Source organism: Cynocephalus volans, chromosome 1 (genome assembly GCF_027409185.1).
Source record: "Cynocephalus volans isolate mCynVol1 chromosome 1, mCynVol1.pri, whole genome shotgun sequence".
Classification (NCBI taxonomy): domain Eukaryota; kingdom Metazoa; phylum Chordata; class Mammalia; order Dermoptera; family Cynocephalidae; genus Cynocephalus; species Cynocephalus volans.
Genome location: NC_084460.1, coordinates 109,503,308 through 109,625,203, shown reverse-complemented (window position 1 = coordinate 109,625,203; position 121,896 = coordinate 109,503,308). Strand labels below are relative to the sequence as shown.

The 121,896-nt window shown below is 40.7% G+C and overlaps 1 protein-coding gene and 1 non-coding gene across 2 annotated transcripts; both read left to right on the top strand.

Moving 5' to 3' along the window:
• The first annotated feature begins 6,777 nt into the window (after positions 1-6,777).
• Positions 6,778-65,644, top strand: ETV5 (ETS variant transcription factor 5). Its single transcript, XM_063095009.1, has 13 exons — positions 6,778-6,901; positions 10,008-10,126; positions 10,269-10,356; positions 10,491-10,538; positions 10,632-10,682; positions 33,753-33,882; positions 34,726-35,013; positions 45,265-45,524; positions 47,574-47,633; positions 54,749-54,817; positions 54,992-55,161; positions 59,494-59,595; positions 63,104-65,644. Exons 2-13 carry the CDS (start codon positions 10,082-10,084, stop codon positions 63,323-63,325), a joined length of 1,533 nt encoding a protein of 510 aa, XP_062951079.1. The 5' UTR covers positions 6,778-6,901; positions 10,008-10,081; the 3' UTR covers positions 63,326-65,644.
• A 17,171-nt stretch (positions 65,645-82,815) lies between these two features.
• LOC134365774 (small nucleolar RNA SNORA7) lies at positions 82,816-82,956 on the top strand. The gene has a single exon (XR_010022175.1). It is a non-coding gene; the product is annotated as a small nucleolar RNA SNORA7 (small nucleolar RNA).
• The last annotated feature ends 38,940 nt before the right edge of the window (positions 82,957-121,896 follow it).

The following is a 121,896-nucleotide window of genomic DNA, read 5'->3' as shown; positions in this document are numbered from 1 at the left end:
GAGCATTCCCTTACATCATTTGATAATCCTTCTTAAGAGCTGGATTCTGACCTAGCCTCCTACACGTCCAACAATGGGACAGAGTGGACATGGGGGCTAAATTGTGGTCCCAAATAGCTTTATGAGCACCTGTGTCTGGCCCCAAGGTAGAGCCTGAGGACAGGGAGGAACACACAGAGGACCTAAGCACCTCCACAGTGCTGAGAAGTCAGGAGTCTCCTAGGATGGGATGTTGCTTTCATATTTTGCATTTTTAGGCATGTAGTTTGGCTTCTTGATGGGAGAGAATGCAGAGAAGGGAAAGGAGCGGGAATGAAGAGAGGTGTTCAGATGGGTTGTTTAAATGGAGGTTGCCTTGTGTCCCAGAGCCCAGGGGCAGGCAGACACACTATTAACAAGAAACATGGTGTGGGAAAGAGGGAAGGAAAAGATGTATACGTGTTTATAAACAATTACTGTGGTTATTTGGTTTCAAGTGGTAATAGTGGGAAGATTGCCTCAGGTTAAAAGGGCAGGCTAGACCCCTCACCTCCACCGCTCCCCTCCCCCCATTTAAAGCCAAGTGATCAAATTCACTAATGGGGCATTTCTTCTGGGGGCTCAATTACCAGTTGGCCATGGTTGATCTTCCTTTTGTCCCACTCAAAATAAATACAGCCCCCACCCCCCCCCAAGTCCAGGCAGAGCCTCAGCGGAGGTGGGCACTCACAGACCAAGCCAAGAGCTGAAAGAACCGCCCGCCTTTCCACCCGCTCTCCAGCTGCCACATGGAAGCAGGCCAGCGAGAGAAGCTGCATTCCACCCCACCAACCCCTTAGCCTGCTCTTCCAGTGGGGCTGTGGGAGATGCCAAAGAAAGGCCTTTCGTAGCTCAATGACAGCATGTCCTGAGTTGGCTTGCTCCTGCTTTGGAAGCCAAAGTCCGAGGATGTCTCAGCAAGGGTTAACCCCTGGTCATATGAAACTCACCACCAAGGGCATAAAAGGAAGCAAAAAGAAGACTGTGAGCAGTCAAAATAGATTTTGTCAAGTCTACACATTCAAGTTTGTCCACTTCCTCATTGGAGGAGGCACTTTGGCTCTCACAGAACTTGCAGACTCTCTCCGTTTGCCCATTTCAAACCCACTTGGTTTGCTAGCTTCCAAGCCATGGCAGATCAGAGGCAGAAAATAACAGTAAGTATGAAGGGCTGAAGAAGGATGTGTTTAATGCATTCAAAAGCTCTGATTGACAGCCTACCATGGAGAAGGGGTAGGAAAACTCTAAAGATCAGGCATGCTATTGCTAAAAAGCGCAGTAGCCTGAGGCTCCTTCATGTGGGACAGACAGGACTTCATGGGCCTCAGAGGTCAAGCTGGATGCTGGCAGGTGACTGGATCAAGGCAGGCACCTCTGTCCCCGTGTGGCCAGACCAAAGGGCCCAGGAGGTTTGGGACAGACTGCAGGGTCATCAGGGTGTTGTGAAGACCCTGATTCAGAGCTGGACTCGGTTCTGAGGGCAATGGGAAGCTGTTGGAAGTTTCCAAAGATTTCAATCCAGTTATGCGGGGTTTTGTTTTGTTTTTTTTAGGTTTTATGTTAAGGAAGAAATCCTTCAGTGATCAGAAATCTAAATAGGACATGCTCCTCCAGATTTTCTTGATAGTGGATGCTTCATAAGATCTAAGAATTGAGAGTTAGGAGAAGGAGACAAGAGAGAGGATGTCTTTGAACTCAGAAAATGAGCCAGGAAAGTAATAAGGCCCTCACAGGCCAGCTGGGCCAGAGGTCAAGGACATGTATTCAGTCAGAGAACTAACTTGCTTCTTCTCAACTGAGAAATCTCAGACATGTTTGTTTTTAAACCTCTCACTTTGAACCTCAGTTTTCATATCAGCAAATTGGGTATTATTACTACCTTCGAGAGGGATTGAGAGTATTAAATAAGACATTATATATCAAGTGCCTAGTACAGAGCCTGACATATTGGGGATGCTCAGCAAATGTAATTTCCGCTCTCTTTCTAAAGTAGCTTTCACGAAGACAAATCCTTGCTGGCCCAGGATAATAATTCAGAAGTTTGTCTGGAGTTGCTAGAGCAAATTATCAAGGAAGCACAGCAACTCTCATTGGAGTGGCAAGAAAGCAACCAGAGCCCAAAGGCAAGATGAGGCAAGACGATAGAAGAGATCTCAGGGACTAAGGCAACATAGTGAAGTATGTAACAACAAGGACGGTGCTCAAGATATATATTTGGCTCCTGACTCCAACTCCTACTAGCTATGACCTTGGGCAAGTTACCTAACCCCTCTGTGCCTCAGTTTCTCCATATATAAAATGGGGATAATAATGCTATCTACATCACAGGGTTGTTAGAAGGATCAAGTGGGTTAATGGAAGCAAAACCCTGAAAGAGGGCCTGGCACAATGAAGTGCTCTGTCAGTGCTGGCTGTCATCCTTCAGCACACACAACTTCCATGTGCAGTGGTTACTGGACAGGCTCTGGAGGGGCACACTTGGGCACACTCACCCTTTTACTGTGCATTAGCTGTGTGACCTGGAGCAATTTATTGAACCTTTCTGCATCTAAGCTTCCTCATCTGTGAAAAGTAAAGGTGATAATAATAGCACCTCCCTCTGAGGGCTGTGGTTGGGACTAAAAGTGCTAATACGAGTGAAGTTAGTTTAGCAAAGTATCTGGCTCATATTAAGTACTCAGTAAATGTCAGCTATTCCCTGGGTCTCAGGAACCCTGAAGACAATATGGCCCCTATTTATTTAAAGACTTGAATCTCAAAGATTTTCTTTTCTCTCCTCAGTTTTTAGGGCATTTATTTCCAAATTTTATTAAGAAAGATAGAATTCTTTATCTCTCCCTTGAAGACGAGAAAAATATTTCTGTACCTTTTTGAGCCTGTCCTCAAGTCCCTTCCTATACATATACAAGATAGAAAAGGACACTGGGGGCTGGGTGCCACCCCAGGCTCTAGACAGGCTTACACTCACCACAGCATTCCTAACAGAGGGACAGGAGGCATTTTCCCAAAGTGAGGGACCAAGATCATAGTGCTGCCACATTTCCCATGATCATTTTGTTAATTAGCTCAAGGCATGGTTGTCTACCTTGCACCTTAACTTACTTTTGACATTTTAAAGGAAAACTTTAAAAGCAATCCTCTAAAGGGTAATGGAAGTACTGAGGCTTGGGGAAAGGCACTAATTTTTCCCTATTCTTCCCTGTTGTTTTGCTGAAGACACATTGCAAATTGAGTTTAAAGAACAAGGGTCTAGTTATCTTACTGTGATTAAATGAGCTTTGCTACTGCCAGGGACAACAGCTAGATGAATGTTCTTCAGGGTTGATCTCTTTTTGTTTTTTTTTCCAATCCTCTTTCTCTCCTGGAGGAGAGGGAATGCCAACTAGAACACAGGCTCAACAAAACCTCCAATGTAAGTAATGTTCTTAGGAGGAAAGACTCAATGTACTAGACAAAGAACTTCTAAATACTGACCCTTAACCCTTACAAAGGCAAAGATAACAAGAGAAGAAGAGGAGTGGGAAGGGGTTGGGAGTGGGGGTGGGAAATCATAAGGAGCAGTGGAAGAAAAGAGGACAGTGAAGACATCAGTAAACATTGAACAATAAGGAAGCAACCCTGGGCCCAGGAGTTGGACTGGCAAGATAGGTCATCACAAGCTATACCCTCATTTTTCATGTTAAAGCCAAGGTAGCTGTGCCCAGGAGTGGACTTCCCTGTCCAAAACAAAGATCCAAATTCCCAGAATCACAGACTCTATGATTTGGAACAATCCTCAGAGTTCATCTGTCCCTGGCCAGTGCAGGCATTCCTCTACACTGTCCCTAAATCTTTCTGCACAAATGCCTCCTGTGATGGTATTCCTTTGTTGCACCACTTTGAACATTCCAAAGTCCTTCCTAACACTATGCTGAGATAAATCTGCCTCCCCATGGCTCCAAGCAGTTCTGTTCTCTCCCACTCTGGGTTCAAATGATGTTTCCTCATGGCCTGCTCAGCAACAGAGGCACATGTGAGGTCTTCCACATATGGGCTCTGGAGTGGGACCACTTTAGCTCTTTCCCAGGTTCAGCAACCGACATATTTGCTCTGTGACCACCGGCATATTACTTATCTTTCTGTGCCTCAGTTTCTCATCTATAGAATAGAGATATTAACAGTACTGGCCACTTCAGTACTATTACTGTGAGAATTAAATGAGATAATCTGTGTAGAATTACATATGGCATGAACAAGTCATACATTAAGTGCTCAGTAAACCTCAGCTACTGAAATTATGCAATAAAGCATGGGTTCCTCCAAAGCAAAGACTGTGTCTTATTTATCTCTGTAACTTTTTTTGCCTCGCACAGGGTCTGGCTGAATATTTTGTACAAAATAAATGTTTACTAGATGACTAAATAATTAATTGGCAGTAGTTCCATTCTGGCATAAATTCCTACACATGCTCTTGTCTATGACATCTTTCTTATAAAAACCTACCACCCACCTCCTCCCCTGACTCCAATTTAGCCACTATTTGTTACTACTCAATCTAGAAATACCTAACTTCCCTTCCCAAGATGGGATAGAGAGCCTTGTAACAAGGTGACAAGAGCCACACTCGAGGGCATCAAGTCCAACTCTGTGGAGGAAGTTGCTGTGACGCATCCTGCACTGTTTTCCTGTAGCCAGTTATAAAGTGTGATTGATGTGTTATATGGCTTATATGGTGAGGACATGTGGCCCTGGGGGCTACAACTCCAGAGGTCTGCAGAGACTTAAGCAAAGAAGAGTAAGAAAGTTCTTTCGGAGAAACTAGATCAAAGAGCAGGATGACATGGGATGAGGTAGGGGAGGGATGAGGTGGGGATAGGCAAAGCTGGGGAAGAGGAGGATCTGGGAGCTAGCCTGGGCTCTGCATCTAGCTGGGGGGAGACAGAGGCTCCACAGAAGTCAGCAGTAAGCTGAGAGCACCACTGGTCTAGGGTAAAATCTCCCACCCCCAAACAGGAATGTCTCTGCCAAAGGAATGAAGAAAGGCACCAAGGGAAAACTGGAGTCGGAAGCAAAATGCTCTACCAAGAAATTTAATATCAAGGACTTCTTGTTAAAAGTTCAGAGCACTTTCTCACCCATCAACTCATGCCCGTCCCAGTCTTTCCCAAAGTCAATAGCTCATGCCTGGTCAGTACTGAACCCAGGACTCCACCCGGGTGCTCCAGGTTCCTTAGGTCCACTCAAACATTTGAAGGGTTATCAACGACAGACCAAGCTGTTTAAGATATACAAATGGAGGTAGAAAAGGTGGGGAAATTTTGACTCAAAAAAAATTTTTTTCTGAAAATCAACACGGCATTCCCTACGGTGGGGGGTGGGGGGTGGGGGGCAACCCCAGGGTTGGCTACCCTAGAACCCCGTTTGCTAGGAACTCTCTCCTTACACATCTTTCCTCCCCACCGCTGGCACACGGGGTGAATGGCAGGGCACACCAACAGAACGAGAACAGAGCTTCCCCACAAGCCCCCAGCATCCTGGGAGAGAGGATAGAGAGCCGCCCCACGGCCTTCACAGGAGCGGGTAGAGGGGGCGGAAGGGGGAGAGGATTGCTTGTTTATTTGTTTCCTGGAACACCCTGTTAAGAATCTCAGCAATTGCAGTTAATGCCCTATCGTTTGGCAAGCAGAGCTGCTTCTCCTCGTTCCCAGCTGCACGGGATCTAATTCGCAAATACACCATCTTGCATTCAACACTTAAATGGAAAACAAGCAGCCCTGGGAGGGAGGCAAGCGGTCTAACTCTGCATGCCCGTTTCGGAGGGATTTATCTTTCTAGGTCGGTTGACTGGCTGATGCCGTTCCTTCGTAGGCTTCTTTGAGCCCAGACCCTTTCATCTTAACTCCAGAACCCACCGTGGGGTCAAATGAACATCAGAAGAAAACGGGATTTGGTGAGGCCTTAGGCCTTGTCAGTATAAAATAGTAACTAAAATCTGTTTGAGAGCTCAGATTTTAAAGGGAGATTCTGCTATTCTTCCCACTGGAAACCTGGTTAAAAGAAATTAAGGCCTCTCTTAAAGGTAACTAAGATTAGAGGGCTCGGTTTCCGTTTTCTGTGTTTCTGTGGGCCGAATGCCCAGGTCGGTCAGCGAGTTTCTCTCTGTGTGGATGACGAATTCCTCTCGCCTGGATTCTAAAATGATAACTTTGCTTGGTGCTGCAGCTGCGAACGTCTAGCGCCAAGCGATCCAAATCTGGCCTTGGAGTTGCTGGAGGGAGAAGTGGGGGTGAGTGGGGAAAGGGGAAGAGCCTGCCTCCGTGAAAAGTCTGGTGAGCCGCGAGAAGGGAAGTAACGGCGGTTCCTCCAAGCTTCGGCCCCTTTAAGTGCTTCACTGACTCAGCTAAGCTTCCCCCTCAGGTTGCGTTTTTTATGAATGAAAAACGTTCTTACATTCATTATATAAACAAGCCTGTGCTGATTGGCCAATGGCCCCCGGTGCATGAATTATGTAAAACAGACCCCTGAGGGGGTGGAGAGAGACGTACCGTTGGCCAATGAAGGCAGTAGTCGATGGGGCGGCTCGGCTGGATTTGCCCACAGACAGGGTAAACAAGAGGTGATGGACAGCCGCGGGAACGGCCTCAGGCCAATGGGAACGAGGCTGGGCTAGGGCCGCGGGCCAATGGAGACGGGCGGAGCAGTGGGCCGCGCGGGGCCGGGCCAGCGCTCCAGCCTGGTTGGCAGCTGCGGCGCAGAGTCCAGCCGCTGGTGCGCGGAGCGGTTCACCGTCTCCGAAGCGGGTCGGCCCAGCCAATTCTCCTAGGCGCCCAGGCCCGGTGCGCGCGTGCGTGAGCGCGCTTGCGCCGCCGGGGCTGCTGCAAAGGGAGGAGAGCGGCCGCCTCAGGTGAGGGGGCGTTGCAGGGGGACATCGGAGGGGGAGTCCAGAAACGGGTTCGAAAGGCCCCGCCGGGCGAGAGTTCACGGGCTGGTTTAGAATCCTCAAAGTCAGGGTGCACTATCTGGCGTGAGCTCCCCGGGGCTGACCGCCCCCTCCCCCAGCGGCCCGGCCCGGTCCGGTCCGGTTCCTGGGAGGCGTCGGGCGGGTGCGGCTAACGGTTCCGGAGCGCGCGGAGAGCGGGTTACCGCACGTTGCGGAGGAGGCGCGCGGGAGCGCGAGGTGCGGGGGCTCCCGTATAGAGATGGGAAAGCGCGGAGTTGCGGGTCTTTACAGTCTCTGGAGACCTGAGAGCCCCGAGGGGACTTGGAGGCTCGCGAGAAGAGACGCTTGGCGGAGCCTTGCAGTTGAGAGGAGGGGGCGGGAAGCAATTTGAGGGGGATTATTTGAGAGGTGCTGCCTCCTCCCCGAGCACCGGGAGGGGTTAAATGACATAGGCATGTGCAGCCTGCGGGGTTGGGGGGCGGCCAGGAACTTAAGCGGGCCTTGCAAGTTTCAGGTTGTGGAGAGTGGACACCCAGTTCCCTCACTGCCACCCCCAGCAGGCTGAGGGCGTCGGGCTGTGCGGCGACTCTCGAGAAAAATGGGGGAGTACCAGAACAACTGCCTGGGGATGGTGGGGAAAAAGCGGGTGCGGAGGGGGGACAGAGAGATGCTGGAGCTTCGCGCCGTGTTAAGGGGTCTAGCCTCATTTTCAGAGGGCAGGAGGAACCTCTGGGGGAACCAAACTCTTGGTTGAGGAGGGGATGCCAAGGAGAGTTGTTTCGGGTGGGGGTAACGGTGGGGGTGGGGGGTGGGTTGGAAGCGATTGGTAGCGCCCGGCGCTGCACCTTGTTTTTATGAATGTTGGTGACTTTATGAATGAAGCGGGTTTCTTTCGTTGGCTCACTGCTCCTGCGGCTTTTTTCCCCCCCTTTTTGTGAATGAAGCATTGAGCTTTCTTCCTAAAACGCTGGGGTGAGGGGCCTGCGTCGGAGGTTGGGCTTGCGTTGGGAGTGGGGGTGGGGGCGCAGCTGAAGGAGTTTTCATGAATGGGGAAGGCTGGGAATTGGGTGGAAGTGTGTCTTGTTTTGTGAATGGGGCCCAGCGCTAGGGATCCAGTTACAGCCTCTACCTGATGTGGCGGCCGCGGCTCGCTCTCCCATTCATAAAACCAGGCCCGCTGCGCGCCACGGGGGAGGGGCCTCGATCCTCCGCAGCGCGGTGTTAAAAGTTTCGTGGGGACACACGGGAGTCTGGAGGTTAGATGGGAGGCCCAAAGGAAGTGGTTTAAACTCCTGGATGAACTCTAGCTTTCCCTTCAGGCTTTGAAAAAATGATACTTTGAACACAATTTTTCTGGCCCTTGAACTATGAGGGCCACTTTAGAGGTCCTCAGTGCCTTTTTTGGGTTCTTTTATGGCAGTTTCTTTATGTTGTTTGATTTTTTACGAGTTATGAGTATTTTTGCTCTTTAGGATGAATTATTTCATCATGATACTCTGAAAATATCTCCCCCTCCTGGTCCCCTGCTCATTGTTTCCTTCCCCCCAACAGACATTTATAGAATTTCTAAGGCCATAGATTAATCTGACAGATTTTCAAAGGCGACAGAAAACTCTTTTTCATACCCCTCAACTCACTGCTGAGGTTGCTCAGATTTTGTATACGGCCAGTGACACTTGAGAGGCAGGCTTTATTCTAAACGTTTTTGCGCTGTTTGGAAGTCAAGCAGACAGGCTGGCGGGCGTGTTTTTTCTAGGAAGTTATGTACTGTGTGCTATTTTGCTCCTCTCTTTGCTTTGACTTTGAAAATATCTGATTGCTTGGGCCAAAGTGCTGAGGAGGCTGGCGGTGAAGAGTTTTCTCGTATCCTGCTCACTTATGAAAATTTGATATGCTCCACAGTGTGAAAAAATAAATTGGATGGAACTGACCACTATTTAAAAAACCTTCCTATTTAAAATTTGTATACAAGTTAAACAAAATAAATTATCCTATAAGCAATTGTGCTTTGCTTAGAGCTGGGGTAAGTGCAATTAATGTTTTCTCCCATTTTGTTGACTTAACTGCATTTTTATTTGGAGAATAAAACAAAGTATTCAGGAAGGTGATAACTTCCCAAAATTGTTCCTTTATTTCCCCCAAATTAGAAAAAGTTCTCTCCTTACCCTTTTGATCCCCAACCTCTCTTCTCAGCCCTAACACTTATCAGTGCTGAAATGAGTTTAATTTTAATCTTTTTGATGTGTCTGGGAAAATTGACTTTACTGTAAGAAACAAACTAAATTTTCTTTCCATGGATCTTTTGCTTTTAATGCTTTTTTAAGATTTAGAGATGCATTTAAAATATATGCAGTAGAATTTACTTTTCATAGATATTTTATTCTTTTAGAAATTGGAGATATCAAATATATCTTTGTACATCGCTGTGGAGATATTTGTGACATTACAAACACTACACCTGTTTGGACAGAAGGTTTAGGTTTTAAGTAAAGAGTTGTGTGTAAAGATAAGTACACTTCTGATCAGTTTATTCCTGATACTACATAAAGTGTTTTACCACTGATCTACAAAATACTTTTAGAAATACCGTGTATGTCAGATTCTTAATTGTCAATAATTTGAAATACTTAAACCCTGTTTCTCTACTTCCTGTCACTGTACTATCAAACACGAAGTGATCTCTTTTTTAAAAACTCTACTGCAAATGCCCTGGAGGATCTTCTACGTGAAAGAATCTTGAAATCATCCTTTTATAATTAACATAAGATTTGGGGGGGTTTATGTCTGTTTTTTTAGGGGACAGGCAGTACCAAATCTATAATCTTAATATAAGAAAAAGAAGAAGAAAAGAGAAAATGATGGCTGGGTAAATGGATTTGGCACTAAGTACACAGTGCACCTTTGATTAATCAAGCCTGGCATTGGTGCAGAAAGCTTACACCTTGAGTGGACTTTAAGTACTTCAGAGAAGGTAGTGATTTTGCACAGGTCCTAAAGAAAGAGCAGTATAAAACTGCTTCATTTCTCTTTTTTCCCTCTTCTCAGTTGAAATCTCCCAAATTCATTACAGGAGGATCCCTTTTCCCCCAGAAATTACTCAATGCTGAAACCTTTCAAAGTGATATTAGAGACGTTGGAATCACCATGGATGGATTTTATGATCAGCAAGTCCCTTTTATGGTCCCAGGGGTAAGTTTAAGTTTATGTGGCTTTTGGTTTGTTTTGTCCTCCCTCTTCAAGTATGAGTCTTCTCCTTATTGGTTTAGTGGGTCAAGCCCCTTTGGACCTATTTACTACACTTGAGTCTTCACTGTGTGTTGGCCTCTTACAGAAATCTCGATCAGAGGAATGTAGAGGGCGGCCTGTGATTGACAGAAAGAGGAAGTTTTTGGACACAGATCTGGCTCATGATTCTGAAGGTAGTGAAGCTTTCCCCTGCTATGTTGTGACTTCCTCAAATTGCCCCCATTGTCAGCAGCATGTAGATTCTTCCCCCTCTTCTCCCTAGCAGAAGAAATATCCTCATTCTGGGGTCTTCTGTTTTCAATTCCAGAGTTGTTTCAGGATCTCAGTCAACTTCAAGAGGCTTGGTTAGCTGAAGGCAAGTTTCTTGGCTGTCCTGTTTTCCATATAAAACATTTTACTGTGCTTTTAAATAAAACGTAAAGGTCTAAAATGAAAATCTCTTTTCCAGCACAAGTTCCTGATGATGAACAATTTGTCCCCGATTTTCAGTCTGATAACTGTAAGTACCTTTCTGGTGGTGGCATATTTGTTCTGAAATTTTTTGGTCTTGGATAATGAATGTCCAGAACACTCTTCTCAGCTATAGCTAGCAGATTTGGGCAGTATGTATACTTTTAGTTTTTTCAGAGTTAACCCTGAAAATTTTCATTTCATTCCTTATTAAAATTATTTCTGAAATTCTGTTGTGGGTAAGATTTACTGAACATAATTTCAGTCTAAATTTCTTTTGACCTTAAGTATATTGCAAGGCTTCAAGCTCAAAATTATAAACTAACTGACATAATATATAAAATGTTGGACCAAAACATCTATTAATCAGACATTCTTATAGCTTTTCTTGTTTGTTTTATAAATTAAGTCCTTGATGTAGGTCATGAACCTGACATTTTTGTTCCTTATAAAGGTGCAGAAAATAGTTAATGGCAAATTATAGTTAATTGTGATTTCACCCAACATTTTGTCAATTTTGTTTCTACTTGTAAGCCAAGAAAGGATGGTCATAAGGTGACCTGATTTGCTCTTATTTTTCATGTAGTTGCTGTGGCTTTACTCTTCAGAGATGAATAAAAACTTTTTCTTAAAATGGTCATTAAGTGCTCATTAGTTGATGTACTAAAATGCAGTGGGGAGCTCAAAAGATAGCTCTCAGTGCTGGCAGGGGCATGGTTAGCTTTGCACTGATCTTTTGGGGCTGTCCTCAACAGGTTTGGGAGCTTTTATGGTCCAGGCAGAGCTATCAAGGACAAAGCTGGCTGATGAAATTTGAGCAGCACAGGGCCGCTCTAAAGAACATTAGTCACTGGTGAATGAGCAGGTTTAAGAGAGGCCTGGAGAAAATGCTGCCTCTCTTGAGAGTTGCATCATAGAGAAATTCATGTCTCTTAGTCATAGTTTATAATAGCAAGCACCTGAGCCAGGCAAGGTTTCAGTTTCTCATTTTGCACCAACAAATTCTTCCCAGCTTTGTTTTATCTGGGGCGGGGGGGGGGGGGGTCTGTGTGGATGTGCATGTGTGCATGTGTGTAAAAATACTACTGGGAGAGAGGGTATCTTTGGGTCTGAGTAAAAGATGAGTGTTCTAAATCTATTAAATAGAAGAACAGAGGTAACAGCTAAACATTCTTTAATGATAGGCCTCATGTGCAAGGCACAATGCTATGAAACTTTTAAAAGGCATAAACTGTAACCCACAGATACATGGTTACCTTACCTTTGTCACAGCTTGCTGTGGATTTTTTCTATAAGAAAGCAATGCATGTTAATTATTGCCCTTTTAGTGACTGGGAAGCTTACCACTGAAAGGCTAAAAAAAAGATAGCCCAAATTGTGTGTTTGTGTGTATTTGCAAGATGAAAGACAGGATTTGCAATCTAACTTTGTTCATGTTGACAATTTGGCCCAACCTTTCCAGTTCTTGCTCAGAGCAGAATAAACTGCAGTCTATTAGGGAGGTGGCTTTCTTGGCAGAGATTCTTTGAAACGCTTTTATGACACGTTTGTTTGTTTCTCTGTAACCCAAAAGAGTTAAAAAGGAGATGAGATGGCTGCATTCAAACTGATTGCATGTGCTGAAGCAGGGTATGTTCTTTGTCAGCAAACAAGATTTATATTTGGAGAGATATTTATCTTTGAGAATAGGCTAAAGTGAAGAAATCAGTAAATGTGTGTTGACTCTTTAGAAGTAATTCCTGCTCAGCGAATAGAATGTGCTACGTTTTTTAATTAAAATACCATACCTTAAATGGAGGTGCTTTGGGAGATGTTTCTGCTTACCAAGTGTGATGTGCTTTTTACTTTGTTTGCTTTTTTGCTTTAACTTCTTAAGATTAAGCTTTTCTATCTTTTAAGGATAAAACAGATGGTTGAGTAGCCTAGAAAGTGTTTTAATAATTCTTTCCTTCTATCTGACTCTTACTTCCTGAGGAGGAGCTTGGAGAAGGATAGATTCAATAGATTTCCTTGCCTAAGGGGTTAGACAAGAACACAAATGTGTGCTGATGTGTCCTTGATCCATTCACTCTTGCTGTTATGTTTGACTGCAGTTCAGACTGACAGCTCAGAAGCGCAGCAGAAGCTGACAGAGCCCACAACCAGGAAGCACATTCTTACTTCTCTATGAGTATTTTTTCACAGCCTTGTGTTGAGAACTAGCTTCCATTCCAGTCATTTTCTGTAATAGCCCATGGTTATTCCAGGGGAGGGAAAGAAACTCATTCAGATTTAATGAAACCTTATGAGTTGGTTTGAATCACCCAATCAATGACCTGTATACCAAATTTACATTTGCCTGGGAAAGCAAGCCTTCTTCCCACAGTATCAGAAACATTTGTAACAAATGTTCTTACCAGTGGCCATTGCTAATATTCAGACTTCCCTGTTAACAATGATTTCATTAATTTTGTATCTTGTATGTGCCGGAGAGGAGATAGGGAGAGAGGGAGATAGAGAGGAGGGAGAGGGAGAAAGAATGAAAGAAAGAGAAATACTAAGTAACATGTATAATCGTTTTTTATTTCAGAATATCAGTTTTAAAGATTATGGCTTTTTTTTGTAAACACTATAAACTCAACTTCTAAAGAGATTATATTTTGTAATTTTTCCAGATATGGGTTTTGCCCATAGTTATCCATCCACCTATAAGTGAGATTTGAATAAATGAAACCATTGTTCTTATAAGTCATATAGAAATGCTCAGCTTACTTCTAGCTGTACAGTTTCACCTCTACCTCACAATTATAGATATTAGTAAAGCATCCCCCACCTGGCAACTCTTAAAGGTTAAATCAAGGGAATGGAAAGTACAACACAGGTGTTCTGCCAGTGTCTCCAGTTGTCCCTTGGCCCTGAGAAGTAACTGTGAAGATCCCAGATTGTTTGAGCTTGAAGTCCCTTGTAGAGACAGTCTTGCCTGACCCCCTCGTTTTACAGAGGCAATAATGTAAGGTCCGGATAGCTGGAGAGACTGACCAGTGGTTTGGGGGCAAATTAGGTCAAAAGAGAAAAAAAAATTCATAAAATAACATCCTCGAAGCTCTTACAAATCTGCAGAGCCAGGGCTTACCAGCATGTTCAGATGTATTCAAGGCTATCTGTCATTATTTCGGATACATAGAGATGGGTCTCAGAAAGCCTTAGGGAGACTGCCTGCTGTCCAGTCCAACACCTCAGTTTTCTTCTTTCTGTGATCCTGAGAAATTTATTAAATATCTTAGGGCTTTGAGTTTCTCCATCTAGGATTTGGAAGAGAGAGAAAAATTATGAAAACTGACATGTTTTCCAGAAGACATATTAGTGTGTGTGCAGATAAAACTCTGTACATATATCCTATATATTTATAAGTGGGTGTACATGCATATATATCTATATAAATGTGTATGTAATGAAATATGTACATTAACACAGAGCTACCAAGCCAAGTAATCTGGGTCAGTACATAGTTGTGTACACATCTTTACTATACTTTTTCACAGAATTAACTACAAATCAAAGCCATAGATAAGATTGGAACTTGGAATGTTTCAGTATGGGGCAGGTTAGGATGTTCCATTCATTTTTCTGAACTGACTGCTTGGGTTCTTAAGGGTGTATTACTAGATTTGTTTGTTTCTTTGTTTTCTGGCAGTTGGCTGTACAGGGATTGAACCCTGGACCTTGGTGTTATCAGCACTGTGCTCTAACCAACTGAGCTAACCAGCCAACCTAGATTTCAGCATATATATATATATATATATATATATATATATATATATATATATATATATATAAAAAACAGTTATTTTATTTTTTGGTTTTTTAACTGGAAATACCTTTTTTATTGAAACATAATTGATTATACATATTTGTGGGGTAGAGTTGACTATCAGTATTTGTGTGCAATATGTGATGATCAGATCAGGATTATTAGCATGTTCATCACCACAAAACATAATTATTCTTTGTGTCCATTACCCAATTTCTCCCTAACCCCCAGCCAACCTAGATTTTAGCATATATATATATATATTTATTTATTTATATATAAAAGGGTTTTTTAATGCAGATTTCAAAAAATAAAATAAAATGCAGATTTCAATTATGATTTTTTTATCTCATTTGTTTCAGTTGTGATATTGTGAATATTTACTCTCACAACTTCAATAACTAAACTATTTTATGCTAAGGAGAGAGCATGATAAAATTTTATTTCAAAATTATGACTCCATACCAAACATAACTTAAAGAATTGTTTTAAAATCCAAGTGACCCTATTTTCCTCCTGAAGTGTTCTTTTTAGCTCTATGTTTCAAAAAAGAATGGAACGACTGGGAGAAGTACGAGTAATTTCCTAAGGACCAGCTAATTAACTGATAAGATTGACTTTTCATAAATACATTGCAATAGCTGGCTGGGGAAATAGGATTAACTGTTATGACAGCCCTTGAGCCTAAAACACATTGTTCTTAATCCTGTTTCACCATGAGATTATTCAGCTACATTTTTTTTTAAAAAAACAGTGTGAGGTTGATATAGTACAGGCAGTGCCTTTCTTTTGGAGAGGGCACATCATTTTGGTCCCAGATGTGGTATATAGCAAAACTCCACATTTACTTGCTCTGTGGTCTTGGGCCATTTCTATTTAAAAAGATAATCCTAAAGTCTATTTGTTTTGGAAGGTAAGAAAGAAAATAGTAGATACTTTAAAAATAAGACACTTGAGGGAGTCAAGGCTATCAGTTTGTACTTTTCAGGAGCTAGTAGTTCTGAAGGTAGGGAGAAAGAAGAAAGAATACTGAAGAAAGCATGAGGAGAACATGCAAGGAGATTATTTGACTCAAGGTTTTACAGTGTTACTTTCAGACCACCTTAGCTGAGAGGGTGCTAAATGATTTTTGAAATCCTTCCTGTTTTGATAGCCTCTGAGATCCTTAGACCAAGGACTCTTAAGGGCCCCACTCCCAGAGTACCCATTTATCTAAAAGAGCCATATGTTTAATAAAATCTGTTTTCATCTAACTTTAATTCAGTTAGGCTTATCTAAGACAATCTCTCACTCTTCTGTGTCTCTTTGCTCTTAGTCCACTAATAAAACTCTATAGCCTTTCCAGTCCTTTGTATTTGATGAGAAAGACTTGGGATGGGGAATTACATCTGCGTCTGCCAGGCAGATCACTTGTGTAGGTGCAGAAGTAACAAAATCCTGGCATCATACAAGAAAATACTATTTATCCCCTGCTCTTCAGTATTCTTCAGTTTTACAAGATTAAGACATGGGTAGCATAGTTAAGCTGAAGATTTGTAATCTGCCATTTTTCTACTGTCTAGTAGTATCATTGTTTTAATTTCAGTCCCAGAAAAATTGTTACTGGTGGTGGAGTGCGGAGGGGTGTGTGATTCTCTACAGAGACTGTTTGCTCCACAAGTTTCTTGGGTCTTAATGGTGGTAAAGTACAGCCAGCCTCAGAGGCTGACAGCCCCTCTTGGGCATACAGCTGCCCTTGAGGCAGCTTGGGCCCATCTGTGCCCTGGCACACAGTGCTTCTCCACTTGGAATCCAAGGAGCTCAGAATCTTGTCAAGTGCAGCTCCCTCTTGAACAGATGCCAGGCATGCTGATGCCATTACCGGATTAGGTTGCTTTTTTAAAAATTCATTTTGTGAACTCATCAAGCTCATTTAACAGAGGCTTTGGTCGTCAGTTTCAATCATTGTCCTATTCCTCTAGGCTCAGCTTAAATGAGTGGCAACATACTAGGCCCTTAGTATGTGTGCACACGAATGCATGTGCATAAATTATAACCATATCTTAACATAAGTACACCTGTGGGCCTGGCAGGTGGATGACAATGGGCAATCAGCTCAGATGTTAAAGAGAGAAGAGCCCCCATAAAAGGCCCCTTTGTAGCAAATAAAGGAAGCTCCCCTGCTTAGAAGGAGGAAGTGTCTAAGGGAAAATTGCAGCAGAGGGTGCGAGATTTCAGAGAGCAGGATAAGATCTAGCTATTAAAAGGCCAGGAGTTCAAGGCTGATCTGCCGAATGGCCAAGGCATAGAATGGGATTATGTGGTCAGAAAGACTTCAGAGAAATGCTTCTGATGGCACTGAGTTCACTGGAGGGGGTGTGGGGGCAGACAGTGAGAAAAGGTAGACAAAAGACATTTGAAAATAGCCAAAATATGTTATGAACAAAAAGGAAATCACCCATGAGCTAAAATTTATCTCCTGGATTTGATTTTCATAAAGAAGTATGCTTTTCCATGAAATAAAGCCTGGATGTTAAACCAGCTCTATGAGCTCTCCCTCAGGATGATTATTGAAGATGTGGAAAAAATCTTTAAGAAACCAAACCAGCTTTTAGCCTTGTACTTTGTGAAGTCTTGGAGTAGATTTCACCCTCCAATCCCAGACCTCCATACTCATCTGTTTTGATGTCTCATGAACATCCAGGAGGGTATTTCTAAACCCTTCAGGCCAGATCCAAAGCCAGGTAAAGGAACTGTGAAACTGTCATAATAATAGCTCTCCCCGTCCTCTGCAGCCAGAGAATCTAGTGTGTCCCTCTCCCCTGGGGAGGAAGCCAGGTAGCTCCTGATGTAGTTACTGGCGATGAATGGGAAAGTCTGGAGAGGCAGGCTTCCAGATAGAGCTGTCCCCTAGAGCAAACCAGCTCCCATAGGGGCAGGAGAAATACTACTAAAGTCTGTTTCTCTCAGCTGGTAGCTACAGTCAGATTCTGAACCGGGCTGCACATGATAGTTTTTCTTTTGCCTTTCCCCTTTTGCCAGAGGGCACTTCCTGACCTCACTTCCAGCAGACTTGCACACCTTTGCAGATTTCAGCAAGGGTCTTGGCTATTTGAATCCTAGGGAGGGTGCTAGGCAGGCACCCCTTCAATGTCTGAAATTCTTACATAAACACAGCACACTGGATGAGCAAGCATCCCTGCGGCAACAGCTGGGCTCTGGACACTGGTAGGTCTGCCCCAGCTAGCTGAGCTGCAGATTCCCCCTCTCGCCTGAATGGAGCATTCCAAATTGGTTGTGAATGGAGGGCGGGGCTCACTTGCAGACTTTTTCAATGAATAACCAGACCCCATTGTGCAGCCTGTGGAAAAACAACCAACTCTAACAACACTGGGACTGTTAGAAATATGCTTGTGACTGGCAGCTTGGAGAGCCTCCAAAATTAGTTTCCTTTGGCTTCCCTGCTGCTCCCTATTCTCCAAGCCTGGGCTTAATGGGGTTTGAGTTTTCTTTTAAGTGTTCACTTTAACCCTCAAACTGCCAGGCTCATTGCCTGGGTTTATGGGGAAGGACCAATGAAGCCTGCTGCCCTTTCTTTGTCTCTCATTTTAGACTGTAGCTGTCTGAAGGGAGTAATAATAGAAAGGGTGGTTTAGCTTCTCCTGGAAGAAAGAGGTGTTGAGACTTGATCTGAGGATATTACCCTTTTATCTCCTTCCCCTGGTGTTGTGGCTTCAGATCTCCATTAAAGATTCCTGCCTACTCTTCTGCTCTCACCTCCACTTTTTAACTCCAGGCCTAAAGAACTCCGATGTTTGCCTGCCACGACACAGATATGTCTTGCTTAGGCTTACATTTTATCATGGGGGTGGCAAAGCTGTAATTTCTCTACTCCTTGGCCTTCTCTCTCCTGTTTAATTTTTCACTGTGGTCATATAAATGGCATTTTATAATGCCACTTTCCAAACTCTCATACTCAGCTATGGGGGGACCTCATTATGGCTGTAACCCTTCCACTGGGCTCTAATCAAATTCTTTGCCTCCCAAAATGAACATTACAGGAAGTACCAGAAAGAACCCAGCCTCCAAGCAACCCCCAAAACAGAGTGGCTTCCTCACACTGGAACTAGGCCAAGTTCTATGGGTACACATGCCTCACAGGTCTACCTTAAACATCCTCCAACATCTTAGCTAACAGCTCACAGACATACTCCCAAAGGGCTGCATGATAAGCATAAAAAGGACAATCAGTTAAAAAGCAAACCAAAAGTTAATAATAATGATCCAGTGCAATGCCCTCAGGATTTTAAAGAGGTCTTCTTAGTTCCTGCTCCTCATCCTCACAACCATAAGGCTGTTTGCACTTGTGTTTTGCTTAAGGATTTTTTTCCTGAAATTTTTCGCTTGCTGTAAATTGGTCTTGCAAGCATGTCTTCCTTTCCCTATTAAAAAGAGTACAGGCCTGGGCAGATTGTGCTTTTGCGAGAGAGTTTGGAACCTCTCAGGAGGTAACCCTAGATGGGGGCTGTGTGAGAGGCTGCTGATACGCATGCTTCTCCAGAGGGGCTGAGGAGGACTTAAGCTTACATAAACACTTTTCAGCCGAGTGCCTGCAGATGCTTTGCAATCGCCTGAAAGATCACTTAATGAGGGTCTTTTATATTTTTCCCATAGAAAAGGTAGAATAGAAGAGGGGGGATGTCTCTTCCACTCAGTCACCCACAGTAAAGACCAGATCCTGGAGCCTACCCCAAGTTTCCTAATCTGAATTTTAATAGAGAATAATTGAGCAGTGATAACTCTGCTGTGCTGGGAGATATCTTGAGTCAGAAAATTTCTCCTCCTCCTCAGCTCCATCTTCATTCCTTTCCTTCCTCACCAGCCATGGAATTTTATTTCTTGAGGAATATGGGGAAAACAGCATAGGGTTTTTGATGTATTCTGTATTTGTATGAATATTAAACTTAGTCCCTGCTTCCCAATTTCCATTCTTAACAAAATAAGAAACGAACCATGTTTCTTAGGCTCTAAGTGTCTCCAAATGCAAAAGAGGCCCTGTCATGTGTTTCCTTATACCGCTTCAGGGGCAGTGGCTCCTCTGCGCGCAGTGGCTACCTGGTGAACGGGATGTGTATGTTCTCTACCATGTTCCCTTCCCACCCATCTTCCAGAGCCCCGTAGTAGCTTTCAGTAACTATGTAAAGGGTCTCTGATCCTAAGTTCTGAGGGTCCTTGGGATGACCTTAGAGATAAATAGGAGAAAACTAGTTAGGGCTATTTCTGTTTCCTCTTTTGAACACATAACACTAGCCAAGTGTTGCTAGGCCACTTTTAGACTTTGAGCAGTTAATGCTATGTTTCCAGTCTTACTGTGTGTGCTAGAGAACAAGTCACAGTTTAGGCACCCTTGATGCACTTGCCGAGTTTCTGCTTTTAGGAGAAGTGGGGCTATAGATAGATGGGAATGGATCTGGGGCAGAAGCCCATTTCCCTGGGGTTAGGATTTTTGCCAGTCAGATTTTAAGGATGAATTTTAAATTTGAAGATGAAGATAAGATTTTCCACAGTGCTTAAATCCTATTTCAAGTACTGTTAACGTTTTACTTTAGTGCCAGTTTAGATAAGAATTACATAAGTTGAGAGTAAATTATAGAAGGGATATTAAAGTTTAAGCTTAAGGTTTAGTTTTGCGTTTTTTAACCTTTCAGAAAAAATGTCATGTTTTCCCTTTTCCTGATTGCATGTTCCACTGTGAGCAGCCCTCCACAGTGCAGGCTGCTGAGGCTGATGTCAGGCCACAGTGGAGGAGGTCACCCTGTCATCGCTAGCAACACAGGTGGGAGATCAAGGGCTCCCTTTAGACTTCTTTCTCAATCTTGAAAATAAAACAAATAGTTGCCTATCATATCGGTAAAGGTTGAATATTAAAATTCTTTGAACAGCTGCCCAAGGAAAATAGTAAAACATTATTCTAAATAATGCTCGGATCTTCCTTTTGGTGTAATTAGACTAATCACTCACATATTTATCCTGTTAGTCTCTTAATCAAGAAAGTAACCAAACACCCCAGATGGAAGCCAGCTCTGTGGCAGTAGGTCTAAAAAGCCCCATCCCATAGTAGTTGGGTGGGGGTGGTACATTATAAGCTAGAGGAACCTCTATTTTTATCTTTACTCTCCTAAGAGTCAGCTGTGTACCCTCGGACAAGCCTTTTACTGTTAAATGCTTTGGTTTCTCCATGGCCCACAAGTTCAAGAATGTGTTAACACTTTGCAATTAGAGACATTAGTATTTTTTATGGACGAGTCTGGTATCTATTGATACATGAGCCCTACCTCAATCAAAGTTGGTCCAGTTCTTTTCTAAGCTCCTTTTCTGCTCTTTAATTTTTAACTCTTATGTTCAAGTCCTCTGGGTTTTCATTTTCAGAATTCTAAAGAAATCCTAAATTGTTAGAATAAATGAGTCTTTTAAAGAAAAAGAACTGTACACATCCAAGCTGTTTCAAGAATAATGCTGAAGTGTGGAAAGAGTGTGAACTTAAAGGAAGTAAATCTGAAGCTGGTTCATCTGGGTCAAAAAAAAAATCTCGACTACCATTGGCATTCAGTTTTCCTCCCATTAGATAACAGAGGTTTTCTGTTTGGAAAGGTAATTTTGTACTGAGGACAAGATGCAGCTATTTAGTGACAGACCATTGTTCTTACAGTTCACCATCTATGAATCAGGACATTCTTGAATTGGTATGTACACCCAAGGTGGGCTCCTCTTACTTACATGACCACTTTTGGGAGGTGAGAAGGAACATTAATCCAAAAAAGTCTTTCCTTCCATTTTAGCCAGATGTAGAATAGAAACCTTTAAAAATCATCTATGTCATTATTGTTAGTACTGATAGAGGTGAAGAAAAGACAAGGCCAGAACCCCAAAACCCACTTAGCAACTAGCCCTCCTAGCTGATGACCAAGGACGTGACCTGCCAGCTTCTCTACCCTGGCAAACTTGCTACTGGACCACAGGTTACCCTTGATGACTCTGCTGCTCTGAAGGCCAACAACAGTTCAGTCCATGCCTTCCTGTGACAGGCCCGTCACTCTGAGCTCTTCCTGGGGCCCTCTCAGTCTTTGGAGGGCAGGAGCAGCTTCCAGCCTCATGCAGAGGAGGAGGTAGACTGCTTAGAGGACTACTTTTGCTCTTCCTAGCCAAAGCCATACGCTCTCTGTCTGTCCCACTATCTGATGTTGAGGACCTTTGTTATCCTTGACCTGGATCACCTTTTGTTTTTTGTTTTTTTGTTGTTTTTTTTTTTAAATTTTATTTTGTCAATGTACATTGTGGCTGATTATTGCTCCCCATCACCAAAACCTCCCTCCCTTCTCCCTCCCCCCCACCCCCCAACAATGTCCTTTCTGTTTTCTTGTCGTATCAACTTCAAATAATTGTAGTTGTTATATCTTCTCCCCCCCGTTTGTGTGTGTGTGCGTGTGTGTGTGTGTGTGTGTGTGTGTGTGTGTGAATTTATATATTAATTTTTAGCTCCCACCAATAAGTGAGAACATGTGGTATTTCTCTTTCTGTGCCTGACTTGTTTCACTTAATATAATTCTCTCAAGGTCCATCCATGTTGTTGCAAATGGCAGTATTTCATTCGTTTTTATAGCTGAGTAGTATTCCATTGTGTAGATGTACCACATTTTCCGTATCCACTCATCCGATGATGGGCATTTGGGCTGGTTCCAACTCTTGGCTATTGTAAAGAGTGCTGCGATAAACATTGGGAAACAGGTATACCTTCGACTTGATGATTTCCATTCCTCTGGGTATATTCCCAAGACCTGGATCACCTTTTGGAGGGAGGTAGTGAAGAGGTAGGGGGAGCCTTGAGCTCCCCCTGGAGTTTGGAGTACGCCTGATGTTTTGACTGGTCAGCTGAGTGTACTATCCCACCTCTTGGGTTATAATTATACACTATATATACAATGATCTCCCAAGCTGATTTTCATGGGAAAACTGTAGTTTTTCACCTTCTGATCAATAGTATTATTTCAGTTGGTGAATTGCTTGTGAGATGCCATGTGCTGTTCTGCTGGCCAGCTGCTGCCATTGCTGAAAGAAGCCATTGGAGGGGGAAAGGGGGGAATTGTTTTGCTGGATGTTGTAACCATTGAACTGGGCCTAGCAGAAGCAAATCTCCAAACTGCCTTCCCTCACCCCATGTTATATGAAGTCACTAGAGAATATAAACCTTCTAGTTCAAATAATATGGTTCCAACAGTGTAAGAACACCCCCAAGTAAAGCCCTTTCCTATAAAGTGTAAGCCCTTGTCAAGTCAATCCTCCTTCCTGCAAAGAAATTAAAATCCCTTTGTAAGTGAAAAACCACTATTGTCATCTTTTCCTTCCTTTACCCTAGCCAGAAGGGCTTCATTCTGGGGTCTAATGGCAGCAACAACCTGGGACCCCCTGAAGCTGGAATTGTTAATGTGCTTTGGCACCTTCAGAGCTGGATTTCTCCATTGTTGAATCTGTATTGTATCCCATATAATCCACATTCCAGGAAGCAGTAAGGGCATAAAATACCATAACACTGGCCTTATGCAAACGAACTTTAGAAATGCCTTGCTCTCCAGAACCAATATGCACTCTGCAGCATCTTGTCATTGAAGCACTGATTCTATATACAGCCAGCATTTCCCCAGAGAAAGCAACATTCAAGAAGCCTAGTCATTATGTATGTCATAACCTAGACCCATACTGCTGTTGTCAGCTTGTGTCCATGGCAGAGATTTAGGATTATCTGAAGAAACAAGACATAGAAGAGAGGCTTACAGAACATGGCCTCATGGTTTTAATGTTTTCATGATATCAGTTCTGTTATTTAACTTAAAGCTCAGGTGGGGGAAATTATCAATAACTTTTTTGTTTGTTTGATGGCTCACCGATATAGGGATCTGAACCTTTGACCTTGGTGTTATCAGCTGCATGCTTTAACTGAGAGAGCTACACATGAGCTAACCGGCCAGCCTTCTATTGATAACTCTTAATTCCTGTATCCTAGGAGAAATTCCACTACCTTTGCAGGTGGCCTATTAGAGATATTTCAGATACCACTCTCTACTCATGCTATTTATACATTTTCAGAGTTGGTTCAGTTCTTTTCTAAGCTCCTTTTCCTCCCTTTAATTTCTAACTCATATTCAAGGCCTCTAGGTTTCTATTTTCAGAATTGTAAAGTAATCTTCCAGTGTCCCTGATAACCAGGTGTTCTGCCAACCTATTTATGAACTGAGTGGGCTCTTTGGAGACAGAGTCTCTACACTATCTTTCAAGCAAGGTGCCTAGCATTAGGAGCTCACCAACAAAATTCCTTGCATCCCAAAAATCTTCCCCAGAAAGGTCCCAACTCTTGAATTTCCAAACACTTGGTACAACCTCATCTACTCTTATGGGCAAGAGAGGCGTCTCCTTCCCTCACTTCTTTTCTCACTGTAGCAAGCCCTCGCTCTAATTTCAGTGGTTATTTCACTCTGGTATTCCCCACCATTTTTATGCAAGTTCATCAAAACTTCAAAAACTTGAATATCAATCTTAGGCAGATCTTGTTCCTATACCAATGTAATCCTAACCCTATTCATTGCATCTGTCTTTTCCCATGGTCCATCTCATGATAAGATCAGAGCCCTTTTTCTTCTGCTGATTATATTACTCCAAGTTTCTAAGTCTAGATCATGAAGAGTAGAGTGGTTTTTTGTCTACACACCAATTCCTGAAGCCTCTTTTCTGCTGACTATAGTTTTTTCCCACTGCATAGGAGAAATCTGATTCCAGGAGCCAAATGTTCCAGGAACTAGCTTTACCAGTTCCTAATTTGGCTCTTGCGTTATTTATTGTACAGAAAATGATATTAGCCTTATAGGAAGGGCTTCTGTAATTGTTTATTGACAAATTCTGCTACCTCATGGTATAATCCTATACCCTGCAGCCCTGACATACACTACCAGAGTGACAGTCAGTCCTTTTCCTCTCCAAGAAACAAGACAAATAGGAAAAAATACCCTGGCGTAATTAACACCATAACCCCCTCCCACCATCACTGTTAGTCACCAATCTAAAATCCTGAATTCTGCAGCCATGCCAATCCTGAAGCAATCCTTCCCTATACCTACAAATACCAAATCCTTTCCCAGAGTAGAAGCTTTGCTTTCCTCATGTAGGACTTGGCCAAGGACAATTACAGCTGTTCTTGCAGTTTGAGATTATGGAATGAGCCTACCCTAGAATCTCAGCCCTGTATGTGAAATGTCCACCTAGGTGTTGGCTGCACTAGGTGTTAGTCATGAGATGTTTGGAGGGCCTGGATTCCACACCGGAGTCCTCTGCCATCCTTGGGTCCCAGGATTTAAATGCACAGGGGATTCTCTAAGCCAACACACCTTATTTTTCAGTCTTTAGCTCCACATTTCTTTCTGATCTCCTGGCCTGGTAAGCTAGGTTGGGCCAGTTGGAGCCCACAGAAACTCCTGTGCCTTTTTCCCCTAAGGCTCAGAGCAGCAATAGCCTAGGCAACCCATTTCAAGCCTCTTCTCCTCGCCCTGGTCCTGGCCCTTCACAGTTTGGTGATGGCAGCTTTGTGCCCTCTTGAGCAGTCCAGGGATGAAATCTAACAAGTTGTCCAGCTGTTCTGGTAATGTTCTAAACCTGATGTTCATATATAGTCAGAAGGAGTAGAAATTCATCATTTTTTCTCAGGAATGTTTTTTGGTCTTGAGTTGGGCATATGTTTTAGTTCTTGATATATGTGCATTAATATGTATATGGAATTACCGATAGGCATTATTTTCATTGATCATTTTGCCCTTTCTAGGTTGTTACCTTGTCCTTTCTAAGTGGCCAAGGCCAACAAAATATTTGAGAACCACTGGCTTAGACTTTAGAGTATGACCAACATTTGTCCTGTGTAATTTTAGATTCCCGGGGCTATATTATCCTTCTGATTTGGTAACAGGTCAAAGGTGGCTTTTTTCATGTGTGAATGCACAGTTTTGATGTTCTTAGCATTTCTACTTTTGACATGTTAGTCAATTGTAAGATAAAGGATTTTTTTCCTCCAAATATCTCAGAGGACATGGGATATAATATCTGTCTTGTTGATTTATTTTTAAAACATATTGCTGCATTTGCTTCATCTCTGTGTATACTCACATATACTTTTTTCTTTCTGAACCATTTGAAAGCAAGTTGCAGACATTATGACATTTCAACCACAATACTTTAGTGTGCATCTCCAAAGATTAAGGACATTCTTCTATGTAGCCTAAGAAAATTAATTTTTATTCAGTAATATTCAGAATTCCCCAGTTGTCCCCAAATGTCTTTATAGTTGAGGTTGATATTGTTTTTGATCTAGGATTCAGTTAAGAATCATACATTGCATTTATTTTGGTGCTTCATTTATCTTCTTTAATCTGTAGCAGTCTCCCCACCTTTTTTCTGCCCCCATAACACTGAATTTTTTTTTTTAAGAGTACTGGCCAGTTGTTTTATTGTTGTTGACTTTTTTTTAGGATACATTTTTAAAAGAACATCCGGAAATGCTGACATTAGGCCTGGCAATCTGTATTGTTGATTCTCTCACCTCTCACATCCACATTATTGGATTGAACTTAACACACTGATAAAAGAGCAGAGTGTAGCAAATGGGGATGATTGGGTCAGAGATGGTTTGTGCATGTTTGAGGCTTTTGAGGGACTCATTAAAAATTTTTATGACAGCCTGTTCAATAGTTGATTTTATTTATGGGTGATTTTTACTATATTAAAAAGAGAACTTATGCTTACAAAGCATAAGAGCTTATGCTTACAAAGGTTAGCTGTGTTAGATATTAAAGAAAACAGCATATTCCCCCGTACCTACTCCAATTCTGCTTTCAGAACTTGTGCACCCTAACTAAATTTGATAACATTTCCAATTTTTGTTTCTGAAGACTATTACCAGGCAGGATCACTGTTAACCATTAAAATGAGTTTGAGTGTGCCTCTTATTCTGTTTAGAAATCCAAAAGACATCTCCTTCTCCAGATATTCTTTTTAAGTACCAGAACTTATCTCCTTACTTTATCTCCTTGTGAAACTCCCTGGTTCCCAGGTTTCCAGAACAGGGTATTATCTACTATCATTGTCATTCAGTAGTGCTGCTGTAGCAATTACAAAGAATATTGAGATAATAATAAACTTTATACCTGAAATGAGTTTCTAATCCACTCAGTCCTAAAATAAAGAAATATTTCTGACCCGTTGTGGTAATATGGTAGAACTTAAAAAGTAAGCCTCATCCTATCTATGTCTCTTTTTCTACTAACTAGCTATTTGAGCTTTGTCTCAAAATTCATCAAAAAAGGCCAGAGCTAAGAACGGGCATCAGTATGCTGGATAAAAGACCTTATGGCTTTGTTTTGCTTTTCAAACCACAACCCAGGATACATTCCCTCTCGTGACTTAAAGCTCTCTGGACTTTGCCAGTGGAGTACTCAGACAAGTTAAGGGTAAATCGGGGGAGAAAGGAGAAGAGGCCACCTCTGCTCTTCCCTGGTGGATCCTTCAGTTCTTTTTTGCCAGTGCCATTTTTATATTCACATGTCCCTCTGCATGATAGTCTTTTCCTCTGCCTTCTTTCTTCATGTTCTACTCATTGATTGCCACAACCAAAGAATAGTATGAGCAGATGTCTCAGGCTCCCCTCACCCCCACCCCAATTCGTGAATTAACTAGTACATAATTCTTCCTGTAGAGGGAAATGATGTGGGGTTGCAGTAGTCTAAGAGAGAAGCAGTGACCCAAAGCTGGTGGCCTAGAGAGTGGTAAGCTTGGGAGTAGGCCTTCGCTTTTGGATTATGGCTCTGAGATCCTGGGAAGTATCTGGCCATGACTGTTTACATACATTCCATATCACATTTGTTCACAAGTGCTGTGGGAGGCTCTGGAGACATAGGCTGGCCACCTGAGACGTAGCCTCATGGACATGCCATTCAGAAGCAGAAGTTGGTGTTCTGGTTAACTTGCATCATGAGATACAAGTTTCCATGTAAAGTAAGAGGATCGTGGCTGTTGACATGTGACCAAATAAGGTCCTCCCCTGAGGTCAGGGCTGCAATGCTGATTTTGGAAAGATGAGTCTGCCCCAGATGAAGGTAATGAAACTGAAGAAGGGAGGAAGAAAACCCCAAAACAAAACCTGAATGGTGGCAAGTGGTAGAAGACAAGCAAAGCCTGTGTGAAGCAAAGGAAATAGGATGGGCTTAGTCTTTCTCCCCTCAGACCACAGTATCACTGATTAGCAATTTCTATAACACTCTGCAGCCACATAAATGTTTTATGTATTCACCACAAAGTCTGTGACAAATTGAAACTTTAATGATTAGGAAGCACCAGAGGAAAGCGTTATTAGACAAGGTGGTTTTTGTCTTTCTAAAAAAAAATTCCTTCTGAATGGAACTGTCATTCATCATAACATTCAACAAGAGTGTTTTCCTTCATTTTCATCCTTGGTGCTGTAATAGTGAAGTTCACTGCAGCACTGGCAAGGGGTGGCTGCCTTGGACAGAGTCCACAGGCCTGTACTTGTGGGCAGGAAACAGATTCTGTCAGCAGAGGGAATTATTTCTCTTGAATGGACCAGTTTGTGTATTTTATCTCTTTTAAAACAATTGGGTTATTTCTTTGGAAGACTGTTTCTATGCCATCACAGAAGAAAGATTTAATAAGATTTGAGAAATCTTAGTATTATTAACTCAATGGTGCTTTTTGACCAGGATAGGGCTGCTTTTTTTTTTTTTAAATAGTAGTTTTAATTGAAGTAACAGAAATCATAAGGGTATAGCTGCTTGATGAGTTTTCATAGGCGATATGAGCATTTAGATCAGTTAACAGAACTTATCAGAATATAAAAAGACTCCTTAACAGACACTGTCCCCTTGAGAGTAACCTCCATCCTGACTTTTTTTTTCTTTTTTGGTGGCTGGCTGGTACGGGGATGAGAACCCTTGACCTTGGTGTTATCAGCACCATGCTGTAACCGAGTAAGCAACCAGCCAGCCTCATCCTGACTTTAAACACCATAGGTTAATTTTGTCTCTTTTCAAACTGTATAGAAATGGATTCAATTCATACAGTGTGTATTTACCCTTTTGTGTCTGGCTTCTTTTGCTCAACATATTTGTGAGATTTGTCCATGTAGTTAAGCGGTAATTGTAATTTCTTTATTCTCATTTCTGTGTAGTGCCGAGATTTTGTTTGGAGTTACGTACCTATAGATACATTTCAGAAAAACTGATATTTTTACAATATCAAGCTTTCCAGTTCATGAAAATGATATAGCCTTCCATTTATTGTGAGTTCTTTGATTTTCCTCTGAGTTTTGTAGTTTTCAGTATAGGCATCTTATGTGTCTTTTATTAGATGCTTTCCTAGGTATTTTATGTTTTTCTTGCTGGGGTAAATGTATATTTTAATTTCACATTGTTTTAGTTACTATATTTAGAGACAGTTCTTTTTATAAATTGACCTCGTATCCAGTGACCTTGCTAAATTAGCCTATTGTTTCTTATATTTCATGGATACTCTTATATTTTCTATATACCCAATCAGACCATCTGTGAATAATGACAGTTACATTTCTTCCTTTCTAATCCATATGCTGTGCATATATTTTTCCTGCCTTATAGCATTGGGTAGGCCCAGGCCTGATTTTTGACTCCTGTGTCAGATGGAAATATCTTCTAAGGAGTTCCCTAGTTTAGTAAGAAAAGCAACTGTGAAGTTAAGTTGGTTGACATGAACATCATATCTAAATTTAAAATGGTGTTATGGTGGTATACAAAGCAATACATTGTACTTTGTAGTGCATACGCACAGATAGGAACTTAATTAAATCTTACCAGCTAACACCTTTTTTTCTTTCCTACTCTTGACAAGAAAGATGCTTGTGTATATTTCTGCATGTATCCCTGACAGAGTTCTTGCAGTCAAATAGGAATCCAGACAGCTCACTCAAAGTGTTCCTGCCTCAGAGGTGGTAGCAAGAGAGGATTGTCCAGAAGATATTTTAAGGAGGGGCAGGGCTTCTGGGGAGAGAGATGGTATCCATAGCAACAATGTGGAGTCAGTGACTGGCTGTAGAAGATACCAGTCTTCCAGAGTGCTTGCAACTGTCTAAGTGAGCAGAGGATTTTGACCAGCTGGAATACAGAAGGGGAATGAGACCTTTTAGGTGCATCACTAGAATGGGAGGCAAGAAATGCAAAAAGTGAAGGCTGCTGTAGTCAGAGATGTTAGCTTTCTGTAGGGGTGAAAGAGAGATCCCGAGCAGTGTCCTAGAAATAGGGGAAGGTGTAAGTCTTTGCATGGATTTAGGTACATGAGGTGTGTCTTCAGCTGGAGAGTGTAGAGTGCACATGAGGATACAGCTCTGAGACTTGGCAAAAACTATTTTTCCATTGTCTGCTCCTGCATTGTCTTCCTTCTCCAATTCTTTCCCTATTTCTTATAATGCCTTTTTGATTTAGCCTTTTTTCTCTCAGATTCCCTCTGGGAGACGATATAATGGAATGACTACGAACTGCTTAGGTAGGAATCCTGGCCACTTACTATCTGTGAGACTATGGCAAGTTACTTTGACCCTTGTTTTCCCATTTATAAAATGGAGACAATGGGAGCAGCTTTCTCATTAGGTTGGGAAGTTTGAATGAAATAAGATATGTAAGAGCAACTTGGCACAAAGTAAATGGTAAGGGATCTGTCTGGCTGCATCTTTCTTGGTCTGTCTTCCTTGTTCTTTTCTAGAGGAATTAGTTCTTCTCATCCATTTTTTTCCTTTGTTCTAGGGTATTTTCTCTCAACCAGGTTTGTAATGTGATATTTTTGTTGTTTTAGTTAAAAAAAAATTTATGTCTTCTATTTTTAATGTACAAAGTAGATGAGTGGAATATCTCCCATTTCTATCCATGTGGTAGAAGATTGCCAAAATGAAAGTGGGGAGCCTTTGACTCCCCTCGCCTCTCATAGCAGCGGCTCTGAGACCCTGAGCAATTCCTTTAGCTCCTTTGGGCCTCAGGGTCCTTACCTATAAGTGTAAGGTCTTGAATTAAGTGTACTGAGGCCCAAGTCTATCTCTAACTGCATATGTGAGAAGATGCTAATAGTCAGATCCCTCACTAAATTATGCATGCCAATGGGGAAAGGACCGTGTCTGTTTTGCTTAGCATCATACCACCAGTGCCTCCAGAATGCTTGGCCTATAGAGGATACTTGGAGAAAGAAGGAAAGAAAAAAGGTAGGAAGGAATGAAGGGAGGGAGAGACAGAGGTATCTTTATGACAAAGATGGTCCATATTCATCAAGAATCATCATCAGGGCACCATTGACTTTGTGGATCCATCTTCTATAACACTGAGCTTAAATTCAGTTTCTAATTCTTGAAGGTGTTTGTCAGCTCAAATAGTCGACTTTTTTGGCATTTCTTTTCCACTCCTTCAAGAATTTATGGTCTTTTTTCAATTCCAATTTATTGCCAATCTTTATAGTCTTGGGTCTCTATCATCATTTAGTAAGTTGGCTGTGCAAAGGTAAATACTCTATTTTTGAAAGCACAGGGTATAATTACACAGTATCATAGCACCATCTGCAAGGTGCTGTGCCATTTTCTTTATTTCTTAAGACAGTGTCACATACCTCATTTTACAAATGAGGAAACAGACGGAAACAAGGAGCATTCCTTGGGCATTTGAGTTCCTGCTTTAAATAAATCACTACCTCTGACTAATGCATGCCATGATCGGGCTCCTTCACACATTCTCTAGTCCAGCAGACCCTTGGGGAGCTGACCCTTCCTCAGAGCCCCTAATGGCTTTCCTGTCGGAGTATTATCTGTGAAAGCTTCCGTTCTCGTTTCTGCAGTGTTTCATATTCTTTTCCTCCTCAAATAGTTGATTTCTGGGGGAAAATGTATTTATGATTAACATTGTGCCCAGCCTTGTAGGGTAGATGTGGTCTCTGCCTTCAATGTTAAAAGCCAGTTGAAAATATAATCCGTTTATTTACTGATCAAATATTTTTTGAACTTCCCTTTTGTATAGAGAACTTAAATTTTCACATTCAAGACAATTTGGGGGTAGAAGATACTATATAATTTAGAGCAACCCACTAACAGTACTGTCTAGCTTTGAAAAAACAAAGATGTCAAAATTAGCTGGCAGTTTAGGTTCTCTTTTTAAATGGATATATCCTGTTTCTGGAACCATTATAAAATTCTTCTTTCTGGGCAACTTTAGTTTACCCTTTAGTGTGTGTTAGTCTTGTCAGTGGAACTGGTAACTTTTATAATAATATTGTAAAAATGTCAAGCCATTTCTACAACCTCGAAATGATAAAATTGAATTATACCATAATTGTTTTTACTTTCCAGACTTAGGGAAAGCCCTGATTATAAACGATCACCTTTACATAAAGTAAGAAAAGTAGATTTTTCAAGGACTTGTAACTTTTGTTTAAATTGGGGCATCATTACCTCTCCTTATTATTATTTTGCCGGAACTTTTATGGCAGAAGACCAGTGCAAGGAGGGCCAGTGCTGAGAACAGCCAGAGTGTCCCCTGCACTGGAGGGATGGTTTTCCATGTCACATCCTCTGACTCTCTTCTCATTTACTAACGACATTCAAACAATAACAGGCTAAGCTATTTTCTGTGTCTGAATGTCTGAAAACATTTAATTACAGTTAAGTGTTGGTTGCCATTGATGTCACCATCAGAAAATCACGAGAGACACTAATGACTTCTAAATATAATCTGCTAGTTCTCAATTTATTTCATGTACTCAGGAAAAGCAGTTGGAGTTATGTAAGAAAGGAATTATGAAAACCTGTCCTTTCTAGTCAGTCACTGGCAAGATTTTGCAGTGACATTGCTTTATAACCTTGTCATCTGTGATAGAGTCATTGTCTCATGTGTTCACTCCTGAGCCCAGAATTTGGGGTTGTAGGAGGCACCTGAGAAACCAGCTGGCCAGAAGGTTGTTTAGTCTTATCATACAGAAAAAGGGTGATCATTCAGCTCATGCTAGCTAGTATAATCACTCAGAATTTAAAAAGCACCTGAAAGTGTTTTAGGAGTAAACATTGAGTCAGACAGAACATTTTAGTGGGTCACCAGGGTACTAGCTGTGGTTAGCTATTTAATGAGACCTTTGATGCTGTGGAAAGTGGCCAGCACAGAAGCTTTGCACGTTCTCCTCTCCCACCTTCCAAGGCCACTGGATAAGCAGTAGCTATTCTAACTCAGAACTAGAAGAAGACAGCCCTCATCGTGCAGCATCTTTAGAGTTTGTCCTTCTCCTTTGGGTAAAATGCCCTCTCTGAAACAATTTAGCTCCTAGTAAGACAGAAAAGGCAAACCTGGTTTTTCATTCTTTGGGTTTTGTTGGCCTCTGTGTGTAAGCCGCCTTGTGAAAAATTCTTGTTACTTTGCCCTCTCAGAACCATATATGGAATACGTAGCTGGCTTCCAACATAAAGCAGCAGCTCCATGTACTTATTTCATGACTTCAGGAAAAGTCATTGGCACCATCTACGAAAGCACTGGTTATGAAAACCTGCCCTCACTAGTTGGTCACCAGGGCAGGCCTAGAGCAGATTTTGTGGGCACAGAGGTTGCCAGGACTTCTCCTGTATGCAGTTAGCCTTTCCTAGGGAGTGGGCTGGTCTGTTTCATTCCTTTGCTTTAAAAAAATTTGTAATTCCCCTAAAGTTGAGTATTTCTTACTCAGAGCTGATTATTTAGAGTTACTTGAGGACGGACTTTTAAAAAATCATGTTTAATTTGTAAATATACCTCTGAATAAGAAATGTATTTGCCACAGCAATGTAAAGCTTTTGATAAGCTAATGTGTAATGTCTACCAACATATTTTTGGCTGTTTTGTCCTCTTTGGAAACAAAATTCTTCATGTCTGCAACTCTTGGTATTCTACTACCACCTGTATTTTTCCTGAAGACCCATCACATACAGGATTTTTAAGGGTTTCAGAGCCTCTGGGAAGTAAGACCCATGACCAAAGAAATTTGGGAAAGAAAGACATGACTAATTAAAAGTATGAGACGATGATTTCTAACTTTAAAGAACTTTTAATTGGCTTTAGGTGGAAGGTTATATGTTTAAGTATTTTGCTTTCTCTGACGTGAGACTTGACATGATTTCCAAGAACAATTAGCTAGTTGCAAGGTTTGCAGAAGGAATCATTGTGCTCCCTGCTAATCGGCTGTCCTCTCTCTGTGCCTCCCTCATCCCTCTTCTGATTTCAGTGGTGCTTCATGCCCCACCTCCAACCAAGATCAAACGGGAGCTGCACAGCCCCTCCTCTGAGTTGTCCTCCTGCAGCCATGAGCAGGCTCTTGGTGCTAACTACGGAGAAAAGTGCCTCTACAACTATTGGTAAGTGGAACCACAGAAAGACTGCCCAGAAAGGCTCTGGGAATAGACATCAAACCAAGTGTTCCAGGTATTATTCAGCAGAGCTTCGGAGTAAAGCAAACACTTCTTTCCTGACTATGTAAACCCTTGAGTTGTAGCCCAGTGTTAGTGTTGTGGCTCTGCAGGGAGCAAAGTTCCTATGGTACTGAGCCCTTCTAGGGAAAGAGCCTTGAATACTGAGATATTTGATCTGTGGCTTCGAAGCAGGTAATATATTTTTCTTCATGTCTATCCTATGTTAATGTGAACTTTAAGCACCAAAGAAGTAATCTTCAAATCAGAATACACGAAAAAGTTTCAATTCTTATGCCCTTTACTTAAGAATATCCAGGCCTCAGGAATGAAGCTTTAATTTTAAATCATTCTTTGCTCTAGAAGATAAACACAGATATGCCTGAACGGGGGAGGAGAAGGGTTGTTCATTCAAGTGATGTTACAGCAGAAATTTACAAGGATTCTGGCTAATTCCTGGGAACCCTGGAATACTTGACAGAGGGGACCATCCACACCTACACATGCATACAGGAGAATTCTTTTAGAAAAGGGCGAAAAGGAAACCGGAAGCAGAGGCTAAAATTATCTTTGAGAAAAATCACTAGAAGTGTTAAACAAGTCCCTGTGACGCAGTGTGTTTGTCACTTTTCAGAGGTACAAATATTCCCTCAGGGCTGCTGGCAATTTAACTATGTTAATGCTGTCATTTCCTGGCAACAATGGGCTGCAAACTAGCGTTCTTCTGGACCTGGTAACCATGCTAATGGCTTCATCACAGCTTAATGGTTCCTTCTCTTTTTCTGTTTACAGTGCCTATGATAGGAAGCCTCCCTCTGGGTTCAAGCCATTAACCCCTCCTACCACGCCGCTGTCACCCACCCATCAGAATTCCCTATTTCCCCCACCTCAGCCAACTCTGCCCACCTCAGCACATACCCCTGCAGCCGGCCCAGTACAAGGTGTGGGCCCTGCCCCCGCACCCCATTCACTTCCAGAACCTGGACCACAACAGCAAACGTTTGCGGTGCCCCGACCACCACATCAGCCCCTGCACATGCCAAAGATGATGCCTGAAAACCAGTATCCATCAGAACAGAGGTGGGTGCCAACAACAGATCTGGCTTCCTTCACTGTCTCCATCACCCCTCTTCTGTCCTCAGTGGGGGAGGGGAAGCCATCTGTCATATTTCCCAGGTACCTATGAAGCTCTCATTCCACAGAGGCCCCTTATGAGGTAAGTCTAACAATGACATGAATATGACCTATTGCTATGCCACCCTGTTCCTGAGGTACTCCCCATGGTTTACAGACATTGCGACATCCTTATGAAGTAGGTAAGGGAGAGATCATTGGTACTAACCCCGCCCCCCACCACAGAGCTACAGCAAGAGTGACTTCCCCAGGCCATACAATCTGTTAACCTTCACCGGGGGCAGGTTTCCTGGATACTGTTTACTAGAATTGAACTTTGGTTTATGCTGCCCATAATTGCTTTATTACCATTTTACTTGCATGTTAGGGAAGATTGCTGAGTTTCAAGAGGTGTTATTACTTATCTGATTTTTAACACATTTTAAAAGTAGATTAACTAAGGACCTTATTTATATATATTATTTTTATATATTATTTATTATATATTTATATATCTATTTTAAGAAAGAACTCTCCTGGTTAGACTGCAGGTAGTTTTACAGTACTAATAAAAAAATTAAGGCATCAGGAGTAACTTGTCCAGAGTCATTGATTCATCAAAAAGAGGCGCAAAGGGAACCTTGCACAACAAACTTGACCTCAAAAGTCCCAGCCTTGTAAGTTCATTGGTATTCTAGAATTTTGTATGTTTGCGGCCTTCCTTTATGTGTAAGATGTTCTGGGTGCCTGTCTTTTACTTCAAGTCTCTCTGGGATGAGGAGCTAACTGTAGGCAGGTTATTACATTAAGATGGTTACCGTTATATTTCATTTCTGTCTTTCTTGCTCTGCATTGGGTGGTGTAGGGGCAAGAGGACAGGAGAAGGGAGAATGTGTGAGTATATTTTCTCCATGTGTGGTGCAGCCCAGATGCCTGCCAGTATTTACTTGGAGGTTTCTTTATTTCTAGATCAAATGCTTGGAAAAAGTAAAGCACCTTTGTTTGGTTCTGATCCTCTTCCTCCCTTTGCTCTGAAAGTCACCATAAAGAGCTGCGTCATATGGCTGGTTGGTGTTTATTCCCTTGGTTAGGCCAAGGGCCACAAACACCCATGCTATACAGGGCCCAAGGGGTGAGCATTGATTGGGGGGCTGGCTTAGAAGTAGGCCTCTGTTGTGACTGGGAGTTCATCTGGAGGAGACAGCTACCACTAAATTTTTGACAATTGTTACCATATATTAACAAACTTTGTACTTTTTCAAGAGAATTTAGAAATGTGGATTTTTATATAAAAATTACAGATTTTTTTTTTAAGGTGGTAATTAATTCCAATTAAAAACAATAACACTTTGCAGATTAAATAAAACCTCTTTTTGGTCAAAATCACTCTGCAGGCCTGCTAGTTTGTGAACTCTGGCCTAGATACCATTTTTATTTCAGTAGTTATTTGGTGTTATATTTTAAACAGCATCTTGATTTTCTGCAAGGGTTATAGTTGGAGAGGAGGGACAGGGTAGGCATATATTCAGTATTTAAAATACTTAGCAAACTTTGTATGTGTTATGCCACGTGTAAAGGAAAACTATTCATGTTAAGTCTCTTTTAATAACCCCCTCAATCTTTGTTTTTTATCCAAGGGGCTTATGTAACAGATAATATTAACAGTTAACTGAGTTGGGGGAGAAATACTGAGAGTGCACAGGAGTTTAAATGCAGATCCAGGCATTTAAAATGAAGATTCCTTTTTCCACCCCAGCAATTGAGTTGGTGGGTCAGGGCAGGGCCTGGATATATTATTGTCACACTTTAAGAAATGACCCAGCTCTCTCCTCTACTGTTATACCTATTCCAGCCCACCCATCCCTGCTTTCTTTTATAAAGCACAGATTACCCAGTATTCTGAATTTTGTTCTTATTGCCCTTGCCTATTGAGGGTATCCATGTGTGATGCAAAATACATCAGAAACATGACAGTGATTTTAACAAGGCAAACTAAAATCCCTCGTTTGAATTTGTAAAAGTAATAGTAATTTCAATCATGTATCATATCAAGTTTAATAATCACACATTTAATAACTTTTATATTTGCCCCAAAATGGGGCAGATTACTTTTGTTAGTAACTGTAGTTTGTTCTTTACTTATAACTTTTTGTTAAAACTAAAGGGAGTATTACTTCAAAACTCAAACTTACCCCCTAACAAAAATATATGGTATTGTGCAGGATAGAAGAAAATACAGTCTTATTTATACCTTTTAACAATTCTGTGACCAAGACAGAATAAAAAACCCCATGTTACAGATAAGAGGCCTCAGAGCGACTAATGGACTTCCTAAAGATCACATGGCCAAATATAGGGTCCTACATTCAGAAACCAAAACATTAACTTACAGCTACACTATTCATTTTGCTTATGATTTTCTTTGGGTTGCTAACATCCACTAAAGTCTACTAAAAGCTGAGAAAGTGACCTTGATAAATCCATTTGAACCTTGACCTTTATCCATCTCGTAAACTACAAAATCCTACTGAATTCCTACATTACTTAATCTAAACCCATGTTTTGACACCTATCTTTTGTTTTGCTTACAGTGTGCCTTATCTATTCAGTTGAATAAAGTAAGCTCTTTGAGAATAAAAACCATGATTTAAACCCCTTTCTTTAGAGTACATTTAGCCCTATATCTTACTTGTCCTCAATATGTGTTTATTGGTAGTGATGGTAGTTTGCTAAGATTATTCTTTAAACAACTAAAATATAATCTAGTCAAAAGCATATTCTTGATGTTTTATATAATCTTAGTACATAATTCTTCACAACTCTGTTTATTTTTAGAAGATAAATACTGTGTTTGAAAGCTATGATTTATATTGGTGATTTCCTCCCTGCAAGGAGGGGGAAAAAAAACCCATGTAATTTGGCATGTTCAGACATGTTCCATTTATCCCAATAGACCAGCTGCTCCTTAAAGAGGAGTGCTTTTCCTTCAGCCATTCCAATCACAAGCTTTTTCATTGTGCCACTTACAGTGTTTACATGTGCTGGGTAGGGGAACTTAGAAAATATTCCTATGTTATGCCTGTAGCGCTGGCCATATATATTTTTGTCTTTTATTATACCACGTCTCATTACATCTTGAGTTGAAGAAAGCTCCACAGTTCAACTGAAGAGGCTCCACTAAGAAATGTATCATCTAAGAATTTTGAAATACGCTGCTGTCTTGCAAGGAAAGATGCAAAAACCCAAGAAAAGACAAGATTTAAGAAAAGGATTTTTCCTGTTGTAGAAAAAACTTCTGCTTCTGGATAGCCCCTAAGGGCATCAGTATTATAATAGGCTATCATGCTGTAACTGATAGTCAGAATATAGCACCCCAGTGTCATCAAGAAAAGGTCAGTTATGTGCAGTATCTTGTGAACAAGGATGTCACCTAAACTGTTTGAGAAAGTTCTCTCCCTCAGTTGTGATCATCAAGGCTTTAAAGCTTAAAGAGTTGAGCTAAGTTTTCTGGAATTTTGATTTAATAGAAACTACTCATTCCTTAAAGATACTAGATAAGTTAAGGGATTTAGTATAGTTAAGTTTTTCTCCTGTTTCTACTTCCTCTCTTAAAGTCCATCCCTAATAAATTGCTATTCATTTTTGTCCTTCAGATTTTGTAGTTTTTAGAGAGGAAAAAACTTGAATGTGAGTCATATTTGTAGCCTGGCCTGGACTAAAGGAAAGTGTCTGACACATCTCCATGTGCCCGTGTCAATAGCATGTTATATATGGCTGCACACATTCACTTTGGGATCCGAAACTGAGCTTCATGGATGCTTAATGGAACGTTCTTTGACAGACTGAATAATGTACTTATAATGGATACAGTGCAGTTTTTTAAATTCTGAATCTTAAGAGGGCTTGTTTTCAGAATTTCACCTTGCTCTCTGTAGGTTTTTCATTACATTTTATAAGCTAAAGGAAATTTCCTTCTATCCCTAATTCACAGAAAGTTTTTAATATGAATGTATGTTGAAATTTATCAAACATTTTTTCTGCCTCTATTGAGATGACCAAGTGATTTTTCTCCTTTAATTTCTTAATGTGTTGAGTTGATTTATATGAAACCAGCCTTGCATTCTAGTGACAAACCAAACTTGTTTATTATGTATTAACTTTTGTACGTTGCTAAACTTTGTTTTCTAATACATATTTAGGACCTCTGCATCTGTATTCATGATTGAGAAGGATGTATAATTTTTCTTTCTTATATCCTCCTTGTTTAGTTTTAGCATTGAGGTTACGCTCATCACATGAGTAGAGGGTATCCTCCTTTTTCTATATTCCGGAATATTTCATGTGAAATTGGAATACTTTATTCCTTGAATTTGGTCAAGAATTTTCCAGTAAAACAATTTAGGCCTGATATTTTCTTTGTGGGAATATTTTTTAATTACTGGTTCAGTGTCTTCACCTTTAACAGTTTTACTCTGGATTTTTATTTAGTTGAATGAATTTAATTTTTTTTTAAGAATTTGTTCATTTTGTGTGAATTTTAAAATTAATTGGCGTAAAGTTGTTTGTGATATCCTTTTTAAAATCTGTAGTTGTCTCTTTTCATTTTTGATGTTATTTATCTAGACCTTTTTTCTTTCTCAGTCTCAGCAGACACTATTGTCTTTCCAACAAATCAACTTTTGGCCTTGCTTATTTCCTCTATTGGGTGTTTCCTATTTCACTGATTTCTACTCTTACTAAAATATTTATTCTTTCAATTTCTTTGGGTTTATTCTGTTTTTCTAACTTCTTTGGTTGGATGATTAGCTTGTTAATTTTTAACCTTTTTCTTTATAGTGTAAGTATATAACCAAATAAAATTTCTTCTAAGGCTGGGGTAACCATACATTCAGGTTTTCCAGGTCACATACAGTTTATGCCTTGTCTAGAAATAATGGCTAATAGCTTCCCCTTCACTCCCCAAAGTATTCTGGTTTGGACAATCAGTAATTTGATCTCCTTACCCAAGTCCTACTTCAGCTGTATTCCACTAGTTATGATTTGTGGTATTTTTAAAATTCAGTTCCAAGTATTTTCTATTATTTCTTTCAACCTTAGAGTTCCTTACAAATATGTTTCTTCATTGCCAAACATAGGAGATTTTTCTAGTTGCTTGCACTATATGGTTTTTATTTAAATGTCATCAAGAGAGTATTTCAAAATGATTGTAGAAATAGTATAGGTGGGTAGCTCCGGAGCTGGACAGACTGATAGACCTGGGGTTGAATCCCAGCTCTGCTACTATATGAGATGAAACAGGCACTTAACTTCTGTAAGCTTTGGTTTCTTCATCTGAAAATGGGAGAATAGTAGAATTGTTGGATAGATTAAATAAAATAACATTGAGACAGAGAAGGTGCTCAGTAAATGTTAGCTTCTATGACAATTTTACTTTTTTTTTTTGACTATTTTACTTTTTAAAAAAATCACTTTTATTTTCCATGTACTATACTAAAAAAAATCTGTCTAAAATGTAGATACCACAGACTTAACTCTTTGCTTTGTTTAATGTTAAGTTTTTAAAATGTAAATCTCCCTTTATTCCTAATCTTTTCTCTTCATCATTAGACTTATTAGGGTTGTATATGTACGACTAAGATTTTCACCATCTTATATCCTGGGGGACAAGTCATGTTTGCATCACCTTCCTTCTCCCAGATTTGATCTTGAGAAATCAAACATCTATGCCTAAAAAGGAGATATTTGGCTCCTCTCCTCTCACTGTTTTATCATAGTTTAGATGGGCCAGTTGGAGTCTAGGCAGTGCTGACAAGCCTCCTTGAGCCCTGGGAGCTCTTTCAGAGTTCTTTGGTGTGTTCTTGGTTATATGGCAGGAAAATAAAAATTAATGTGAAGTTGGGTGGCGCATTGCCACCCACAATAAAAATCAGTATTCTCTTTCTGAAAAAGGAGAATGGATGTTGGGTACACAACCAGTGGGGCTCTTTTGATTTGTGTGAGCATGTATGTGTGATAGTCCTCTCTCAGTTCCTTAAGATGTTCCCTTATATCTGCATAGCTTCTGATTTTAGCTTGGAGGTTGCAAGAGAAGGTAGAGCAGTTGAAGGTAACGTACATTGAGAACTTACCAGTGTGTTGGGCCCTGTTAGATGCATTATCTTATGTAATCTTTATAACAAATCTTTGTGGAAGGTATCCCGGTTACCCGTATTTTATTGATGAGGGAACTGAGGCTCAGAGCAGTTATATAAATCACCAAAGGTCACACAGCTAGTAACTAGTAAAGCCTGGATTTCAGCCCAGGATGTTCTGACTTCACAGCCAGAGCCTCTTACCCAGCTATGCTGCTTTTCTATTTTCCGTCTTCTTCTCTCAGCCTTAACGGAAATACTAAGTGTATGGTGTTGGTTTCTTGGCATATTTTCTGTGTCATCTTTTAGCTGGCCTCTGAACCATCACTACTTCACCTGGCACCCATAACCACTGTGTAGCCTTCATCGAATCTACACTTTTCTCCTTTTTTCCTGTAAGCATTGTGTTTACTCTGTGTGTTGGCAGCAGAAACTGAAAAGGAAATGCAGAAAAAGCATCTAACGGTTTTCATAATGTAAACCAAATGTTGGTAGCGTGGGTGAGCTCTTGGGAGGAAAGGCGCTATATAAATCTGACAAATAAATAAATAACTGGTTCTTTAAATAAACTGGCACTGAAAAAGCCTTAATCTGTAACCTATTGAGTTGAAGCTTATTCAGTAGTCAGAAGTCTCCCTTTGCTCACCAAATGTGAGTGCATTACGCATGAGCTTGGTTAGGATAGGAGGTGGGGGTGGGAGAAAGGGGAAGGGAGGTTAAAGGGAGGAAGGAGAAGAGGTTTGTAAGGAACCGAGCTACTCCTTCATTGAAAATGATTGCCTGCCTTGTAAACAGGAGCATCTTTGCCATAGCTGTATTATGTATACAACACATTCTCAGATGCTTCAAAAAGATTGCAGACGGGAAGGGGGTTCAAATGAAGGTCAGTGAGTAAAGTTCTCAAAATGTATTTTGAGGACAAGAACTGACTTACTCCACTAAGCTCTGCAAATAAAAGTCATTATGGGCAGCAAGCTCTGAGAGATTATTTTTTCCAAATATATTGGTTTTGTGACCTACCCCTGAGATCCCCTTTGCTACTCCCACTTCTTTCAAAACAAACCAGGACTGAACAATCCCAATTATAGAATCTGTTCTGCAGTTCACAGGCATCTAAGCTTCATGCATCCTTAAAGTCATGCTGGGGGAGGGGATGAGGTTGCTGGCTGGTGCCCATATAGAAGTACCTTTTCCTGAGGAGGCCATACCAGGCCAACTCTAGAGTTTCACTCTGGAAGGCAAAAAGATGAGCACCGAGCGGAAGTGGGGCGATGGGGCTTGCCAGCACGGAGGCTCTGGTTACAGGACTGAATGATACATGCCATCTTGGGGCCACCAAAGGAATTGATTTGTGGAGGTCACCTTTGAAGCTGCTGCAATGGTGGCAGAGGGGACGGGGAGAGAAAATGGAAGGTGGATGCCTTTGTTACTGCTCCTTCTGAGTAGCATAAGGTTTGGGCACTTTATAAAAATAAGGCCTTAAGAATATCTTCAACTTCCTTTTCTGAAAGAATTCCCTTCAGGTTTGCAGCATGCTGCTGTTGCCTATATTCCAAATGTCAAGCCTATACCTACCTGAGTTGCAAATTTACACTTCTTCAAAGACCATTGAAGGGTTTCCTCAAATAACAGGAATCTTAAAAATCGAGTTTCTGATGAAGTTCTACTTTAGTGCACTCAGCACCCCAGTGATAGGCTCTTGACCCCCTGAACCTTATATAGTTTATATGTAAAAGTGGTTTAAGACATTGGCCAGGCAGATTCTGATGTTTTCGATATCTGAGATGAAAGGATAATTATATGTAAATTGCTCAGTAGTCTTCATGTTATGAAATGATATTTTGGTGCTGCTTTCCGTAGAATAGCAAAAACTCACAGAGAACATATCGTTTTGTTCTATACCCTGATCTAAACAGTGTCTCTTCTGCACCCAGATCTCTTCACAATTCTAAATCTTGATGTTTTAGAAATGCGTTGGCCACCTGTTGCCACAGACTGATTCAAATCAAAATCAAATTATTTGATTAAAGCTAATAGTAGAATTCAGGCCTAGCCAGTTAGCTCAGTTAGTTAGAGCATGGTGCTGATAACACCAAGATCCATGGCTCAATGCCTGTACCAGCCAGCCACCCAAAAGAAAAATAGAATTCAAGCTAAAAGTAGAGAGTAAGACCTTAATATTACAGGATTATATTGCTGATTTTTTAAAAACTCATCGATTTTTTTTTAAAAAACAGTACCTGCCCAAAAGGAGAAGGTTAGTTGGCACACATCTGGATTTATCTGACAGCTAAAGAGGGTTAAGGATACTCGTTGACTAATAACAATAGCAAAAGGCTTTTATTGTTGTCTTGTTTTAAAAATAATGCATATTTATTATTAAATTGTAGATGAGCAAAAAAGGAAAATCAACTAAAATTATAACCATTCCAAAGATAAGCAGTGTTAACATTTAGGTGTAAATCTTTCCATGATTTTATAAGACACCATGATACTTTTTTTTATTTTTGCAAAGCTTTGATGCTCTGTATACTAGTTAGCAACCTGCCTTAATATATCAAAAATACCTTTCCAGGTTTTTTTGTATTTGCATATTATATCATATCTAATGGTTGCTTTCAACTAAATGGCTATATCACAATGTAAACCAGTTCCCTTGGTAGACATTTTCATCGGTAACCATCTCTGTAGATTTATTTAATCATCTGATTCAAGTGCAGTTTATGTGCCAGGCACAGAATTATTAGCTGCCTGCTCATCCTCCAAGTTAACAGGAAAAAGTATTTCTCTTTTACTTTGTACTTTTTTGATTACTAATGACGTTAAACTTTTTGTTTGTTTGTGACCATTAGTATTTCTTCTTTAGTGATTTTGCTGTTTATTCCCTTTATCCATTTTTTCTATTGAGATATTAATCTTTTGAAGATTTTTAAAAGCTCTTTATGTCAACAATATTAACATTGCTGTATCTGTTAGAAATTTTTTCCCCAGTTTTACTTTTGGTTTTGTTTCGTTTTTTTCTGACTATTATAGTCCCCTGCCCAACCCCATTTGATATTTTTCTTTTGGTTTTGTTTCTGGTGTTTTCTGACTTATAGAAATTTATACAGTGAGGTATATCTATGTTTATCTTGATTTTGGATTTTGGTATGATGTTTAGAAAAGTTTTCCCTCACTCCAAACATGTTTTTGTGTATATTTACTTCCTATTATGGTTTCACTTTTACACCAAAATCTTTAATCCACCAGACAGCTGCCAAAAAAAAAAAATCTTTAATCCATATGAAATTTATTTGGGCATGTGATATACAAAGGAGTCTAACTTTTTCCTCACTAATTTGAAATGCTAACCTTAACGAGTAGTAAATTTTACAATATACGAGACAGTTTTTGACTTAACAATTCAATTCCTTTGATCTACCAATCTTTCATTCCTTGTATTACTGTTTTAATTATTGTAGTTTTATAATATGTGTAAATACTTAGTAGGTCATTATTTCTTTTAAAACATTATTTAATCTTTTAAATGAAGTTTAAAATCATTTTGTCAAGTTGGTTGAAAAGGTATTTGCTTTTATAGAATAATTTGCAGTGAATCAACAGCTTCAAAGTTCCTAAATATACAGTATTTTCTCTTTACTTAGATCTTCTTTTCCTCAGAAAACAATTTTAAGATATTCTTATATGTCCTGTACATTTCCTGATTATTCTTAGGAATTTTGTTTTTGTTTGCTATTGTGGATAGGATTTTCTTTTTATTTCTTTAACTACATTTTCTAACTGGTTAATTTGTACTCTTCAGTCTTTAAAAATTCATTCTGTCTACAAATACATAATCTGGCCCATATGTAAAGATAGTCTGTGCATGAAATAAACGTACATGTAAGATAAGAGGCTACCACATCATTGCTTTGATTGATTTTTTGGCCACTCCCTGACTCAAGAGGTTTGAAATGTGTGACATAATTTGGGGAAGAGGGTAAATTGTCCAGAAATAAATTAATTTGAACTTTTGGTCTCCAGTGCTCAATCATAGTAGGTATTCATCCTGTCTTAGTAAAACAATATAACTTCTTTCTTCTTACAGATTTCAGAGACAGCTGTCTGAACCCTGCCACCCCTTCCCTCCTCAGTCAGGAGCTCCTGGAGATAATCGCCCCAGTTACCACCGGCAAATGTCAGAACCTATTGTCCCTGCAGCTCCCCCTCCCCCTCAGGGATTCAAACAAGAATACCATGACCCGCTCTATGAGCATGGGGTACCAGGCATGCCAGGCCCCCCAGCACACGGGTTCCAGTCACCAATGGGAATCAAGCAGGAGCCCCGGGATTACTGCGTTGACTCAGGTTAGCATGGAATCCTGCCATCCGTTTCTGCATTCTCACATTCATCTGCCTCATTGCTGTTGAGTGTCTTCTATGTGCAGGGCACTGGGGAACAGTTTTATAAGAATTGCTCTCAAAGAACTTGTGAGCTAGTAAAGCAGACATGTTTATGCATAACTGAATACAAAAGAGAACAGAAAAGCTATATAAATAGTAGGAAGTGCAGGAGCATTCATAAGTGGAGCAAAGTACACCTGAGTCCAAGACAGAAGATTGCCGAGGTCCAGTATGGAGTGATTTAAGATATATTAGCCTTAGGCTCACTGGACACAAGGAACATTATTTCTGTATTTTAGTCCTGTCTTTAGTTTTGTGACTTTGTTTTTTAATTCAACAGACCCATTAAATTTCCAGTATAAGAGAGTCTACATGTAGGACAGATTCTTTCTATTCTTGAAATGAATGGTGTTCTGAGAAGGCACCTGATAGTTCATAGCTGTAAGAGGTACTGGATACACCATGAGAAGGGCTGACTTGTTGGTTGCTTCATGGCATTCACTGCTCTATTGCAGTGCTTGCAACTGGGAAAGTGTGTGTCTTCAGTGGCTGCTGGTATACAGAGGGAGATATATAACATGTTAGGGCATCTATTGTTTGGTAATGGGATACCTCTTACCTATGAACTTAAGCATATCAAGCAGTTTAAGCTGTACTTGGGGGACCTACCCCCCATCTCTCCCATTCACTGCCACATATCTTGTAGGCCAAGCACATTAAATGAGACTATTAGAGGAAAGGAGAATTGGAATTTTGCAGCTTGCACATTTGGCAACTGTTTCCTCTTCATCATTTCCCCTTCCCTTTTCAGAAATGACTTAAACTTTCACTCTGTTTTTGCAGTTGGTGCAAAAGGAATTTGAGGGCAGTTGGTAAATTTTCAACCTTTCCCTTGTGGTCTTTTCATAAAGACCCTGGGGAAGGTAGGGCAGTATGATCTTGAATAGCTTTTGCAAGTGGAATGGGATATAGAATTTGCTCTTGGCCTTCTCTGAGATAATACATAGATTGCTCCTTTCAAGCAGAAACCGGTTATGGAAAAGGATGGAGAGGTAGATAGAAGGGAGACATTTGTTGCTTTATGACAGAAAAATTACTAAGTGTCAGGTAGAGATAACTTGTAAAAATTTCCACTGGCATTCCTCTTGAAGGCTTTGATGTATTTTTCTCAGGAGTAGGCATGACCAGCAACTTTTTTTCCTTTGGGATTAACATTTTAATCTGTCCTGATGGATTTTTCAGCCCACCCCACTTCCTTAAAGCAAGACACTCAACAGATGTTACCATATCTATAATTCTTTGATCTGAGTGGTATTCCTAAGGTGAAGGCTTGTGCCACATGGGCACAACTCACTTGTCTGCCTTTCTTCTTGACAGACACCTTGATAACATGATGCCTGAAGAAGAGATCACTTGAGTGTGGTTTGGTTTCAGTGTAACAGTCCGAGCACTGCAAACTTGACAAACTGCAGTCCCCCACCCCTGCCAGTTCTTATCCTGGCTTCATAACTTCAAATCCCCTAATCCCTTTGGCATAAAAATACCCCCACCTCTTGGAGCAGAATTGGGTGTGACCATCGGCAGTAAAGGGGAGCAAACTGGGAAAGATCTAAAGAAGTCTTCTTCTTCCTCCCCAACGAAAGCCCAGGAGGCAGTATAGGCAGGAGGCTAACCTTGGCCTTTTGAAAGCCTATTTCTTTCTCTACAATTAGTTCTCTCACCAGACTTGGTGCTAATTTCTAAAATGAGTGAATATGAGAATGAGGCATCACTTATTTCCTCCCACAACTCTTGATTAGGAATATCTTATTTTCAGATGGTGGGTTATAGTGTTTCTCATGTTTCTTATTTGGGTGGTACCTCTTTTCCAGGACAAGGCCAAAAAGACATAACCCTAGAGCAGGAGAAGGTTTAGGGGCTTTACTACAGAGCTGCAGTTAAACCAATATGCTGCTTCTACTACAGAAACTATTGATATTGATGGGAGTGTGTCCATCTGTGTTTCCCTTTCAGAAGTGCCTAACTGCCAGTCATCCTACATGAGAGGAGGGTATTTCTCCAACAGTCATGAAGGTAAGGAGCTTGCTTTTTGTTGTTGTTGTTGTTATAATAAGCTTAAAATTACTCAATTTCCAGGCTGAGATTTGAGATCATGGATTAGGCCCTCCTTAGTTCATGAATATGAGAGCTAATTGATTGTAATCTTCTGTTGTTTTGCACACAGGGTTTAAGGCATACTTCTAAGCATTGTGAGGGCTACCATCATCTTCAATATCAATGACCCTAACTTAAGATTTCATAGAACAATATGAAGAAAAAATGATATCCCTCGTTTCCACATTTCTAGACATGGAAGTTATATAGCTATATAATGCTACTAGCCTAAATTGGAATTTAGGAATTATATTAGTGAGGATGGTTTTATGTGGCCCAAAGATGTCTTAGAAAAAGTTTTAAAATGTGTTTCTAGGTTTTACTTGGTTTAGGTGGGTAACTCTTCATTGTAATTATTGTTACATGATAAATGGTTGCTGCTTTTAACATTTGAGGTATTTTTCACTGACCTTGAGAGGGCTGCTGAGGGAGGTGAACTGGCAGGGGGTGGGAGGGTTGGAGGATGTGGGGGTGGAGAGTTTGAGGGAGACTCTATAGATGTATATTATGTACAAAACACTCTATAGAAAGACAAAAATGTTTTCTGATTGGTTAAATAAAAGATGTCTGGAAGGAGAAACATGAGAACTGATATAAAGCAGTTTGCCCACAAACCAGGATTATCATATGTCCTGACATTTATTCATATGTAAAGAAGATGGTTTTGTGTTGAGTGTATGCTATCTATTCAAGTTCTTATGCCCAATCCCTTTGGGACCAAACTAATTCATCAATAGTCTCACTATAATTAGGAGCAGAAACATTGGGCAGGGTTGAGCCTGTGACTTTGCCTTCATTAGCACTGACCTAATTGGGGTGAAAGTAGTGTACAAATAAGATGCATAAGTGTTCTACAGCATATGGCATCAAGAAGTAGTCAAAATGAAGTTAGGATCTCAAACTTTCCTGGAGGAGCTTCTTTTGTTAAAAATATAAGCTTTTGTAGCTTATTCTTACCACAAGCAATAAATTACACAAAATTTAGAAAACATAGACAGGCAAAAAGATGAAAATTAAATATTACTGTCCAGAGATAATCATTAATTTGCAATTTAGTTTTCCAGTCTTTTCTGTGCATATATAAATATAGAATCATACAGATCATACAGGGCTTATTGTTTTATGGTCTATTTTCTCTTTTAACAACAATCATTAACTCATATTGAATACTTAACTGTGTTTCAAAACTGTTCTAAGCTCTTTACTTGAATTAAAGTCATTTAACTCTCATAGCAGTCCTGTTAGCCGCATAGTATAATGAGGAAACTGAGGCTCAGAGAGGTTAAAAGATTTGCTCCGGGTCACATGGCTGTGAGAGTAGAGCCAGAATTCTGAGCCAAGCCCTGGGCTGCAGAGCCCACACTCTTCATCTCCCTCCACACTCTGCAGCCCATGTAATCTGCATAGCATCAGACACTCCTCCATGGTTTCCTCTTTAATGGCTGCACAGTACTCATTGCATGAGTATGCATTAGCTGATCACCTGTTGCTGAAAATGTAGGTATTTCCAGATTATCCACAAAATAAACCAAACTGAAGTGAACATTCATCTAGCTAAATCTTTTCACATTTTCGTGATTAATACTTGAAGCAAAATTCCTGAAATTTCTGGGTAAAAAGGATATGACATTTTTAAGGCATCTGATGCCAGTTTTTGTGAGGCCTGTGGGTTTTTTTTGTTGTTGTTGTTTGTAGTGCATCCTCACAGATTTTTAAAATTTAGGATCTCTTTAAAGAAGTAATTTGATATGAATCAAAAGGCAGAAGACAGCCTTTGTGGGGGAGAGGATAATTTAGCTTTCAGAACTGCAAGGAGCCTTTGCTAAATAGCTCCTGCATGAATGGATGACAGTAGCAAATCTGTGGGCTCATTGGATGGAAAGAGGGCCCTGTTGGGGACCTAGATGAAGTTTGTGGGGCATGAAAGGTCTTAAGAGGTAGGCTCAGAACTTAAAGTTACCCTTCTGAACAAAAGCATGACTTGAGATAATAGGTTCAGGACTTCCATTCTGAACCTTAGAAAAGAGAAGGTTTTTTTTTCTTAGAACAGGTTCTCCAGAAGTATGTCTTGTTTTCTGTCAAATACCACTCCCCGTGAATATCTAGAGCAGTGTGACTCCCCAAACCTGTGGCATGAGCTTCACCTGGGACTTCATTCTCAGGACCTACTAGACCTACTGATTCAGAAACTCCAGGGGTGGGCCCAGCAGTCTGTGATTTAACAAGCCTTGAAGGAGATTCTGATGCACGTTCAAGTTTGAGAACTACAGAGTAGTGATTCTCAACTTTGGCTACACATTAGAATCACCTCAGGAGCTCTTAAAAATTTTGATGTCCTGGCTTCACCCAGAGCAATTAAATCAACTTCTGTGATGGGTCACAGGTTTTAATAGTGTTTAAAGCTCCCCAGGTGATTCTAACATACATCCAAGGTTGAGAACTACTGGTCTCTAGTGTTTTAGACAAAGGTCAGAAGAGCTGATATCCAGGAATCCCTAGCTGGTTTTTATAAGTGTATTAGTTCACAAGAGTGGTTTCTATGGGAAGCTGCTTCCTACTGACTTGGTTAGGTGGGAGACCAAGTGTTGTGCCAGTGGGCACCCTTTGATATTCTGAGTGTCCAGCCCTGGAAAGGAAGGGCTGTCTGCTGGACCACTGGCTGTGATTGGCACAGCTGTGTGGGGCTCTCTTCCAAAGTTTCTGACTGTTTCTACACAAGCAGTTGATGTCTGCAGCAGGCAAACTAGAGGGAAGAGAGGGAGGAAAACATTTTGTATAATTACAACATTTAGGAAAGAGCATGCTCTTGAAGGAAATATTTTTAGTAAGGCGTTGGGTTGCTTACGACACACAGACTGTCTGTTGAGTTTGTGTGTTTTCCCCCCACTCTTTACCATTCCTGTCCCTGACCCCACCCCCATTGAAGAAATTAGTTTAAGAGACCAGCATTTTTAAATGTTCTAAATTACCTTAGCATAGTTTTTCTATCCTCATAAGGCTTGACCACAGATGTCCATGAAACAGTTAGCAAAACAACTGTTTCTGATTGGCATCTGTGATTGCTAAGATACCCCTCCTGCCTTGAGCGTTCACCTGGAATCCTTGCATAATATTTTGTTTTTCATTTCTACTTTGCCCTTCAAACAGGTTCCTCCTTCCTGCCACCTTTATTTGAGTGATTAGATGGTTGTGGCCACAACTGATTCAACTGTTGGTGCACATTCAACTGACTTAAATTTCACTTAAACCAATAGCATCTTAGAGATGTTTCAGAGGACCCACATGTGGCAATGACTAAAAACCACGAAATACATCAAAGCGATACTCCTTATAGGCAGGCCCTCATCTGATTAGTTTTGAAAACCAAACCAAGAATTTAATCTAGATTTACATTTTTTTTCTATATACTGTGAATGTATTATCCTCACCTTAGAGGAAAAAAAGCTGCAAAAATAACATGGCAAGTTTGACAGGTGTGTACACTTTGAAGTAGTTCACTTATAATAACTTTATAATGAGACCATTAAAATATCATTGAAATATTGAAATGTGTATGGAATGTCAGGAACTAGCTTCCTGGCACCCTAGGCAAAAAGCATGAAACATAATGGATTATGGGCCGAGCCCGTGGCACACTCGGGTGAGTGCGGCGCTGGGAGTGCGGCGACGCTTCCGCCGTGGCTTCGGATCCTATATAGGAATGGCCGGTGGGTGCACTCACTGGCTGAGTGCCGGTCACGAAAAAGACCAAAAAAAAAAAAAAAAAAAAAAAACATAATGGATTATGTAAGTCTTGTTGATAATATAAAGTTTACCAATTTGTCATAAAAGTCAAAGTTTCCTAGTACCAAATTGCAAACTAATCAGGAATCACTGAATCCCTGACTTAAAGACTAGCATTATATTCTTAACTCTTTTTTAACGTACATTATAGAGTCACTCATTTATTAAGCACTTATGTGCAATGTGCTGTAAGGACACTAACATATTTAGGATATTGTCCTTATCCTCAAGGAATTTAGAATCTATGACAGAGGATATGATAAAGCTCTCACAGTATCCAGTTAATTTCCTAGCAGAACTTATCACAATGTGCAATTACTGTGTTTACTTTTTTAACTATCATTTATGACACACTTATGTACCAGGAGCTATTCTTGGCACTCTGATGAAAAGATAAATAGATCAATGGAACAGAATATATGTTAACTCATTAAATTCTCATAACAACCCTATAAAGTAAGAATTATCTCCCCCAGTCTTCCAGTGAGGAAACTGGAGTGCAGACAGATTTATTCAAGATCACACAGCTAATTGGGGTCTTTAGTCTGGCTTCAGAACCCACACTCTAACTTCCACCTTACACCATGTCTCATTTATTTCTTTTTTCCTTTATTGTCTGTCTCCCTCAGTTGGGATGTAAGCTCCATGAGAACAAGGACCAAGTCTGTATTCTTCCCCTCGCTACCTGCCCCCTTTTAGCACAATGCCTGGCATAAATATTTAGTGCATTAAATAATAAATAAATGTCAGTAAAATATACTTCTTTTGATACAGTTAAGCAACAGGGAAATCATTTTTGAAATTGAGGAGACAAAAATGAATAATACAAACCTCAAAACAGTCTCAGTTTCCTTCAACTTGGGCAGTGTTTCTTCAGTCCTAGGCCTCTTAGAAATGGTGCTGGTCCTGCCAAGAAGCTACTTGATCTGGGCTGATTGTGAAGAAACAAAGAATAGTGGAATTATTTCTTGGCATATTTACCCATGGATTTTTTCAAGTCACAGCAAATCCCTCTCAAACTCTAATGAAAGCCTTTCACTACAGAGCATTTTCCCCTGCCTGTCCCCACTGCATGCAACACACATACACTTGTACTATATGGGCAGGTGAATCAACCAGAGAACTGAGCATAGGGATGCATCCTTTATCAGACATTCTCCTGAGAAGTATGCTAGTAAAGGAACGTACACTGGAGTCCTTATACTCCAAAACAGGCTGGACCTCAGGGAAGAATGTGATCTGCATCATCTGTTTTGAACCGCTGATCTTGTCAGGTTGCCTGGTGCCATGTGGGGCAGAGCTGAATGCACATTAAGGACTTGCAGATGGAGAATGTCGGGCTGTCCTTCCTTCTCCTTGACCCCTTTCATTTTTTGCCTTACCTTCTGTATTGCTAAGTGACTACACCAATTGTAGGCTGGGCAATTAATAACTAAAGCCAAAATGTTTCATTATTTTAGTTACACTAAATTTCCATTTGTATTGTCCAGGCTAGGGGTTAGGGCCCACAGACCCTTCAAACCCGTTGTACAGACTGGGTCATGGACTCCTCACATGCCTGGCTGGGTCACCAGACCCTTCACGTGCAGGTCCACGCTAGGTAATTGGGAAAAGATCCTGGGAGCTATTGGCAGACAACACAAGCTCAGTCCTCAGCAGCGGTGGTGGCAGTGGCGGCTTCCATGGGACCATCCTGGAGGCAGCGGACCCTGTGGATCAGAGCCACTCATCCTTTATACTTAAGTCCGATAACCCAGGATACCTGGGTGAACACGCGCATCCACAGACAAATAGCCAAGGAACACCTGGGCACATGTGCATAGTTTACATTACTTACATCAAATGCTTGGCAAGATTCCGAACCCCCAAGGGACCCCGACCATTTATCTTCACTTTCCCTACATCTTCCCTTCATTTCCTTTACATGTGTAGTTGGAACAATTTTCTTAACCTCTGTTTTGTTGTCTATACAATGAGTAAGTTTTATTACTAGCGATTCTCTTAAGATTACTTCTACTGTGACTGGTGATAATACCTCCAACTTGCTTTTAAGCTTGATGCTGTTCATCGCAATCCTCTACAGACCCAAATCTTTATTCATTTTGGCAACATTCTTTACCCTCCAAGCTCTTTGATAATTGAATGAGGTATGTAGGTAACTGTAGGGTTACATGACTAAACCACTTGTTGGGTTAGGGCCATTGCTACGCCAATTGTTGGGTTATAGCAATAGCTACGCTAATTATCTGGTTGGGGTTATGTGACTATGCCAATTGTATGGGTAGGCAATTCATAACTAAAACCAAAATGTTTCATTATTTTAGTTACACTAAGTTTTCCATTTGTATTGTCAGGGCTAGGGGTTAGGGCCCATAGACCCTTCAAACCCGTTGTATGGACTGGGTCACCAGACCCCTCACATGCAGGTCCATGCTGGGTAATTGGGAAAGATCCCAGGAGCCATTGGCAGACAACACAAGCTCAGTCCTCAGAAATAGCAGCAGTAGCAGCAACAGTGGTGACCTCGCAGGGCATCCCTCGGGGGCAGGGGCACTGACAACAACAGCTTGCAGCAACAGCCTCCAGCAGCAGTAGAGGCCATCCCGGGGGCCCAGGGCCGTGTAGATCAGAGTCGCTCATCCTTTATACTTAAATCCATAACCCAGGACACCTGGGTGCACATGCACAATTACGTTAGACAATAACCAAGGAACACCTGGGTGCACGTGCATATTTACATCAAATGCTCAGCAAGATTCTGAACATCTGAGGGTCCCTGACCATTTTACTATATTTTCCCTACAGTAACCTGGACAAGTTTGTAGGAAAGGCTGAAATGAATATTAGCTGAAAGGAAAATGGAGGGACTGTGTACCAACTCCATCCAGCTAGGACAACCGAAATAGATGAGATGTCTTTTCATATGTAAAGGCTTAGTCACAGCAACACTGATCCATGCAGACCATAGAAGTGAGATGTGAAGGATCTTACTGGTGACTCAGCGCTTCCCTGCCATCTTAGCTCTAATAGCAGGAATTGATGCTGCTCTGACTGAGGCTCAGGTGATTACATCAGAACTCGAACACCTAAGTCCTTTTGAAGTCCCCCAAAATTCAGTCTGGTGTAGATATAACAGTAGGGCTTAGGACCTGAAATGCTAGAATCCCATTATAGTCCTTAAATCCAGTTTTAGTACAACACAGATAAAATTTATTAAGCAACATGGTCTCTCTCTTTAAATTCTCCTACAGGTTTTTCATATGAGAAAGATCCCCGGTTATACTTTGATGACACTTGTGTTGTGCCTGAAAGACTGGAAGGTAAGTAGCCCCACTCAAGGTCTGTTGCTAAGCTAGAGTGCTGGAGATGTCCAGAACACCTCAGTCAGTCTTATCAAGTTAAATGATTAAATCAGCATTAACAATTCCTTTTTGTCCAAATCACTTCAGAAACTTAGGACTAAAGTATTACTTATGTATCTTTGTCCCAAACAGGAAAAGTCAAACAAGAGCCCACCATGTATCGGGAGGGGCCCCCTTACCAGAGGCGAGGTTCCCTCCAGCTGTGGCAGTTCCTGGTCACCCTTCTTGATGACCCAGCCAATGCCCACTTCATTGCCTGGACAGGCCGAGGCATGGAATTCAAGCTGATAGAACCTGAGGAGGTAAGCTCTGGAGGCTGGGTTCAGGTGATTTTTGGTTTGCTGTTGACCATGGCGATGATGATGTTTGTTTAGATTCCATTAACACTTTTTACTGTGTTAAATGTGCCCTTCCTTCTCATTCACATTCTGGCCTGGCCAACGGACTTGGCAATGCCTTTCCTATTAATAGGACAGTTTCCAAAACATGGACAGGCAGAGTTCTCCACTATAGAACACACAAAAAGTGTTTGTAACACTTCTGCAAAATCTGGGGAATAATTTCATGAAGGCTTAAACACAAATAGGATATGCTCTCCCTCTTGGAAAGTCTTTTTCAAGAGTTGTTTAGATGATACAAACTTGTTTTGGCCTCAGCCCTTGTATGTCGTAGCCTATATCTGAGGCTACATGAACACATTGTATGACATTTTGGTGATATATTACAGGATGCAACTACCCCACTGCATATTTTAAATGGCTCTAACCTGGAGAAATAAAATTATCAGAGATGGGTCAATCTTATGAGCTTAGATTTTTTAAATGTGTTATGTGGCATCACATTAGTTGAGATATGACAGAAAACCTCCATTATTTTGCTAATAGAAAAAGAAACATTGTTACTGTCTTTTTGCCCAGAACTATTGACAGAAAGACCTATGGACAGAACCAGTACCATTTCTTCAATGGAAAAGACACAACATAGAACCTTTTTCCTGACTATCATGTAACAAAGTAAATTAAATCAGGTCTGAATTTAACATAATCTAATGAGGGGTGATTTTTAGTTTTTATTTGATTTAGAATCTAGAGAGATTATAAATAAAAAAAAAAAAAAACAATAATAACTGTCCCCCAAAACTGACATATGTTTCTTTTGGTAGTATGTACTTAGGCATATGTATTAAACCAGCAGAGCAAAAGGTATCTCTGAGTTGTATATAATTGAAATGGGAACAGTACCCTTGGAAAGCATTTGAGGAAGACTGAGGTTTTAGATGTTGTTCAATTAACTCCAGGGCTCACTTTAGTGCACCAAGGGGAAAAGTTGGTATGGGGGTTAACAGCAGGAGGTAACAATCTGGCACTTGGTTTTGAAGAAGGAAATGGTCTGAAAGTTAAAACGGGAAAAGGAGAATATGTAGATTAGAAACTTATGAAGAATCCTGATTGGTAGGAGAATAAGGCAGGCTTCTTTAAAGGCTATTGTAAAAGAAGACATGCATATGGTGTTCCCTGTCTTGTATTCATTCACAAGAATGGAAAAGTGTCAACATCTAGTACTGTAAACAGTTCCTATTAGGCTCAGTCTACCTTCAAAGCCAGGGTTTGGTACTGCTATATTTTTCTCAGTACTTCTTTCTGGCTAAGTCATGTAGAAATGGAGCCATGTTTTAGGCTTCCAGCCCTACTGGAGAACCCATTCTCCCCCTCACTGCATTCCTAAAATGTGGCCTGGCTTATGTGAAGTTTGAGGAAAGCATATCACCTAGACTCACAGGCTTTTTGAAAGTAGATCTGTCATGTGGGCAGCACTTACTGATTTATCTCATTTCACAAGCAGGAGCTTTTATTACTTTATTGCCACTGCCTCGGGCCCCAGCACAGGCTGCCCAGCTGCAGGTAAACCTGGCTATGACCCTTTGTAAAGCTGTTATTGAATCTTCCGCTCTCCTACCAGTGGTAAAGAAAATGATGAACAGATGGCAAAGGGCCTCTGCTTTCTTACTTAATAAAGGAACTAATATTCATCCAGAATGTTCATAAATGCCAAGCAGCCAACTCATGTGAGAGGCCTGCAGTGGCCTTGAGCCTCCCTTGGTTGATTGGGCAGCTTTGTTTCTTCAGGAAGTGCTTCTTTCCACCCCACCTTGAAGTCCCTGAGCATTCCTTAAGCTCCAAATGTTCCACTCTCTTAACCAGGACCGATTGGGTTCCACGCATGCACTTTCGCCTCAGGACACGCAACATTTGTTGAGTTTTCCCCCTCTACTCCTTGTGTAACTGTGAGGGTTCTATTCTTGTTGATGTCAGGAAGATACCAACTCTTGGAAAAAGCTGTAAGAAGTTGTCATGGGGGGAGCTTGAAGGGTGAGGCAGAGGAGGAAGCTGCTGGGGACGTAATTGTAGGCAGCTGTGTGGCTGAGTAGTGCACTCTGGGTAATTATCCATAATATCCATTACACTGTGCATGGAAATTGTGGTTTTAGAACTGCGTTTTGGCAGGCCCCCTAATCAAATGTCTTTTGATAGTCATCCAGCTTAGCACCCTCTCAATTATGACTGACTCGGCTTTAATCTGGAGCCATTTTAACTGTGAATCTGCATTAATGAATATTTTGGGGGGTAGGGTTGTTTGTTGAACATGTGGCAGATAACTGATGCCATGGGGAGGTTTTAAAGGATGGGCTGCTAGAAAGAGCCGCTCCCTGTGCTTCGGCTCCTCTATCTTTAAAGGGGAGGAGGAGATGGGTGGATTTTTTTTAACTCCTTCATCTTCAGTCCTCAAGACGTGTGCTACCAAAATAACTAATGGGAAAGATGAAAGTAAAGCGCTGGTAACAAGCTATTGGCCTGCTCCCCCCTCCCCTAGAAGAGGAGCAGCCCTGATTTCCAGCTGCTCTGGTGCTGTGCTGCATCATGCATTACTATGGAAGGAGCAGCCATGGTGAGGGCTACTGAATCACAGAGCTGTGGCCTGAGAGGATGAGTCAGTAACTATGGCTACCAGAGCTGCTTTGAAATCTGTGCATATACAAAACTCTCTCCAGCAAGCTATTGCATATGCAAGTGACAGCAAAGAGAGGTTGCCGCTAAAGTTGAAGAATATTCAAGAATTGTTTTCCACAACTAAACATAGTAAAACGATGAGTCTGGACTTCTTTTAAATGTCCCTGTCACTTGAGGCAGACAACAGTTAAAGATTAGTTTCATGGAGTGTCGCTTTTTTTGAATAGGGTAGAAGGACATATTGGTTTAGCAGATTTCCCTTCTTCCCACTATTTACATTGATTTAAAACGTTTATCTTTTCTAACCAGGATGTAATTAACCAGGTTAATTTTACCTTTTGGGCTGTTTTGAAGATAGAGTTGAGTGGGTGCAATACAGAGAAAAGAGGAGACCTGGGGACATCATGTCTGCCACCGGGGCATGAAGCAAACAAATGGAAATTGAACTTTCACAGAGTTTCTTACACAGTGGAGTAGAATCATGCCTATTGAATTATTCTAATGTAATTAGGACAAATGCATTCTTATCAGATCATTTCTGGTATTTATTAAAGGTCATTTTAGAATCCTGAATTTAGGAGAAGTTGCTTTCATTTTGCCCAAATACTTTAAGGAAATGCTTAATGTGAAATGCTATTTTCTCCCTACTTCCCACTCCATGTTTAACATTTGGTTTTTAAAAGATCAAAGGAATATAGTTCGTTTTTTTAAAAAGCTTCCAAAACCAACCTGGCTTGCATACATTTAAAGACCTTTGAGAAATCTCACATTTCCAGGGTTATTCTTCTCCTACCATGACAGCCATCCTCATAAGTAAGATTTTGGAAGTTGAGATACTTGAGAACAGAAATTGCTTGGCTTTCCTGAGAATTAGATAAACTCTACTAGGAAGTTTTCCTGCCATGAGGCCTCTTTGCCCAAAGCTCCAATTACATCTCCCCACCACTGCACCTCAGGTGGACTGGGCTGGATATAATGCACTTCAGAACTGTTTGAGAAGCCCTGTTAATTTTTCATTAAGTGGATAATGGTGCTGCATGCTTTAATGTCCATTCTGCAAGTCTGCTGGGAGCAGGGGATTGGATGGCAGCAGGCTGAAATGATCTGATTCCCCCCTTTACTCCATGAGCTGCAATAAGTAAACATCTCCCAGCCCCTTTCCAATCTTATTAGAATTGAACTTTTGCTCTGCTGGCCCATTAGCAACTCAGTAGTGTGTTTCTAATGTTTCAGGAATGACCATTCTAATTATTCCTTATTGACTGCTACAGAAACCATAGCAGTTAATGGCCACATGTTAATGGTCTATGGGTATTGGTCAATAATTCATATGTGGAGAAACAGTAGAGAGTCTGCATCCTCTGGGATGTTAGCCAAGCCCTCTGCAATCTTAAAGTGATAGGATTCTTCCACCTCTAGATCTCACCTCCTCACAGTTGTGACTGAATCATCACCTTTGTTGAATGTGTGTTCTTGAGGGAATTAAATGCTTTCCCTTCCAGGTCAGAGAAATGGATTACTGACCAAAGTAGTCAGGCTATATAACTGGCTCTCCTGGGATTGGGAGAAAACCACTAGACCCAGGGAATGTGTTTCCATTGCTTCTTTGCTTTCCTGTCTCTTCAGGTTGCAAGACGTTGGGGCATCCAGAAGAACCGGCCAGCCATGAACTATGACAAGCTGAGCCGTTCTCTACGCTATTACTATGAGAAGGGCATCATGCAGAAGGTGAGCAATGACGCAACACACTTAGACCACCCTGACTACTGTCAAAGGAAATGTCCAGGGCTCTATAATGAGACTGTTTATAACAGCTAGGAGAAAATGTCAACCTTGTAAGTGATTCTGTGGTAGGGAAGAGTCTTGAAAAAGCAAACTTAAGCATCAGATGAGATATAAAGAGCACCTTTAATGCTCTTGGGTATGTGGAAACCAGAAGATGCGTGTGGAACATCCAATAGGAAAATTAGGCTCCTCTGCTTTACTTAAACTGCCTCTAATTACAAAAATGTCCAGAAACTTAGATCAACTATTGTATCCATAAAGGAGTACATGAAGAAATCAATTTGAAGATCTTTCCTCCCACAAGAGCTTGGTTGAAGTATTTAGTTGCTAAAACACTTAGACTTCCAAATGTGTTGGTTAGTTAAAAGAATAAGAAAATCTTATTTCTCTTTCAGAACCTATAGAAACTGGAATTCAAGTTAAAAACCCAGGACTTATAAAATGGCAGCAGAATCACCTGGTAGCAGGTTGCTCTTTGCAGAATAGAGTCTGAAGCATATTTTGAGGAAGCCAGTAAAATAGTCCTTATTGGGATAGGTGGTAAGGGACAACAATCTTAAAATCCTGTGGATAAGTAGAAGATGAGAACGGCAAATCTTCGCTGGCCTTTCTTAGCCAGAAAATGTTGTAGTGCACTGTTCCCCAGATTCTAGCATTTACACATTTAGGCAGTCTACATGGTAGTAGCCGACAAGATGAACTTGGCAGAAATATATGGGCATTGCTGCTAAGAACATGTCTGCACTGAAGCCAGATTCATCTCTCTCCTAGGCCCTGTATTCCCCTCACCACCCTAAGAAAATGTCGAACAGCTTTTTATAATCTTCTGGATAAAGTCCAGACTATTTAGTGCTTCATACAGGCTGTTCCCAGTCAGGCTACCATCTAACTCCTGTTTCCTCACTCACATTTGACTGCTTTCACTAGAATTACCACCTTTTCTGTTAATTAATGTAGTATTTGTTTACCAAAGAATACATGTCACATATGTGTGTTATCAAGCATACTATAAAATGGAAAAACACCTATTAAACTACCATCCTGCTTAAGAACTAGAACATTCCTGATACCTTCATTACATGGCCAGCCCCTACTTGTTTTCTGTCTCAGTAATCATCTTTTCACTTCAAGAATCTGCAGTCCCCGGGCTGGGTTAGATGGTCCCCTGTTCTGCTTCTAATAGCAGCTGCTCTTATCTCTATTACTACCCTTCTGTCTGTGCTGTAAATTACTCCTTTACTTGTCAGTACCCCCACAGGACTGTAAGCTCCTTTGGGGCAGAAATTGAAGTTTGACTTCAGTGTTTGGCACAGAGTTAAGTGTTCTAGGATGGGTGGTCACCCTGCCCTATTTCCTCTTTTTTAAAAGTGTACAATTCAGTGGTTTGTAGTATATTCTCAGAATTGTGCAACCATCACCACCATCAATTTTAGAACATTTTATCTACCCCAAAAAGAAATCCCATACCCATTAGCAGTCACTTGCATTTGCCCCGAGCCACCATGCCCCTTTTAGTGTTAATTCGACCATCGGGTCAAATCCTAAGTTCAGGAGGCAGGGCCATTATTCCTTTGCTGTTCCCAACTCCAGATCCATCATGAGGGAATGTAACCAAGACACAATAACTTGAATTAATGGAAATGAGTTGTCTCTATGACTAGCTCCTAGATTTTCTACAGGAGTAGAAGATAACTTTTTTCTAAGAATGAAATAAGTAAGGAATACTAGAGGGCCCAGGAATGGAGGCTTGGGTAGGTTCAGATTCTAACACTCCCATTTGTTGGCTGGATGCTTTGAGGAAACTCAACCTCCCAAAGCCTCTATTTCCAATAAAATTGTAGATAATAATCTCTGCTCTAATCTCACAGGGTAATATATTGAAAATGACCCAGAAATAATAATGTTTTATCCAATATAAGGAATTATTATGTTATTTAATATATAACCCATGATCAAATGAGAACTAATTAAAAGATGAATGATAGCCTGTCAGTGTGGGGAGGGACTTAGAAAAGCTGTAGTCCCATGCCCTCAGTTTTTGAAGGGAAAATTGAGGTTCATAGGGGTTAAGACACATTAGTGACTAAACCAGGACCAGAAGCCATGTTGCTCCTGGCTTCTGAGCTAGCATTATGTCCACTAGGTCCTCCTGTCTCACTCCTCCACACAAACTGACTTTTGGCGTTGGGATTCAAGGTAGCACTATGGTTTAAAAAACTAAATAGGGATGGTTGATTGCACATGTCTGCCACCCTTAAGACTTGCTGGTGAAGACACTAATCACCCAGTTTCATACACATAGTCCCTAGTTACCTAGTGTTGGAGTTCCATGGAATGTTGGTGTAGACACCCATGCTCTAGTGACTGGACATCGAAGTGTCACCATAAAATGAGCTTAAGACCTATTGGGATAATTGTACTGGTAGCTCTACAACCAGCCACTGCTGCAACAGACTTCTTAAACCAAAGATTTGGAAGCAAAGCCATATGTCTTCAATTAAAAAGAGATTTTAGAATCACAACAGAAGGACTGAAGGGCAGGATTAAACTCAATAGTTCAAATTTTTAGCCTAAAATGTTTCTTTTATCAGTACTTTTAGTTGCCTTCTTTTTCCCCCTTTGTTTCCGGACAGTAGCTGATTATCAGGTTTGGTCTCCAGTGGTGTGTGCCCTCTTATTCTGTTGCTAAACAACCTGCAGAGAGTGGGTGATCCCATTGACCTCGATGGCTCATCAGCTACATGATGAGGCCCTTGAATAATCAAGACCTTCTGATTCTAATAATATTATAATACATAGAACACATATAAAGGTAGTTATCAGTTCCTTCATATAGCAGAACCACACAATGAGTAGATTAAAACTTCATATAAGCCAGAAAGCAATTCTTTTTGGCTTTGGAACATAACTTAAAATTTCCACACAACAATCAGCTTTGCATCTCATGAATATTCATAACACACACACACACAAAAAGAATTCCACATAGCCTCTCTAATCATTCCTAATCCTTCAAAATAACAAAGCCATACCATAAAAACTAAACTTCAGAGGTAACTGAAAATGTGATCTGTCTCCTGTATTGTACCTTTCGATCCTATACCTTCTTGAAAACATCACACACCAGCCTCCACATAACCATGCTGTCTAAACTGTCAGTATAAGAAAGTGAGGATTTTCTTTTAAAAGAGCGTATCTAGTGTGATTTTGAAGTTCGCATATCTTCCTTTTCAACTGCTGAGCTGTGATTTCATCAAAACACTTGGCAGGTCATAATAGGTCCCCGAGATTTCTCACAATAAATCTTAATGATTGTGATAATCAGCTTCTTACGAGCCTCCATTGGTCCCAGGCTCCTGAGAGCTCAGGGACTTAGAAATAGCTTATGTTCTTCCCTTGATCCCCATGCCCTGTGCCAGCTGGTCCTTGTAAGGTGTGTTTTCTCTCTCAGGTGGCTGGGGAGCGATACGTCTACAAATTTGTCTGTGACCCGGATGCCCTCTTTTCCATGGCCTTCCCGGACAATCAGCGTCCATTCCTGAAGGCAGAGTCCGAGTGCCACCTCAGCGAGGAGGACACCCTGCCGCTGACCCACTTCGAAGACAGCCCTGCTTACCTCCTGGACCTGGAGCGCTGCAGCAGCCTCCCCTATGCTGAGGGGTTTGCTTACTAAGTTTCTGAGTGGCTGAGCAGCCAAACCCTAGAGCTAGCAGTTCCCATTCAGGCAAATGAGGGCAGTGGTTTTGTTTGTGTTTTTGGCTGTTCCTTAAGCTTGCCCTTTGAGTATTATCTGGAAAACCCAAGCCATCTCTGGATTGGCACCCTTAAAGACATACACCTTAAAGATAGGAGTGGGAACGGGGAGGGGCAGAAAACCACCAAAAGGATGGTGCCTCAACTCTGATTCTGATGAGGTTTCTGGGAAAAGATCAAAATGGAGCCTCCTTACTATGGACAATATATGCAAAGCAATACCTTGTTCAGGTTAGTACCCACAAAACGGGACAGAATGTGTGACAATCTTCATTGATCATGGACTATTAAATGCCTTTACATAGAAGGGCTCTAGTTTGCACAAATTATTGAAAAAGAAATCACAAACCCATAGAAAAGTACATAGGCTAAGTTAGGGAGGCTCAAACTATTAAGGGTTAAAAATATGTTTTGAAATTTGGAGAGCTCTTCTAGCTTGATCTGAAATGTTTCCCATTGGTCTAGAAAAAAGGGGAGAAGTAAGAACAGCTGTTACCCACTCTATGGTTCTCAAATTGTAAGTCACTGCTACTCTTGGGAACCTTTCTGGCCATGTGGTCACCAAGTAGAGCAAGCCCCCTTTCTCTTTCCAGTCACATGGCCGAGTGTGGACAGCTTTCATTTTAGGAGAAGGGCAATGAACACTTTTGACAGTATTTTGTTTTACTTTGATTTGGGGGATTGTTTTGTTTTGGTGGTTGTTTTGGAAAAACAGTTTATAAACTGATTTTTGTAGTTTTGGTATTTAAAGCAAAAAAAAAACCCTTTTGGTAACTGTGCACTGTGTCCTTTAGCCAGGGCCGTGCCAACTGATGAAGACGCTGCAGCTTGAGAGGGGCTTTGCTGGGGGCTTCCCCTTAGCCATGTAAAAGCCCACTTTGTTGCCTGCTTAGTGCTTTCTGCACCAGACAACCTGATGGAACATTTGCACCTGAGTTGTACATTTCTGAAGTGTGCAGGGCAGTCTGGACACAAGCTTAAATTCTATATGTATAGTTCCCCATGTTCACAAACATGCCCTCTCAAACATGGAAAGCATATGTACATAATATACATCACATCCATTTGAAACCTGGTCACCTGGTGGGAACCCTAGGGATTCTTCCCTGGACATAACTGGTGACAGTTTCCATTTCATCAGTTTGTTTTGATTTCCTTCTCCTTTTAATCTTGGACTTTAACTCCTACATATGATTCAGTAGGGTTCGAGACTTATGTGTGACCCTGACAGGTAAAACAGAGCTAGCATTCTATTGCCACTTTTTTTTAAGTTTATTTTGAATGCTGTATTATATTGGAAAAGTTTTAAACCAAGCTAAAGCTATGTGAAAGTTGAGCTCGAAGTAGAGGAAAAGTTACTAGAAAGTGGTAGTACTTTGCTGCCTGCTCCATTGGTAGAGTTCTGTGCTCCCCTTGACACTTAGCATGTTAAGAATGGCTGTGCTGTTCCTGAGATGCAAAGGAGACAGTGCTGACTCCATGAGAGTAAGACACATGCCTTGAATTGCTTTTCTATTAATGGAGCGTTCCATAGTCTCAAACAGTCCCCCTTGTGACTGACAGCACATTTGTGAAGAAGTTCACGGGGACAAGGGGTTCATTTTATAGCTGTGGAAACAATAGATTTTCCTCTATTGGAAACTAATTAGCCCACAAAGGTGTTGAACCTATAGCTTGGGTCTTAATTAGCATTGTACTCTAATCAAAAGACTCTTTCTAAAACCATATTTATAGCTTTCTAACCTACACATAATCTGTATACATAGATGCATATTTAACCCCCCTGCCGGCTAGAGATTTATTTGTTGTAAATGCTGTATAGATTTGTTTTTCCTTTCTATACTTATCCTGGTTTGGGTTTTTTGTCGGTTGTTTGGTTTTTTTTTTCTATGAACTTATGCTGTCTTAGCAAGTATGAAAGTAATCCTCTATAGCCTGAGCTACCCCTCCCCTGCTGAAACTATGTGGCCTGTGCTGTCACAGGACATAGGACGGCAGCATCACCGTGGCATTCCCATCAGATTCATGCACTTCCCGGATGGTTTTTGGGTTTTTTTCAGGGTTTGGGGGGTCTGTTTTTTCGCTTCTTTTCCAGAGTGTGGAAAGTCTACAGTGCAGAAGAAAGGCTTTAACCTGCCAGTTGATTTGAAATACTTTCCCCTGCGCAGGGCTGTATGCATCCTGCCAAGCTGCGTTATATTCTGTACTGTGTACAATAAAGAAGTTTGCTTTTCGTTTATCAAGTGCCTGAAACCTGCCTCTTTCTTGCACTCAGTGGTCTGGTTTTAAAGCAAGCAAAAGCCGCCAGGCTTCCTCTCTGTCTCCAGCCCCACCCCTCTCCATCAACTATTTAGCCTTACCGTGGCATTGAGAGTAGTTGAGGGAACTCTTACCTGGAAATAGAAGTACACAGCTGCTCCTAAACTCTGGCTTAAAATTTGATCCAGAAGAGTAGTAGGCAGAGAGGTTCTCCTCCCAGCCAGTGGTGAGTTGAGATCACCCACGCCCTTTAGCCCATCCAGTCACCAACTTGAAAAGTATAGCTCATGTTTGGGTCTTGGTTGTGTGAAAGGATTACTAACTAGGCTAGGACTTTTGAGTCCCAGAATTATTCTAGCTTAGCCCCTTAGATGGATACTTTGAAAACCAGTAAGAACTTAAGAAGACGATTTATTTCTTAATTTTTCCTCCAAGTTTTGCTCTTGACAAATAAAAATTTTACTAATGGTTGGTACCTCAAAAAAAAAAAAAAAACTTAGGAGGCTTTTACCTGTTTTGTTTTTTTCTGGCCATGTAGCAATAAAAACCTTCCTCCAAGTTTGCATCTTTTTCTTGGGTAATACACCTCTTGGGAAATGTGTGCCTTTAGTGTTCTTATTTCACCCTTTTTCTGCAGCTTTAATTTGGGCTTTTCAGGACTCCTATTACAGTAGAGAAATAAAGCAGAGTCTTTTTTCCAGCCTAGAACAGAAAGCTTGCTGTAAGTTTATCTACTATCTTTCTTTCACCGTTTTACAAGCCTTTAAGTGTAGAAACATCCAAGACTGAATCGGTGCACAGCCGCTCAAATTGGAGCTTGTGAGGAGTGAATGTCTGCCACATAAACCCCATTAGCTTTGACAGATTAAGAAAAGATGCTTTGGGAGAAGAGGCAGGGAGCGCAGGCAGGACAAAGCTGTCTCTGCTTCTCAGCTTCACCATGATAAGGCTTTGACAGTCCACTCCGCATTATTCATAGGCTCATTATCCAGCCTGGGCCCAGACCCAGATCGTTAACCTAACGCCAGAGGTCACCAAACACTGCCCCCCTTCTAGAGTTGGGTGCTAGGATAAGGAAGCCCGGAAAGTGGGAAGTTTACTCTTCATCAGGGTCCCCTTTCATGAGACAAGCCAGGAGAACAATGCTCATTCAGTTGTCAGAAGACAAAGAGGTAGTGTGAGGGCAAAAGAATGTGGTTTTGAGAGCCAGAGTATGTGCAGAATCTAAATTCTAACGCAGCTGGGACAAATGTAAACTAATGTAGAAGAAAAACACTAATGTGCCCAGACGGTTGGAAACCTTGGATAGACAGTCTGTTGCCCAGTGGTGCAGGTGGCCAGAGCTCAGTGTGCTCTGAAATACAAGCAAAAGGGAAAGGGTCCAGAAAATTATCAGTTTTAATACAAATATATAATGTAAGCATTGATTCTATTCAGCATTAGTGTTTTGTACTTAAAATAGGGGGTGGGTGTGAGGGTGGTACACAGGCAAGCAACTGTGTCCTTTTGATCTGAGCAAATACACTGGTGTCCCATTCAGAAGGGGCCCCTTGAATGACCAGCCTTTCCTTAGCTCCTCTGATGTAAGAACTGGCTCTATATCCAGGCCTGGATTTGCTGACCTTGGCAGTGAACCTCAGATAGCTAACCTTTGGATAGCGCTTTACAGTTTACAGTGCACTTTTTCATCTCCATTATCTTTTTGGCAGGCTTTCTTAAATAGTAACACTTTTTTGAAATTGAATTTGAAAATGGTCATGACTGTTATCCTCCAAAATTACTTTCTTCCTTGGAATGTTCACAGTGGCTACTGTGGAAAGAGGACGAGACACTTGGAGGCTAGACATTTGTGTTCAGCCCCAGCTTTGTGATTGACTGGATTTAACTACATGGTCTCAGAGAGCCATCTCGGCCTAACTTTCTAGGTCAGTGAGGGCACCAATGAAGTGCTACTTCCCAGATCTCATAGGAGGTAAGGTAGAAAGGAGTTTCCTAGGACACTCAGGATGTGTGTGTGTGTGTGTGTGTGTGCGTGCGTGCGTGCGTGCGTGCGTGTGTAGGAGAGTTTAGCAGTTAAGAACATCATTCTAAAGTCACCACCTTTAAGCAAGCTCTGAAGATTGCTGAGTCCCGCCATTAAAGGCATATGTTTATTCATGTTCCAGGCATCCACTGAGTACCTACTAGATGCCAGAGACTGCTGGATGCTGGAAATAAATTATTTAGATGGCATTTTCAAACTAAAGCCTGTTTGCGGTATGGTAGTACATGTGGTGACCTCTTAAATGTTTAAATGCTCTACTTACAAGCTCATACTTAAACACTACTGACACCATTTTATTCTGACCACATTGGCCAGTGGCTGGGGAGGCTGGGGCATTTATCCATCAATTCCTGCCCCTGTTGGTTGAAGGTTATCACCAGGAATGTTAACTCTTCAATGTACTTTCTGCTAGGAAGAGAAGAAGAGGACAGGTGCAGGTATCAGTGTGCTGGGAACTAAAGATGCAGTTAGCTCAGGTGAGCTGAGGGGACATGGAGCTGGCATCAGTGGTGTCTGCTACACCTTCCTTTAACAATTACCAGGGCTCTCCAGAATGTCTCCATATTTAAGGAAGGTGAGTCTTTTCTTCCATCATTCAGTTACCATGAATCAATCATCTATTCTGTGTGAAACACCTTGAGCAAGGGGCCTGGGAAATCAGAATGAAACCCACCCTCCCTTACGCAGCTCACAAGTTAGTGGGGGACATTTCTCTATGTGAAACTAGGATACAAGGTATAATACTGAGTATCACTCAGCCAATAAATAGTGCAGATGCTATGCCATGTACTGCTCTAGGATTAGTGGAAGGAAAAAACAAATACAGATCTCTGCTCTCAAGGATCTTACATCTGGGAAAGGGAACAAAAAACAAATAGAATAAATAAATGGTAGCATTTTTTAGAAAGTATTAAATACTATGGAGAAAAATAGAGCAGGGAAGGGTAGTGAATGATGAGGCTGGAGGGTTGCAATTTTAAATAGGGAAGTCAGGAAAGGCCTCACAGTTGAGTAAAGATTTGAAAAAGCGGCTGCCAGATGGATATCTGAAGGAAAAGCATTACAGACAGAGGGAAGAGCAAGTGCAAGGCCCCAAAACTTTGAACGTGCTTGGAATACTTTCAGAATAGCAAGGATCAGAGGGAGTCAGAGCATAGTAAGACAGAAAGTCAGAGATAACTGTGGTTGCACCATCTAGGGCCATTTAGGCTTTTAAAGGATTGGCATTTACTCTGTTATTGTTTAGCTGTTAGAGTTTTTTGAACTGAGAAGTGACATCATCTAATGTATATTTTAAGGGATCACTCTGACTGCTAAATTGAATATAGAGTCTAGGGAGCAAGGAAAGAAGCAAGAAGACCAAGTTGTAAGCTGCTGCAGTAATGCAGGTGTGGTGAGATGGTGGCATGGACCAGGGGCATAAGGAGGACATATATTTATGGATATATATTAAAGGAAGAGCCAAGAGGTTTTGGACATGTAGAATGAGAAAAGAAGAGTCAATTATGGCTCCAAAGTTTTTTGGCCTGAGCACAGGGAAGGTTGAAGTTGCCATTTACTGAGATTGAGAAAACTAAGGAGAAACAATTTGGGGTGAAGGTGGAGGAAGAACAGGCATTCCATTCTGGGCATATCACCTTTGAGATGCCTGTTAGAAATCCAAATGGGAACAATGATTGGGATATATGAGTCAAGTTCAGGGGAGAGATCCAGGCTGGAGATAGAAATTAGGAGCTGTCAGTATGCAAGAGAGTGTTTAAAGCTGAGACTGGATGAAATCACTATGGGAAAGTAAAGTTCCAAGGACTGAGCACTAGGACACTCCAAGATAAAGAGGTTGGAGAGATGAAGAAGAACCAGCAAAGGAAGCTGAAAGAAAAGTTGTCAGTGAATTAGGGATAATCGCAAGATTATTTCCAGGAGGAAGGAGAGACCAACCATGGCAGATGTTTCTGATGTGTCAGGTAGTCTGAGCATGGGGGCTGGGTTAACAACAGGAAGGTCAGGGATGACTCGCACAAGACATTCCATGGAATGGTAGAGGTGATAGGACTGATCGATGCTCCTGTAATCCAAAGGAGGTTTGAGTTTACCCTCAGGTGGGACAGGGATCAGAGAAAGTTCCATGGATTTCAAAATCCTGGATTTGAGTTCAGCTCAGCCCTTCTCACTAGCCCTTCCACTCTCAGACTCAAAATTTGAAAAAGGCCTAGGAAGCCTTGCCAGGTATCCTGCGCAGAAGGTACAGTGTAAGGAGAGAAAGAGCCATGCAAGGATAAAGGAAGAAGAATCAAGATGCTGTTACCACCACCTTTCCTGTCCTCGTGGGATTCTATTTATTCTTGTTTTGTGCTCTTAAATTTTTATTTTTGAAATGTTAAGTGTTTTTTAAGTGTTTTTTCATATTATGCAATTAGCATACGTTCTTTGTAGAAAACCAGGAAAAATCATAGCCCAAATTAAAAACTCTTCTGAAAACTCAATCTAGAGATCATTGTTAACACTTTACTGTACATTTTTCCAGATGGCTTTTGTCTATACTAATTTTCAAATATAAGAAGTTGTCATACTATACATTGTACAGAGTTTTTAACATTTTTAAAAATATATTTTGAACATCTTTCCATGTCAAGAAATATTCTTCTACCACACCATTTTTAATGATTGCATGCTATTCCACAGTACACACGTAACATATTTAAGCAGTTCCCTTTGCTGGAGATTAAGGGCCCACAAATATGATATGTCCAAAACAAACAAATGATAATAATTTGGGCCTTTTCTAGTATTAGGAACACTGGAAACATTAGTAACCAACTCATTAATTTTACCTTCTAAATATTTCTGAAATCCATCTCCATCACCAGAACCATAACTCAATCTGCCATTATATCTCACTGGACCATTCAAATCACTACCTAACAGGTCTCACCACATCTACTCTTGCCCCACTCGAGCCCTTTCTCCATATTGTAGTCAGAGTGATTTTTTCAAAGTTGAATCATTCCCACTGGAACAACCACTTTGGAAAGTATTTGACAGTTTCTTACAAAGGTAAACATACATCTACTCTATGATTCAGCAATTTCAATCATATTTACTTAAGAGAGATGTAAACATGTATCACAAGAACAGTTATAGAAGCTTTATTCACAAGAGCCACTAAACATTACCCAAATGTCCTTCAACAGGAGATTGAATAAACAAGTCATGGTATCCATACAACAGAATACTACTCAGTAATAGAAAGAATGAACTACAGATACACACATCACCATGGATGAATCTCAAAAACATTATGTTAAACTAAATAATAAATAAATTCAAAAGATACATACTGTACGGTTCCATTTATATGAAATTTTAGAATAGGCAAAACCAACCTATGATGATAGAAATCACAAAGAAGCAGCAGAGGATGGGTGGGCAGATATTGGTTGGAAAGGAGTAGAGGAGACATGCTGGGGTAATAGAACTATTCTATATCTTGATTTGGGTAGTTGTTACATGTAAATGTCAACGCTTGTTGAACTGAACACCTGGAGTCTGCGTTTTATTTCTGTTAATTATTCCTTCAAAAATATTTATAGTCATTTCTTGGAATAAAACTAAAATCCTTTACTTGTCCCTACAAGGTGAGTCCCTGCCGATCTCTTCAGCCTCATCTTGCACCATTTCTCCCCTAGTTTATATGTTCCAGCACCCCTCACCTCCTGGTGTCTCAACCATAGCTTGCTTCCTCCTGCTCCAGCCTTGACACAAACTGTTCCCTGGACCCGAAATGTTACACCACCTCTCAGTCCATCCCTGACCTTCAACCAGCTGAACCTCCACACATTCCTTAATTTCAATTCTAAGGTCACCCCAGAGGAATACAGTCAACTAACCTAGCAAATAAATGAATAATTTCATTTTCCTGTCCCTTTTAGATTTGCTCTCCACATCCCACCCCTCCACTCCCCCATATACTCTCTCACGGCTGGCTATCTGTGTTTATAGAACTTCTCATGATTTTTAATTATTCATTCATTTGCAAGATTAACTGATTGTCTTCCCCAGTAGACTGTAGATTCCATGAAGGAAGGACTGTAACCATTTTGCCAACTACTTTATCTCCAATACAGAGTAGGTGAATAAGAAATATCCATTGAATGAGTGAATACAGTAATGAGCATCCTGTTTATTTATGACTTTCAGGATAAATTCCTAGAAGATGGACTGATGGATCAAAGAGTAGGCACGTTTTAAAGCTAGTTATTATATGAACTGCAAGGATCACTTCAAAAAGATTGTATTGATTTGTACCTGTACTAGTAGGAGACTATCTGGTTCTTACAACCTTTGTCTTACACTGGGCACTATTTATAAGTATATATTTATATATATATTTATAAGTATATAGGTATATATATTCCTCCGTTTGCTATTCATTATTTCTTTTCTTTATGTATTCAAATAATATTTATTGGGCAACTGTTATGTACCATGTACCAAGCCAGATGTTGAAGGTTCAATGATGAATTCAATTAGTAGTTTTCACATTTTTGACTTATATACTCTCTAAAAGGATTTTGTAAAGCTAGGTGTCCTTTAGCACTATTTGAAGTTGACATTTAATATTTCTCATCATACCATAAAAAGAATATAACTTCCAATTTATTACAAATTCTGACATTTTAAAATATATTCTGAGTTAGCAACTGATTCTGTATATACTAGCAATTAAATTACCACCATCGCTAAATTATCATCACTAATTACCACCAAAAAACATAATCTCCTGTTCTAACAAACTTTAATGTCACTCCTTTTTATCCTTAAATTCATATTTCCATGTATACCCCCATAAAGAATCTTATCTTGATATATTTGTATGCTTGGAAGTCTTTATCCTATTTTTCAATCTTACTCTATCATACTTGTATACAACAAATTATTTTAAATTATTTCCTTTGACAATAAGGCTCTGCATGTTGAAAATTATTCTAGTATTGAGTGATTATTATAATTATTAGTTCATAATTAATCAAAAAACAAACATATAATCAAATATGATATGTAATTATTAAACATAAAAAGTAAAAATTTGTCAGAAATTAATCTCTCAGTGAAATAGATGAAAGTTAGTATTTTTTCCGTTAGTTTACTGTAAGAATGAGATAGGGTTTAACATCAGTTCTATCCTATTTTTCCATTTTAAGTTAAGTGCTAAGAAATATGTGGCAGAGAGTGCTAGTTGTTCACCAAAATCATTTTTCTTCTTCTCCCATGGTTATAAGATTGTAGCCAGATATGTGGCTGGACTATACTTCCCAGCACCCCTTACAGTATGGCTGTGCCCACTATCAATATATTGCCTCTCAGCTCAAACACACCCTTTTTTTTTTGTTCTGTGAAGTGGATCTGGGCCCTTTAAACATTTTTTCCTTTGGTGGCTAGAATTGAGGCTTTGTCAGTAGAGGGTGCTATATAGTAATACTGAGGGAGAACAGGGTTTTAATTCCTAGTTCCTGTATGCAGATTCAGTTTCTGAGAATTACATAAAAAAGGTTTTACCAAGACTTAGCTACCAAATAATTCTACACCCAGTGATTCTCAAAGTGTCGATTCCAGACAAGCAGCATCAACATCCCTGGCAACTTGTTAGAAATACAAATTCTCAGGCCTCATCCCAGACCTACTGAATCAGAAACTCTGGGAGTGGGACCCAGCAATCTGTTGTTTTACCAACAAGCCCTCCATGTGATTCTGATTTATGCTCAAGTTTGAGAACCACTGTAATTCCCTCACCTGGACTCCCATTTAATCTGATAGTTTGAAAAAGGCTCAAATATTGAAGTATTAATTTCAGCATACCTTTGCCATGTGTATTAGTCATCTATTGGTACATAACAATATTACACAATCTTAGTGGCTTAAAACAACACACCTTTATTTTCTCCCTATCTGTGGGTCAGGAATCTGGGCATGACTTAGCTGGGTCCTCTACTTCAGGGCCTCACAGTGCTGCAGTAAGAGTGTCAGCTGGAAGAACAGTCTCATCTGAGACATGTCTGGGAGAGCACCCACTTCTAAGCTCACACGGTTTTTGGCAGCACTCAGTTCTTTGCTGGCTGCCAGCTCGAGGCCACCCTTAGCTCCTCACCATTTGGGTCTCGCCAGCATGGCCACTTGCTTCTTCAGAACCAGCAAGAGAGTCTCTCCTAACAAAACTGGTGTTACAATCTTGTGTAACATAATCACATCACATCATCACATACATTCCATCACCTTCACTGTATTTTTTAGGTTAGAAGGAAGCCCTAGGTCCCATCCACACTCAAGGGGAGGGAGTTACACAAAGACAAGACCCAGAAAGCAGGGGTCATGGAGCCAACCTAGAATATGTCTGCCATCACTCAATATTTTTTGCTTAAATGCCTTTGTCTTATTGCATGCTTTAACTCTATTTTATCAAAACTTCAGAGATTCCATTCTGATCATTCAATAATAAACATTATGGAAAATGTTTACTAAAACATTTTTGGAAAAGCTGGACCTCTTTGTCAAACCAATCAGCCGAGTCAGACTCCAACTTAGAAATTATCAGAAAGAGTGATGTCATTTTTTCAGTTCAAATAAACCTGTTAATACAAATTTTTAAAAATAATATTTTAAAACTTGGAATAATGCATTTTGCAGCACATATTGAAAGAAATATTACTAAAGTAGTCAGGTCAAGATTAAACTAATGCAGGGCTGGTCAATTAGCTCAGTTGGTTAGAGCATGGTGTTATAACACCAAGGTCAAGGGTTTGGATCCCCTTACCAGACAGCCGCAAAAACAAACAAACAAAAAAATTAAACTGATGCAGATCTAATATAATTAATCAAATCCAAGTTACCAAGACAAGATGATAATAGTAGTCCTCATTATTTTATAATTATTCAGTGTGATGTGTGGCTAAAATTATCAATTATTATTAATGCGACAAGTATTGTTGAAAGAAAGGTACTCCTTTGGCAAATGTGTGTCCATGTAGGTATTAAATTCTGGTAGACAGCTTTTGAGAATAATGCAATTAAGTAAAGCATTAAAAAGACCAAAATAGCTCTGTTAATTTCATTAGACATTATGATTAAATTTCCCATGTATTTAATGAAAAAGAAAGGTATATATTGCTAAAACTAATTGGTACAGCAGCTAGAATATAATTTTATTTTTTGTTAATAGGAGGTAGAAAATCTTATTATAAACTGAAATATGAGGAGTATTGACTATAATTATAATGCACGTTTCATAATATAATTTGATAAAATAGGCTTCAACTGAATGATGCACACCAAATTTGAAAGCACGTGAGATTTTTATATAGCACATATTTTGTGTGCTTGTATGAAGGATACTTTATTTCATTTGCAAGTTGTTTTTTAAAAACTTCAAACCTGTGAGAAGTAGACAGAATAATATAGACACCACTTAAATTCATCTATCTTCTATTTAATGAACTTCAGCTCCTAAGTGCAAGGATAGTCTCCAGACCTATTGTCTTATAGAATGTCTCACAAGCTGGATTTGTCTGATATTTTCTCATGACTGGATTCAGGTTAAATAGTCTTGGAAGGAACACTACTTAAGTGTTATTGTGTACTTCCTATCACATCACTCAAGAGGCACACGATGTCCGTTTGCCCCAGTATTACTGATGCTGAGTTTGATCTCTTTGGTAAGGTGGTGATGCTGGTTCTCTTGATTATAAAAGTACCTTTACCCCTATGTAATTAATAATAACCCATTCCCCAACCAAATTTTACCCAATGGTTTTATCATCCTCTGATTCTTTTGTCTGAATAAAGCTACACATTGGCAGGTGCCCAGTGTTGATTATGTGATCTATATTGAAAGGTTGGTAGTTCCAGAAAATTTTGCAGATACATTTAAAAGTATCAGCATCCTTAATCTGCATTGCTTCTGTTTTTAGAGGGGCTGCTTCTTCCACTTAGTGACAGCTCCTAGGAATGAGTATTAAAAATAACTGAAAAGAATAGCTTTCTCTCTTAGGTCAGGTTCCCTAGAAGCACAGCCTGAGATTGGGATTCTTGCTCAAGCAGTTTGTTGGGAAGTGCCTTTAGGAGAGGGACAGGAAAGGTAAGAGGGCAAAGCGAAGAGAAAATGCTAAGCAAGAATGCTATGGAACACAAAGTTAGGCCCCTTTGAGACAACAAGATTGGCCTTTTGTACCCCATGGAAGTCAATGATTAGCAGAGTTTGGGGGTGGCCAGGGGGCACAACCTCCTTGGTGCGAGGGCTCCTGTTTGGGCAAGAGCAGTTCTCTGAAGAAGGGGCAGCTAAGAACTGTTACCAGCCAATACTCAGCAACATTCAAATTCAAAATGTTTTTAAACATTGATTTAACCAAACATAAGACATCTGAAAAACAAGTTCCTCTATGTTATGACCCTTGCAATAGATAAACAGTCAATGAAACAGATTCAAGGGACAAGCTATTACCAGAATTTTACATATGATAAAAGCATTATTTCCAATCAATGTATTATTTTTTTTAGTCCAGGGGTCTTTTGATTGCAAGTGGAAACCCCAGACAAATAAATACACACACACAATTTATTATATTATAAAATATATTTATATTTGGCTCACATTACTGAAATGTCCAAGGGTAGGACATAGTTGGATCCAGAAATCAAATAATTTTGCCAGTACCTAGTCTCTTTTCATCACACAAGGCTCTGCTTTTCACTCTACTGGTTTCATTCTTGGGTTACACATAGTAGTGGTCCCTGGACGCCCAGGCTGACACTTTTACAGCTTCAAGTCCAACAGAAAAGAACTATCTTTTCTGAAGTAATACCAGTAAATGTCTTAGAGCTTAGTCTCTTTGACTCTGATGGGCTTAACTTGGGTCATACCCCATTCCCTGAACCAATCGCTATGGCCAGAGAGATGATACCAAGGTTGGTTTATATACCTAACCCTGGAGCTGGAATTAGTGTTAGTTCCAGACAAACTATACGGACTGAGAGGTGGTTCCCTATGGAAAATAAAGGTGCTGTTATTAAAAGAAGAGGCAAAGGATACTGGACAGGAGGCAAAAACAACAGATTTCTACTATACATGAGTATTCAATAAAGATGTTTAGAAATCTGATAAGCCATTTGAAAAGACTAATGTTGGGGGGTGGGGAGTGTAACCAGGCATCTACTCACTCTTTACATCAAAATAAGTTCCAGATGATTTAAACATTTTTATGTATAAAACAAAACCACAAAAGTACCGGAAGAAACCATGACTGAATAATTTTAAAAGCTGGGAATAGAGAAAGCCTCTTAAAGCATAACACAGAGCACAGAAACCATAAGGAATAATATTGATAAAATTTAACCACGTAAAACCTTAAAAGCTTTTGTACATAAAAAATACTGTACCAGATGAGATAAGGAAGTTCTACAATGAAGATATAATAGTTACGAAAAGCCATACTCAAAGTAATGTAACAACCACCATCATACTGGCATTCCATAAATTTTACAAGATACAAGAAGAAATAGAAACACATTATTAGGAGACTTTTTTTTAAATGGGTTTTTTAAACTATTTTTTTTCATTTTTTCATTTTTATTTTTAAAATGTGTTTATGTATTTTATGTTTTTCATTGTACATTTTTATGGAGTACAGTTTGTTGTTTCAATACATGCATGAATTGTATAATGATCCAGTCAGCATAGTTAGCATATCTGTCACCTAAACATTTATCATTTCTTTGTGGTTATCACATTCAAGATCCTCTTTTCTGTTCACCTTGAAATATACAATACAATGTTATTAGCTATAGTCCCCCTAGAGCACCAGAACTTTTTCTTCTTTTCTAACTTTAACTTTGCAACCTTGCACCTGTTTACCAACTTCCCCCCAACTCTCCCTCCCGCCCTCCCCTTTCCTGCCTCTGGTAACCAATATTCTACTCTCTATTTCTTTTCTTTTTAATTTATTTTGACTTAACTGATCCATGATAATTGTGTATATTTATGGAGTATAATAGTTGGGCACATTTATACAAGGTGCAATGATCATATCAGAGTATTTAGCATATTCTTCACTTCAAGCATTTGTCACCTCTTGGTGTTGGAAACATTCAAAATCCTCACAATTAGCTGCTTGAATTTATACGGTAATTTGTTGTTGACTGTAGTCTCCCTACATTGCTACAGAAGACTAGATCTTATTCTTCCTGTCTCTCCACAATTTTCTGTTGACTACCCTTTCCCCATCTCCCCTCGTCACTCCCCTTACAAGTCTTCAGTAAACACTATCCTACTCGCTACTTCTATTAGATCAACTTTTTAAGCTTCCACATTAGTGAGAACACTGGTATTTCTCTTTCTGTGCCTGGCTTACTCCACTCAACATAATTTTCTCCAAATTTATCCCTGTTGTTGCAAATGGCAGATTTCATTCTCTTTTATGGCTGAGTACTATTCCATTGCGTATATATCCACATTTTCTTTATCCAGTAGTCCATTGATGGACATTTAGGTTGGCTCCAAGTCTTGGCTATTATAAATAGAGCTGCAATAAACATGAGAGTGCAGGTATCTCTTCAAGTTGTTGATTTCCTTTCCTTTATATACCCAGTAGTGGAATTGCTGTATCTTATTGTACCTCTATCTGTAGTTCTCTGGGAAATATTCACACCGCGTTTCTCTGATGATTAGTGATTAAGGAAAAAAACATGAAATGTCCACTGAGCTGCAGTTTGTTCAGTTCTTGGTTCACACTGTCTCCTTAGATGGCATATTTTATCTTCATCTGATTCTGGGACAGCCGCATCTGGCATGGGCCTCAGGCTGCTTCTTTTCATGGCAGAAAGCAGCAAGCAGCCAGTGGGTACTAGCAGATCACATGGTGAGAGGAAGCAAGAGTATTAGGAAACTTTAATTCACTTCCCTCAGTCCATGAAAAGTCAAGTGGACAGAAAAATAAGCAATGATAGGTAATTCCTTATTTATATAATTATTAGTAAGGAAGTTCTGAGAGCTAAAATTTCAACCTTATACTGTGAAATTAAAGAATACATTCCTCCCACCTCCAAGGGCCCATAAAACATTCATGAAACTTAACCAAGTATTATTAGGTCACAAGAAAGCATTCTCAGAACAACATACAATAAAACCAGTAATAGTAAAGAAAATCAGAAATTATAGAGATCCTTCCACCTTCAGAAAACAAAAATAATGTTAAAATTCTGTCTTAGATATTTCTTGGGTTTAAGGAAAAATAACAAGTTGTAGTCTGTCTAGAAATAATAATAATTAAAACAACAGATCAGAAACTATGGAACAGAGCTAAAATAGTGTTCAGAGGGAAATTCCATATTTTTATTCATATTGGTAAAGAAGAAAAACTAATTAATTATCTGACTACAAACTTTTAAAAAGAACAGCAAAATAAATCAAAGGAAAGTAGAAAGAAAAAGCACAAATTAATGTGTTAAAAATACATAAAAATAGTAGAAACAGGAATAAATCAAGGCTGACTAGTTAGCTTGGTTGGTTAGAGCTTGGTGTTATAGCACCAAGGTCAGGGGCCAGCTGCATTAAAGAAAAAAAAAGAAGAGACAAGACATAATGAACAAATTAAGAGAAAATATAATGAAATAGATAAAAATTTAGCCAATTTTATTAAGAAGAAAAGGGAGATGGGAGGCAGAATAATGGCCCCTCCAGAGATGTTCACACTCTAATGCTCAGAATTTGTGAATACTCTTCCTTACATGGCAAAAAGGACTTTGAAGATGTAAATAAGGTGAAGGATCTTTTTTAAAAATCTATTTATTTATTTATTTATTTATTTATTTATTTATTTATTTATTTTTAACATTCTAAGATGTTGTGGAGCAGTTGGGGGGAACAGGGCAAGGGACGGGTGGAGGGTGGAGGGGCTGGCCCACAGCTGGCTCCTTCACTGGCCTGGTTGTAGAGGCCAGGGGGTGTGGTGGAGGACTGCAGCAACTGCCCCCATTCCAGCTCGGGAGCCCAGGGGCTTCCAATGGTAGTTTGGTCATCGCTGGGCTGGATGCAGATGTTGCGGGGCACAGCCATGGCCCTTGGCCCCTCTCTACCCCAGCTTGGGAGCTGGGGGGATTCCAGTTCTTTTAGGTTTTATAGGTATTCTTTGGTGGTATTAGATATTTACTGGTTAATATCAAAACTTTATCTCTGATCTGTGAGTTTTTTGTTTTTTCTTGAAGTTCTGTGTTGGATTATTTGCGGTTTCCCCCACTTAAACTCTGCACTGGAACTAATTTGTTGTCCTTTGCTTATTTCTAAAATGGAGGAACTTCCTTTGGGGACCAGCACTTGAGCCCTGTGGTTGAGCTAAATTCCTGCTTTGTTGCTGATTCCCTGGGGAAGGCTTTTTGTGCAGCTCAGGTTTTAATTGATGAACTTTTAAGCACTTCATGGTCTTGTGAGATCCAATATACCTGGGTTGTGTGGAAACTCTGGTCTGGTCCTGAGTCTTTTCAGCAAACTGCATCCCCTACAATTCTATATTCTTGACCAGTCTCCACTGAGTGGTCCTGTACTGATTGTCCATGTGTGCTCCAATGTTCCCCCAGTGGGCCTGACTCCCCGACTCCCTTCACTCCAAACACTTCCCATGGGACAGGCCATGTGCCAGTCCCTTGCAATGACTAACGGCTTCTGAGTGGCTCCTCTTTTCAGTTGTCTGTAGCCCCTCACTCCTATGTGGGTCCACGGGAGCATGCTTAGTGGTCTTGCTGGCCTGGGGTCCACCAAGGCCCTCTTCTCCCCTGCAGATTCCAAGCAACATCACACAAAGGGCACAGCTGTGGCTTTTGTCTGCTCTTGCTCCATGCACTCACCAGGGCCAGCCTTGAAGTGGCTGGGGCTCAAAACGGTTGGAACGGTCCTTTTCTTTCTCTCATTGCAGCTTCTCCAACCTTCATGAACTCTGTAGGTCTCTCCCCTTCTCCTGAGCTCTAGCAGCCCAAGCCTGGTGGTCGTTGCTTTTTAATAGGTATATATTGGTCGATTGTGGGAGAAGATGATGCTGGGGACCGTCTATTCCATCATCTTTATTGGAAACCAAGGTGAAGGATCGATGGGGAGAGTATCCTGAATTATCCAGGTGGGCTCAACCTAGTCACATGAGTCTTTAAAATCAGGGAACCTTTCTGGGCTGAGGTCAGAGAGACGTGACAATGAGTCAGTGTATTAGCTCATTTTCTGTTACTTTTAACAGAATACCAGAAACTGGGTAATTTATAAAGAAATGAATTTATTTTTAATTAATTATTTTTTAAATTAATTTTTTTGCATAAGTCTATGCAAATAACTTTGAAAATCTTAATATAATGGATAAATTTCTAGGAAAATGTAATACCTCAAACCAATCCCAGAATAGGTAGAAAGCAAAAATAGGCCAATTTCCATAAAAGAAATTGAGAAATTTATCAAAGAGCTACTCCCTTAAAAAGCAGCAGGCTCAGAGAATTTCACAGGGAATTTTTACCAGACTTTTGAGAGTAGATAATGCTGATGCTATTTAAACTGTCTCACAGCTTAGGAAAAAAAGGAAACCTTGCAAAAAAACTTTTTATAATAATGAGAATATAATATTTATATTGATAAATAACAAAGATTACACACACAAAAAACTATAAATCTATCTAACTTATGAATATGGATGCAAAAAATCCTAAATAAAATATTAGCAAATAGACCCCAGCATCATCAAAAAAAAAAAAAGTAGTGACTATGTGAAGTTTACTCTGTGAATGCACGGATGGTTCAATACTAACAAATCTATCAGTATAATTCATATTAGTAGATCTAAGAGGAGAAATAATGATCATTTCCACAGACACTGAAAAGGCATTTAACAAAATTAAAATATTTAAATCACTAATAAATGCAGATGGAATGAAGGAATTAGAAAATCATCATTTGGCAATCATTGTAATAATATAATTCAATCAAGCTATGAATCATTAATGGATACTAAAATTAAAAGATAAAAAATTCGAGGACTAACAATATTTTCATAATCTCAGAGTATCTTCCCAAAGACACTTATTAATTGCAATGGAAACATTTGTAAGTTTACAGTGAAAAAACCTGCTTAATACCACCAAGTAAGCAAAGTTAACATGATTGGTTGTCTTCATTTGGGCTGCTACAACAAACTGGGTAACTTATAAAAGACAGAAATTTTGTGTGTGTGTGTGTGTGTGTGTGTGTGTGTGTGTGTGTGTGTGTGTCTTTTTCGTGACCGGTACTCAGCCAGTGAGCGCACCAGCCAGTCCTATATAGGATCCGTCGCTGCGCTCCCAGCACCGCACTCTCCCGAGTGCGCCACAGGGTCGGCCCTAAAAGACAGAAATTTATTTTTTACAGTTCTGGAGTCTGGAGGTCTGAGTTCATGGTGCCATCATGGTGGGGTTCTGGTGAGGACCGTCTTCTGGGTTGCAGTCTGCCCTCCTCTTGTATCCTCATCTGGCAGAAAGAGAGCACAAGAGCTCTCTGGGGTAACTTTTATTTTTTTAACTATTAAATTATTTTATTTATTTCTTTATAATTGAAACATAATTGATTGTACGTATCTATGGGGTACAGAGTTAACTATCAATAGCTGTGTGCAATATGTGATGCTCAAATCAGGATAATTAGTATACTCAACATTATGCAATGTTATAATTTTTCATGGCCCTTTACCAATTCCTTCCTTATGGGGTCACTTTTGTAAGGGCACTAATTCCATTCATGCATACTACACTCTTATAACCTAATAACCTCCCAAAGGCCCCACACATTGGGGGTTAGGATTTCAACATAGGAATTTGGGGAAACAGTCAGTCCATAACACTAGTAATAGGACAAATCAACATCACATGCCTCCTGATATGACGCACTGAGAAAAACACAGAGAAACATAACTTTATTCTAATCATGAGGAAACATTGGACAAACTCAAACTGAGAGATTTCTTTTACAAAAAACTGGCCTCTAGTCTTTAAAAATGTCAATGTCATGAAACACAAAGAAAAAAATTGAGGAACTGTTCCAGATCAAAAATAACTAAAGAGACCTCCTGGGATTGCATCTGGAGAGTGACTAGTATTCTGCCAGCTTTGGAGATGGGAGGGAAAGAAAGCCTGGCAGAGGTACCCATTCCATGCCCAGCTTGCTCAGTAGCTGGTGATTGGAGACACTCTCTACCACAGTGTGAAAAAAAAAAAAACTAAAGAAATGTGATAATCAAATGCAAAGCATGATCAAGAATGTTCCTTTGCTATAAAGAACATTATTGGGACAATTGGTAAATTAGAATTAAGGTCTGTAGATTACATAACATGATATTACTGTTAATTTCCTGATTTTGATCCTTGTGCTTACATTTATAGGACATACACACTGAAATATTTAGGGGTAAAGGAGAGTTCTGTGTGCAACAGCTCAGGAAAATATGTCTATTTATCTGTTTATATAAACATAAACAGATAGCTATAGATAGGTAGATAAATAAAGCAAAATGTGGTAAAATGCAAACATTTGGGAAATCTGGGTGAAAAGTATGTGGAAATTTTTTGAACTATTTTTGCCAATTCCTATAGATATAAAATGATGAGAAAATAAAAACTTAAAAAGAAAAAATTAACACACCATTTTTAAAATAGCTTTTATTGTAATGAGGAAGAGAGACAAGTTGGTCAAAGGTTTTTGTTTTTGTTTTTGTCTTTTTAATGAGAGAAACTTAAGCATACATAAATACCAATGGAAAGATGCCAGCTGAGGGAGGAGGATAAAGACTAGAGGAAGGGAGAGGACAGGAGAGTGAATGGGAAGAATGAGGAAATGTTTGTGACTATAAAAAACAACATATGTGCCATGTAGAAAACTTGGAAAATATAGAAAGGGTCTTCAAAAAGTTCGTGGAAAGATTTGTATTATCTTACAATTCCATTTTTCCACGAACTTTTTGAAGTGCCATCATATAAAAGAACACAAATTGCCCATGATGTCAATATCTAATATGAAGGCTTGTTGATGGAGTCATTTTGGGTGCAGGCAGGCCAGAGACTGAGGCCTGGAGTAGAGTTGCAGAAGAGACCTTAGAGAGCTCTGGATTTGCTCCCTCATTTCATTGATGGGGAAACTAAGGCTTAGAGACATGAAATTATTTTCTGTAGATCACAGAGCTTGCTAAGGGCAAACATTTTCTAGCTCCTGATTCAATGCTCTTTCCATTTTACAGGATCTATCACTGAAGTTTCTTATGGTCATCAACTGGGGGAGGTATCGCCACCTGGAAGCAATCGCAGATGTGTGGCAGCCTTTTCAATAGCAACAAGACAAGGGGATGATACTGCCCTTTAGTGGACAAAGACCAGAGATGTTCAGCTTGCTACAGTGATCCAGAAAGTCTTGCACAATGAAGGCTGTACTGTCCAAAATACCAACTGCATCTCTGTCAGAAACCTTCCAAGAGCTGTGCCTAGAAACCAGGCTTCTGGGTTCAGAGGCCAGCCCACCATTATAGAGTCATGTAACTGGGCAAGTCACCAATCTTTCTCACTCATCTTGAAAATAAGTGTTTTATACCAGATGGGAACTCACATCCTTCAGCCTCTGACTTGCCCAGATTCTGTCGTCACATTCTCATTGGTCACTCAGAGGAGGCCGACAATGATCACGAGCTAATTCGGCCAAGGACACGTAGATGCAGGCAGAGTAAATCCCAAAATCCTCCACTTTGTAGCTCTCTAGTCTGGGCTGGTTCACAGATTTACTAAGCTGGGCATTTAACATCTTCAATGATAACTATGCTCTTCATAAAATTCTTTATAGTTACAAAGCATTTTTACCTGTGTTATTTCATTCAACCCTCCCATTAGCCCTATGAAGTAGTTATTGCAACTTTAATTTTATAAATGAGAGAAACTAGACTCAGTATGAATGACTTGCTCCAGATCACTGGGCCAGTAAGTAAAAGATGGAGTTGGGACAAAGCCCTATCTTCTGGGGCCAAATGCAGAGCTCTTTCCAGGCCACCCCACTGCCCTCAAGGCAAATGTCAGTTTTGGATCTGCTCCGTCTGGTCCAGGCTAGGCAATGGTCTCCTCTCTTCCCCATCCTCCTTCCCTCAGGCCCTTCTGTTCACTTAGACGAAAACTAAAGAGCAAACGAGGGACCTCTGGCTTGCTCTCAGTGTCCTTAGGAAATAGCTTTCTAACACCAACAATGGTTTGAAAGGTAGTAAGTTCTCTGTCATTAGGGGTGGTAAAGAAGACATTGGATGACCATCTGGCAAAGATATGGTAGAGGAGATTCCTGATTTGCAAACTAAAAAGATCTCTGAGGTCTCTTCCAAATTTTAGAGCAGAGGACTCTGTGCTTAGGGAGACAGCATGGTTCCGAGGCTGGCTGGGCAGAGGTCCAGGCTGTGGGAATAGAGACAAGTCTGGAGAAGGAAATAAAGAGAGAAGAAAAAAATCTGAAAGCAATTGTGAAGACTAAAGCAGATTCTTCTCTTCCAAGAAAGAGACTAGAGCCCAACCGGGATGGAAGACAGACTGGGTTGATGCCTAGAGAGGAAGATAGGGGAAATGTCAGTGTTTCTCAAATAGCCTTGCCCAGAAAATGTGTCAACAAACACCCAGCCAAACTCCACCGACTACAACTCAGGCAACACAGCCGAGAAACAGAGGAGGAGCAGTCTCTTGAGAGAGAAGCACTTGAATTGAGTTAAAAATACATTAAATTCACAATCAGTCAAAAATGTGAAAGGCCCAGGGAATATCTTTGAACTGGACTTCTTCCATCTCCCTGAAAGTAGGTGGGGTGGGATTCTTTTTTAAGCATTATGTGAATCAACACTGGGGCAGGGGAAAGGACTGGCCTTGTAGTGGGAAATCTGCATTTTACCTTCCAGCAGAACAGTATCCAGAATGCAATTCCAGAGGGAATTCTGGGGACTACGGCTTTTCTTAAAATGGAAACCAGGTCCAGAATGTATCTTTGCAGCCTGGCAGGCTGGAGTAATAAATAGTTTCAGGTAAAGAAAGGATTCATATTTACAGCATGCTACAGAATGCTTTTTTTTTTTTTTTTTTCTGAAATCTTTTAGAAATCTCTTTCGATTCCTCTTTTCAACCATGGGTACAAAGACTTTAATAAGTTTAGAAAAACATTTCAAAATAACTCCTTTCTTACACAGCAAAACATTGAGAAAATACAGATGCCCCAAACGAAGGGAATAAATATTCCTTGTTTCTCCAACAACCCCAAATAAGCATTTTGATATGTCTATCACATTTTTCAATTTTTAATTATAGTTTTTTTAATAGTTCAAAATCACAGTGGTATTAAAAAGGTATTCCCTGAGAAATGCTGCCCATCCCCCATTCCCTCCATCATACTTCCCATGCACTCCTACCCAGTTCTTTTTGTTGTTTTTATATCCTTCTAACATTTCTTAACGCAGATATAAATTCTTATTTTGCACCCTTCTTACTGCGAAAGGTAGCACACCACATACACGCATCTAGCTTCTTGAACTTGACAATATATCCTATTGCAGATTTTTTTTACATGTTTATGCAGACATTTTAGTTTTTACTAAAATGAGAATATACTTTTGTAACTTGCTTTTTTACTTAGGAATTTTTTATGGACATCTTTGTATATTATCAAATATTCTTCTACTGTAACATTTTTCAAAGGCTGCTATGTCAGGAGAAAGCCCTGGAATATTACTATGGATGTCTTTGGACTCCACCTGGATAATCTCTGGAATGGAAAGACAAATGCCCTACCCCTTGGAGTCAAGAGGCCTGTAGGTGACGTCCAGCTCAGCCAGCGACCAGCTGTGTGAACTTAGGCAAGGCTGAGGCTCTGAATGTCAGTTCCCTATACTTACACTTCTCACTAACAATTACACCAGCCTTGCCTCTAACCCAGGTTTGTAGTGAGAATTAAATGAGACAGTGGTTAGGTAAACACCATTCAATGTGAACCAATGAAGTGTTAAAATAGTGATGTAACTACACAAAACACACACACGAGAATTTGCATTTTAATAGGGAACTCTTTATGGTTACTGTTAGGATTTCTCAAAATTTTAGTTTACTAAAAACATTTTTCGTTACATATTTAATGTATACACATTACAGAGAAAATGCGAAAGGTGAATAAACAAAAAGGAGAAAATAAAAATCCATAATTTACAAAAATTCTTTCAGATATTTCATATATATACATATATGTATACATATAACTACGTGTGCATGTGTGTGTATATACTCATACATATATATACACCCACATAAAATTTACAAAACTAGTTCATATTGTACATTTTGTTATTGCAAGCTCCTATTCCCACTCAACAATATGTTATAAGTACTGTTCCATATTCGTAAATATAATCTCAATCTTTATCATTATTATTAACAGCTACAGAATTCTGTTGTATTAGTGAATGTACCATACTTTTCCTAACCAATCTACTTCTGTTGGAAATTTAAGTTCTTTTGAGATTTTATTATTCTATATAATGTTATTCTGGACAACTTTATAGTCAAATATTCACATTGCCTACATTGAAGAACTAAATATAGAATGAATGTTGCATGTTTTCTTTTTTTTTTTACAGAAACATAGTTGATTGTGCATATCATTGGGGTACAGAGTTGAATATGAATACCCATATACAATATGTGATGCTCAAATCAGGATAATTAGTATATTCAGCATCATACAATGTAATTGTTTTTTGTGGCCCTTTACTAACTCCTCGCTACCACCCTCCCTCTCCCCTTTTCCCACCTCTGGCAACCTCAGTTCTGTTCTCTCCTTTTGAAAGTTCAAAAAATTTTTGTGATTGTTGTATCTTTCTTTCTTTTTTTTATTTATTTGTTTATTTTTTTAGCTCCCACCTATGAGTGAGGACATGGTATTTCTCTTTCTGTGCCTGGTTTATTTCACTTAATTTTCTCTAAGTTCATCCATGTTGCTGCGAATCGCAGAATTTCATTCTTTTTTATGGCAGAGTAGTATTCCATTGTGTAGATATATGACATTTTCCTTATCCAGTCATCCAGTGATGGACATTTAGGTTGTTTCCAACTGTCAGCTGTTGTAAACAGTGTGCCATAAACATGGGAGTGCAGATATCCCTTCGACATGATGATTTCCATTCCTTTGGGTATGTACCCAGCAGTGGGATTGCTGGATCATATGGCAGTTCTATCTGCAGTTGTTTGAGAAAACTCCGTACTGTTCTCCATAGTGGCTGCACCATTTTACAGTCCCACCAACAGTGCAGAAGGGCTCCCCTTTCTCCGCATCCTCACCAGCATTTGTTATTCTCTGTCTTTTGATAATGGCCAGTCTAATTGGGGTGAGATGATATCTCCATGGGGTTTTGATTTGCATTTCCCTGATGCTGAGTGATATTGACCATTTTTTCATGTGTCCATTGGCCATTTATATATCTTCCTTTGAGAAATGCCTATTCAGCTCCTTTGCCCATTTTTTAATCAGGGTTTTTTTTTTTTAAACGTTAAGTTGTTTGAGTTCCTTATATATCCTGGGTATTAATCCTTTGTTGGATGTATAGTTTGCAAAACTTTTCTCCCATTCTGTTGGTTGTCTTTTTGCTCTGTTAATGGTTCTTTTTGCTGTGCAGAAGGTTTTTAGTTTGATATAATCCCATTCGTTAATTTCTCCTTTTGTTGCCTGTGCTTTTGGGGTCATATTCATAAAGTCTTTGCCCAGTCCTACTTCCTGAAGTGTTTCCCCTATGTTTTCTTTTAGGAATTTTATAGTTTCACATCTTATATTTAAGTCTTTAATCCATTTCGAGTTGATTTTGGTATTTGGCAAGAGGTAAGGGTCTAACTTCATTCTTCTACATATGGATGTCCAGTTTTCCCAGCACCATTTGTTGAAGAGGGTGTCTTTTCCCCAATGTATGTTCTTGGTACCTTTGTCAAAGATCAGTTGGCTGTAAGTAGGTGAGTTGATTTCTGGGTTTTCTGTTTTGTTCCATTGGTCTGATGTCTGTTTTTATGCCAGTACCATGCTGTTTTGGTTACCATAGTTTTGTAGTATAACTTGAAGTCGGGTAGTATGATGCCTCTGGCTTTATTTTGTTTTTGCTCAGGATTGCTTTGGCTGTTTGCAGTCTTTTGTTGTTCCATATGAATGTTAGCATGTTTTATTTTATTCACTCTACAAATGCTTTTGAGCACCTACTATTTGGTATGAACTGTCTAGGTGCTAGAGTTACAAAGAGGAATCTGGCACAGGAACTGTCAATCTAGGAAAGTATACTGAAATAATCATAATTACATTTTGGGCTTGCTGACCTCCCTCGGGTTCCTGGTGTGCCTGGCAGGACCTTTCAGGATCCTAATCCTTACCCAATACAGCCCTACACCACTTCCCAGCCTGAAATGACCCTTTCTCTGCCTGGCAAACTTCTGTTCATTTTTCCAGACCCAATCCAAAAGTCCCCTGCTCAATGGAGCTTATCCTGACACCCCTGGAGAATTTTATGGCCTCAAAGCACCTGTCACATTCCATTTGTAACGATCTATATAACCTCCTATGTTATCTCCCCCTCTGAACTGTAGGTTCCTTAGAGTTGAAGACTTTGTCTTATTATTTCCAGCTACACCTAACACAATTAAATGTTCTTGCTGAACACTTATTGAAAGAATCACTAGCACCATGTGCTTGGTAAAATAATAAATACAACAACTGAAATTACATTATAGGCAAAGAAGGGCTGCTAGCAAAGGCCCATGGTCAGCAACCAGTTTAAGGGAAGGCTCAGCTGTCCTGGCATGTGGGCTGTGCCAGCTTTTTCCCATGTACCAATTTTGTCACTTCCTCTCTCTCTCAACCATGACTATTGAAGACCTAGACTTCATTTGTAAATGCCTTGGCTCACTTAGGCAGCATAGGAGAACCAGGGGCTCACCAGGGGGAAGATCTAGGGCCTAAAACTTTTACAATTGGGGTACTGTTTCAAAGAAAAACATACAAAATCATAAATACCAAATCAGATATAAAAATAATATTTATTTCAGCCAAAAAAAGAAATCACAGCTTACAAATTTTTAATGCTGACGAATATCACAAAACCCTAACTTCCTGATATATTTCTCCAATACTTTTTAAATTTTTAAATTATTCTGAGAAAAAATATACATTGATCTGAAATTAAGGAGTATGCAAGAACAATTCAAATATGTTTTTAAATGGCTACAATCTGGGGCAGGAAATATACACAATGAGCCTGTAACATCGTGTAGCACCAGAAAGCAAGAAAGTGCTAAAAAAGAAAAGAAAAGAAAAATGGTGGTCATATTTCAAAGGGACACAGGAGCGAACCAAAAGAGCTCCCAATAGCCGACGATGGAACAACTTAAGCAACAAAACAAAGTATTGGATTATAAACCAAAGTATAAAATAAATATCTGGAGTCCATACTAATATGAATGATTGAAGGAAGGAAGGAAGGAAGGAAAAAAGAAATCTCGCATGGAAAAGAGGTCTAAATAAATCATGTGGATACTGCCCCACAAGGAAGGTTATACAACTCCCTGCTTCTTAAGTGTGGCTCTCACATGGTGACTTCTTTCCAAAGGGTACAATATGGAGGGGGGCGAGGAGAGAGGAAGAGTAACTTTACAGTAGAGAAACCTGATAAACACTACCTAAGCCAGGTGATCGAGGTCATTGTCGACAGTAATAAGTCATATTGATAAGTTTGTTCCCTTGACATAATGTTATGAAAATGGCGCTTTACCTCTGTGGTCTTCCTCCCAAAAACCCCTAACCCCAGTCTAACCATCAGAAAAACAGACAAATTCCAATAAAGGCGTATTCTACAAAACCTGACCAGTACTCCTCAAAACTGGTCAGGGTCTTCAAAAATGAAAGTCTGAGAAACTGCCACAACAAAGAAGAGCCTAAGGATACATGACAACTAAATGTGGTATGATATCCTGGATGGGATCCTGAAACAGAAAAAGGACATTTGGTAAAAACTATGGAAATCTGAATAAAGTATAAACTTTAGATAATGATAGTATATCAATATTGGTGCATTAACTGTGACAAATGCACCTTACTAATGTAAGATATTAATAGTAGGGGAAACTGGGTACAGGGTATATGGGAACTTTCTGTGCTATCTTCATAACTTTTCTATAAATTTAACAGTGTTCTAAAAAATAAAGTCTGTTATGAAAAATGGCTATAATGTTGTATTGATTACACAATTGTGTAACTAAGTTATTCTTAAACTACAAAACTTGTTAATGAGTTCATGTTGAAGTGTTATCACAGGATCACTTGTTCTTCAGGCCATTTTGCTGCATCAGGAGAAATATTCCCTGTTCTTTTGTCTAGAACCACCACACTTTATCAGTAATAAGATGATACATATTGATTTGTGTCCCTCAAGTTTTATGTATTGAAGCTTAATCCCCACAGTAACTTTTGAGGGTGGGAAATCATATTATGACAATTGAAAGGTGGGGCCTTGAAGAGGTGATTAGATTCTGAGGACCATGCCCTAGTGAATGGATTAATAAATGGTGGTCATTGGTGTGGTTCTGAGGGCTTTAAAAGGAGAGCACGTGAGAGTCTCTCTCTCTCTCTGCTCCTGCCTTTCTTGCAATGTGGTACCCTGCATCAGCACCAAAGAAGACCCTCACCAGATGTATTCCCCAGACTTTCTACTTCCCAGCCTCTGAAACTGTAAGCAATAAATTTTGTTTTCTTTATAAAATACCCAGTGTGAATATTTTGTTATAAGCAAAAGACTAATACATAAGGGGTTTCCACATCTTGAAAGCATAAAAAAAAATAACATATAAATGTAAGCTGCTCCAGCTGAGGTAAGGATGGGGGCCCAGAGACCAGCAAATTGGCCCTCCTCTCCCAACCCTCCATGGCATGCAAGGGGCTCCCCCAGGCTCTGAGGAGTAAGTGTGATCATTCATTCAACAAATATTTGTGTCGCTGGGGGATACATTGGTGAACAAGAGAGATGTCTCTGCCTTCAATAAGTGGTTATCTGGAAAACCCTAGACTGGGGCAGTGGTTCTCAATCCTGGCTGGACTTTAGAATCACCAGGGGAGCTTTTTAAAAAAAATACCAATTCCTGGGCCTCTCCCCAGGCCAATTAAATCAGAATCTCTGAGGGTAGGACTCTGGAATCTGTATGTGTGAAAAGGTGGGCTGGCCAGTTAGCGTGATGCTGATAACACCAAGGTCCGAGGTTCAATCCCTGTACCAGCCCGGCTGCCACAAAAAATTAAAATAAAATAAAACCTCCCTCAATAGATTCTGAAGTGTAGCCAGGATTAGGAAACACTGACTAAATTATCTAAGAACGTCCACCTCTAAAATGGGTGTTCTGTGATCTTTGTCATCATGCAAAAGGAGGAGAAAAGTGCTGAAGACCAGCCCTAGGGCACGTCCCCTCCCCCAAGGGAGTCTGGAGAGGAAGGAGGTGGTAGCAGAGGCTCCTCAGCTGAAGGCAAGGCTGGTGTTGGCAGAAGTGGGGGCGAGGGGAGGGTGCTGAGGAGCAGTGGTGCGCAGCAACCCACACGCTTGCTCGTTTTAGAACAAATCAGCTCTGCTCAGACATATGTGCTGAAGAAGCCTCCTCCTGGAATTTTCCAGAGGACTACAGAGTTGGGGCCTACTCCCAGCATAAAAGCATCAAGCCTAGGTTCTGTCTATCTTAATACAAAGGCTCTCAAGACTGGAAGGTCCTTAAGGGGTTGCCAATCTCTTTCTCTCTCTCTCTCTCTCTCTCTCTCTCTCTCTCTCTCTCTCTCACACACACACACACACACACACGCACGCACATGCACAAGCTACAATAATATTAGATCTGCAAGCTGTGTGTTTCAGAGCAAGTTCTCATGGTCCCTCTGAACATAGCATGTGGATATTTGATCTGCCTTCTGACATTTTTATAACTGCAAACAAGAACTCCAGCTAAAGGAGAAGCCTGGAAAACATAGCTGAGGGACAAAGAAAGGTTAAGAGCGGATGACCCAGTGGCCTAAAGTTGAACAACTACCCTCCCACTTATAACCTTGTAGGGAAGGTGTTATTACTGTCCTAACTTTACAGAGGAGGAAACTGTGCCTTAAGGAGTCAAATGTCTTCTCCAGGGTCATTTAGCATGGGACAGAGCTAGGATTTCTTCATCTTCACAATTTGATTTGTGTCTTCAGATGAGGAAACTGAGGCAGGAAAATGGTGGAAGCAGAGCTGTGCTTTGACATCGAGAGCAGGTCGGTGGCCACTCAATATCACAGCTGCCTGTTGATCTAAAAGGTACCATCTGCTCCCCACCCCCACTCCCACCAGGAAAGGCTTGGGAGAACTCTCTGTACTGTCTTTGAAAGTTTTCCATAAATGTAAAATTATTCCAAAATAAAAAGTTTATTTAAAAATGGCACATATTCAATGTCATTGCTCTCAAAACTCTTTTATATACTGTAAATATACAAAATAAAATTATTTTAAAAATATTGGGGTTTTTATGCCTTTATACATTTTCCAATATCTATTTCTGTGTGTGCTTTATAATGTACATGATATGTCAATACAGTAGCACATACACAAGTTGTATTCACTTAGGGCTGCCATAACAAAGTTCCACAAACTGCACGGCTTAAAACAATAGAAATGTATTGTCTCACAGTTTCCAAGGCTAGAAATCCAAAGGGCCATGCTCTCTCTGAAGACTAGGGGAGAAACTGACCCTTGCCTTTCTCTTAGCTCCTGGTGTTACCAGCAATTCTTGGTGTTCTTTGGCTTGTAGATCCTTCACTCCAATCTCTGCCTGCATTGTCACATGGCCTTCTCCCTGTGTGTCTCTCTTTGTGTATCTTCTCCTCTTCTTATAAGGATACCAGTCATATTGGATTAAGGGCCCACCCTACTCCAACATGACCTCATCTTAACTTACATCTCAGTATATCTACAACTACCCTATTTCCAAACAAGGTCACATTCTGAGGTTCTGGAAATGACATTGATTTGGGGAGAACACTAGCTAACCTAGTATAGTCTGCCCTCTGGTCCCATAAAATTCACATCCATCTCACATGCAAAATACATTCAACGATCCCAACATCCCCAAAAGTTTTAATCCATTCCAAGCCTAAGTCTAAAACCTCATCTAGGGCTTTCAATTAGCTCAGTTGGTTAGAGCATGGTACTGATAACTCCAAGGTCCAGAGTTCGATCCCTGTACTGGCCAGCTGCCAAAAAAAAAAACGAATAAATAAAACCTCATCTAAATATAATCAACTGAAAAAGCTCCAAATTTCATCATCTAAATCAATTATAGGTGAGACTTGGGATGTGGTACATCCTGGTCAAAATCCCTCTCTATCTGTAGACCCGGGACACCAGAAAACAAATTATCTGCTTCCAAAATACAATGGTGGGGCAGGCACAGGATAAACATTCCCATTCCAAAAGAGAGGAAAAGGAAGGAAAAAGGGGTCACAGTTCCCAAGCAAGTCTGAAACCCATTGCGCAAGTCTGGATAGTAGTCTACGTTCATTAACCTAGTCTTGCTACTTTTATATTTGTTTTAAAATGTCTGAAAATTTTTTTTTAATTATATTAAAGGAAAAATAGCTCCTTTTTTTGTAACATAAAAAGTTCAGGCTCATTACAGAAAAAATACAAATGAACAAACATAGAAACAACAATACCACACCTAATTCAATGATCCAGAAGTAACCCACTGTTCATACTTGGTATATCTCCACAATACATCAGATTTATTTTTGTATTTTATTATTTTTCTACATTATATCTGTACTACATGTGCGAAAAAAAGTAAACCATATATTAAATATATATAGATTTCTACCTACTTGGTACAAGCAGTTTGTGTATTGTGCACGTACTTGCTAGCCATTGTTACAAGTAGCCTGTTGAAGAGGCAGCTGTAATTTCCAGGGATATCCAGCCACCAGCCACTGATCCCCACTACAGAGCTCTATTGGGATGGGGAAGAATTCTAAGAAGAGAATGAAAAGTTACTTTCTGAAAGTCCTGGGTCTTTCAGGCTTTCAGTACAGTGATTTGCATTCTTTCTTTTCTTTGCATGAGTATAATGGAGGTTCTAAAGACATGTTAAACCCTGAAATATATTATCATAATAGATGTAAAGGAAGGTGATTGCAGAAATCATTCTTTGAGCCAAGATAGCCTTAGTTGTCGGAATCTACAGAGTTGTTTTGTTTTAAGTATTGAGTTAAAATTCTAGAATTGTATATCAATTTGGGAAGATTATTATTTCTCCTACAAATAAAGGTGATTTTAAAAGAAACATCCCTATTTACAACTAGGGGCAAACTAGGATTGGATTAAACTGGTTGGTAATTTCAACAAAGTTGAAAATTACTCAAGATAACTCATAAAATTCCATCTACATATTTCTACAAAAGCTTGTTCAATAAATTCACTTTTTAGAGTTAGGGTTTGGTAACAATATTTAAGTTCAACTATTTAATAAAATGTTTTAATTTTAGAAATAAAATCTCAGTTAAATGCAAAAGTTCAAGAAACCTAGCATCGTTCAGCTCCTCTTCTGTTGGACCATGCATCCTTTGCCCACGACTGTTTTATTAACTGGGATACTGTCCATCTCTGTGTAACTTTATGAAATGTGTTTTGGCTTGGAGCACAGAAAATCCATTTAGCCATTAATAGTCTAGTTTCAAGTTATGTTATTCATTCACAAGAGTAACAACAGTGTGCTGTGATTTTTTTCCAGCATTTTTCCCTTAATTTTATTGGCTAATAAAATCCAAACTCTGGAACCTTTTGCCCGGAAAGTGGTGCCAAAGGAAAGCAGCTGCCCTCCTAGACCCCCAGGGGCTCTCCAAGTAGGATCTGAGAGGCTTGGGTGAGGCCCCAGGAGAGAGAGGAAAGCCTGCTCTCCGACGGCTAGGCTTCCCCACAGGGTCAGACAGAGGTTTTCCTTATGTCTTCCTGACTGAAAGAAGAAAATCTGGTCTCTCTCTAGTTCTCAAAATTCAAAATGGTGGTATCACTTTAGCACATTCTTTCATTTGATTCTTTCACTCACATGTTCTTTTGCTTCAAAACCTCCAAAAGCAATTTTGAACAAATATTATGTACCAGACCCTATGTAAGATGTTGGGTATGTACAAAGGAGCTCATGGTTCAGTAGGAGAAAGAGACAAGTAAACCAATAACTACAGCACAACCTGATGAGTACCATAATGAAATACAAAGTACCCGGGAACCCAGGGTAGATTTAGCACAAACCCAACTAAACTAAGATATAAAAAGAGAAACAGCTGACCAGCGTAACTATTTGCAAAAATAATTGTCAAAGAATTACTATTTATACTATATAAAAATGGGGGACTGGTCAGTTAGCTCACTTGGTTAGAGCATGGTGCTCATAACATTAAGGTAAAGGATTTGGATCCCCATACCCACCAGCTGCCAAAATAATAATAATAATAATAAAAGAAAAATTAAAAGTGGGTAAATATTTATATAAAAACAACATCCCAGCCCCATTAGACAAAATGGCAGAAGACATAAGTAGGCAATTAATACAAGAAAAAATAAAAATAATAAGCAAGCAGTTTTAAAAGATCCTTTATTTTATTCGTCTTCAAAGACACAAAAATTAGAACAATAAAAAGAGAAATTAATAAAATCCGATTCCCGGAAGTCTGCAGGAAAACTAAAATGCGACTTACTCTGATAGCAATTTAAATTTGTGTAGAACTCTAAGAAGACAACTGGGCAATATGACCCAAGTCAAAATAATAATTACCTCTTTAAACCCAACCTTCCCAATTCTACATCATTTATCCTAAGGAAATAATTGTAGTGAAGGAAAAAACTATATGTATAAAGATGTTTGTCACAGTATTATTTATATTAGTGATAGACTGGATATAACATACATACCTAATACAAGAAGAATATTTCAGAAGATTACAAAAAATAATTATAGAGATTCTGTAGTAACACAGGAAATGGTTTACTTCTTAATATAAAACTTAATAAAAGGAAAACAAAGAATCGTACATATCTAATAAATATAATTCTAGCCCTCAAATCCCATTGGGACTCCAGCATCAGAAACCCTCAGCTAGAACAGGTTTCAAAGGGGGTCTGGAAGTCCTTGCTTGGTAATTCCATGGCCAGTGTTAATCAGCCCTTCCCTACATGCTTCCCTCATCCTACACCCCACTCTTGTCACCCTCTGCTGTCTTTATTCTGTTTTAAGATTCTCTTTGCCTCTCAAACCCTCCCCAGTAGAAACTACGTCCTGCTCATTTTTATAACCACCTACCCCTTCATCAGCCACTAACAAGTTCAATAAAGTCACGATTTATTTAATTTACTTAATGTAAAAATATGTATAAGAGGGAATCCAGGAAAATGACAATAATTTTGTTAGGCTGGTGGAACTGAGAGAGCATTTTAAAAATTTCCCTTTTATGTTTTGTTTTCTAACTTAATTTTTTAAAGATAAAGCCAATTCCCAGACAGGATTTTACTGTGGTATCTGAAACCAGTCTCTGGGCATTTACATCCCATGTAACTAAGCAAGTTTACCTGGAGTAAGTAAGTCTATTTATAAACTTGAAAGACAAGACATTTTGGTTTGTCTGTTTGTTTTCTCACTTCTTTAAATTTTTTTTTATTGAAACACAATTAATTGCACATGTCTGTGGAGTACACAGTCAAAAATCAATACCTGTGTGCAATATGTGATGCTCAAATCAGGACAATTAGTATATTCAACATTATACAGTGTAATCGTTTTTCATGGCCCTTTACCAATTCTTCACTAACACCCCTTCCGCTCCCCCTTTCCCACCTCCAGTAACCTCAGTTCTCCTCTCTTCGTTTGAAAGCTCAACATATTATTGTGATTGCTGTATCTTTCTTTCTTTTTTTTATTTATTTGTTTTCTTCTTTTAGCTCCCACTTATGAGTGAGGACATATGGCATTTCTTTTTCTGTGCCTGACTTATTTCACTTATAAATTTCTCTAAGTTCATCCACGTTGCTGCAAATGGCAGAATTTCATTCTTTTCTATGGAAGATTAGTATTTCATTGTGCATGTATAGCACACTTTCCTTATATAGTCTTCCATCAATGGACATTTAGGTTGGTTGCATATCTTGGCTATTGTAAATAGAGCTGCAATAAACATGGGAGTGCAGGTATCCCTTTGACATGGTGATTTCCATTCCTTTGGGTATATACCCAGAAGTGGGGTTGCTGGATTGTATGGAAGATTTCTCTGTAGTTGTCTGAGGAACCTCCATACTGTTTTCCATAATGGCTGCACCAATGTCCAGTCCCAACAACAGTGTAGGAAGGGTCCCCTTTCTCTGCATCCTAGACAGCATTTGTTATTCCCTGGAAATAGTGTACTTTTTTTGTGTGTGTGTGGCTGGCCAGAACAGGGATCTGAAGATAGACAAGATATTGTTGAAAAGAAGTATGGAAGGGAAACTATAGATGTTATAACTTCTTTTAAAGCTACAATAATTATGTGAATGAGAAAGAAGCCAAGATATAGACACATGGGTGTGACTGTGTTGTTTTATTATCACTGGAATGGGTCTGACTGTGAGACACACATAGCAAGCACATCCAAGTGTTCAATAGTGCTGGACACCACACATTTTCCATTGTGAGCCATGATGAGTCTGAAGGGCCACATTTGGCAGCATAGCATAGGACCTACCTTGGATATGACTCAAGTTCAAGTTATTTATTTTCTTTTTCCTATTGTCAGTAATTCTCCAAAACGCTCCAGTTTTATGATATGGCTTTTGAAGGAATTAAATCTGAATAGCACAAAATTGTATAATTATGTTACAATTCCACTGCAATTATTAACAGATCCAAGTTTGCTACATCATTATTAGGTAATAATTATGATGATAATAATAATGACAGCTAACATCCGTAGTCTGTTTACCATGTGCCAGATACAGTGCTAAGCAATTGGGCTAGTAGGCCTAATCATTTTCCCAATTGCTTAGCACTGTGAAATTTGAAGAATTTTAGGTGGACTGCAGATGAGTCACATTTAGCTCCCAGAAAACATATTGAATGCCCAGGCTCCACAGCAGTGCTGATATCCCCACACAGCAACAATGGGTTGAAGCTAAATTTTTGAGGTTCCCTTTAGATGGGGCATGCACTTCCTAGTTCTTCACAGTCTCCACTGCTCCCTATTGGGCTATTCCCAGCCTTCTTCACTCATTTACACAGCTTGCCTGTCCTCTATACATTTGAATTTTCAACCCCCACACCTTGACATTATGCCTGCTGCTAAATGGTACAATGCCAAGAAAGAACTGGCAGAGACATTGGTAATCATATGGCCTGCTAGTTTTCCCAAACTTCTAAAAGAATCTTACACAAAGGCCCATTTCTAAACACAAAAGAGGAGCTCTTCTGGGGGAAGGTGGGGAAATTCCCAACAAGTTCCAACTTGCTTGGCTCCCCATCCTTCTCTCCTGCACCTCTCGACACTTTAAGGATGTTGGCGACACAGTCCAATCCCCTCATTCCAAAGCAGAGGGCACAAGCAAGTGAAGTCATCTATCCTCAGTCACCACTAGTTAGTGGTGAAGAAACCAAGTCTCTAATAAATAATTCAGTATTTGGCAGTTCCTTCCATTAAAATTTTTGTTGAATTTGTGGAAACTAAAAAATACAGTAACAATGACTAAGAATAATGATTATCCACCTACTTCTTTTTTCCAGGCCCTCTTGTTATTCCATGTAATATTCCAGCAGGTGCCTTTATTAGAAAAGTCTTGAATTTAATAGTCAAGTTTAGAATTATAAAAGTACATGGTTTTAGAGTTGAAAGAAACATTTTCATCCCATCTCCTCATTTTACAGACCAAGAAAACAAGGAAGTGCTTGAAACCAATTCCCCCTCTTATGTGTTCCAAGTTACAGTCCTGTTCAATATATCAAGTACTGTTACATCTGGACTTGATGGGCAGAAGCCAGAACTTCCTATTTTAACCAGTATCTCTATGAAAATCATGAACAGTTAAGATATAAATTAAAGTTGTGATTTCTTTCTCTGTGATTTTCTTCAGTCTTTGAAACACACATTCATTCCCAGTTGGGGCTTCAAACATCTCTTTACTCAAGAAAGTGCATTTATAAAGTTATGGAAAGATTGTTTGCTCCAGACTGAACTTTTCCAAGAGAATTTAAGTAAAACTTTCCATGGTCAGAGAGCTTTTAATCTCAAATTTCCAATTCATTGCATTGTAGACCAATACATTTGTAAAACACAAGAAAATCAAATTACTAGACAAATAAAATTTTTAAAACACGAAATACAAATTTATTTTTTAAATTATTAGATTCTAAGCATAAAATTACTCTATCAAGTTGCTACAACAGTTTCTAAATTCCTACATCCTATACTCCATCTTGTACCTAAATTCTATTCTTATACTCACTCCATCTTGTACCAATAACAAACACTTCATGGACCAACCCTGGAGCTACTTCGAGTAGCTCTGGGGTGAAGCAGCACCCAGATGGTTGGTCTGGATACAGAGCATGTTAGTATGGCCACTCACGTGAACCAGGTAAGGCTTCCTATCATCAGCCCCAGTCAATTATTTTGAAAACGTGGTTGTGTTCCCCAAAGACCTGGAGCATAGTCACCGTATGGTTCTTGGGAAAACAGAAGTATACAACCTTCTTATTGCACCACTCAGAAAAGAAAAGGGCAGAAAAGAATAGGGTTCAGTTCACAGAGGGCTTGCAAAAGTAGACTAAGGAATTTGGGGATTTCATCCTGAAAGCAATGGGAAGTTGTGGGGGGAAAAAAAAGAGTCATATTTGGGTTTTAGAAAGATAGGGCTGCCTGCAGTGGGGAACATGGTTTGGAGGGCAATGAGACCCATTAGGAGGCTTGTGCAATAGTTTTGGGAAAAGGTGATATGGCCTGAACGCAGGCAGTAGCTGTAGGATGGAGATACAGTTTCAAGAGCAAGTTAGGGGACTTGGTTATTAATTGGATGTAGGTGATGATGGGCAGGGATAAGTCAACAATGACACCCAGGTCTTGGCTTGAACAATCAGATAGCTGGTAGTGCCGTTCACTAGGATGGTGAGTCCAGAGGAGGAGGGTGCTGAAAACAATGAGTTCAGTTTTTGATAGGCTGTGGTTGAGCTTCCCTGACCAGGTGCTGTTGCTCATGGTGGTCTCTAAACTAGATTGCCCTAACCTTATGTTCACTCATCAAATCTCAACCATAACAGGGCTTGGCAAACATAAAAGGGCTTATTAAGAACATTGAGGCAACATAGGAAAAAATTTATTAAGTAATATTAGGTAAAGTAATAAAAATGCAAATTAAAACAAAGTAAAGTTCTTCCCCTTTAAATTGGCAAAAAAAATTTTTTTTAATTAAAATACCCAACACTGCCAAGGGTGTGGGAAAGCTGGCCCTCTCACACATTGCTGGTGGCAATGTAAATTGGTACAAACCTTCTGGAAGAAATTTGGCGAAATGTATCAAGAACCATAAAAAAGTTATATCCTGAGACCCTATAATTACACTTGTGGAAATCTATCCTAAGGAAATAACTTAAAATGTGGGAGAAAGCACTTCATACACAAAGATGTTTATCACAGCAGAAACTGGAAACAACCAAAATGTCCAATAATAACATTGGCTAAATAAATCACAATAAATTTACTTGCTGGCCTCTAGTACATAATGAAAATTATGGCTATGAAAACTGTTGAGTAATGAAGAAGAATGCTTGCACTATAATGTTAAGTATATATGTATAATACATTCTGCTATTATCCCAATTATATAAATAATTTCTATGAGAAAAAGACTAGAAGGAAACAATAATTATTGGGTTAGGGTGGTGGATTCTTAGATAACTCTAAAATTTTCTATAACGAATTTCTCCAAATTTATCAGAAATGGTTAAAATGCTTATGTGATAGAAATCATAGTGTATTATGAAGAAAAACGCTAAGTAAAAAAAGTAAAATAGAAAATTTTATCTGTGTTAGTTATTAGTAAATATGTATGTTTGCTCATGGACCAAGAATGGAAAAGACCGTAGGTAAGAGGAAACAATTGACTTGTCTGGGTGAAGGATTTTCAAAATTCTTCATTGTAATTACATATTACTGGTGAAATTATCATCTCAAGCCATCTACCAGTCTTCAAAACCCATTTCGAAGACTTCCTCTTTTCTTTTTTTTTCTGACCGGTAAGGGGATCACAACCCTCAGCACGTTGTTGTCAGCACCACACTCAGCCAGTGAGTGCACCGGCCATCCCTATACAGGATCCGAACCCGCGGCCTCGGCGCTATCAGCACCGCACTCTCCCGAGTGAGCCACGGGGCCAGCCCAGGACTTCCTCTTTTCTTAAGGCTCTCCCCATCTTCTGATCAAACATTATTACTACTTCTTTGAACCATCATGGCATTTGGTTTTGTTCTTATTATATGATTGTGACCCAATGGTTCTCAAAATTTAGTGTGCATCAGAACATCTGCAGGTGATTACTGGTCCTCACTGCCAGAGTTTCTGATTCAGTAAATCTGGGGTGGGGTCCAAGAATTTGCATTTCTAACAAGTTCCCTAGTGATGCAGACACTGCGAGTCTGGGGACCAAGCTTTGAGAACCATTGTAGTAATAGGTACAGATGCAATCGGATACCTGCCCCCCAGAGCATTGACTATTCTCTTCCTCCCTCAACCCTTGCACATGGCTGATTAATCCAAAAGTAGAGATAATTAACCCAAGGTGTGCCATTCAGAATATATCATGCCCCTGGGCACAAATTGGTGTGAAGAGGGGGCAAGCTATTTATGCTAGGCCAAGCAGAACCTTTCCCCATGATTTTTCAAAGCCATTAATATGCATGTGTGGAACCCACTACTTACAGGCCTTCCCGCAGCATAACAAAGCTGGCATGTAGCAAGAAACCCAGATGAAATACAGAGTCCCAAAGGTGTTTGCTTAAGCCTGAATCAATTTGGATTCTTTTAGATGAAAGCAGCAGACATTGAACTCAAATCATGAAAATGAAAATGAAAAAATTTCAATTAAATATCTGACATAACCTGAGGTAAAGTGGGCTCCAGGGCTGGCCGATTCAGCCACTCATTAATGGCACCAAGCACCTGGGTTTTCCCATTTCTCTGCTCTTACTACTTGGATATCATGATTGGCTTAGAACATTGGGATAGAACATTAAAGGACATACAAGAGTTAGACAGGGAAAGACAGTGAGTATAACCAATACCACCTCAAGCTGTTATGGAAGCCTTCACGAAGATCTTCACAGAATCCAGGAGAGCTGTCCATCTGGAAAATCTGTTTTTCAACTCTTCATTTGATCCTGTGACCCGCACCCCAGTATCCTTCCTTCCTTTCTCTCTGTCTCCCCCAACTTGTTTTGGGTTGCTGTTGATTGCAATCAGAGCCTATTATCTTAGTCTACCTTGGAGTATATCATTTTTCACTACCAGTTTCCATTCACCCTTCTGGTAACCACAACCCTGTTACCCTTCCCAACTTTCAGCCTATGGCTTCAGCTGGTGTCCTATCCCTGGTTCAAAGAGGGAGTATGTAACCTAGACCTAAGCTCAACAGTGTGTTCTCTCCTCTCTTCCACCACTACAATGATTGGTTGAGAGATGGGTGTGTGATCTGGTTAGAGCCAGTGATGCTTTATGAGGCTTTTGCCTATAATCCTAGGAGAAAGAAACTATCCTTTTTTTCCCATTAGACATGAGGCATATAGGTATCCTAGTGCCTGCTAGGAACCATCTTGCCACCACAGGGGTAAAGCCTGCCTGAGAATGGAGTCAACCCAGAAAGAGAACAACTGGGTCCTGAGCCCCTGGCCCCTGGTCCCTGTTGTGCCTATTCTCTTTCTTCGCCTAAGTCATACAGAGACAGCATTTTCCTCAGGTACAAACAAAAGGGTAATAGCTGATAAGTCCTATTCCCCCCTCTCCTGCTGCAATTAGACAGTGTGCTTTTTGAAAGCAGAGACTAGCTCTTACCTACAGTTGTGTCCCCAGCAGTCATGTTAGTGCCTAACCCAGAGTAGGTATAAACACAAAGTTTCTTGAATGTACTTGAGGCTGCCTCCACAAGACATGTCTAATCAGGTCCCAGCTAGAAGAGCCTTTGTCCCTTCTCTGGGTAATTACTGATGCAAGGTCAGGACCCTTCCTGAGTCATCAGCAGAGATGACAGGCTTTGGTCATGAGGGAAGCTGCAGGGTGGGTTATGACTGAGTGTTGAACTCAAAGTTTCTAGCTGGAACTATAGAGGCCAGTTCACCCACCTTAGTGCCCACCCTCACCCAAAGTAGGCCTGAAAATGCAGCAGTACCACAAGAACTGTTTGTTTTGCAACAAAGCAGGAGGCCCTTCTTATATATTTTGCACAGGAGTCTGATATTACACCAGAGGCCCCAGAACACCATGCATCTTGTTTACTAGAACCTGTCAGGATTCCCACGTTCCAACAAACCCTCATCCCTGGCAGAGCCTGGGACTAAGAGCAGAGAGAGAATTACTGGAACCACTTGAGCTCCCTTGGCGGTTGATGGGCAATATCACAGCCCTCTCTTTTGGGCTCTCACCTGAGACTCCTCCCGCATGTTTGCAAGAAGCTAGGGCCCTCTCCATTCCCAACATGTTCCTGACCTATCAGAAATGTTTGACATGGAGAACTTCACTTTCCGATGACAGCATCTCAGTATTGTGGGCCCCTGGGTTGCTTTATTCCTACCTTTGCCACTAGGAGGTGAGTCAGCTTGATCAAACCAGGGCGGGAACAGAGAAGATGAAAGAAGTTAATTACCCTAATCCAGTTTTGCTAGTTAGTATTAGAGCCAACCAAGCCCCAGGTCCCCTTTCTCCCAGTTCTTCAGATCCCACTGTTATTAGATCATCAGAATCTGGCCAAAACTTGGTCTCACCATGTCCTCCAAGTCGCTCTCTGGAGACATGTAGACCCTCCGTGTCCTGGATCCTTGCCTCCCTCCAGTCCCATTTCTCACCATGACCCATCTCTGAGCTAATACTCCAGTGATAACCTTCTTGGAGTTGATCACTTAAAGCAAGCTCCATCACTCCTCCATGCCTTCACTCATGCTGTTCCTCGGCCCAGCTTATCCTCCAACCTGTGTCCGTACCAAAAACCCTTTCATCTTTCAAAGCCCAGCTCATATGCCATCATCTTCTCTATCAATATCTCTAAATTTCTTCATCTCACCCTCTTCCCCAGTAATCTTTCAGTTCTGAATGCTCATGGTAGCTTGAGGCTGTATTGGTTATGCTCACTGCCCTTGTCTGTCTAACTCCTGTACATCCTTTAATGTTCAGCTCAGTTATCACTTCCTCCAAGAAGCCTACCCTGATGCTCCCAGGCTTGGGCAAGAACCCCATCAAGCTTCATGCCTTCTGTGTGTCTCTCCCCTACTAAGCTGTGAAGATCTCCATGGCAAGGACAGAGTCACAGTCATGTGTATTCCCCAGAGTCCAACAGAGGATCTTCCACATAATGGGAATAACTATTGGGAACTTAATTGGGCTAACGTGCCTACCAGTTGGAATATCTTCTCAGAGACAGACACATTTGCAGACAGCAGTTACCAGAGCAAACAAGGATGCATTTACTCGGTACCCATTACCCAGTGTACTACATTTTGGGGGAGATTAAGTACGTCAGAATTAGTGAGACAGGCACAGTCAAAAATTCAGCCTACTGCTCTGGCTCCTCTCTGGCATTATGGGTTTGTCTTATCAGCATTCAAAAATTCAAATAAAGTAGCATAGGCTGTACAAGGCACTCAGTACGGAGCGGGAGGTGCTTAATTATAAATAAGGCATAGCCCTGTCCCCAAGGTCCCTAGTGACACACACAAAGAGTGCAGTACACAAGTCCCATGGATAAAAAAGATGGCATCAGCTTAACCTGGAGGAGCTATGAAAGGCTTTGCAGAAGGAGTGATATTTGAACAGGGTGTTTGGGGATGAGGAGGAATCTACAAGGCAAAGATGGGAACTAGGGGAGAGCAATCTAGGCAGTGGGACCAGGTTGGGCAAAGGCTGGCAGGCTGGCATGGACATGGCATGTCTGGAGATGTCCCATATCTAGCTGGCTAGTGTTAGAGGCTTCACTGAGGGTGAGGGAGGAGACGAGGACAGAAGGTGGTTTGGGTCCTGCTCATGGGGGCCCTTGAGCACCATGTTGCAAGGTGAGGCTTTTATTTGATGACCACTGGGGAGCCTTGAATGCTCTGAAGTTCAGGAATGAAAACTGGCAGCAGTGTTTAGCATAGACAAGAGGAGCAAGGAAGCATATCAGAAAGTGCCGCTATAGTTGGTGAGGATGATAAAGGCCTGGACAGGGTGCTGTGCTAGAGGAAGAGAGGAAAGGGTGGCTTGAGAGATGCTGTGGAGGTGGAATCACAAGGAGCCAAGCCTGTTCAGCATCCTAAATCCTTCCAAATCCTTTTTACACACTACCCACATGGCCCCCCACTCCCCAGCTCTCCAGCATATCCTTCTTCCCTCCTTGGCTGTTAAATTCTAAGGCAAGGAGATTCCAAGTGCTGACTACATCTTCCTTGGCCCATCTCAGCTTTTGGCAAATACATTGGTGCTGTTCCCCAGAAAGCTTTTCTTGAACTTCATAAAGTTAGCAAAGAGGAGAAGTGTTAACAGTATGATCTGTTGAGTCCCAAATTCTAATCCCAGCCCTAACACTAACCCAGCTTTTTCACTCCCTGAAGTTCTGCCAAAATCAAAAGAGAAGGTCTGTGCCAGACACCAGTAATTTCAGCTGAACAAGCAGTTCAAGGGTCATAGAGTGCTGCTATGCTCGCAAAATGCTCTGCCACTTTAGAACTGGCTGTGGGCTGCTGGTGGAAGTGCATGCGGACAACACAGCCAAAGGGGCATGGGAAGTATTTTTCGCTGGTAAACAAATATTGCAGTGTTGATGCTGCGTTAAATCAGAAGCCCCAAGAAGACAGGAGCCATTCATTCACTAAAAGAATGAAAGAAGAGTGAAGGCACAATTCTAGACTGCCTTCTTCTAATGAAAGGCAAAAGTGATTTATCCCCAGCAGCTAGATAAAAATCAAGGTTTAGGGGGACATGCATCACACATTCTCAAATGTCTATTATGTACCTAATTCTTTAAAAATATCTTTGTATTTAATTCCCATAGTTGCCCTAATAAGAAGATGGTATTATGCCCATTTCCCAGATGAGGAAAACTGAGGTTTAGGAAAATAGTCATGTGCCCAAGGGACTGTGTAAACAAACTTGGCTATAGTGAAGTTCAGACTGTGTGGAAATATTCATACTTTGAGAAACAAGAGGAATAACTGATGTCGATTCCCTTACATTTATATAGGACACCAAAGTTTGTGAAGCACACTCACGTGCATTATTTTCACATCACACTCAGAATGGCTCTGTGAGGAGGATAGTGGTGTTCCCATTGCAGAGATGGGGGAACTGAGAGTCAGAGAGAAGGGATTTGACAGCTAGAAACTAAGACTTGACATAGAACTGAGTCCAGACCCAGTTCCTTTTCCAAAGAGGGAGTCTCTGTAAAAGATATGGGGTTTGATAAGAAAGAAAAAGGCATTCCCACGAGAGAGAGACCAGGAAAAAAAGGACCCTCAGGGGGAATTTAGGGTGTATGGTAGAGAATCTGAGATCCACATGGGTGGATTACACCAACATGCAATGGTGTTGTGGTCCCATGTGCCAGGACTGGAGCCACACCACCTATGTTTGAACCCAGATTCTGTTATTTAGCCTACCTGTGCCACAGTTTCCTCTTCTGTAAGTGGTGATAATAATAGTGCCTCCTTCATAGAGAATGTTGGGAAGAGGTAACATAGGAAAAGTATTTAGAAGAGGGCCTAGGACACACATAATCTTAATGAAGGTTTGCTATCTTTACTATCAATTATTATGACTACTACCACTACTTCTCCCACTAGAGAGTCTACCACTAGGGTGTGATGCTGGGCCAGAGAGTGAGGCCTTAGAATCTCAGGTTGCAAAGTTTGAACCCAAAGCAACAAAAGTAATAGAGGCCAATTTGATTTGAAGCAGGATAAAAGTGTTATTTTAAGACAATGGATCTGGCAGGAGTCCACAGGCCTCCTGTAACACCTCCCCCATCTGGGTTAGGACCCCACATGAGGTCTTCCACCATCACCACACTCATCCTAAGACACTGTGACTGCCTGTCACTTACCTGCCTCCCCAACTGGACCATGTCTGTTACTCACTGGTGCATCTGGTATCTGGAGCAGTGTCTGGCACTTAGTGGGTGCTCAATAAATATTCTTCTGATGAATGAATGAATAGATGAATGGAGAGGAATGATAGTTTAGAAGGGAAAGAGTAGATAGGGAGACCAGCCAAGAGACAGATGCAAGGCTCTGGGCTAGGATGGAGGCAGAGGGAATGAGGAATACGTAAGAACTGCAAGAGACCTTTGGAAGAAAGGACAAACAGGACTTTGGGAATGATCGACCATTGCCTGGGTTTCTGGACACTGGCAATGGCTCTTTTAAAAAGAAGAAGAAAGAAAGGAGAACTGAGATTTGGCCTTGACGTTGCCTTATTGAGCTTCCTAGAAGTTGCCAGTGATGAAAACGGAGTAATACAGGACAGCGTGGGGTGAGAGGTGCTGGCTGGAGATGGGGATTTGAAGAGAACAAATTCAGAAACTTTCAGTAAGTGCCTTTTTTTCCGGGGTAAGTACTGGGTGGGGCTGACCAGTCAGAGGACTGTGGAGGAGCTTCAGGACAGAGAGGAAGTAGGTAGATGGCAAGAAGGACCATCATTCCCAGCCTGTCAGTTTTGACTCAGGCAGCCCTACCCAACTGGTAGAGCTGGCTTTGAAGCCAATGCTCGGCCTGCCCAGATGCCCTCTTTCACTCTCATCCTGCCATTCCCTGCTCTTCCCTTCCCTTCCGTGCCCCATCTTTTCCCTGCTTCACAAGGAAAAACATAAAATAAAATACAGCCGAGAGGAGGGCACATTCACCAGGTGCACTAAGAGAAGAAAGGCAACCCTTAGCTCCTGGGACCACTTGTGTCCCCCTGCCCCCACTTTCCTTTCTTCCTTAGTCCACACTTTGCCCATGACCTGCCAAGGGAAGAATTGAAATGGAAAGAAAAGCCATTTTATATCAGAAAGCCAGTTTGGCTTAGAGTGAAGCACTAAAAGAAGAGAGAGCCATTTCATTATTTTCATTTTGTTTTCTTGAAACATTTTATTACAGTTGTGGCTATCATAAACCCATAACTTCTCATTTCTAGATTTCTGCAGGAAAACTGCAGCTGCTGGTGTGCTCAGGAGAAAGAAAGCACAGAACCATTTCTGCACATTTCTGCCGTAGCAGGTGGAAAATCAGAAAAAGGAAACTAATCCACACTATGGGACAATGGAAAGAAAATCAGCTTGGAGTCAAATAGTCGTAGGTGTGCTATGCAACTAATGGCTGACTCACCTTTCTGAGCTGGTTCTCTCACTGATAAGACAAAGCTGATAATGGCTGTTCTCAAAAGATGGTGGCTGTGATGAGATAAGGGGATAAGTGCTTTGCACAACAGATGCTTCATGTATACCAGCTCCTGGTAGCCCTTGCTGTTACTCATGGGAACCTCCAAGCCTCTGCTGTCTGTGAGCTTCTAGGTGAGCCACAGAGAAGGAACAAGCTAGAAGCTCACTCCCAAAGGAGCTTTCAGCCTAATGGTTTCAAAGAACTTTTGCTTTATTGCACATTTGTTCAGGCTTCAGTCTGATTTGACAAAAATATTTTAAAAACCTCACAAATTCAGGGTGTCCAGAACATACTGGCTTCCTAAGGAGGGCTCAAGTTTACCCCATGTCCAAACAAAATGTCTATTTTTTGCCAAAAAAGGCCCCAGAAATACTGAACTGTCTACCTCATTGAGTGGTACACTTGCTTGGAAAGGATCCAAGCATGTTGGAGTCCTGGCCAGCCAAAACCACCCAAGCCACTTTTGGAGAGAGTAGGCGGAAGTGAGGGCTCTGATTTTCATGTTAAATCCCCATTTGGCCTCGGAAATGTTAAAAATAAACTTTCACCTGCATCTGATTTTCCTCTTTGTTATTGCAGCCATTGTCTGTTTGAACAAAGAGGTAGCAAGAGCCTCTTTGAGCGGTTCACAGAGTTCAAGCCAGAGCCCAAATTGGAGGGACACAGATGTTAATGAACAAGAGTGGTGACCAGCAAGAGTGCCACTGGGAATCACAAACCTCCAGGGTTTTCAGGCCCCTGATGACAGGCTGGTGGCTGCAGGCCACTTCATCTTTGCCAGCAGCCCCACCTGGATCTCAGGTGGGGAGATGCATGTGGATTTCCACCTAAGCAACTTAATATTAGAGTGAGATCGTGATGATTCAGCCGCCCATTACTCCAACTCTTTCCTCCCACCTGCTTGCATTTTGGAGGCTCCCATCAGATTGGGGGGAGTGTATTACCATAGGATGAGAAATCATAAATTAAACACTATAGAATTTACTGTTACCTTGGAAGCAGTATGGCAGTATGTTGTTATAGAAAGAGCCTAGGCTTGGAAGCTGGATAAACCTGGGATCAAATTCATTGCTTTTCAGCTATGTGACTTTGGGGAAATTACTTGGCCTTTCTGAGCCTCAGTTTGCTTCTCTATAAAATGGCCATAAAATAGCGTACTGGTTAAGGCAAAGCTGGTTGCTATAATAAACACACACCAAAAAAAGTGTAAATTGCCTCTAATATTATAGAAGTTTATTTCTGGTTTGCAGAGTCCAAAAGAGGTGTTCCTAATCGGTGCGCAACTCTCCTCCAAGAGGGGATTTAGGTGTATGAGTTCCACCATTATCTAAATGTGGCCTTCAAATTCATCAGGCTTGTGGACGTCAATCCAAATGTAGGGGAAAGAGGAGGAAGGACTGTGGTTGATAGAAGAATTTTCTGCCAGGCCTGGAAGTGTCACACATCACTTCCACTCACACATTAGTGTCACTAACACAGTCACACAGCTGCAACTAATTGCAAAGAACTCTGGGAAATGAGGTCCAGCTGTGTGCCATGGAAGACAAGGAGATGGATCTGGTAAACATCTAGCTCGTCTTTACCACATACACCAACTTTTCAGGGAGATAATAGACTTCAGTGAAATTGTGACTACGCAACAGTGCGGTTTTCAGCAAATGTTGATTCCTTTCTTCTTTTTCTTCTCTCATGGCCAAACACTTGCTAGAAGCAACAAGGGAATGAGGGAACTCAAGGAGGAGCAGCAGTTGCCAACAAGCTCAGCCCTCACGGTCATTGCCCAACGTTTCCCCATTGCCAAAGTGGGGAATCCGGGGGCTCCTTCCCCTCGTGATCTACCACACTACCCACAGTGTCCCCAAGCCCCTACCCCTCCATAAAATCAGAAGGCTCGGGAGTTAAACCCTAAGGTCAGAAAACCACCATTTTAGGAACAACAAAGGCAAGTTATGTTTGGTTGTCACAGTTTCTATTAAAATTCACTTGTAATGCCTTTTGGGGGGGGTCACACTGTCTCCTGGTGGCATGCTCTGCACAACTTCCTGCTGTGTTACATCTGGCCTGCTTCCTGCATATGCTGGCCTGGCTCTTGGCAAAAGTTTGGGTTTGATACCCCAAGACCTCCTGGGGCTCCCTAGATTTCCATGCAGGCTTCCACACAACCACACGACCTGTCTTGCCCTCCAGTCTGCCAGTCGGGCCTCAGGGCTTTGCCTGCACGCTAAGGCACACCTTGGCTCTGCTTTCTCTTCCTCTACACAAACGTGAATTTTGTGACGCCTCCCCCACCCCAAGTGCTGCCTGTCCTCACCCCAACATCAGTTTCATTATCTCTTGTGTGTGCATCTGGGAGACAGGTTAACAAGCAACATCCTACTGAAAGTTGTGGTTTTGCACAGCATATGAGTAGATGTGCTTTCACCAGATTTTGGAGGGTTGATCTTTAGACAATGTTGCAGGTTAGCAACAGTGCTTCTAAGTATTTTACTTAGACATATTTTATGTCTAAATTCCAAACAACTGAATTGTTTTGTTTGTTTTATTTTTTTTTCTTCTTTTGTTTTTTTAAACAACTGAATTCTGAAAGAATCTGATGACCCAATCCTTTCATAAACTGAAAACCATATTGATAGAGGTTCTGATATGGTGAAAAGCTAACAGACTTTGGAGACTTACAGACTTAGATTTAAATCCTGGTTTTACCACCTAATAGCTGTGTGACTTTGGGCAAATTACTTGAACTCTCTGAAGTATGTTTATCTGTAAAATGAGGAGAAAATCTTGCTTAGAGTATTGGTACAGGGTGAGTATCCCTTAACCAAAATGTTTGAAACCAGAAGTGTTTAGGATTTTGGATTTTTCCCTAATCCAAAAATCTGAAATCCAAAGTGCTCCAATGAGCATTTTCTTTGAGTCTCATGTTGGTGCTCAAGAAGTCTTGGATTTGGGAGTATTTTGAATTTTGGATTTTCAGATAAGTGATGCTCAACCTGTACAAAGATTTAATGAAACCATGTATATACAGCCAGCTCTTAGCAACATAGATAGCATTTATTATATTTGCCATAAGGAAGAATTAGGGAAACCTATAATCATTAAATTTTTTAAATAACTCTTTCCTTTACGTAGAAGTTCAACATAAAAGTAATATATTTTTACTATGGAAAACTGGGGAAAAGGAAGAACTTAAAAGAAGAAAATATAAATCAGCCAGAATTTCACTGTTCAATGAAAACTATTAACATTTTAGTGTTTTTCCTCCCAATATTTTACTATGTACATGCATATTTACACAACTGGGATTGGGCTAGATATGCTATTTTACATCCAATATTTTTCACTTAAAACATCATAAGCTTTTTCAGCAAAAATTCTTTACAAATGCTAGTTCTAAAGAATTTAAAATTCAAAGAAATTTTAAAACTTCAGTAATTTAATTACTTTAATTAAATTATTAATTATCTTTAATACCGATCATTTTGCTTACTGCCATTTTTTGTTGTTGTTGTTCTTCTTCTTCTCATGAAAAGTTCCATATAAAATCCTCAAATTTTATTTTTATCTATATTTGTATTTATTTAAGATAGTTTCTTAGGAGTACTGCCAAGTAAAGAATGTGCACATTTTTAATCCTCTTTCAACACTCATCTGGGTAGCCCTTCAAAAACGCTGTAACAATTTATACTAACAAGTTTTCAGATTCATGGTATTGCCTCCCTGTTCACTTCCCCGAGGAGTCCACGCCATGACTCAGTTGCCAGAGTGTTCTGCTCTGCTACTTTGAAGAGTGGACATGGTTTGAGAGCTGCCCAGCGAGCATTCCCTTTCCCTAACAGTGCCCCAGTTTCCTTGTGCTGAATTGTCTCTGCCCCGGTAGTCTTGCAAGAGTCCCTCGGGAGGGAGAGGCTGGCGGGCGGCAGGGCGGTAGAGAAGCCAGGCAGGTGCAGGAGCGCAGGCACCCACCCAGCGAGGCTGCCCGGCCACCAGGTGGAGAGCAGGCCCTGCGCTCTGCGCTCCTGGGGCAGGGCCGGCAGCCCTCCGCGTAGAAGCCTCACCCTCTGCTGTGGGTTGAGCTGGTGCTGGAGCCTTTGGGAAATACCCTGGTTCTTCCTTTCATTTTCTTAATCCCAAATCACGCTCGGAGAAGGCATTTAATCCCCACTCTAGACCCAAAAAAGGTATCCAGCGCACCTCTGTTGAAATGACCATGACGGGCGACCGAGAGCGCTTGAAAGATAAAGACTGAAGGGCTGTAATATGCACCATATAACCATCTCCTTAGGCTTTGTTCCAAAGAAAGTCTTTAGAAGAATCCACCTGGGACGAGGCTGGAGCGACCCTTTCTAATGCTTGGCTCGTCCTGCCATCTAGTGGCAGGCGAAGGCAGAGGGGCAGGGGCAAGACACCTGGCGGCGGCTGGTCAGGGCAGGATGAACCTGCACTCGGGGAGGCCATAACTAGGTAGGGCAGGTAGGGGTCACCTGGAGCAGCCTCGTGGTCACCTCAGAACTTGGGGAGCCATATGAAGGAGGCAAGGTTAGGAATTACTCAAGAATAATTACAGCTGTTTCTCGAGCACTTACTGTCTGCCAAAGACTACACAAAGTGCTTTTCATACTTTCAATCTTTTAGCCCTCCCAGCAGCCAGGGGAAAACTGGAGTCCAGAAGTCAAGGAATTTGGCCGAGTTCATACAGTCAGTGGCACATACAATCAAATCTGAGATTATCTCACTTCATAGCTTGGGTTTCTAAGGACATTTCTAGAATCACAGAGAGAAAGCTCCTTCTGTGTCCCTTCTGCCCAGCACCCCTGCCCCATTCCTGGACAACAGAGGACAGTTTTGTCACTGACACACAGTTCAATTTCCACCTTCTGTTCCTCTTTTGGGTCCCTAAGTCTCTACCCTGAGCAACTCCAAAGGGAAGCTTTTTCTCTCCCTTGCCTGTAGATTGTTGGGGAGGGGGAGAAGGTCGTGGTGGAACCCCTTGTCCACTGTCAACAAATATTAAAATGTCTTAGACTAACTTTTAACTTTCTTTTCCCTTCTTGTTTATGTGAGATTGAGGTCCCTAAAATGCATAGTCTCATTTCAGATCGGCCACTCAAATGTTCGGTTCTAAATCCTGAAAGGACTTATGTTTTCCAGGAACAATGATCAGGGCTGGCCCATGGCTATCCCAGCCTTGTCCCAGACTAAAGGAACCAACCTGCCACCCTAGTGAACACACAACAGGGCCAAGGGACCCTAGGGCCTGTAGTCGCTCTCCATTTGGGGACCCTGATGTTTATTTAGGGAACAGCAGTCATTCTTCCTTCCTGGCCCACCCAGATGAGTAATAGCCATCTATTTTTAGTTTAGTGTTTTGTTTTTGTTTTTCCTTTTTAGAAATTGTCCAAGCCCATTTCCCAGGGCTGAGTGCTTAAGTCGAATTGTGTTTATTGCTACAGGGCTTTTGTACTTTGAAAAGTAGAGTGGTCCTCTAGTGCACTGTGATTGCAATTTCCCCCCAAGAATTGCAAATTGTCTGCAATAACTTCAAAGCCATTTATTCAACAAACACTTATCCCTGTATGCCTTAGAAGACAAAAAAAAGGACTGGCTGGTTATCTCAGGTGGTTAGAGCACTGTGTTATAACACCAAGATCAAGGGTTTGGATCCCTGGCCAGCCGCCAAAAAATCCCCAAAAAGACAAAAATGGCTGATATTTGGCATCACCAAGGCTCCATTTCCTCTGAGTCAGACCCCAAGCTCACTGTCTCCTCTCACTCAGGCACCCCTGTCCATCCTTGCTCAGCTGCTCCCAGCACTAAACACTGCCTGCGTCAGGGTAGTGGGGGTCCCCTCCTTTCCCAGAAGTGGACAACCTCTCACTCTTAAAGTATTAGTTGCTGGTTCTTACCACCCCAACCTACAGATAATAACCTATCTAAAAGCTGAAAGATTCTGAAAGCTGGATTGTTTCTGGCCCCAAGCACTTTGGATCAGGTACTGTAGATCTGTTCCAGCCTTCATCTGAGTAGTGCTTCGCAGTTCATTCATTTGCATTTCCTTATGGGATTCCCCCAGCAGCCCTCTGGGATACTCCACCACCTGGCCCTCCATGCAGCATCAATGCCCCCCAACTCTGGCACCCAACTCTCCTTCTCACCTGGCTGATGTATCATCCATCCTCACTCCCTTACTTGGTTAAAGATTAGCATTTTTCCTTCAATCCTCCCAGCCTCTGCCAGGGCCAGCCCCAAGCCAGAAATGGAGCCCATCCCACACCTACTGAGCTACCTTCTGTCACCTTCCATAAAAATCCACTCTGTGAATCCTTTCTGACACTACCTAGATCAATAATTCCCCCTATTGAATTAGCAAGAACCATTTCTAACCATCTGATCCATCAGAATCTGTCTTTAGCCCCCAGAGATAAACTCTGACCTCGCAATTCCAATTGACTTTTTAAAAAAAGTGCCAGACACAAACAACTTATGTAAAACAATGATTGTCGCATGCCATTTATAATGAAAAATCAAGAACAACCTACAAGTCCAACAATAGAAGAATGGTAAAGTATGTGGTACACCTACTCTAAGAATATTATGTGGTTACTAAGATCAATGTTTTTGTAAAAGTTTAACAAGACAGAAAAATGCTCATAACATTAAGTGGAAAGGCCAGATACCAAATGGTACATTTAGTGTTATTTTACTTTTATTAAACACAAAATACACACACATATATTTACATATACTAGAAAAAGAACAGAAGAAAACCTGCCAAATCTTAACAGCAGCTATTTCTGAGAAATTGAACTATATGTGCTTTTTATTTTCTTTTTTATAATTTTGAGTTTTCTACAATAAGCATTTGTTATTTTTGAAATCAGAAAAAAAAATTTAAACTTTAAGTGAGTTTGGAAATAGTAGACTACGTGAGAAGCAAGGAAGATGACTTCTAAAATTCCTGTCTCCTTGAGGCACTCTTTCATCTGTAACTTTGATAGCTAATATGCCTCAGTAAAATAAGAGATTCTTTTACTGCACACTTTTGAAGGAAAAAGATGTGTCCTGTTGTGTCTCACTTTCTGAGAGAATCGCATTCCTTTTGGGGTTAGACAGACAGTTTCTGCCAGACCAGAGTTTCTGATGGGAGTTTGTTCTGGAGCATGCATTCACCCAAACAGTGAACAGCCTCCTCCTGACTAGAGAATTGGGGCACACAGGGTGGGGTGGGGGGACAAGTCAGATTGCAAAGGCTGGAGTGCCGCCTTGTGGCCAGATGCATCCTTCCCCAGAAATAGCTTACTGCGGAAGCATTTTCCACTGGAGACCCATGCGCAGTGCCTTCAAGTCAGACTAGTTACTAAGAACAGCATTAACACCGTTCTGTAGAACTTCCAGCTTTTAATGCCCTAGAACTCTTGGTGCTAGAGAAGCTTCAGCTGCATTATAAAATAACTTGTGTACCAGGAATAGTCAGGGACTAGGTATGTGACTGAGAGATGTTTGGAAGGTCCTGAGCCAACCGAACAATATCTACCCTCTCTGAAAATGAATACACACACACACACACTTCACACGCCCACATTCCTTCCCCTTTCTCCTTCTTCCTTAAAGAGTTCAAACCTCGCAAGACAAAACAAATGTAAGACCCAAATGCTCCGGGCGAGTGGTCACTGAGAAGTAAACCTGCACCCAGATGCAAAGGACCTTGCAGGTCCTCTTATGAGCCCATCTCTGAGTGAGTGGCTGCTTTCTTGGGTTTGGGAGTAACTTATTTTCTCCACAAAATTTTGCGTGGTTCCAGTGAGATACCCAGATGAGGTTTTGTGGCCGGATTAACACCTACAGTAGTTATCCAGAAAAAGGATCTCCTAGCCTCCTCACAACTCCAGTATATGAGGGTGAATTAGGAATCTAGATATTCCCCAAGACTCACTGGGCCAAGAGCTGCTGATGCAAACAAGAACCAATCTTTTCTTCCTAATTCTAGGAAACATTCTAGAACAGGGGTCAACAAACTTTTTCCTAAAGTACCACACATAAATAGTTCAGATTTTGTGGGTCATATGGTCTCTCACAACTACTCAACTCTCATCATATCATGAAAACAGCCTGTTCTCTTTTTTCCTTCCTCTTATCAACACTTGCTTGGGAAAATGGCTGGTAATGCTCAATGTCACCAATTCTCACTTTTCTCTAATAGGTCTGTCCTAGCCATACTCTAGTCCAGGCCATTCCCCATGATTTACAGCACAATCAGTTATTGAAGGCTTACTAAGTGCCAGACCCAATGCCAGGCACCTGCCATACATATCTCATTTCATCCTCACGACAATCCTACGAGAGAGTTATAATACTGAACATATGAGGAAACTGAGGCTGAGACAGGTTAAGTAAGTTGCCAAGACTCTACACATAGGTAAGGGCAGAGCCAGGTTTGCCTACTTCCCCATGCTGCCTCTGGTTCATTCATGTTTGCTGTGGAATTTGGCCAGGCCAGACCAGCCCTGTCACTCCTCTCCACCTGTACATAGTCTTGCCCTACCTCAAGACACCTCAAGCTCGTTCTTCCATAAAGCCTCTCCCACCACTCCCCCACTCTGGTCACTTATGGCACAGATGATCTGGAAGACACATGTAAGACTTATAATGTTATGTTTTTTAATAATCACAGTGACTCCATGTGTATCAACATTTTCACCCCTGTTCTGCCTAAACTTCTTAAAGATACCAGCACTGGGTACCTAATAGGTACTTGATATATACCTACTCTGTGCCAAACACGATAGTAGGCCCTTTGAATATATTCCCTCTAATTTTCACAAGAACACTCCGAGGCAGAAACTGTCATCCTCACTTTACAAATGAAGAAGCTGAGTCTCAGAGAGGCTGGGTACCTTGGTCCACAGCGGCTAGCTCTGGCAGACTGAAGCGATTGGCACTGAGAGCTCATGGGAGGAGAAGGGATAGTGTATGTGAAAAAGTGGGACCTCAAGCTTCAGATTCTAAGTTCTTTCCACCCAAAAGTAATTTTACTTTAACAAACTGGTTAATCATAAGCCTAAAGAATGAAGCTGTATGAGAGGGATTCAGCTGCATCAACAATGAAGATGGATTTGTAGAACTGAAGTTCTCTTCAACTTCTTCTGACAGTCTAAGCTCAACCCTGCCTAAATCCACTAGAATTCTACCAGAATTTATAATTTAGTTGAATGTCAAATGAGGTGGCCTCTTGTGATCACACTGATGTCTCCTAAGAACTCACCTTTGCATATCAGACTTCTTTCCCCAAACTCTTGGACAAAACATCAGCATATTGCTGTATTGTTAGTGCTTCTGCACTGAGGCCCACAGCCTTGCCTAAAAACTCCTCTGGAGAATTAAAAATGCTAGACACAACCGCTCCAACATCAGCAACAGAGATACCACGCATCAGTACATCCCCCATGGGCAGCGCTAGTTTAAAAAAAAAAAAAGATAAAAATATCTAATAACATCACATCCTTGATAGGTCTCACCAAGCCAGACTAATCAATCACTTAAAAGGTGTGGGAAGGCAATGTAAAAGCAAGTGGCTACAATCTATACACAATTATAGGGTGCTGTTTGAGAAAATACCATAGTGCCCGGGTGTTGATTAAAATAAACAACCATTTATTATGCTGTATACAAAGTATGATTAATTATATCTCCAGCCAGACATCTCTGCTGAATTCCAGACTCAAATGTCCCACTTGTTATTCAACATCCTTACTTGACTGTTTAATAGACGTTTTAATCTCAACAGGCCCAAAACTGAACTCCTATACCCCCCACAATCTACTCCCCTGACAGTCATCCCCATCACAGTTAATGGCAACTCTATCATTTCAGCATCTCGGGCCAAAATCTTGGAGTGAACCTTGACACTTCTCTCCCATGCTACATTCTATTTTTTCGGAAATCCAATTCACATAGATCTAGAATCTGACCGCTTCTTACCATCTTCGGTGTTACCACCTGGTTCAAGCCACCATCATCTGTGACTTGGATTATTACAAAATTGGTCTCCTTGTTTTCACTCTTGTCCTTCCATAGTCTCTTTTCAACACAAAAGTCAGAGTGATCCTGTAAAAACTAAAGTCAGCTTATGCCATGACTGTCCAGAACCTTCCCATGGCTCTCTGTGTCTCTCTGAGGAAGAGCCCGTGGTTTCAAGGCTGACACGACTAGACCCCTGTTAGCTCTGACCTCCCCTGCTCCCCTCACGCATTCTCTTCCAGCCACACTGGCTGTTCCCTCTCCCTGAAACACTCTTCCCCTGAACACCCACAAAACTCACTACCCATCTCCATCAGAAGGTGCTCACATGTCACCTTCTCAAAAGGACACACCTGATCATGTTTAAATTTCACACACCACACCCTTATGGCTAGCATTCCATGTCTATCTTACCCAGCCCCATTTTTTTCTATAAACACATATCTCCTTCTAACATACAATACATTTTACTTATCTATCATGCTTGTTGTTTATTGTCTATCTCCTCCACCAGAATATGAGCATCATGAGGGCAGAGTTTTGACTGTTTTGTTCATTACTGATTCTCCAGTAAGTGACTGACTGACACATAGTAAGCGCTCAAATATTTATTGAATGGATGAGTGAGTGAACCACATATTGCGTAGTTTAATTCTTTTTTTTTTTTTTTTTTTTTTTAAAAAGATGACCGGTAAGGGGATCTCAACCCTTGGCTTGGTGTTGTCAGCACCACGCTCAGCCAGTGAGCAAACCAGCCATCCCTATATAGGATCCGAACCCGTGGCCTTGGTGTTATCAGCACTGCACTCTACTGAGTGAGCCACAGGCCGGCCTGGGTAGTTTAATTCTTGAAACATAGGAATGATTGGGTACTTGCCCAAGGTTACTTGGCTAGGAAGCAGCAGAAGTAGGTTCAAATCCTCATCCATCACTCCCAAGCCTGTGCCTTTCCTACACTCTTACAGATTCCCACAGAATCCTGGGGCTAAAACCCAATGTGAAAATGATGTGGCTACACAGTGCTCTCATTTTTTAAATGAAGAAACTAAATCTCGAGCCTGGCCCAGTGCCCCACAGCTAGAAAGCAAGAGGCGAGGACAAGAATCAAGGTCTCTGAGTTTCAGTCCAGTGTAAAAGGGATTTCAGGCTTTATAGCCAGGGACTAAATGTCATATTTTGTCTTTTGTAGCAAAATCATCTTCCCTCCTGAATTTTTTGGTAGGCAAAATGTCTCCTCATTCTTTAGATTAAATTGTAACTGTATTTTATATTTGTAAAGCAGTTTTAGCTTGTGAAGCACTCTAAGTCAAGTCTGTTCTGATGCCAAGTTTGTTTTTATTTGAGCATTGAGGGTCTTGGGCTGAGTTTAAAAGATAGCTGTGGGACAGTGGTAAAGAATGCAGGCTCTGGAGCCAGACTGCTGGATTCAAATCCTGGTTTTGTCTTATTAGTGATCTTCGGAAAGTTACTTAATCTATCCATGCCTCGTTTTCCTCATCTGTAAAGTGCCAATGATTAGCACAGTGCCTGGCACCTAGTAGTTGCTTAGTAAATGTTAGCTATTCCTATACTGGAGAATGAGGCTCAGGGATACCTGAGGCTTGGTTTTGCAGATTTGGGGGTCCAAGACAAGACCAGGTACCAGGAGAAAATTAAGGCATCACCTCTTCACCCAGGGCTGGTCTAATCCATGGATTACAATGTCCTTGTTCAGGACTTGGGAAATGTCAGGTGAGCTGGCTTCTGAAACTTGGTAGGGGAATAGGAAGAAAAGGCAGGTGATAAGATATATCACATTGATGCATTTCCTCATCCTTTGTTGAGCTACTACCTGAGTTATCTGTGACATACAGCAGGTGCTCCTGGCCCTAGCTCAGGACCACTTTGATTGCCACTACTTATGCTCCTAATGAGTCTCAATTATGTCTCAAGGAAGAAAGACCAAATTGCTGCCACTGATACTCCCACATTCCCTCCACTTCACGGAGACCATCTCTGACCATGGTCAAAGAATATGTCTCTAAAGGGCAGGAGAATGCCGCCAGTGGGCTGGAAGCTTTGGAATTACCAGGAGTCCTTGCCAAAACTGCAGTCTCCCTGGCCCCGACCCAGACCTTCAGAATCAGGCTCTGTGCAGGCCATGCCTGGGAACCTGTCCTTTGGGCTCCTCTAGGCTCTCATTCTGACCATGGGACCCAGGTCAGAAGGAGAACACCTTTCTTCCCCTGTTCCACAGAAGGTCAGATGGATGAGCAAGAAGGGCCCTTAGATGTCATCTTTTCCAGCTTTCCCATTAGACATGAGGAAACTGAGGTTTGAGGTCACATAGCTACTTACATAAGGAAGGTCAGTATGTTCAGACTGCAAGTGTAACCTTTGTGCTTCCCATCCCAGATCCAGTGTAACTGCCCTAGGGAAGTCTAGGACGATGTGGTACCCCTCTT

Coding starts and splice junctions, on each gene's coding strand:
- ETV5 (XM_063095009.1), top strand. CDS start 10,082: ATGGATGGATTTTATGATCAGCAAGTCCCTTTTATGGTCCCAGGG. Junction 10,683..33,752: donor CGATTTTCAGTCTGATAACT/GTAAGTACCTTT, acceptor TTCTGATTTCAG/TGGTGCTTCATGCCCCACCT. Junction 54,818..54,991: donor TGTGCCTGAAAGACTGGAAG/GTAAGTAGCCCC, acceptor TGTCCCAAACAG/GAAAAGTCAAACAAGAGCCC.